This window comes from Capra hircus, chromosome 3 (assembly GCF_001704415.2).
Source record: "Capra hircus breed San Clemente chromosome 3, ASM170441v1, whole genome shotgun sequence".
Taxonomy (NCBI): Eukaryota; Metazoa; Chordata; class Mammalia; order Artiodactyla; family Bovidae; genus Capra; species Capra hircus.
In genome coordinates, this window is record NC_030810.1 from 68,227,904 (window position 1) to 68,358,916 (window position 131,013).

General features: G+C 36.0%; 1 protein-coding gene, 1 non-coding gene and 1 pseudogene across 15 annotated transcripts; 2 read left to right on the forward strand and 1 right to left on the reverse strand.

Annotated features, from left to right (window-relative positions):
* MIR2284C (microRNA 2284c) lies at nt 4,059–4,137 on the forward strand. Its single transcript, NR_129663.1, has one exon. It is a non-coding gene; the product is annotated as a microRNA 2284c (primary transcript).
* On the reverse strand, nt 20,128–115,379 carry ZNF644 (zinc finger protein 644). 14 transcript variants are annotated; one of them, XM_018045737.1, is made up of 9 exons: nt 115,042–115,379; nt 114,751–114,854; nt 113,663–114,263; nt 79,977–80,037; nt 39,319–42,356; nt 38,531–39,136; nt 36,520–36,642; nt 22,624–22,726; nt 20,128–21,834 (listed from the first exon to the last, which is right to left on the reverse strand). In XM_018045737.1, exons 4-9 carry the CDS (start codon nt 80,018–80,020, stop codon nt 21,642–21,644), a joined length of 4,107 nt encoding a protein of 1,368 aa, XP_017901226.1. In that variant the 5' UTR covers nt 80,021–80,037; nt 113,663–114,263; nt 114,751–114,854; nt 115,042–115,379; the 3' UTR covers nt 20,128–21,641. The 14 variants fall into 14 exon arrangements, with proteins under 14 accessions (XP_017901226.1, XP_017901227.1, XP_017901230.1 ...); XM_018045738.1 differs by lacking the exon at nt 114,751–114,854; XM_018045741.1 differs by lacking the exons at nt 113,663–114,263; nt 114,751–114,854 and having other exon boundaries at nt 115,215–115,379.
* Nucleotides 70,402–73,499, forward strand: LOC108635575 (annotated as a pseudogene).

Genomic DNA, 131,013 nt, shown 5'->3' on the forward strand with positions numbered 1-131,013 from the left:
TTCACTTCCTAACAACATCCTCTGAAGATCTGGAGAGTACAGATATCCCAGAGGAACACCTAGGTTGTCAGTACATCCCTTGTCCCCAGGGAGAGTCACTGCTTCATCATGTTTCAAAGTTCATTGGTAACACTGTCACTTGAGTCAGGGAGCCCATCACCAGCCCCAGTTAGAAGATTAAGGAGCACTATGGTTTCCTCAATAACTTTTCATTCATATGTGGAGCTTACAACCTGAGATGTCAAAGGTACCTTAGCTATTTTCTAGTACCACAGAGTGGACTGAGCAGGAGGTCTGACTGTAAGATTTACAGAAAGCTTTACTGTGAAGCTTCAAAATAATGTAATTCATGACTCACTTCTACCGTTTATTTTAATATCAGAGGAGAAAAAATACCTAATGTGACAGCAAATGATTAGGAGGTGCTCTGTAATTTTTTCATTTGGTCCATTTTCCTTGGGCACAGACTGAAATATTGCATTAGAATGTCTTAATGTGTTGATTGAAGTTTGCTTTTCTTTTGCTTCTTCCCTCTCCTTTTCCTAATCCTTTTCTACAATGTCACACTGTCAGTGACATGTGATGTCAGCTATACCAGAATCAATGAATCCAACTCATTATTAACCCACAGCAATGGAGGGGAGCTGTGCTAACTCATAGCAATTAGGATGACTACGTCACACTGTCATTAACTGTTACTGTTGGGGAAAAATTCAGTGAAGAAATAAACCCTGAGTATGACCTTAGACGTGGTATATCAAATTTGTTGACTTAGGGATGTGTTTATCAACTGGGATTCAGTTATTATATACACTAAAAAACAACCAGCCAAAAACGAAAAACCACCAACCAACCAAATCCAAGAAGAAAAGTCTTATTAGGACCATGGTAATGACTTATTTAAACTTAAATTCTCTCCCAGTGATAAATGAAAGGAGCTAAGAATTTCATAGTCTAAATATGTGTGAGCATTTCCAAATCTTGGCCACTGTGAGTCAAATAACAATAATAATAATAATCTTAATTCATCTTGACAGACTCCATAATGCCTCACCACAGAAAGCACCTATCACCTACTTACTGAATACATACATGTTAATCACTGGTAGGGGCCCTGAGACTGGAAAATGACATTTTATGTTACTAATGTTATTCAGCATTATGTACTGGGAGGTACATACATGCAAAAGTTCATTCATTGTAAGTGGCAATGTGTTATTATGAACATTACCACTAATTTATTAACAGTATCACGATTGGAACTACTGTGTCCTAAGAATCCATCTGCTTTCTCCCCTAATATTCAGGGGAAGTTTTTGGCAATTTGCCCAATAGTTTCTGCTTTTTAAATACACAATGCAGAATTTATAAGTAAGTGTGAATATATTTTATGGGTAGGAACCCAAGCCATTTGGGCATTTTGGCACTGGGGAAGCTAATGCCCTTTTGTTTTACAAGAAATCTTTTACAGAGAGATTGAAGATAAGAGATGCATATATCCTGGGGTTACAAAGATATGGACAGTCTGGGAATAAAGATAGGAGGTGGGCCATGAACTGATATTTTAATATAACTGATGTTAAATATCAATATTAATATTTTAATATAGTTCTACTTTTTCAAAAATAAGCAAATGGAGACTGTTGTCAAATGTTTGTTTCCAGTCAGTTTTTCTATCAAATGGTAAGCAGTGTTTCTCGGTGTGTTATCAGCCTTTTTAACACTCAAAATATTAAAATCCAAAATAAAACATGCCTCAAAACTATTTTTCTGATCTGGAGGAGCACTTACTGCTCCTAAGCATTAGTTCTGTTGACTTGTAAACATTTCATTTTCTGATGATAAAAGCCAGAACATATAAGGAACTGGGTAATATTACTACAAAGAGCATTATGGGGAAATCTTCTGTTAAATATAAAGTCTTTAGGACTCAAGTCACAGCTCTCATATGGAGGAGAAGCCATATGCTAGGTCTGCTTTTAGGCATTTGTCACAAGGTGGAAGGGGAAAGTTCTACTTGATAATGACAATGATGGCTGTCATTAAATGACACAAACTGATGCTTCTCAACTTCTGTGCTCTACATACATTTGACATAGGATCACAGGTCTGATGGAGCAATGAGCAATGATTCTGCACATCTCTTCCCAATTCTGTTGACACTGATGTCAATCTGGTAGCTGGCAATTGGCTATAGTGGGACATTTACATTATAGAAACTGGCAAATGCTACAAATCAGACACCTGTGTACTCCTGCCTTCCCTAGCAACACACACACTCCTTGTGAGGAAAACCGGATATTTTATCTAGCACACCACTGCACAGGGCTAAAACTTTTTGAACACGTTATTCTTATGTTGAATCTGTGATTCTATACCCCCTGAACACAGGGGGTATATGATTTTTAATGAGTTGTCTGAAGTTACAAAATTCTAATCTAAAAAACCACAGATATCTTTCTGTATCTATTCCAGCAGAAACAGTTCAATCTCAGTCAGGGCAACCTAGTTCTCAGGATTTTATATGCCCAGGACCCAAGCCCTCAGTGTAATTCACTTGGCATCGGTCTATTGCCCTAGGATTCTGAGTCTTTAAGACAGACAATCTTCTGGAAGTTGAAGACTGTACTATGAATAACACTGACAGTTTGATTAAAAATATTCTGTTGATGCCAAATGTTTGTTTGAAAACTTTCTCTAGAAGGCTGTTCCACAAACTGTATACAGATCATAGTTGCTAATGAGACTCTGACTCAGTTCAAAATTGTGTTAAATGACAAACCTAAAAATGCAAACTCCTATGCTTTCCAAAAGCAGAATGTTTCCAGAGAGCTTAATTAGCTAAATGCTGTTATTATGTATATCTGTGAAAATGTTAGTCGCTCAGTCGTGTCCGACTCTGCGACCTCATGGACTGTAGCCCGCCAGGTTTCTTTCCATGAAATTCTCCAGGCAAGAATACTGGAGTGGGTTGCCATTCTCTTTTCCAGGGGATCTTCCCAACCTGGAGATCAAAAACACATCTCTTGTATCCCCTGCGTTCCCAAGTGGGTTCTTTACCACTAGGGCTACCTGGGAAGTCTATATCTCATTTGTGTGGTTTTTTATTTTTATGCTTTCATCTTATGTTATTTGGTATTTGCGTTGAGAAAGTCTCCAGTTCGGAGACTTCCTACTTCTTGCATTAATTCACCACATCTCTTTCCACCAGGCTACTTACATCACAAACAGTAAGTATTTGGGGATAGACAGCAGATGGTAATAACTTTTTTTTTAAGCCAAGTAGTAACTTTTGAAGAGACTTACACAGAAAAAGATTCCTTCAGTACCCCACCTTCAATGATCAATATTCTTTCTTATTCTCTGCCCAAATCCTTCACGCTGAAGCTTATGCTCATCTCTTATTATTTTCTCAGGGGAGAAAAAGAGCAGCCAGCTGATCACCATCTTCCCTAGAGTGATCTTTAATATTCAGATGTGGTTTACATTCAAGACAGAAGCTTACAGTCCAGTATCAGACTGTCTGAACAGGTTTCTTTCTTTAAAAATGTTAACACTGCTATTACCCAGCCTGGTGCTCTTTTAAATGAGTTTATGAATTAAGGATTTTTTTCCCTAGCCTAAGTTCAGTGTTTACCAGACTAGGAAGTCTAAGAGACTATAGACATTTGAAATGTAACATTATGAGGCTTTTCTGCCACCTTCAACACCTCACTGCCTTCAGGTCAATTCTTGAAACATGAAACATTATCAGTGCTGTAGCCCTGAAGAGGTCTAGCTTAAGGAGGCTTTCCCAGGATTTTACATTATTTCTTACCTTATTAGTCACATGCTCTATTTCCACTGTAGTTTCTAATTAAGTTTACATGAACTTTGTATTAATATTTCTTCTTTCTTACATCATTTAAAATTTTTCCCCTCATTTATAAAGATAGGCTTTTCCTCCTTCTTTGAATTTCTTGTGTCTAAATAATGCTATTTTATTTCCTGTTATATCTATTAATTACATCTCAGTTCCTAAGTAAAGTTTTCTCATATTATTCCAACAAAGGGTTGTACTGGGGTAGCCAAAAAGTTCATTTGGTTTTTCCTGTAAGATGTTACAGAAAAATCTAAGTGAACTTTTTGGCCAACTCTGTATAGTTTTATATAATTTTGTGAGGAAAAAATGGTTACTTTTAGTTATTTTTAGTTCCAATTTCCCCATAATGCTCTTGCTTTAGCATTTATCTTTGTCAGAGAGGATGCCACATACCATCAAAAAGTCTTCAGTATTAACTAGGGATCCGTAGAATTGGGGTGCTTTTTAAATAACAAAAGAGGCTATAATATAGTCTCCTTCCCTCCCAAGAGTCAGTTAAAAAAAAATTTAGCAGTCTGAGGAATGCCAAAGATGTACTTAAAGGAAAAATACTTTCTGTAGGCAAATCATATTGTTTCTCCTGAAATGTGAAATATTTCCAAAGTAATACAGAATAAAAGAAGCCCAGTAAACTCTCAGAGACTGAAAAAACTGGATCTGATTATCTTTATTCTGGAACATGTCTGAAACTGAAGTTGAAAATATAAACTAAAAAGTCAAAAATTTTGAGCAATTTTTCTTGAGTGGTGCTCATTTGGCACACTTCCCAGAAGCTTGTGACAAAGAACAGAAACTCTAAGTTTTGGAACTTTCTGCTCAAACTCTTGTATTGGAGGATCAGATTACCTAGTCACAAACTGATTCTTTTTCACATGATAGTTTACCATATAGAGAATGAATTTTAAAGACACATCTAATTGGCTTCTCTATTTAAACTGGTTTGTACTTCGTGAAATTGTGGCTTTGACAAAGTAATCAAAATAAGTATATGTTTATAGGCCTACCCAGAAGACTTGTTTTAATAATTTCCACAACATTGTTTACAGAATGCAAAATTAGGGTCATGTCCAGCCTTTGTTATGAGAAGAGGATGTGCTCATGTTTAAGTAAATTTGGTGCATCCCACCGGGCTATGTGTCATTCAGTGAAATGTGCTCACTGAGTCAGGGGCCAGATGGCGGATGCAGAAGTCTTTTGCTAGACTACATCTCTATAGAAGATAATGTCACATTTGGACTTGGTGACCAGGCTGACACTGAATGCAACTCAGTCACGGTATTTAAATCACATTAAGATTCTCTTTTATTTATGGCTCTCCTTGTGATTTTTGTCTGGCTTTATGTCTAATTGCTAGCCTCCATGTGGCGATATGATACGTTATCAGTTCTGCCTTTTATCTTTGCCAAAATGAACTCTGCAAACCTTTCTGAGGTACAGAGGTTCCGGGGGAGGGGGAAATCATTACATAAACCTATTACAGTTCAGCATAAAGTTAATTAAAAGGACACTATACTCTATAAGCTATTTTTCATATTCTTGATACTGTTTAGGGTATTTAATTAGTGTTAGCATGTATACTTTCTGTTATACCTACAAAATTTTAGAGGTAGAAGGACAAGAGATCATATAGTCCAATCTAGCGACTAAAAACAATATGAATTCAAGGTTTTGTGTTTGCTAAAGCAGTGAACAACTCAGGTCTAAAAATCAAGTTACAATACTTGATTTGTACTTTTTCCACTACTCCCAACTTCCTTCTTCCAACCACTGACTTCAAATATGCCTTCGACATTGTCATCATTGTCATTTCACCATCATCTACTGGCCACAGTGGGAAATATCATCCATTTTCTTTTAGTTAGGCTATAGAGAAAGGCCCTCTGTCTTCACAGTACTGTTCTTTCTTCTGGTCAAGGGAAAACTGTATTTATTCAGTAAAAGTAAACATCAACTGAAGTTATATTTGTCATCTGAGTGTTTCTAATAGTGTTACAGAATCAGAGAATTATGTGAAAATTAGTGGAAATGTGGAGAAAGAACTACTCTTGAAACTTAAGTTCTCTTTCTTCTTGCATCAGTTTTAACAGTCTCCCTCCCACCCCCAGAATACCTCTCTTTCCCTCAGTCTGTAAGGAAGCAAAGTTTTTGTTTTTTTTTTTCTTGTTGGCTCTTTAAGCATATCCACTGGATTGAGTTTGAAACTGCTCTAAACAAAGTCTCCTTCCTTACACTCCCTAATGCTAGTTTTATTCTCTGATCTTCACTTTCAGAAATTAGACTCTGACCTGTACAGCCTCGTTAAACCTCTTATTATTTTTTCTATGGATTTTACTCAATCCATAATTCATTTGGAGTATTTCTTAGTATAAATATGATTTTATCCTCATCCACAGTATTGGCACCAACATGAAGGACCTGTTATAAGGATTAGTATTTACATTTAACACACATAAAAGACCTTTCTTATATTAAGAAGTGGCAGCAGCCAACAGAGATACAACTGGAGTCATCACAGTTGTATCTATGATCAAGCTATATCAAGTCAAAGCTTGGGCCAAAACACTTTGTTTACTAAAAGTGATTAGGACAAAGCTCTAAGACAGATGTCTAGTATAAAAGATCAACTCACCCCAAAGCAAACAGTATTTAACACTTCTAAGTCAAATCTCTATCAAGTTATACATTTTCTTTAGAAACAAAGAGGTAAATATTTCAGATATTATCCCTAAAGGATCAATGGGGTTTGTTCATCAAGTTTAGGCCAGTGTGGCCAAATTATTCAGCTTTATGTTTTCTAAGAAATAAAACTTCCACAGTGAATAGACATCACTTGGAAAATGATTGCATTTTCTCCCTAGGGACTGTGGCTGACTCTGCAACCTGTATCACCCAGGAAAAAAGGGAAAAGTCAATCATAAGGATGGCTTCCCCTTGCCAGTAACTGTTTAGCAAAGGGCATGTGACTTTGGCCATTTCTGTCAAGGAGAATGAGGTTAGTCAACCAGAGTGTTTCTGATGTTCCTTTGCTCTTAACTTAAAAACTTAACTGGTTTTGAGGCTTTAGTATTTAAAAATTTCTGAATCAGTAGTTATTTACAAAATATCCATACTAAATGTTTACCTAAATTCTTCCCTCTCAAAGATGACATAAGACGTAACAAATAAATAATGGATTACAAGGGATTATCTGAGCATGAAGTTCTGCAGAGAGGACAACTCAAACAAAGAAATCAGGATCAGAAAGTCTTTTCTACAGCTCCCTCTCTCTGAACCAACTCTGGTTCCTATCTGGCATACTATGAACTTCTACCAGAGAGAGGCAGCCTTGAACCCTTTATCAACAAACTCGGGTGCAGTGTAAAAGAGAAATGCAAAGCAAAAAGAAATTTTAAAAAGGGTTAAAGCCTCAAAATCACAAGAGAGTGAGAGTCCTCAGCCTAAAAACAATCAACTTTAAACTTAAGGTTACATGAAAAACTCTACCTTAAAACACCACAGCCCAGCACCACTCAAGAAGAATGAAGACTCAGGTGGGTTGTAGTCATTCTTGGAAACTGGAGTATGATGCTAACATGTCTGACAACTGGGATTTAGAATATACTTTGGTTTGGCCTTAATAGTTAAAGAGCACAGGCTCTGATGCCAGACTGCCTGGAACTCAATTCTAGCTTCACTACTTGCCAGCTGTTGGGAAAGGAAGCTCTTCATGCTTTCTTTTCATTGTAAAAGATGATATTCTCTACTTCATTTTCTACTTTACTATGACAATAAAATAAGATTAAAATATGTAAAATATTTGGAACACTGCCTGGCACATAGCAAGTGCATGATAAATGTTATCTATTATTATAAATGTTATCATGATTATTATATCTGGCTCTGACAAGGAGTTTTGCTTTGAAGGGAAAAGTAGAAATGGCTAGTAGCCAAAAGAGGGTTTTTTTAAAGATAGGGAGAAAAAAACATGAAGTGTGGAAAGTTGGTTTAATTAGGGTTGGGATTTTGCCAAGAGAATATACAAAATAAGAGAGGGACAAGGGATGAGTGATTATAAGAGTGATCCTGATAAATGATTGAGGAATAAAATTTGGGTAAGCAGTAAGGGGTAACAAGAGGGGTAGTAGATGGAGAGACTGAGAATCAAATAAAAAGGTGGTAAAATCAGATTTTAGGCCCTGGTGGGGCTGAGGTATTACAGAGTCAGAGTTCATGAGAGAATAAAATTGGAAGGCAAGAAATGGTAATTCAGAGAGTAGAAATACTGATACCAATTGCAGGCAGTTGGTAAAGAATCCGCCTGCAATGCAGGAGACCCCAGTTCGATTCCTGCGTTGGGAAGATACACTGGAGAAGGGATAGGCTATCCACTCCAGTATTCTTGGGCTTCCCCTGTGGCTCAGGTGGTAAAGAATCAGTCTGCAATGTGGGAGACCTGGGTTCAATCCCTGGGTTGAGAAGATCCCCTGGAGAAGGGAAAGGCTACCCACTCTAGTATTCCGGCCTAGAGAATTCCATGGACTGTATAGTCCATGGGGTCGCAAAGAGTCAGACACAACTGAAAGACTTTCACTTCACTTTCAGGAATACTGAAATAGGAAAAAAACAGGGCTGCTGTTATGGACATAGAAAAGTTTACGGCATGATCATGCAAGTGTGAGACTGAAATAGCAAAGGATAACCCGTTACATAGATCTTATGATCTTACATGCCTAATCGTGGCACAGAAGGGTCCTACATGACCCCAAATCTCCATTCTTTCTCTAACGTTATCTCCTACTTCCCACTTGCTTTTGTCCAAGTATAACTGGCCTTCCTGTGTTCCTGCAGCACACTGAACGTGCTCTCATTCAGTCTTTGCACCTGTTTCTCCCTCAGTCCATACACTTTCCCTACCTCCCTCATCTTCTTCAGCAATTTGCTCTAATGTCACCTTCTCATGGACAGTGAGAGTGTTGCAGAGACTGACCTCCAGCTAAAAGCCTTCAAGACTATGGCATACTGGGGGATTGGTAACTGCGACAGGGAGGAGGAGTGAGTAGTACAGTCTGATAGCGTGAGCTTCACAGCTAGGGATTTTTGAGAGAGAAAGAAAAGTCTAGAAGTAGCAATGAAGAACAAAGAGGATCAGACCTTTCCTTCCTCTGAAGAGTTAGATAAAATATGAAATTTATTGGACGATCTTTTATAAGGTGAGCCCTGACTGAATCTATTCATTTCTTTCGTATATACTGCATTTTGTTTATGCTTTTTAATTCAGTAAACCATCCAGAAAATGGGTCATGAGGATAAAATAAAACTTACTGTTGTGCCAATATTACCATTTAGAGCCCTTTGATTTTACCAGGAATGACGTGAGGCACTCATTTGTGTACTCTCTGTCATGTAGCAGACTGTGCACTCTACTAGAGCTCCTAACTACCAATTCACACAGCCATGCTGGCTTTAGGCCCATGGAGAAAGCATCGCCTGTTGTGTGAGAAGAGGAAATACAACAGTACCTGATGTCTAATAGAGAAAATATATGTTCAGAATTACATATGCAAGAACATAAGTTTTTCCCATCTTCTCAGTAAATAGCCTTAATTCCTTTTTGTATTGGCCTTCTGGGTGTGAAGTGGTCTCATGATCTATGACCTTCTAAAGGTCTTGGAAATACTATATAAAATAATAGCACAGGTCTTGAAAAACCATGTTCACAGAATATCTTTCACCTTTGGTAAATAATGCTCCAGTTCTGAAATGGCCCCAACAGGTATTTCAAATACCCCAACAGCTTGGTCACTTTGAGCAAAGAGAAATGAATAACAATAAATGTCACCCCCTTATAACAATCAAATAAAAAATTAAAAAGCAGAATATAAAATGTTAACCACACATTAAAAATTTACTCATTTTAATCATCTATGTCTTAAATTAACTTCTAAAAAATGTTTTCATTCCTTATCTATTTCCATTTATCTTCATGAAGTATATATATATATCTAGCGACTGCAGTGAATAGAAAGCACTGTTCCCCTTTTCTGGGAGAATTGACTTATTCATTATACACAGAAGAGAAAGATTTGAGGGAGCTAAAAAGAACAGTTTTCTGAAGGAGAAGTACCAGGTCTTTAACATGATTTCATTAGGGAAGTAACATTCCAGTCCAATTTGCATGAACTCTTCTATCAATCAAAAAAAGATTTTCATGTAGAACTCTCTCTTCCAAACTGTATTATACTGAAAAGTTTACCAGTGATAAAAAATTACTGGGGAAGAGATCTAGGGGAATCAAGAAAGTTATATATGCAATAATTTATGGATTAACTTCTGAAGTTTGGATCAAATATATATTACAGTATCCTCTATTTCCTAAAAACTGACATAATGAAAAAATTTAAAGTACTGGAAAAGAAGAAAGTATATTTTGATTAATCGTAAATTATGTGTAATTCCTGGAAAAAATACCAGAAGGTAAATGGAATCTGACTGAAGGAGGAAATCTTAAACCAGACTATGCATGGGAAGACAGTTACAAAAGGTGGCAAGGACTCCAGATGTTGGGATCCTTTTAAGGGAGAGGCAAGATATTGCTCTACAATACCAAAAAAGATACAAAGTTTACACTTCTAGAAGACTTGATACTGGTCATAGTCTTTATCTACAGATCACTAGAAACAGGCTGAATTTATAGACATTTGCTGAAAGACTAACAAGAAACGTGAAATGTAAGTGAGCAAACAAGCAAAGAATTACTAAATATCTGAGGGAAACCAACACCACAAAAGGGCATCAAATTCAACAGACAGAACTAAATCCCTAAGAAAACAATCAATAGGGCGAAAAGTCTTAAAAACGTGTACAATTAATATCCTTAGAAGGCAAAGGGGAAATCACAACCATGAGACAAATAGGCCTTTAAGAACAAATAGAGATCTTAGAAAAAATAAGTATAAAAACAAACACACCAAGACACCAAACCTTAAAACAACTCAACAGATAGGCCAAGTAGCAGAATGAACGTAGCTTTATAGCCAGTGTATTGGAAGAAGGAGCTAAGGAATTCTCCCAGGGCACAGTGTAAAAAAACAAGGGGATGAAAAATGTAAAAGAAAAAGTAAGAGACACGCAAGACAGATTTTGAAGTTGTAATATCTGCCCTAAAGAAGTTAAATCATGATAAAAATATATATGTAAAAAATTCTGTACCCCAAAGGCCAGGTATTATATACATTATTTTCAGACACAAGAGAAACTGGTTAAAAAGAAAATCAAAGTTTAAATGTACAGTAATAAACAACAGGGATAACTTTATATACAGAGAAATACAGAGATAGGTAGATGGATAAAAAACCTTCGGCAAGCCTAATTAAAGAAAAACGATAAAGTAGAAGTAAACACTGGAAATTCCCTGGAGGTCCAGTGTTAGGACTTGGTGCTTTCACTGCTGTGGCCTTGTTTCATTTACTAGTCAGGGAACTAAGATCTCACAAGCTATACTACATAGCAAAAAAGAAGAGCAAATGTTAGGAATATGAGTAAATGATGACACATATGGGGACTAAATAAAATAACTTGTAAGAAATGTTGTTGTTGTTGTTTAGTTGCTAAGTTGTGTCCGACTCTTCATGACCCCATGAACTATAGCCCACCAGGCTCCTCCGTCTATGAGATCTTCTAGGCAACAATACTGGAGTGGATTGCTATTTCCTTCTGTAATGTATTTTCCTGATGCAAGGATCGAACTTGCTTTTCCTGCATTGGCAGACAAATTCTTTACTGCTGAGCCACCAGGGAAGCTCTGCAAGAAATATACTATGTACAAACTATTCCAAATTTTTAGAAAATCTGTAAGAAATGTATACTCCTCTAAGAAAAACATAACTAAAATTGGCTCAAAGGGAGAGAAAAAACCTAACAACCTTTGATTATACACAAAACAGTAAAAGGAGTCAAAATATCTCTCTCTCAAAAGTTAACAGCTCATGAGTTTATGAATAAGTACTATCAAATTCTTAAGAAATCAATATTGTCTGTTATGAAAACTCTTTCAGAGCATAGGCAAATTTAAACTTTTTTAAACTTCCCAACTCATTTTATGAGGTTAACGTAACTTGGATATCAAATCCAGAAAAACACAGCAGAAGAAAAGTAAAGGCTAATATCACTAATACACACACACACAAAATTCTTCAATGACATAAAAGCAAAAAAGTTCCTAGTATTAAGCAACATGTCATGACTAAGGAGAAATTTAAGGATGTTCCAATGTTTAAAAGCCTATTGATAAATTTTATTGACATCAATACATTAAAGACAAAAAATCACATGATTTTCTACATCTCAACAAAGGCAGAAGAAACAATTTGTCAAGAACAAAACTCCATTTTTTATAAAATAAAAAAACACAGACACACAGGAATTCCCTGGTGGTCCAGTGAATATGACTCAGTTGCTTTCATTGCCTTGGCCTGGGTTGAATCCCTGATCAGGGAACTAAGATCCCACAAGTCATGTGGCACAGCCAAAAACACAAACAAACAACACCATATAAAAACTCTTATCCAATAGTAAACATTGTTTTTAACTCAATAAACTGTGTCTACAAGAAACTTCCAAAAAATTATATTTAACGATAAAAGAAAAGTACTCCAGTTACAATCAAGAATATGAGAGAAATGCCAGCTATCACCATTCATGCATTGTACTGGAAATCCTTGACAAAGGATAAATATTTGAAAGCAAGAGACAAATGTCACAATTTGCAGATATTACAACTAGTAACTTAGAAATTGCAAGAGAACTAATTAAAAAAAATTAGAGATATGTAACAGAGTTGAGTAATATGGAAAGATATAAATAAGACTGCCATACACAGAATCAATAATTTCCCTTTACATCAGCAATTTCAATAAGAAAAATGTGAGAAAAATCCATTCACAGTAGCAACAAAAACAAATATATAGAAATAAAATCTTTAACATACAATTCTTTACAAAGAAATGGTAAGACTACTGTAAGACATAAAAAAAATGAAGATAACTGGGAAAATATACCATGTTCTTAAAAAGGAAGTCTCATATTTTCCCATTTCCACAAATTCTTTCTACAAGGGGGAAAGGAGGGGAGAAGGATAAACTGAGAGACTGCAATTAACATATATATCCTACTATATATAAAATAGATAACTAATAAAAACCTACTGTACAGCACAGGGAATTCTACTCAGTACTCTGTAATGACCTATATGTGAATAGAATCTAAAAATGAGTAGATATATGTATATGTATAACTGATTCATTTTGTTGTACAGCAGAAACACAACATTGTAAATCAACTATACTCTAATAAAAATTAATTAAAACTCAGTGCAGTTCTAGGTAAAATCTCAGGGTTCAAATAGAATTTGATGGACTAATTCTAAAATACATCTGGAAAAGAAAAACTCTTAATAGCCAAATTTTAAGAGGAAAAAAGGGGAAATGTACCCCTTAAGAAATTTCAATTTTCTTTAAAATAAATAGCTTACTCACTTAATGAATATTGACTGGATGCATAACATGTATCAGGATTCTTCTAAAAAAGCAGAAGTGAACAAAACCTATAAAATACCTGCACTCAAAACGTATTTATATTCTGATTCCTATAATGGTAGACTAAATAATCGGGATAAATTCTCTCTCACTGGTGTCATCTAAAAAAGTTAAATTTAAAAAAAATCATATAAGCATTAAAGAAGTGTTGAGATAAAAAAAAATTACCAAGCCAAACTCAAAGAGGAGACAAGAAAAGTCAAAGAGTATTACCCAATAATGAAACTTTTTATTCCTGCCCTGAAGACACATCCTATATGGAAGAGAGAGTTATGAAAATAAGTCACACATTCAATGGCCTTGGGCTAGGAAAATAAAACTATATTCACAGGGTAAAAGGTAAAACCAGCAGTATGCAAACCTTTCTATAACCTTCCCATGACACAGCTCTTACAATCTGACTTTGGGTCATCTGGATAGACCAGAGAAATGCAAACCTTGAACCTGGACTAAGGTGTTCTAAGCTGGCAGTATCTTGAGGCACCTGACAGAAGTAAATGAAAACTCTATGAGGGACAATACCAGACTTCAACATAGTTCTATAATTGTTTCCAAATATAATGTTCACCATGTCGTTAAACATAAAGGCACACAAGAAAACAAGACACCATGAACAAGAAATAGAAAAGGCAACTATCAATAAACTTGGATCCATAATTATTTAATATTCTGGAATTATCAGAGGCAGGATATAAAAGCAATCATGTAGACCATATTCAAAGATAAAATATCCAAGTAGGATACTAGAAACAATAGAAAAGCACATCTGAAAAAAACCAACAGAAATTCTGAAAAAAAATCATAACCAAAATTAAGATCTCAGTGGATGAGATTTAACAGTAACTGAGAGAATCAGTAAGCTGGAAGATAAGTTAAAAGAAATGATCTAGAATATAACACCAAAATATAAAGATAGAAAATAGGGAAGAGAAGATAAAAAATCCAGAGGATGCAGTGAGAAGGATTTAACACACATTAACTGGAGTTCCAGAAGAACAAGGGAGCTAGAAAGTGAGGCAGGAAAAATAAGTTTATAGACAAGGTCTAGGAAATTTCCAGAAGCCCAGCAGAGTTCCCAAACTTGACAATAACAAAAGGCATTCCCAACAGGACATTTCATAGTAAAAACTTTAGAAAACTAAAGATAAAGATCTTGAAAGCAGCTAAAAAATATAGGACAGGTTATTTTAAAATGAGTAACAGATGAACTTGCAAGAATGAGGCAGAAAATAGTGGATGATAACTTCAATATGCAGGGGGAAAATAACTGCCACTTCAGATAGAATTCTATAGCCAATAAAAATATCCTTCAAGAATTAAGAGAACACAGGCATCTTTAGATAAACAGGAACATTCAAAAGGATGTATCTAATTATAAGAACTGTTCACCAACAGTCACTATAATTGCAAATGGAAAAACAGACTGACAAAGTAGAAGATACCTACAACACCTAATAACCTAAGAATTAATGGAATTCCTAAGTATCAATATGAAACAATACAGATACTCCAACAGAAAAAAATGGGCAATTTGTCAATTTATTTCTCAAAAGAGGAAAAATAAACAAACATAAAAAAGGTTATTATTCAATCTGATAGAAACTAGGGGAACGTAAATTAAATTCACAATGAAACATCATTAACACTCAACAACTGGCAAAAATTTAAGTCTGACAATTGTATCATTGAAGACAGGGAGGAATGAGAACTCTTACGAATTCCACATGACAGTATATATGTGTACAGTCATCTTGGAAAACAGTCCGGCTTTGTCTAAGAGGCATATACTCTATGATCAAAAAACTCTACTCTTTGGCATATACCACCCTAGAGAAACTTGCAGATGTTTAAAAGACAGACAAGAATGTTCATAGCTTCACAGCTTTCAAAAGTCAAAAAACATGCAAAGACAACCTTAATGTTTATCAATATAAAATGAATAATTAAATGGTGTCATATATAGATATGTAATAATATACAACAACAAAATGAATAAACTACAGCTATGGGAAAAATAAAGATGAATTCCAAAGACAACATTAACCAAAGGGAACGAGTCACAAAAGAATACATATGGTATTAATTCCACTTCTGTAAAAGAAAAAAAACATGCAAAACTAAACTATATGCATTCCTAGAAGATCAACTTGTATATTAGAAAGGTCAGAAAAACGGGAATGGGAGGGGGTGAATTTAATTGGAGCTGAGAATTGGGAGTGCTGGCAATGTTCTACATTCTGTTCTTGTAGTGATTAAGATGGCTTTCCAGGTGGCTCTGTGGTAAAGAATCTGTATTTCTTTAAATGGTCATATGCTTAGAACTTTACATCAAAAAGTAACCTGGCAAGACATGTCAATGTATGGCAATACCACTACAATATTGTAAAGTAATTAGCCTCCAATTAAAATAAATAAATTTATATTAAAAAAAAGAAAACCTGGCCTATTAGATTTATAGTTCAACTTTCCAAATTTTACTTTGTATAGTTGAGTAGTCAACTTTGACTTGCAAGTCATACGAGGCATTGAAATATTCAAGAGAATTTAAGGTTCTGCATATTTATTAAGTTTATTGTATTTATAAAATATATTTATGTACTTAAGAAGGTTTTAAATCAGGTACCAAGATTCTCAAAACAGAACCAATATATTGACTTTATAAATGAAATTTAAAAAAATTTTAAAGTTTTAAGTTATAAATGGGACTAAACATTATCTAAAAGCTCCTTACTGAAAGTATTTGCTGAAATCTGCCAATCAATAGAAAAATAAAATTTCAGAGGATGACCTTAATAGTTTAAGAAAGAACTAATTCTCTAGATGTATATCTTTAAGAAATCAAATACTAGTTTTAAAAAACAAATAATTATCTGTTTTACCAATTTGTTCAGAAGAGGCAAAACTTCACACTATCTCTTCTTTCTACCATATTAAAAAAATCTACGTCAGAAGATTTTTGGGAATTTGCCTCAATTGTAATAAAAATATAAACCACCTGACAGTTGATATGGCAACACATGATACTTTCAAAGTAGCTATTCCTTACTTCTGGAGGTGGGGTGAGGGGGTGGTGGTGGTGGCTGTGGTGGTCATGGCCCAATTTGAGTCTCTGAGAAGTTTTGTGGAACTCACAGAAGAACGCATATTGATATACAAACAAGCTTTTGGAATAAATAATAATCAAAGATCTCTTCAAGGACTATGGAGTATAAGGGTGCTTATACTCCCTATTATACCACTGGTCTATTATAAAATCAGAGTTGAAGTAATTTTAAACACATCATCTAGTAGATCATATTCACATGTATTCTTATTTTAAATCAGAAAGTCAATGCCTTTGTGATAAAAAATTCACTTCCTTTGTTTTCATTTGTCACTTAAAGATGAACAAGATACTACTTTTTACCAAAATAAGCAAAGTTTTAAAGACTACAATGGCAAGGACAAGAGGAATTGTAAGCCATACTCATAAGCTGCACGTAGGAGCATAAAGTTATATGGCCCTTCTGTACAACAATTTGGAACATTCATATATAAAATCTCAAATGTGTGAGCCATATCCAACTCTTTAATCTACCAATTCTACTACTAGAAATTCATCATAAAAATAATTTTGGATCTGTATAGTGTACAATGCACTATAGGAATGTTGATCAGAAGCACTCTTTATAATACCCAAATCCTAGAGACAACACAAATGATCAACAATGGAGGTGCAATAATATGTGGTACGATGGTACACTATGCAAAAATTTAAAGCATACTTAGGAATAATACTTAGTGGTATGAAAACGCTTATGGATCTACAGCTAAGAGAATAAATAAATGGTTAATTTCTACACAGCATGACAATGAGTTCGTGTTTTTTTAAAAAGGAATAGTCTATAAAACAGAAAAACTAGAATAGAAAGGACAAACTTTTAATGTGGAGAATGTATAAAACTTTGTCTAAAACTTTAATAACATTTAAAAACTCTGTAACATTAGAGTATAACCACTCGGTTCATCTTGACTTTCGATTTAATTTAAGAATGAGGTATCAATTAACTTTTACTTATTACTGTTGTCTACCTAAGCAATTAAAAATATTCAATTATTTGTCATCAAAGTAATCAAGAAAGAACAATGTTGTACCTATGTCTATAATATAGGCTGAAGAAGCAAGAAATCGGTTACGAGCTATTGACTAAATATCAGTAACTGGCCCTCAAAAAAAGAAACCACCAAATTCCCACTGTTGAAATAAATTGGATAGCTACCTTCCATACCAGGAGTGAATGTTAATTATAGTTCATGGTTTGAAATATTATTGATGTTGACTAGTTTTTGTCTCCTAGAAGTGTTACATCTAGTGTGATATAAAAATAAATATTTGGTCTTTGTCCCTGGTTCCTGGCACATATCTCCTAAAACTCTCAAGATCTCCAGGGTGATCAAAGTGTCTTTTAAATGGTAATGACATGAGAGGTGGCTGGGGGCCCCCAGATATCTTCAGAATGGGTGTGGGTCACCAGAAAGACCAAGGCATGATGATTAGAGGGTTGGAGTTTTCTGTCCCACCACCTCCCGAAACCGTCAGGGAGAGGAAAGGAGCTAGAGAGTAAGTTAATCACCAATGGCCAATTATTTAATCAATAAAGCCTAACAATGAAACCTCCATAATAACCCCCTAAGGGATGAGCTACTGGGTTGGTGAACACATCAAGGTGCTGGAAGGGTGGTACACCCAGAAAGTGCAGATATAGATGCTCCATGCCACCTTCCTTCCTAGCATACCTTGCCCTATGCATCTCTTCCATTTCACTGTTCCTGAGTTATGTTCTTTATAATAAACTGGTAATGTCAAGTCTTTTTCTGAGTTCTGTGAGCCATTCTAGCAAATTATCAAACCTGAAGAGTCAGTCATGGCAATCTTTGATTTATAGCCAGTCATCTCAAGTATAGGTGACCCGATATTTGTGACTGGCATCTGAAGTGTGAGCAGTCTTTTGGGACTGACCCCTTTAACCCATGGAGTCTGACATTAACTCCAGGTAATTAATGTCAGAATTGATTTAAACTGTTGGACACCCAACTATTGTCTGGAGAATCAAAGAACTGGTTGTTGGTGGTGGAAAATGCTCAAGATCAAGTATCAAAGATTAGTCTATACAATGCAGCACTTATATTTCAAATAAACTTGGGAAAATGGGATACTGAGGGGAATACATTATAATAATTACATTTATAACTACACTGAAACAGTAAGACAAGAGAAAGAAACATTAACAAGCTGTTAAAAGTATCAGATCGGCCAAAAAGTTTGTTCTGGCTTTCTGTAAGATCTTATGGAAAAATCCAAATGATCTTTTTGGTCAACCCAACACATGTGTTTGAGTAGTAGTACCACAAGTGATTTTACCCATTTTTAATTTTTTCATTTTCTAAATATTTCTAAAATGAGCAGATATTACACTTTCTTAGTGAAGAAAAAAAAATCAAAGCTATATTTTGGATCAGTATGTTTTAACTGTACAGTCCCTGAGAGGTTATAGGTATGTCCTTAAAAAAATCTAATTAAATTGAAATCTAAAATAGAGATAATAGCTATGCCATGGTTCTAATCTATTCTAAAGAAGCATAGCGGAAAATACTAATTTGAAGAGGTTAACTTTTTTTGTTTTAATGCTATTAAATAAATCAATACTATTTAAAAAAGAAAAAGAAGCTCAAATATCTTAGGCAATGATAAAATAACTGTAAAAGACAATTGGCAATACTGAATACTGAAATAGGACATGTTTTAACATGAAAGTCAATCATATAATTTAAAACAACATTTTATAATTTTTTAGTGGAAGCCAAACGAAAATATATCATTAACTTTCTAGTTGCCAAGTGAAAGATGAACTGTGCTCCCCAAGAAACTAAAAAATTTTTGTAACCCAAGTATCTTTATTATGAGAAATGTTCTTTGTTTAATTTACTTTTCAGGAATCCCTCTGGCTTACTGTTTCCAATTTGAACTACTATATTTGATAATTTATTTCTTTCTTACATCCTGAAGAAACATTGTTTTAAAAATAGTTTAATGTAAAAAATTTAAGTTTGCTTATGAAATCTGTGGTCAAACCACCTATTCTACTTGTATTCCTACAACTTGACAGCTGTTTAATAATAAAATCAAACAGAAGAACTATAAAAATTAGAGTTGAAAGGAGCTCTGGTGATTGCTAGTCTTCCTGCCAGGATTCTTTTTTTACCACTTAATTTCTGAACACTACTTATTATGCAGTAGTATGACTTCCAATTTTAAAAATATATTCTATTTGAATATAGAAGATGTTTATATCAATGAAACCTAATATAGGAATACTGGTAAACACAGACTTGGTATATTTTCAGTCAAAAGTTAAGAAATTTGATGTTTTAGTTAGACTCATCATTATAGAGACACACACAGTTTCTATTACATCTTTGGCAAAATGAAAATAATTTTATACAATTACTTTTTCCTATCTACTATATACTCCAGGGATCAGGAGACCATTGGTTGGGAATGATTCATTTAGTTCAATTTCTTAATTTTACATATCAAGTACGTGAATAAAGTAACCAGCTATGTATAAACAACATAAATCAAATGAAACACAAACTCAAGTGGACAATTTCTACCAGTGATAAAAGTAAGAATGTTTCACACTATAGACATTATAATTTTCTTAAGTCTTTTTTTATTTAGAGATTTTTCTGGTAAGGAGATATATCATAGGAAAGCAATTTCACTGGCAGTGAGGTATGTATATATACTCTACCAAAATACTCCTTATTTTAACTGCTTTTAACTTTATTTACATACGAAGAAAAGTATCAATGCATATCCTTGTTTCAACTATAGTATTAGCCATACTACATGAAATAAAATGAAATGGTGCTTGCATACAAAAACTGTTATTTGTAAAGGAATCTGATTTCAGATTAAAAGAACTAATCTGTTTTTGGAAGGAATTTAAAAGGAGAATCACAATTTATCATGACCAAGACATCTGCACCATATTTTCCATTCCTCACAGCACATTTATTTCAGTAATTCCATTATGTCGGTTCTTAGCATGAGCATAGTGTTACACGATTTTCGTACATATAATCACATCCAAAACAAGTTCTAAAATTTAAATTGTAAACATTCTCATCATATGTAGAAATATTTCAATTGGTATATTAAGTTTTGTTAACTGATCAAATTTGGAAGAGACTATAAATGAGAAAGCCTATTCTAAACCGTGTAGTGAGCATTGTTTATTAATTACATTTCTACAATGTTAAATAAAGAGGCAAACCTGTCCTGTAAGCATGTCAAATTTTAGGTAAAACATTAAAAAGAAACAAATCTGTTAACAAAAGGATGTCTTGCAATAAAGAATATTAGATTTTTTTAAAATCTATTATGATACAAAAATGTAAAGGGTAAATAGCATCTTTGTTGACAAAGTAGGAGGTAGCATGGATGCACCACTTTATTGTCTGAGAAATGCAACTGGAGTAAAGAATATTTCCTTACCACAAATAATTTCCAGGACTATGTACATATTTCTTTTAGAAATACTTGTTTAAACAAATCTCCCTCCACTTTTTAGTATAAAAAAAAAAACCGTTCCATGTGATTTAAAAAAAACACTTACACGTCTAGATAGAATAGTACTCTGCCCTATTTGAGTGAACAGTCTCAAACTATGAAGTACATGATATTTAATGCCCTAAGTTGAGTAAATTTAGTTAGCAGTTCCTGGTATTATACAAAACAGAAAATATATACAAACAAAATATAATATCTTATTTTTCAATGCAAGTCTTGTGGGGAATAAACAGAACCTTGATTCTGGTAACACTGCAGAAAACATAATTTTCCAATTAGTCTGTCTTTAAGTATCCATGTGCAACAGTTTATTAATAACTGCTTACATGTACTGGTCTTTCATTGAGTGAACACAGTTAACTGACTTAAATGTAGTAAACCTTAGAAACACTTCTTCCATCCTATATAAAATATAGAGACTACTTACTGTTTGAAGTACTCAATTTGCTCTGATGTCACTCTCATTCACTTTTCCCCATTTTCCTGCTTTAGTATTTATAAATGGATAATTTAATGTGGCTTTGAAAAAACAAGACAAAGAATTTCAAATTTACATCCAATTCAAATTTGCTATTTAAAAGGTTTTCTTGTTCTATGAAGCTGCTTCTGCCATTAGTAGAGAAAATGAAGTTTCTGTAATGGAGGCAGGCTTTTTGAGTAGTGATGTGACTTCCACCATGCCAGCTCCAGTCCGTGGAAGATTAGCGTTTACAATGTGTCGTTGTAAGTGCTTAATCCAGTCTTCCTGAACAGACAATGGTCCACGAAAGACCAGGCCACAAAACCTATAGAAGAAGTTGATAACAGTTCTCTTAACATGACCAATTCCCTTTATTTAACAGTTCTCTTAACATAATCGATTCCCTTTATTTAAAACCAATTCCCCCCTTCCAAAAAACCCAATTCCCATAAAATTCATGAACACAAAGGGCAAACTTTATACTGAAGATAGTACTAGACAACAGCTTCTAAATACCTGTGAGGTCAAAATGATTAAACGTAATATCAAAACTGCCAATTCATACTAACTCTAGTAATACCTGCAGAGATGGGAACATTGCTATAAAAATTAATTAAAAGGTCTTAACACCTACACATCTTAATTTCAAAATGCACTATTTCTTTTTTTTCAAAAATGCACTCTTCAATTTAGAATTCCTTAAATTGCATGAGGATGAGTATGGAAGGAAGTGTGAATGAGTCTGTATATCTACACTCAGAAGTACGAGTGGAGAGAAAATATACTTCCAATAAGCAGGAAGTCAAGACAATGTGAAAAACATCAAATTAAAGGAAACAAAGAACAGGAATAAAACACAACAACAAAAAAAGCCACTTTTACAAATCACAATATCATAGAGGCCCTTCGCTAATATAAAAAACTTGATTAGTTGCTGAAGTACAGCATATTATGAGCCATATAAGGTTTTAAGTCTGTCTCTGAAAGTTCATTTGTAACTTGATTTTTGAGACTGTACCTTCAGTCAAAAATTAAAAATCTCAAACAAAATAACTAGTACGTCTCAAAGCAAAATCTGAAGAAACTGAGCAGATTAGGTAATACAGACATATACCTGCATCGGAGAATGTAAACCTCGTCAGCACCATGAGGTAATGATAAAAGTTTCTTCTTGCTTCCGGATCTTGACCTTGATTTCTTTTGCTTACAATCTAAGGCTAAAAAGGGGAAGAAAAAGACTTAACATTTCTTATATATTCTAAGTACACATACATACAGATACTTCTTGGGAGGTCAGACCATCTAAATCAAGTTAGAAAATGTCTGCATTCATTCGTATTCCCTGAAGCATGCACTAACTTGCAGCTGGTTCTCTAACAGCAGTAATACTATCAGCATATACTCTTCTTGTACTCATTTTTCAAACAATGCTTAACCATACCAAATCAGAACTGAGAAGATAAAACTAAAACAACTTGAAATTACGAAAGTGGTCAATTACCACAGCAATGGCAATCTTTTCTCTTACAATCGTATATACATTATTTTAATATCTGGTTAAATCTTAGTTCCAGGAAAACTATAATGTCTTATATAAGATCATCAAGTTTGCATTTGATTACTTCTCCATTAATCAGATTTCACATACTTTGAAAACTTAGTAAAAAGTTCAATGCAATTCATCTTGAATTTTACAATAATAAATAGCTCTTAAAATTATAAGCTAGCCCTACATTTGAAAGGACAAAGAATGCTCAACTTTCATTTTTAAACTGAATCTGTATTGTATATACAAGCATATGTTCTATTTTACTAGAAAAATAGATCCAGATTATCTCACATAAGTTAACAAATGGACCACAAATTAAATGATGACTATTTGTTACATTATTTTCTATTTTAAAAATGTGATTAAAAAGGGAAAAAAAAGATTTTTACGTTAAAGTGCATCAAAATTCTAGTGCTAACTGTTCTTGAAATTTGTTACTTGACTTCTCCTTTAATCATTTATTTAAAAAAATCTAATTTAATAAAGAAAAGAGATTTTTTTCATAGGTAGGAACAGATGGGACGTAACATTTTATTCTTTACATACAACTACACCATTCCTTTGGACAAAGTGATGATAGTATTCCAGGGTGCTGCTGGTCAATTAGCAGGAAGAGATGGTAAGAATTTATCTCTAGGGGCCCAAGGGGGAAGGGAAACAAATGTAACAGAAGAGTTGTCCAAATGAATTTTCTTCTGTTAACCTGTCATGTGAAATGCCCTGGAAAAATTCTAGGGAAGAGAGAATAGGAATTGGCTATTCAATGATTGTGTGAAATGAGTTTTCAAAGTCCAGGTTCCAAAAGAACAGATGCTAATATTAAAAACCAGTAAACAGACTACTGTTTCTTACAGTAGTCAAGTGGCAATGCTAACAGAAATGTCATATAGAAAATTAAAAACCATGAGAAGCCTAAATCTCATTGAAGCCACTGTCTTTTGCTTCCTATCACTTGCCTCTTTAAAAGTCTTTCTCTGTTTATCCTCAGAAGAAGAATCTAATAAGTAAAGAACTACAGGAATTCAAGTTATGTATTTAAGAACGGCTGCTTCAAAGCTAAACAACCAAAATCTGGAACAGAAAAATCTTACAAGGTTCTCATTAGTTAGCTCATACAAGAGCCTGGCACATGGTAGGAACTCAATGAATACTTCTGCAACGAAAAATAAAGAAAAACCCAGTAATTTAACCTTTGACATTTAAACAGCATATGAACAGAAATTTGTTCTGCCACTGTGTAATATATACTGTAGTTCCTGCAGAACACTTCTGCATCATTTGGTTAAGTGAACATGTTGCTAGCAGTCACACTTTTCTTCACTTGCCAGTCTAGCTTGTATGTAGAAACTAGGTTCTTCACAACCAGTAGAAAGAATGAGGTAACACATACTCTCTAATCAGCACATTCTTCTTTCTAGTTGCCTCGGTGAGCAATTTGAATTTAGGTGAATTTCAAAGAAATTCATACACTACAAGAGTTTAAGGAACTCAAAAAGGGTTAAGTGCTACTGGATGTCAGCTCCTCTTTTCTTATCTATAAGGTAAACCACACACAATCCCTGTCTCTGTTACATGGAATAGGGGAACCATTTGGTGTATCATGAGATTACAGACAGAATCTTTGATGAGATTACATACAGAATCTTTGATGAGCTTCCTGGGTTGTCAAAATTGCCACATTGTATTCAAATTTCTTCTAAAATGTAAATAAATTACTGTAGGATACAAATAAAATATATTGTAACCATCCTTTAAATATTTGTTCACAGAGTGCTATAACGTTAGGTGTGTAAAGCAAATTGAGGAAGAGGGACAGAGGGTGATGGGGAAGTCTGTAAAAGAATGATATACCAGTCAGTTATAAAACATTTAAATCACATTTAGATGCTGTGATACTTTAAAAAAATGGAACTGGAAATATTTACTCAGAGGTGTAGAAATGTTTTTTACTTTAACAGAGGGAAATAAGAGTTTTTCTGACTTTTGATATTATATGAATTCTAGAAACTCTGAAGTTTAAGCTGTCTTATGAATGATCAGATCTAAATTTTAAATGAGAATACCATAGTTTTTGTTGTAATTAATATTTGAAGGTATTATGAGTTTGGAAAGTAGGACAACTCTGTCAGCATATGATTGAGAATCTCTAGTACTTAAGAGTTCTAAGTAAGTTTAGGGAATAACAAGTATTGAGAATCCTTGGAAACTTGTCCATAAAGTTAAAATGTTAAAAACCAGGGGCCTCTGGTAATTACACCTAAATATCTCTATTATCTTAATATCTCCATCACCACTTTAAAATTTCTTATCCCCTGAAATGTCATTTATGTTAGAACATAAAATATGAATACATTTAACAGGAATATTTTTTTTCTAATAACAACATCCAACTGTCACCCCTACAATACTGCCCAAAATTTTAGAAAAATGTGTAAGAATATTTAACATATTATAAATATGCACACAAAAGGGACATCTATATGGTAATCTCTACATTAAAAAGATGATTAACACAAAGTGTTCCACTAAATGAAAAAGATGATGTACGAACAAGACAATTACACAAATGTTCTCAAAACAGATTTTATTACCTCAAGGGAAAAGCCATTTCATTCTGGACTGTACCAGAAATCATTAGAACATTAAAAACAACATCACTAACGGAAGTCAGTTTTAGTATAATGGGGCTCATCAATATTTCTGACAAACTAAAAGTTTATTTAAGTTATTTATATGAATAATCTGCCAAATAGATAATGTTATATTAATAAAAGGCTTTCTTTACAATTTTATTTGCCCTTATTTGTTACTGTCAAAAACCAAACCAGACATATACCGTTTTTCTGTTTCAAAGTATTTTAAATCTAGCATTGTTTGCATACTTGAAATTTACAAAATTAGTTAAATTAAATTAAATTAGTTTTGGAAATTCTTAATTTTTTTCTCCTTGAATATAACTGCTTCTTCAGAAATGAATAAACCCAATCACTCAAATCTTCCTATTTAGGGTGGCAGATAATATTTGAAGTGATCAATTTTAACCATTAGACTGTAAAAAAAAAATACTTTGCAGTTATCTGATTTATAAAGGATCCACATTGCTACTGGTAGTAATATTTTACTTGTAAGAAGAATAAATTGAGTTGAGCTGTAAGGTCATATAAATATTTTTTAGAATACACCTTTCAGTAAAACAGCTAGCTGTTTTGATAGATAGGAATGAGACAGAAATACAACAGACTATGAGCCCTCAAATAGAACATCCAACTGCTATACTACAAAATACAACAGTTGTGTCTAAAGAACTGAACCGGATCAGTGAAAAGCAAATCAATAAATAATATGATAAATTCAAGCCTGCTTTCTGAGACATTAGCTTTATACACAGAAGAAAAGTAATTTACTTTGGGTTCTAACATAAGTCCTTTTGCCACTTCCACCTTTCTGCCCATTATATACATAATTGCTTCAGTGAATTTCATTTTCTTTTTAATTCACTACACAAATGACCTCAAAGAATGAAGTTTTCTTCTTAGAAACATCTGAAGCCTCTATGGTCAAGAACTAACATTGTAACTAAATTAAATTATTCATCACCAAAATATTGTTATCTGCTATCATCCTTCCCTACCCGTTTAGTCAAAAGCCCTATTTCATCTGTTTTGTTCCTACCTGATTGTTGCCATATTGAGGGTAAAGTCAAACCTAATACAAGGGCCACGTTACACACATCCAGAATAAGAGGCATTCTAGAGTGTGTGTGTACACACACACACACATATATGTATATATACATCCCTTCTAGAGAAAATTTCTTCTCCATCTAGTTGACCTATATAAGGTGGGCAGGCCAATGGTAGCTATGAGCTCATTCAGGATAACAGCAGGGATTAAAATGACATGAACAGATAAGTCAACATTCTTAGCACCATTAACAAGCTGATGATGGAGGTAATGCCAGTGGTGATGTGGGAAGAAGATACTTATGTTCCAAGAGGTGCAGAGGTGTGAGATAGATAAACAAACTCAATTCTAGTTGCTGCCATTATCCTTCAAGACCCATAAGCCCCAAGCACACAAAAGACTGTGCAAACAGCATTTTCTTCCCCTCAGCCCCAACTAAGGGGGTGAAGAGAAACGTGTTAGCTTGTATAAAATAGGGATGTGGGTTTGGGGAAATCATTTGTTGAGAACCTAAATTCTTTTTTCTTCAGTGTATACTTTTCTCTTTGCAAAAAGTACTTACAAGACAGACTTAGTGGGTGTACAACTTGTGCAGTCACACAGCATCCCACATGGTTTAATGCTCTGTTGTTACAGTCTGGATATTCCTAATAATTTCTGAACATGAGGTACTATAATTTCATTTTTCACTGTATCTTGCAAATTATGTAGCCAGTTCTAGATTCTGAGTAGCAACTACCCCAAATGAGAAAGGCTGACCTCAGTTCCACCTCTTGATCTCTTGGCCCATTAAAAAAAAAAAAAAAAACCTATTAAGAGAAAAACTGTTAAATCCTACTCTCTGTAGCCCATTAAAAACGGAAAGGACTTCCCTACTGCCAATACCAACTCTTTGGTCCTACCTACCAAAAACAAACCATAACTAAACCAGTGCCATAAACAAACCAGTCATTACTCCCAAAATGTACATATAAAGAAGTTTAAGTAGTTCATTGTTATGAAAGCAATGCTCCCCTTCCAATTGGAATTAAACATATATAATTCACAACTAGCAACCTCAGAAGTATATTTTCACCATCATTTTCCCTTGATATTTTCACTCTAAAACTGGATTTATTTTTAGTGCCCTAAGTTACTTTCATTAATTTTTAAAGTTTCTATTCTCAATAATGAAAAACAGTAACTAACCTAGGATCACAGAGCAATTATGGCAAAGTTAATTTGGTACTACATGATTTAACATTTTACTTGGAAGAGGATGAAGAGAAAAATATTTGAAAAACAGATTTACTTTCCTTCAAGTTTATGGCTTAGTATCAGTCTAGAGGATTCAGGTGGCTTGAGTTTGCCCTACCAAGTAGGAGGCTGTATTAATATTAATGGTAGCAACAGCCTTATGTGCTTGGTTCAGAGAAGTTATCTACTTGGGACTAGAAAAAGTATATATATTCAGTATCTAAAAACCTATTTCAAAGTAGAGGGAATGACTAGTAAAATAATATTTGAGTATTATTAGTGCAAAGGGGAAAGCTAAACATAAATATGAAACTTTATCACACATTTTTATAGACAGAAATTGCAGGCAGACTAGTCTTTCTAGGTTGCAAAAAGCTAAAAGCTAATAATACCCCAGGTACAAATTGTTTATTGTTTAGTTAAGAGTAAATAGGAAAGCAAATCTATTTTACCTCTCTGTGGTAAAAGATAAGAAAATAGCCTTAAAATTACTCCTTAAGGTAGGTTGGATTTGCATGCTGTTTTACTAAACACAATAGGCACTAAATATCCATCTCTTATCTAAGACTAAGACATACCTAAAATTGGAATAAACATTAAAATACATAATTACAAATCTGTTCTAAATCACATTTAGAATCACTTGAATACAATCCCATTCCCTGGTCTCTAAAAGTGTCAGTATTTCCAAATTATCATTTCATATTTATTGGAAGTAATTAAGTGATTGTTCCTATAAAAATTAGTTAAGTAAGGAAATGACCTTATTGAAAACTTTGTTAAATTATTTTTACTATAATCATGTCCACCATAGAGTTCAGAATCATTATAATAGTAAATCAAAATGTCACAAATCCACAATCTCAATAGATCTTTTAGCTTTTTATCATTTTGAAGTATTTTTTACACTCCAGCCAAAATCTAAACTATTATCAAACACAGTGTTGACTAGGTAATTTCTGGTTTAGCTAACTTTTAGCCAAGGCCACAATTAAACACACTTTAAGTGCTGGACAGCAAGAATTAACCTTATTCCTCAAACTCTAGACACAGCAAAAAAACAGTAAATCTCACTTTTCCACTTTTTACTTTAGTGAGGGACCACCAGTCTCAACAAGCCATCCTCTTGCTCTAACCTCCAAAAGAGAAAATCTGTGTATTATTTTACTATTTCCACAAAGCCACTTAAAGTAGATTTATCTACAGTTTAGGTCTGGCCAGGAACATACAGTGTTATTATAAAATCTACTACATTTTAATTCATATTCATATTATAAACAGCATTCAAGAGATTTATGTTAGAATAGAAATCATAGCAAACACAACATGAGCACTGAGGTTATAAAGATATCAGACAAGTTAAAAAATTCAAACACAAAAACTGTCAGATCCAGATTAAGTCAACTGTTAAGAAAAATCAAAACTCAGAAAATGAGTAAGCCACAGAACTGATAGGAATGTTAGGAGACCAGTTAGGACTTTTATGAAAAACAAGATATTAGTCAAAAAAGATTATCAGTCAAATAGAATTCCTAAACACAACCTATGACCAGTAAAAAAGCAGGCATCATAAAATAGAAATATTTTATGCTGCTGCTGCTGCTAAGTTGCCTCAGTCGTGTCTGACTCTGCGCAACCCCATAGACGGCAGCCCACCAGGCTCCCATTTTATGCTATAATAATACAAAACTCTTAGGCTCCATTCTCCTAAAAACAAATGTACTGATTCAGTTAAGTGTGATTGTTTGCTTTGTTAACAGTAGACAGCTAGATAATGAGGTGTTGCTAGATAAATGATGGCCAGAGGAGTAAAGAAGGTTATCCTTCTCTTACCACACACCACAGTAGCAGATTCATTACCTGTATGCTGGTATAACCATCTTCTCAATAACAAAGCTTAAAACTCTGAGCCATCTCCATCTTTCCCCTTATTCTTCTACCTCTAAATAATCTGCCAAATTCTACTTAATTAAATTCCACAATCTTATCCATGCATTTTTATTCCTCCTTTATATTCCAACTGCCATTATCCTGAATCAGGACTCTTAAATGAACTCATCTACAATTTCTCCACTTCCCCACCAAATCCTTTAATTTTTATTTAAAAAGGAGTTTCAAAAGTTTCACACAAATTCATTTTAAAAAGTCTTTACTGGCTGCTCAACAAAACTAATTTCAACACTATGGGTTAGCATGCTATTAATAGCATTCTATGTCCTTTACCTGTCCAACTCTATTCCCTTTTCTCCTGCTTCTCAGTATTTTCAATAAACGTCTCACACAGTTCCAAGTTGCTTCTTTGCAGGTATGCTCCTTCCCTTCCCCGACTCCCATTACCATTTCAATTAACAGTCTTTCAAGGTCCAAATCAGATGCTATTTCCAAAAGCCTTGCTTGGCCCTAGTCTGGTTGAAAGAACTTCTTCATCTGAACTTCCTCAAGTATTTCATGTACACTTACAACTTGGCACTTAACATGTGTTTTGCTTATATCATACTGTAACATCCAATTTATCTCTTGAGTACTTAGCATAGTACACAAACCACCTTGAAGAAAATGTGAATTGAATTAGTGAATAAATCAGCCAATCACCTTTTCGTATTGTGGGCAAATAGCCCAATTTTTGCTGGTATATGGAACAATTAGCATTCGTTCAGGTGACTCTAAATACTTAAATAATTAAATTATACCCAGGCCGAAATAAGAATAACAGTTTAAAAACACTACCATCGCAAAGTGGTTAGGATGAAATCAACTTTGACACTAGTCTTCCATTACCTAGAAAATTTACTCAACTTGAACAATTTACTATGTAGCTAATCCTAAATAAATCATACATTACTGTGCAGACAAATATACAGATATATACCCTTAATGAAGAGTAGTACCACAGAGATAAATTATAGCCAGGAAATTACAGAAACCCTTTCAGTGTCATGAGGAACACCTTTTTAAAACATAAATTGGTACATGTCATTTCCTTATTTAAAATATCCTTCAGTGACTTCTTAACATTTTTAGCAAGCACTCAAAGTATCAAACTCCACCTTTCTGGCATTATCATCGTCCCAAACACCTATAACTAATTCTCCCAAAAGGAAAACTCCTGAATTCCAAATTCCATCCCTTTATCCCATACTATGTTGTTCGCTCTACCTGGAATGTCCTACACTTCATCTCTTCTTCCTCAAGCTACTCAGCCTTCACACTCAGGGTCTAGCTGAAACCTTACAAGGCCTTCTGTAACAGTGTTATTTGTCCTTGTCCTACCAGATCACTATCATTAAGTTTCTGCAGTTGGAGTGCAAGTTCTTTATAGCTTCAGAGTTAGCACAGTCCTGGTACAACAGTCAATGACTAAAAGTTTTTCTGAATGAATATGACTGCTGATTTTATTTTTCTTACCCATATTAAACATTATAAGAAATATACCAGCATGAGCTATCTTTTCTTTTTCTTTCTTTTTGAGGCTCTATCTAACAATGAAACAATTAGTAAAGCCAGCAAGGAAAAACAAACCCAACTTAATTCCCAGCTCCCCTTGAAAGAAGGCCTAGACTAGAGAACTTGAACTCCTACAGAACATAAAGTAACATATGATCCACTGGTTTGCTTAAACGTGGATGGCATGAAAAATAAAAGTGACTTTACTAAAAAAGAATGTAGATACATTACATTAGTGGTATTGACTGAAAGGACTGAGTACAAATTCAAGTTATTTTTTTCTCATTGGAAAAGTGATTCTTTAATTATAATGATGAGTCTGTTGTTGTAGAAAAGCAACGATCATGCTTTATTTTCAAAATGTTATCATGGGAAGTATTCTGAAGATAATGAAATGAAGCTTTCCTCCCAAATATCTGCATATGTAAAACTATTTTTCTTGCATTAATTTTAAGTATCTAGAAATTCCCAATTTATTAATACTTTAAATGCTGAAGTGAGGAGATTAAAAAACATGACCTACAGATAAACATTTGAATATGAGTAAAGAAAATTCACTTGCTGCCACAAGTGAGTGTTATGATTTCCAAACTATTATTATTGTTGATTCTAATCAGTATTAGTTTCCAAACAAGACACTTAAGGGAAGTGTTTTCAGTCTGTGTGTAGTGGCTTCTCACCGGGTAGAAATCAATTCACTGGGTCATGACCAGTATTAATTTTTAATGTGAAAGAATACAACAGAAAATATCAGAGTACATCATACTCAATTCAGATGAGTGAATCAGTGAACAAGTGTATATATGTATGAATATACAGGGTCAAGATGTAAAATGGAATTCCAATAAAAATACTGAATACCACGGTTATGTTTCCTTCTTTTTAGGAGATGACAGATTGCTATTACCACAGAAAAGCATCATACGAACATGCATTCATCTTAGGTATATCTCCTTTCACAACATTCTCTCTACATCAACTCCAATTATTTTCCTTTATTTATCTGTCAAAAATTCACTTTTACTTTGACCTCAAAATTTTTTATTTCCAAATTAAGTTGACACAATTCACTTTATCTTGAATAATTTCAAATATTAAAAAGTTTTAATAACCAGAGTGACCCTATAATTTATTGTGCAATCCAGTACACTTATGAGAGTGAAAGAGGCACTATTACTCAGTCACTCTGTTAGTAGCTTAGTAAATATACTGTTTCAAATACTGCCAGTATAAAAAATACCATTTAACTAATTATAAGAATATTAAACACAAAAGCCAATAAAGTAAAAGTCCAAAACCATTTAAAATAAACTGCATGAAATTTCTAATCTTTAATGAAAACGAATAATGTTCTTATTAGACTATACAAAGAATCAACCAGGAAAAAAATCTGTGCAGACATGTAAAACAATCTATAGAGAACAAACCTGAAAAAGAAGTCTACCAATAATAGTATAGTCTATATTAACTGTAAAAAAATTCTTGAATAAGAAGTACATCTTGAATTTACAGTAATGTAGGATATAAAGTAACCCTTTAGAAATAGCCTCTTTAGACAAAAATCCACTAAAAAACAGTAAAACAGCTTCATGGATGATTATCCACAACTGAAGGCACATGGAAATCATTAACAATTTATTTGAACCTGCCCAGTGGATGATAAACTAGGTCAGTTCTGGGCAAAATTTAAATCTGTGAAGTTTACTCTTTTTTGACAACTGAACTCCTCTGTTCCAAGTATGCCTACCTCTTTCATGTCCTTAATTTCCAAACTTTCCTACCTTCTTCATTATTTCCTTTTACTTAAATTAGGATTTATATCTGTGATCATTGAAATGAGTTTGATGTTGCATAATTCTGGCATCTTGTAACTGTTACACACACACACACACACACACACACACATACATACACACAAAGATTTCTTAGGGCTCCAGATTTCCCCAGTTCTGTATTCTTTCCACTTCATTTTTAGTTGGCATCTCCTCTTTCTTAGCTTTTACCAGAGGAAGTGCCCATGGATGAAAACCTTCAATGGTTATCATCTATATATAAAGCCTACATATAGAAAATATTTTATCTATGGATGATAAAGTACATGTTTCTGGGATGGGGGTCATAGTGAGGTCTCAAAAATGTCAATAACCACCTCCCCAAAAGAATAGAGAACTATAACATTAGAAGTATTTGAGTCATCAGTAAATAAATATTTGAGAAACAGAGGAGCATCCTTTTCATTCTCTTCAGGATAGTTGGAATATTTCTCTTTCTCAAAAAGCCACCAGTTCCCAGAGACAAGGCCAGGAGCTGGCGGCTTCTAAGAAGGCTTGGGAGTTTATTCTACTATAGGAATCAAAGCATGCCTTGATCATTTCATCAAGGATCTACGGTTTTTCTTCCAAAGTAGGCCACATAATTAAAAATACACATCAATCAAATCTGCTTGGACTAGGAGAATAGAGATTTAAGTTCTACTTATTTTCCCTTTACATTGTTTCAGTTTTGTGATATACATGAATTAAGGTAAATTAAAAAAAAAAGATTCTGTAATTTATTCCTCAAAACGGCATCTACGTATTCTTAAAAAATAATGCCTTTTACTCATACGACTTGAGGAATGCCTTACAATAACTCAGTGGAACCCTCCAGGATAATAGGCTGGGACCATTATTTTATACCAGTGAAAATAATATGGAAGAAGAGAATAGGTATGTGGAGTTTATAAATGTAATACAGAATTCTCCACTTAGCAAACAAAAAACATTAATAAAGCTGATAAAAACTTCTTACTGGCATGAATAAGCAGCAAAAACATCTTCCATGTAGCTCTACTGGTCACGATTTTTAAAAGCAGGGGAAATGTTTCAGAACTTCCAAGGTACCATGCGATTTTTATATTTCTTAAAAGTGGATGGGGGCTGTGGAAAATACCATCTTTTCTTCATCTTTTCATTTCCCTTCTCTTTGGCCTAGGACTGCCTAATACACACTTTTATATTTTTAACACTTCTGATAGATATTTTGGTTAGCATTTAATAACATTTCAACATAGCATCCCCTTTCTTGATGCCCATAAAAATGTATCCCCATTCATCTTGTATTACTTTTTTCCCAACTAATGAAATTTTTCAGATGATAAAGTGTTCATGAGAATGCACCCTTGGTCAATGGAAGGTTATGATCAGTTATTTATTAGCAATTAATACTATATTCTGAAGGATTTTCAGATGAGATAAAGGCATTTTTTAATGGACTACAAAATCTAGACAGGAGAGATCCACCCCCCCTCCCCAAGTGGATATTTAGTAATGTGCCCAAATAGAGTGGAACAGTTTCTAAAGTCTTCTGAAATCTAATGCAGGCCTAACTCATTTCTTGGGCTAGGCCTGAATTAGACTGCATGTTCTCTCTTTCTTTCTTTTTTTCCTTTTCTTCATGATCACACCATGCAGCTTATAGGATCTCAGTTCTTCAACCAAGAACTGAACCTGAGTCATGGCTGTGAAGCCCAGACTCCTAACCACTAGGCCATCAGGGAACTACTTTCCTTGCTCTTTCTAATTAGAATCTTCACCAGAACGCTCCTCACCTTGAACCCAACTTCGCTTTTAGGATTTTCCATTGCTGTCACTCTGTATGTGATAAGTAACAGTGATTAAAAACAAAGGCCTCGGGATAACACAGCCTTGACTGAAATTTCAAGTCTGCTATTAGCTGCGTTAAGTTTTGGACAACTTGCTTAAGTTCTCTAAAGCTCTAGTTTCCTATTAAATACAGATTATAACACGTACAACTAAAATGGTGGTTGTGGAGATTAAATGTTATGCATGTAAGTTGCATGCAGCATAGTGTCTAATGCATAGAAGTGTTCAATATAAATTAGTGGCTATGATAACAACAATGATTTCCTGCTTCTACAGTCTCTTATTTTCACTGTCCCCTACCTCTAATGTCTGCAATCACCTTGCAAGACTGATGAAGCTAGAAGTAACTAAGATGTCACAGTAGGAGGACTAATCCAGTGAAGTAAAGCTCACTCTACTTCCCTCCTTTTAATATAAATGGTCAGTAGTTACCCCAAGTCAGTTAAGTCAGGATAAAGCAAAGAAGCAGAAGAAAGACACTAATGTGACTACAAGTGCTTCTTTGGTGGCAAGAACATACTGAATGTAAGCCATAGGAAGACATGAGGAAGAATAAAAAAGCTGGATAAACAACTAGAAGAAAGCAGAAGGCAATGATCTAAAAGAGCAAGAGAAACAGACTGGAAAGAGATTTTTAGGCAAAAGGATTTATGCAGATCTATTTAGAAAAGAGAGTATTTTAAGATGTCAGAGAGATGGAGTTTGCTAAAGCAAGGTTGCTTGAAAGGCTACAAACAAAATGAGCAAGGCATTCCATAGGATTTAAGAAGCAGTATTACATATGAGTAAGCTAATAAAATTTTCACAAGCTAGCCATATGAAAAGGTATCTGCAAGGTTGGGCTAACCAACCAAAAATAACACAGAAATGTGCATAGTAACATTTATGTGCATAGCTGTATTTATTAATGCTAAATATAGCTTAGGGGCATTAAATGAAAAATCTATTCAGTCATAAACACAGGCCACTATTAAGGCTAGCCCCTTCAAAAAGTTGATCTATAGACTAATGAAGACTTGTTCATTTGCTTATTTTTCTAATCTAGCTACATATCTGAAATTTCACTGTAATTTCCTTGCCAAATAAAGCATTTCCCTAAGCTAGAATCCTTTTTTACCAAAGAGAGGTGTCTTACTAGAATCTACTAACAAAAATAAACGTAAAAATAGTATAATTTAAAAATCAATAAAAATAATGTAGACTCAAAAGTTTCCACACCTCTATTGGGTTACTTTTTCCTCAAATCAAGGCATTAAGAGCTAAATGAAAAACAATAACTTAATTAAAATTATATCCAATAGTTTACAAGTTGCTGAAATTTAATGTGTGTTCAGACTCAACTGCTGCTTACAAAAGAAAGCTATAAATATCATCTGAACTAGCACCAGTCTGGTGAGGAAAAAAAAAGTGTATTGTATCAAACAGACTTGCTGTGTTATCTGTTCAAACATACCTGTACCAGTCAAAAGTCCAGCACTCTTCTTTCGTGCATAAGCGCGTAAGTGGTTGGACAGGCTAACAGCACTTGTAAACGTCGTATTGCAATGCACACATGTTCTAAGCTTCACAGGCATACCTATCATTCAAAAGAAAACTATAATCCAGTTCTCACTTCAAAAAGTGAAATTTTCTTAGGTAAAAGCGTGAAGAAAAGTACCACAATAAAGATGGTTTTAAAAAACGTTCATTGAATTAGCTTAAGATATGGAGGGGAAATTAAGTTAACTATTATTAGTTTGTAGTTAGTATTTAGAGGCAACCCATGCTCTTTTGGAAAGGGAGAAGAGGAGTTGTCTTGAACCCTTGAGTATCTTTGGATTTAATACCTATTATCACTTTCTTGCAGATTTCTGTGTTACGCAGATCATTTCCTAAACCTAAAATACAATCCTGTGATTTGAATTGCACAGTTCTGTTGAGAAGTTTCAATGTTTACAACATTATCAATAAAAAAAAATTAAGAAGTCTAGTTGACAAAGTGGTAATTAAAGTGTTTTACCCACAAAACCGTAAAAGGCTCAATACTAAATTAGGCTTTCTGATGAAGTCTGGGAGAAAAGGTGGTAAAACACACCACTGAACAGCTGTTAGACACAACATTTTATTCAGGGCATTTTATGTTCACTACTCTGAATGCGCAATCAATAATGAAAGTTAATGATCTGAAGTTTTTTCCTAAAATCTTTGTGCTAAATAAATGATCAACATGCTAACATCTCAGTCATCACAGTAGAGAAAACATGTTGAAACAATAAGAAACTCCTATCTTCTCAGACAGCCCTCACGCCCCCAACACATTTCAACTGTTTTTTTTTTCAACATTATTGTGATAGCCACAGATACACTTTCCCCTCTCTGAAGTGTACTACACCTTGGCCAACATAACTGCCACATCTTGCTTACATTTTATCCCTCTGAAAAATGTTGAAATATTAGCTTTGAAAGACTCTCTTTGTACAAAAGAAAGATCCCTATTAACCAGAAGCCCATACAAGATAAATTGTTTTTCAGACCACTTACAATACAAGACAATCTTTCCTCAAATCAAATCTGCATTACAAATATTTAGAATATCCCAATGTCTGCCCAAAGTAAACAAACCAACATTATAGTAATTTTATTCATTATTAATTCACTGACGAGTTACTTTTACCTTCAACCTAGGGCTAAAATTATGGTATCATCTAAACTAATCTTCAGCATTCTTAACATCCAAAAGAAACCTATACAGACACAACATTTCTCTAGTCTAAAACCAGACTTAGCAATACCAAATAAAGCTTGGCAACTTTATCTGCCACATCATTTGCCAACTCATACAAAATATTTCTTTGAAAAGGAAAAACTATGGGTGCACAACCATTAGGTTAAACCATCTGTTCTGTTCAAATAGAACATGTTGTAAAATCTGAAATCCCAAATGAATGTTTTATACTCACAACAGTCCTCCAAAACCAAACTATCTCACAATACAATGAGGAATTAGAGAGGGAGGAAGTTTCTTTGGGTTAATGGCAACACACGACAAACACCAATCCATTCTGTTTGTTTGACCTACACAGGAGGAAAACCTGGACAACTACAATCTTGAAAACAAATTCACTCTGGAGCACTGGCAAAAATATGACAGCCTTTTCAGTAACACTATGCTTCTGAACAATGTCAACCTCCCATCCAAAGAACCATCACCCATCCATGACAAATTTTATTTTTATAGATCAGTTTTTTGTGTGTTTTTGCTTTTGTTCTCACCTTGCACTGTGACCAAGAAATGAGGCACAGAGACTCCAATGCTGATGAACATCAACTGATGATGTATATAGAAATAACAGTGTAACCAATCTTTGTTCTGCAAAAAAGCAGCTTAAATAAAGGATTCTGAAAAAGTATTTTCTATACATGTTCCACTAAGGTAAACATAACTGTGTTTAAATTATGTAAGATAGTCATAAATGTCCTCTTACCTGAGTGCATAGTGAAGTCCATTTTTTGTGGTTGATACATCAATGGACTATCTTCATTTAGTGGAAGAACACATTTCTGAACAAACCTCTTTCTTGCAGTTTGATTATGGATCTTTTGAGGAGAAACAGAAGAATTCTTTTCTTCTCCCATCCTTTTATTTTTAAGCAGTTCTATCAGTGTAAGAGACTGATTCTTTTTTCCACTGGGCAGTTCTGGTTTAGTTTCATCATATTCATTTAAGAAACTCAGCCCTTCTTCCTCTGACGCAGACACTGATAAAGCTTCAGTCTTTAGGCCATTACGGTATGCTTCAAGAGGTATAACATTTTGAGATAGAAAGTCATCACTTGATGCAAGTTTCTGAGCTACAAATGGTCGAGGAATAATACGACGACTGTTCAATGCCTTTAAGATTTTTTCATATTTTTCTTCATTTTGCATCATCTCATTCAGAACACAGATTGGAGATTTGTGAGCATCCCACTTGGTCTTTCCAAGTCTTTTCAGGTGGCCTCTAACATGATTTGATAATCCAATTTTAGTATCAAACCAACCACCACAGAGCTGACAAGTGTGTTCAGAAGTGGTTTCAGACTTCTCTATAGCTAAAAAAAATTTTTTAAGAGTAATATCAGAATTTTTTTTATAAATTGAACTCCTCAAAACAAATTAACTCTGAAATATGAAATTATGCGATTCTAATGAAGGCCAAATTTGTGCACAACGTTCAAATCCTTTGAATTCGAATATGGACATACTAGCCCAAATTATCCACGTGAAAACTTACCTTTTCTAACTCGCTTAACAGGTGTTCCTGTGCCAGTTCTTTTGAAATGTTGCATTTTGTCACTTGTGGCTATTTGTTCTGGTGATACAACATGGCGGGCTTCATAGCTTAATCCTGCTCTGTGAAGATGTCCCCTGACATGATTTGATAACCCAACACCTGTTTCAAATGTTGCTGGGCAGTAAGGACACGATTTCTTCTCGAGAGACAAATCAGTCCAGTGAAAAACAGAACTATGCTTTGACAATGCAGTTTCTGCATTTTCTAAATGCTGAGAATCATGAATCTCATGCAAAAAGTTATTAGTTCCACCATCTTCATAATATTCAAAATAAAAGCCATCATTCTGATCATAACTAAGTGTAGCATTTTCTTCAGACTGTTGACCTTCCACCTTGCTTTTAAATAGAGGGAATAAGTTTACATGTTCTTGATTAATATCATGATAAGTTTCATCTTCTATAGTCTGTGTAGTGTAGTCACCTAGCTCAACATTGTCCCAGGAACTTTCATCTTCTGTTTCATAGCTATCTTTCTTTTCGGTAGAATTAAGTTTTTGCAAAACAACAACGGTCATCTTATGCAAGAAATCTGGATAGCTATCCAAGTCTTCTCCTCCAACGGAACTTTCCTTCTTAGATTCCTTAACTACTCTCTTTACAGCTACACGCCTGTGGTCTTTGAAGCTTTCTGGTCTTTTGGTGTCAGAGTTATGAGGGTCTGAAATAAAACTATTGTTGTGAGAATTACTTGATGAAAACAAATGTAAAGAATTTAATGAACTAGCTTCCTCTTTTTTGAAATGCAGAGGATATGATTCACCTGATTTTTTGATCATTCTGTAGTTTTCATATTTATGTCTATATAAATAGTTGCTATTTGCCTTGGTATTAGATTTTTCTTTTGCTGTTTGATGGAAATACTTAGGTTTTTGGTCAATGCTGCTTTTAATCATAACAGTCTTGTGAGGAGAACTGTTTTGATTGCACACATTTACACCTGACTGGGCGATGCTTTTCCGAGCCTTTTGTATTCTGTGTGGCCGTTTATGGAATTTTGAAAAATTACTTGATTGTGAGGATGATCCAAATGTTCGCTTTACATCTTGTTTTAAAGCAGAATTCTTTGGAAATGTTGTTGACTGTTGTTTAGTTAATGGTTTAGGACTATCAGTGTCTATAGGTTCTTCAATTATGTCACTTTTTCTTTTATCAAGCCCAAGAGGACTGCCAAATGAATCAATGCATGATGATGAATGCAAGTACTCCATGTGTTTTTTAAAAATACTCCTGACTGAAGTAGTAAAAGGACACATCTTACATATATAGGTAGCCGATTTTTTGGATGATCCTATAATGGGGTCTTTCATGAATGTTTTTTTGTGTGTTTTTCTCTGGACTACATCAGAACTGACAATAGGGCATTTTACCACTGCTCCATGGGCAATTCCTCGATGGCATTCCAGCTCATTTTCTGTCACTGCCATAAAGTTACACTCTTCACAGCAGTAGTACCTTTTATCTTTTTCATGGGTTTTAGCATGCTGCACAAATGTTTTAGGGCAATTGGTACCAAACACACACTGAGGGCATTGTAATCGTGCACTTCTTCCTTCATCCTGAAGTTCTTTCAATTCACGTATTTCCTCCATCAATTTCTGTCTTCTTTCTTGGTGAATAATCATATGCTTTAGCAGTGAGTTACGATCTCGAAATGTCCGTCCACATTCTCTACAAGCATATGGCCTTGGGACATTAAGATGACGAAAGTGGCTATTCCCATCTAAATGATACATCATATGCCTGTGGAGATGCTTTTTCTCCCGAAAATTCACATTGCACTTTGTACAGGGGTAGAATGATGGCTCTTCGGTGCTGAAAGGAACAGGTGACTCAGAATCACTTTCTTCACATTTCTTTTTTAAGGTATTTGAAAGAAAAGTGCTAGTATGAACAGGTGAACTGTCTTCTCCACACTTATCTGAATTAAAAATTAGATGTTGAAAAGTATCCACAGATTCCAAGTCTTCATCAGCTGATTCAGGTTTCACTTGTGATAATGCATATGTCCGTGAGTCTATTGCTTGCACGTCTTCATTCTGTTCCATAAAGTCTACTTCTAGCATTTTTGACTTATTGGGTACACAGTTAGAATCACTAAAGCAATCTTCGGTATAACGAGTTATCTTGCTTACATCCATTTTTCGCTTTCTCTTTTTTTCCAGACCTACTTTAGAGTGAACTGGAGCTTTATCTACTGTGTCATCATTAGTTATAAGAAACTGAATGAACTCTTTTTGGGGATCCCAGTTTGTATCATTGTCTGACCTAAATTCATCTGTACCTGAGGAAATTCCTGTTAATGTACTGACACAATCATTTTTTACCAATAAATCTTCACTATCCTCACCCACCTCTACTTGATTTATTAAAGTGCTATCTGACTTTATACCACTCCCTACTGAATTCTGAATGTCACAACCAATTGAAGCAGAGGTAGGTAGTTTTTTAATGGAATGGGTTGGATTCTTAGCATGTGCTACATCTGATAATAAAAATAAAACTTGATGTTGACTTGCTTTCTGTGGTGTAGACAGCTGAAGATCGGCTGCCACCTTCAAACCTGAACAAGATTCTGTTGTGGGCTGATCCACAGGCTGTCCAGTGGTTAATGAAACACTGCCTTTATTCATACTGGAAGTCTTAGTTAAGGAGGAGTGTGAAACTGGTCCATTAACAGCAGCTCCCTTAGGCAAGATAAAGTTTTCACTAGAAACAGTAGGAGCACCAGCATGTATAAACAGAGTAGACTGGCCTCCACTTAAGGCTTTTTCAGATTTGTCCTTTGACAGTTCTTCAGGCAAAGTGAATGTATTGTTTTTCTGAAATGATGCTTGACAATCTTTTGGTTTATGAACTCCACTCTCTTTGTCTGATATAAAACTGCTGTCATCTAGGAGTTCTTCTTTAGCACCAGTAACATCGGTGTTTATCTTCAAATCATCCATATTGTTGGTAAGCCCATTTAACACATTTAGTCTAGAAAATGGAAAAAAAAATTTTAGATTTGCATGAAAGAAAGAGTATCCTTAGAACGCATGGAGAGTTGAAAGTATACATTTTTATTAGCTTAATTCTACCCATTATATTAAGACTGTAATAATTTTTCAAGAATGAAGAAACACTTTAAGAAACTGAAAGATTTTTAGTGTTGCAGAGGTTAATTTTTCCTTTGTGTTAGGCAACAACACCCCCCAAACTGTATATATACAAAATGTGTAGAGCAAAGCAACATAAACACACACACAGACATACACAATATAAATGAATATGCTACAGACTGAAAAAAAATCTAAAATCTTATACATGAGATTGTTAATAAAAAGAAAATTATCTTAAGTAAATTTATTGCGGATGGACACTCTACACTAGAGAATAATGTAAAGTGTTACATATTACACAAAAGTAAAACTTCTGTCACTTAAAATTCCATTTCCAGAGGAAGGTAACAAAACACCAATCAGTAAAGAAGCTTACTTGAATGTACTTATGTGCTATCAACAACAATGACTAATGTATGAAACTGTATTTTTTAATTTAAAATAAGACTATTCTGCTCTCAGTATTTCACATTCTCCTAAAATTTTGGTAATTTAAAAAACACTTCATTCACTGGGTTTCATTCTATCCTTATGTAAATTATCCTTCATTCTAAATTTATAAAGTTAAAATCAAGACGTTTTATGTTTCTTTAAACTTTCATAACTTGAGTCCCCAAATTCAAGGCATTCCCTAACAGGAAGTTATCCCATTTTATGATCTGACAGTCTACTGCAATGATCTAAAAGTTTTTACTCTAATCTGAAAACATCATGAAGTGAAATGAAGTCGCTCAGTCATGCCCGATTCTTTGCGATCCCATGGATAGTAGCCTGCACCAAGCTCCTCCGTCTATGGGATTTTGAAGGCAAGAGTACTGGAGTGGGTTGCCATTTCCTTCTCCAGAAAACATCATAAATGTATGGTAAATTCTTCAGTTTATTTCATATAAAATTTAGATAATATTTTCTAGGCATTAAAAAAATTTTTTTCTAATTGAAGGATAATTGCTTTACAGAATTTTGTGGTTTTCTGTCATACATCAACAAGAATCAGCCATAGGTACTAAACATTTTTGATAATATATTTAACTGTTATGAGAGGACAGCAGAATATTTTGAAAGAAGACTTATGAAAGTTTGGAAGACAAACATTCCATGGCTATAAATACTGGCCCTACTATTAAGAATTTCCTTGTACTCTGTTCTTATTTTGCTCTTAGAAATGGCCACACTATACAGGCATTACCTTGGAAGAATGTAAGCTCTTTGAGGGTAGGGATAGTGAACTCTTGGAACCTAACAAGATACTTGGCATAGGTGCTCAGGAATATTTGTTGAATAAAGCACTAATATGGTAAATGAATAAAAACACAACTGCAAAATCAAAAGTTTCTGAAAACTAGTTTTCTTCCTATGAAATTTGGGTATCTCATTCAAATATTGGAAATTCCATCAAGTTTCTGATTTCTTAACTCAGCAGTTATAGCAAGGCTTTCAAAACATCTAATAATCAAGCGCAATTTACAAACCTGCTATTTGGCAACCTCACATATTTAATTATTTGAAGTACTGGCAAAATATTCCATATTTCTTTTCCTTTTGTACCTAGTATTAAGTATAATTTATTAATGCTACAAATATTTATTGAGCCCCTACTATGTGCCACACACTGCTCTAGTAATAGGGGTCCAGTTCCTGCTCTCAGATAAAGAATAAAGTCTATCATTTTTCTTTTATAGTATTCTTATTTGTATAATGAGTAATTTTATTTACAACAGCAGGAGCTTTAATTGCTATTTAGAAATGAAAACATTTTCAATGAAGTTTATTATTTCTAATTTATTTTATGGTACCAAGTATATATTTTGTAAAACATTAAATCTAGTTAAAGGATAAAAGAACTACTTCTAAGTATTTTCTTATTTCACAACTTAAAGCACCTCTTATAAATATGACCTTACACTTTCCACAAGATATGTTCTTTAATACAACAAATACTACAAATATCTTTCTTTGGCATTATCACTTATACCAACAATTATTTTTCTGACCTTCATAGGTCTTAGCATTCTGTTCTGAGATTGGCAGATTTCCACAGTAATAAAAACAGACTTCAAATAAGATCATATTCAATGATATCACTCCAAAATGGTGCTAATGCAGCACCCAGCAGGAGTTTCTACATCACATACACAGAAGTTAAAAATGGGCAGCACATAAACATGTGTTAGGAAGGAGTGTGCAAATGTCAATGAAAAGGAAAGCAAATCATGATGTTATACTACTACTCATTAATGATGTTTCTTATTAAGTTAAGTAGAAAAAGTAAAACACCCAAATAGGAACAACCACATAAATCAGAAATGGACAACAAATTAAAAAAAAAAATTAGCCTGTTAGACACTTGCTTTCTATTCCAACTTATTATAATCACAGAGGTAGACAAATATATGCTCAGTCAATCTGAAAGCCTATATTAGCTTTTCTCAACAGGAAGCAACGTTGCTAACAAAGTGGTAAATTCAGTGTTAATGAGTGGCTTCACTGTTACCACCTCAGAGGTAAAACCTTCCATGTTCCATGTTCCACCCATCTGTTCTGGTGTTAGAGGTTCAGAGATGGAACAGACGCTTCCCATTTAAAGCAACTTCATTGGTACCCCCTGAACAGCAGGGTGACAAACTATGAGAATATCATGTCGGCTTGGAGATTGCATTCTCATTACTAGAATGGCTTTATAAGAGCTTCCATAAATTGGAAGATATCAAAGTGTTTTGCTCAAAAACAGAGTATATATGTATAATAAATTTTTTAACATACAAAATACATGTAGTAAAAGAAAAGATAAAATTTAATATTGTGAAAATATAAAATGAGGTCTTTAACAATCAAAGTTTTCCTTTACATAGTGAAATGTACCTTACTTGTCTCCAATAGACTATCTCTGCTCAAAAACAGAAGAGTCATTCTTTTTCAGAAAAAATTTCTATTAGTACATTAATATTAAAAATCTAAAAATCAGTCTAAAAATATGCTATAAGAAACTGAATAAGTAAGCTAGTATTTTAGCAGCCATAAAAAATTTTCCTGGCTTAACTTTCAGAATATATTTCTAGAAATGAAAAGATACATTCAAGATACATTTTTTCTTAACAGCATTCAAGACTCAAAGCTATTGCATTGAGATACAAAAAAGAATAATGAATCATCAATATGTGTTGCACTGATGCAGAATTTTGACATCATAAATTATTTCCCTACATTCAGGACATTTATGGAGGAGAATCCAGGCAAGAAAACATTTTTTGACCTATAAACTAATTTCACACACTCTCAAACAGATTTTTCAACAATCTCTATATAGTTAAATACATATAACAGAGTTACAAATACCAGCTTATGTCAACATAACAAAAGAAGGGACATATCTGAAGGTAGGCATTATTCATTAAGTTTAAAAAAGAGAAACTACTAAATTAAAATAAACAAATTAATGTTATATTGTCTGGCCTCTCTAAATTTCAATGAAATTGCTGTATCAATTAGAATCTTTTTATTAAATGTTTAAATACTATCACTGTGTCCTCCTCCATGTAATCATATAACTAGAGAATTTTTCTTTTAACTGAATTGTAAACTGCTATTTAAAAAATTCACACACTTAATGAAAAGCTGCAAATGGAATTTAAAATCTACATAAAACACATTTCAGGTTCTAGGAAATCATAATGAGTTCTACAGCTATAACTGCCTGTAGTTATATACTACTAAGAGCATTAAAAAAAAAGTACAAAGGTCAGATCTGTCTTCAAGATGACAGATCATCACTTATATGCCTCAAGCTAGACTTATTGTCTCAGAAATCTCAAACATCAGTATTTTTGCAAACTATCAGCACTTGCTATAACACCCTCACTACACTACATCTTGAGGTTACTACAGAAGAAATGAGGTGATAATTGCATATTAACATAATTATTCTGTAATCCCTCTGAGCAAGCTTCCTAGGTCACTCAGTAATTCAGATTAGATACAACCTTCCTGTCATCAAATCTATGCTGTCCACTTTCTGTTCATGAATAATTCTTTTTTTGATAGAAAATTAGCTTAATTTCATTCTTTTATGTACATTATTAACTGTATTTATTGTAAGTAGGTTAATATTTTGTGGGTACTTATTACATAATGCCAACCTTTGTCATGAAGTATGATTTCTCACAAAATACAGTACAGTTTGCCCTCATTTCTACATTAGTTCATTAATAACTATATTGCATAACTATAAATAAATTGTAATGTTGCCCATTAGCTGAGTTACAGTTAGGATCTGTCAGGTTTTTACAAATCCCATGTTCACTGAAATCATCCTTGAGAACACATGACAACTTCAATTAGACACACATGAGGTTGGGTCAACTGTCATTCTAACTGCAAAACAAATCTCAGTTAACTGAAACATGAGACCTAAAATTACTTCAGTATTTAAGCCTAGATATACTATACACTATATATATATATATATATATATACCTGTCTCACCTAGTGTACAATCAAGTGAAGACAGAGTGTACTATATATAACCATATCATCCAGGTAGTATCCTAAGCGGGATGTCACACTGACAGGAAACTCTTAAAAAAATAGTAAACAATAAGGGTATCCAGCATATAACATAATGAATGAAGAGAAAACTTGGTATGTTTAACCAATTTGCCAATACAATTAACAATCTTCAAATGTTTTAAGGTTTGGCATATAGAAGGAATAATATATAATCAATATGCTTGAATCATAAAGATGTGGTTTTATCTCAAGATTAAGAAGTAGAAACAGGAACCATTCAGCATTTCAAAGGGCTGTTAAGAGTGAACTGAATGACTCAGCAGGCTGGACTATTTGTCAGAACACTGTAGAAGCAAATATGGCATTGGAGATTGGACAAGATATTTCCTACGGTCCTTTCTTATATGTACTATGTTTAATGTTTGGTTATTACACTATTAACACTTTACATTATTTGAATAATGAGCTAAAAACAAAAGTTAAATATATACTGCTGCTGCTAAGTCACTTCAGTTGTGTCCAACTCTGTGCGACCCCATAGACAGCAGCCCACCAGGCTCCCCTGTCCCTGGGATTCTCCAGGTAAGAACATTGGAGTGGGTTGCCATTTCCTTCTCCAATGCAGGGAAGTGAAAACTGAAAGTGAAGTCGCTCAGTTGTGTCTAACTCTTCGTGACCCCAGGGACTGCAGCCTACCAGGCTCTCTGTCCATGGCATTTTCCAGGCAAGAGTACTGGAGTGGGATGCCCTTGCCTTCTCCTACTGAACTTTAAAAATATTCTCTAAATTCAAAATTACCTGAAATAAGTTAACTTGCAATATGTTGATAAGCTGATTCTTCAACAATGAATTATGGCATTAAATGACCAGCACATTGAGGTCACAGAGCTATATGCATCATGAAAACTCCACTTACAGAGGTATTTTCTACTGATCCCACCAAAAATAAAAAATACTGGATACATAATGCTTTCTTGACAGCAGCATGTGGCACTGCCATGACAAACTAATGATCTAATTCTACTACCTAACACAAAATTACACTGAACTTATTGAAGAGTTATGTTCCTGATACCATGTATTTATCCTCATTATTTAATAGGAAGATGTTACAAATAGAAAGGTACTAAGCCATAAACACCTAATAATACAAAACAATTCTTAAAGCAAAGTACACTAAATATTACACATAGTTTGACACATCTCAAGAAGCTGCTATATGGCAAACTAAAGCAGGTTTATGCAAGGAGGATACAAGAAGAGGACCCACAAAGGTGTAACTTTAACAACCTGGTAAAATCATATAATAATGAGAAGCAACAGTAGTAGAAAAAAATGCACATTCACAAATAAAAGATTAATTCTGTAATGAGGAATTCTGCAACCGGAAGAGGCAAGGTAATAAACTGCAGCTACAACCAAAGGAGAGCATTAAGTCATATTCAGCACAAAATGACTGACCGTCATGTTGTTTGGGCTTTCATATATAGTTAGAACAAGGTAAGTGATCATCTCAGTTTTGACAGGGTAAAGGACACACATATTCATATAGCTCCAACAAGAACAAGTCATGTCTTTTTAAAAATTAAAATGAGTAAGTTCCTTCATATGACTTTCAAACCAATCAAACTTCTCACCACAGTTTTATATTAATAGTTAACAGGAGTCAAAAATGCATCAATGCCATACTACTAGATAATGTGTCAACTCTGTCCTCCACCAAAAGAGTGTTAAACTGCCATAAATCATTTTACTTTGGGTCCTTCAGTATTCTTCAGTCTATGATGAACTTCCTATTTCTGCTTAATTTTGAGATATTTTATAAACCCACCATATCCAGTAAGTGCAAGAGAAGTACAAGTGTTAGAAATCCTAGGAAGACAGACATACAATTATAAGAAGTGAAAATATAGATAACAAAAAAATACCCAAAGTGGTAAGATTAGTATTATAGATGCATATGGAATGCTTCAGAAAAGAATTCAAGGGCAAAGAGAAATTTACCATTAAAAAATTACTGTGCCTACACATTTGACAACAATCAGCAAGACACAAGGAATATGAGAAAGAAAAATTTTGAGGACAGAATCATAATCAATGTCAGATGTCTTTTTGTTTAGTGGTTATTAGAAAAGGCTAGGAATTTGTTCAAAAACTCAAAAATTAAGAATCTTCTGGACTTCCATGGTGATACAACGGATAGGAATCCACCTACTAGTGCAGGGGACATGGGTTCAATCCCTGGTCCAAGAAGATCCACATGATGCAGAACAAGTAGGCCCGTGCACCACAACTACTTAGGCCGTGCTCTAGAGCCCCAAACCCACAACCTACTGAGCCTGCATGCCAAAACTCTGAAGTCTGTGCACTCTAGCGCTCCAGAACTACTGAGCCTGCATGCTGCAACTACTAAACTCCTGAGCCTAGAGCCTGTGCTCTGCAACAAGAAGCCACTGCAATGAGAACCCTGCACACTGCAACTAAGAGGAGCCCCACTCACTGCCGCTAGAGGAAAGTCTGCATGCAGCAACGAAGACCCAGTGCAACCAAAAAAAATAAGAATAAAGACACAAATAAAAAAGAATGTTCTAAGGGCTGCTGTTGAAACTTCTACTCCAGCCACATACGATTTTACAGGATTAATGTCCACTGAAGTAAGCACAACAAAGTTAGTGACATGACTGCAAATGCAAACAACTGTGGCTTTGAAAGAATTCCTTACAACAGTTGAAGAAATAATCTGTACCTTAAAATACTGCCTGGAACACAAGAAATGTTATGTTAGTTTATTTCTTATGCTCAAACTGGAGAAGGAAATGGCAACCCACTCCAGTATTCCTGCCTGGAGAATCCTTTGGACAGAGGAGCCTGGTGGGCTACAGTCCATAGGATCGCAAAAAGTTGGATATGACTGAAGCAACTTAGTAATATTCAAACAATTTTGATAACTCTTTCAAATTCAAAGCTTCACATACATACTCAACTGTATGTATATTAAAAAAATTTGTAGATTTTAATGGTTAAAGTAAAACTCTCATTATAAAAGTTCCATTAATTCATTTGGCAATAATATATTAATTAATCATATTTAAGAAGCACAAAATTATTTAAGGTCTAATGGGAAGTAAACAGGAACATTTGCACATCTGGAGAATAAATTATTTCCCTGAGTTACAATTTAATTTTATTGAAAGGGAAGTTCAGATCATAAAACAATTCTGCAATAAGTACTTAACCTTTCACCTATAATACATTTAAACTCTATTAAATAAATTCAAATTTACATATATTTAGATGGGGAAGTGTCACACTTTCATTGAGAACTAGAAAAATGAAACAAAACTAGAAGTTTTATTTTCTGTAAAATTATATTTTTATTAGACATGAATTACTGAATTTACCATTTACTCAACATCGTTTTTCTTTCCTCTGAAATCAGCCTCAAGGGACTTCTCTGGTGGTCCAGTAGTTAAGAATGTGCCTTTCAATGCAGGGGACACAGGTTTGATCCCTGATCTAGGAAGATTCCACATGCCATAGGGCAACTAGGTCAGTGCGCCACAACTACTGAAGCCCATGCGCCCTAGAGCCTATGCTCCACAGCAAGAGAAGTGAAGTGAAGTGAAGTGGCTCAGTCGTGTCCAACTCTTTGCGACCCCATGGACTGTAGCTTATCAGGCTCCTCCGTCCGTGGGATTTTCCAGGCAAGAGTGCTGGAGTGGATTGCCATTTCCTTCTCCAGGGGATCTTCCCCACCCAGGAATTGAACCTGGGTCTCCCGCATGGTAGACAGACGCTTTACCGTCTGAGCCACCAGGGAAGCCTGCCGCAGCATGAGAAGCCACCACAATAAGAAGCTCATACAAAGAATCTAGAGAGTAGCCCTCCCTCACAATTACAGAAAGCCTACACACAGCAATGAAGACCCAGTACAGCCAAAGGCAAATAAATAAAATAAAATCAGCCTTCAAGATTCCAATTATCTTCTGAGAAAAAGATTCCAAGGTAACCACTACTCTATAGTTATCTTCATTCAGGATGGTAAAAAATCCAAATATAAAAAATTTGCTGTCCTTAAAACAAGGTATGCACCTCTATTTTCTTCAAATATTTTAAAAATTATTTTAATTGGAGGATAATTACTTCACAATATTGTGATGGTTTTTGCCATACATCAACAGGAATCAGCTACAGGTATACATGTGTCTCCCCCATCCTAAACCCCCTCCCACCCACCCCCATCCTATCCCTCTGGGCTGTCTTGTCCCAAAGCACTAGCTTTGAGTGCCCAGCTTCATGCTTTAAACTTGCCCTGGTCTCTCTTATATTACTATCTTTAAAAAAGAAAAGAAAAGAATGTATTTTTGTGAAGGCTGCTGCTGCTGCTGCTAAGTCACTGCAGTCGTGTCCAACTCTGTGCGAACCCATAGACGGCAGCCCACCAGGATCCCCCGTCCCTGGGATTCTCCAGGCAAGAACACTGGAGTGGATTGCCATTTCCTTCTCCAATGCATGAAAGTGAAAAGCGGAAATGAAGTCACTTAGTCATGTTTGACTCAGCAACCCCCATGGACTGTAGCCTACCAGGCTCCTCCATCCATGGGATTTTCCAGGCAAGAGTACTGGAGTGGGGGTCCATTTTGTGAAGGCAAATATATACAAACCAGCCAGAGTATGTTTTTACTGATTCTGTATCTGAGTTGCTAACAAGTTCTTGCTTATTATATATTCAATTCTGGAGTTTTCATTATAATACCAGAAGCATTTATTTATTGTGAATTTAAGTAACTATAAAATTTCACCAAAATGTTACAGAAAACACTACATTATATTTAGAAAATGTAAGGCTTATTAATGATCAAACATAGAAATATTTTCAAACAATTATGATTTAAAAGAAATTCCTGGGAATTTCCTGGTGGGCTAGTGGTTAGGACTTGGCACCTTCACTGCCGTGGCCAGATTCAGTTCCTGGTGAAGACTGAATCAGGTTTATTCATATGGAAAAAGACTTAAGTCATGGTCAGGGTAGTAATTTTGAACCATCAGAGACAGAATGCAGAATTTCCAATTTATCCAAACCATTAAACCAAAATATTATCAATAGTACACTACTGTTTTATGAAAGGTGACTGAAACAGATTTTGAGGTATTTCAGGGAAAATTCTAATTATTCCTTACACTAACTAATCAAAACTATCAGTATTGCTGATAGTTTGTTTTTTTTTAACTGCACTGTTACTTGAGGAAGATTATATGGAACACATACATATAAAAAACTGTCTATCAATAAACAGCAATACATTATTTCCCAAGTGCATAATTTGATTATACAGTCTACAGTTCAAAGGAAGTAGAAGGTTCTATAAAATAGCATGGATAAGAAAAGTCTCACAGAAAAGAGAGGGTTTTAGCTAAATTTTATACTGTGGTGCTGAGACAATCACTCTTTTGAGGCAGATCTGCCTCAGTTTGAAAACCAACTTCACAGTGTTTAGCCTTCAGACAAAATTACTCCACTTTCCTTCAACTTCATGTTGCTTTATCAATAAAATAAGAGTGAAACCTTCTGTAGGATTGTGAGGATTAAGTAAGACTATGTACATAAATTATGGTGGAAAATGAAGAACTAAAGAGCCTCTTGATGAAAGTGAAAGAGGAGAGTGAAAAAGTTGGCTTAAAGCTCAACATTCAGAAAACTGAGATCATAGCATCAGGTCCTATCACTTTATGGCAAACAGATGGGGAAACAGTGGAAACAGTGGCTGACTTTTATTTTGGGGGGCTCCAAAATCACTGCAGACAGTGATTGTAGCCATGAAATTAAAAGATGCTGCCTCCTTGGAAGGAAACTTATGACCAACCTAGACAGCATATTCAGAGAAGGCAATGGCACCCCACTCCAGTACTCTTGCCTGGAAAATCCCATGGACAGAGGAACCTGGTGGGCTGCAGTCCATGAGGTTGCTAAGAGTCGGACACAACTGAGCAACTTCACTTTCTCTTTTCACTTTCATGCATTGGAGAAGGAAATGGCAAGCCACTCCAGTGTTCTTTCCTTGAGAATCCCAGGGACAGGGGAGCCTGGTGGGCTGCTGTCTATGGGGTCGCACAGAGTCAGACACGGCTGAAGCTACTTAGCAGCAGCAGCAGCAGGCAGCATATTAAAAAGCAGAGACATTACTTTGCCAACAAAGGTCCGTCTAGTCAAGGCTATGGTTTTTCCAGTGGTCATGTATGGATATGAGAGTTGGACTGTGAAGAAAGCTGAGTGCCGAAGAATTGATGCTTTTGAACTGTGGTGTTGGAGAAGACTCTTAAGAGTCCCTTGGACTGCAAGGAGGTCCAACCAGTCCACCCTAAAGGAGATCAGTCCTGGGTGTGCATTGGAAGGACTGATGCTGAAGCTGAAACTCCAATACTTTGGCCATCTCATGCAAACAGCTGACTCACTGGAAAAGACCCTGATGCTGGGAGGGATTGGGGGCAGGAGGAGAAGGGGACGACAGAGGATGAGATGGCTGGATGGTACCACCCACTCAATGGACATGAGTTTGAGTAGACTCCAGGAGTTGGTTATGGACAGGGAGGCCTGGCATGCTGCGATTCATGGGTTCGCAGAGTCAGACACGACTGAGCGACTCAACTGAACTGAACTAATGAGATTTAATCAGTAATCAACGTCCCCAAAAGAAAAAGTCTAAGATTAAATACTTTCACTGGTAACTTCTATCATTTAGAGAATTAACATCAATATTTCACAAACTTTTACAAAAATAGAAGAGAGAATATCTCTACCTACTAACACATTCTATGAGGCTGGCTTTATCCGAAAACCAAAACCAGACAAAAATATCAAGCAAAAATGACAGACCCTTATGAAGACAGATGCAAGAAATCCACAACAAAATACTACCAAGCTGAATCCAACAGCACATTAAAAGGATTATAGAAGACATTTGCTCATTTCCTCTGCAAGAGTACAAAACAGCAACTAGCTGTTGAACAATTATCAAAAGGAGGATGATTGAAATCCACCAAAAAAAGACACCCTACATCCAAAGACAAGGAGAAGCTGCAACGAGATGGTAGAAGGGGCACAATCATGATAAAATGAAATCTATACCTGCTGGGTGGGAGACCCACAAACTGGAGAACAATAGTACCAAAGAAGTTCTCCCACTGTTGTGAAGCTTCTGAGCCCACGTCAGGCTTCCCTGTCTGGGGATCCAGCAAAGTGACTAGGCATCCCCAGGAAATCTGACTTTGACGAGCAGCGGGATTTGATTGCAGGACTTACACAGGACAGGGGGAAACAGACACTTCACTCTAGGAGGGCACAAACAAAATCTTCTGTGCACCAGGATCCAAGGTTAAAGAGCAGTGTCTCCACAGAAGACTGAAACAGATCTACCTGCTAGCGTTGCAGGATCTAATGCAGAGGCATGAATTGGCGGTGGTTTGCCATGGGGATGGGAGCACTGACAGTAACGGTCCTGGGAGGTGCCCCTTGGTGTGAGCCCATCTGGAAGTCACCATTAGCCCTACCGTGGATCCTGTAGACGCCAGGGCTGGGTCACATCAGGCCAAACAATTAATAAGGAGGTGGTGCAGTCTAGTTTTTCCAGTAGTCATGTATGGATGTGAGAGCTGGACTATAAAAAAAGCTGAATGCCAAAGAATTGATGCTTTGGAACTGTGGTGTTGGAGAAGACTCTTGAGAGTCCCTTGGACAGCAAGGAGATCAAACCAGTCCATCCCAAAGGAAATCAGTCCTGAATATTCACCGGAAGGACTGATGCTGAAGCTGAAACTCCAGTATTTTGGCCACCTGATACGAAGAACCAACTCACTGGAAAAAAACTCTGATGCTGGGAAAGATTGAAGGCAGGAGGAGAAGGGGACAACAGAGGATGAGATGGTTGGATGGCATCACCAACACGATGGACAGGAGTTTGTGTAGGCTCCAGGAACTGGTGATGGACAAGGAAGCCTGGTGTGCTGCAGTCTCAAAGAGTTGGACATGACTGAGAGACTGAACTGAACTGCAGTCCCTCTCCTCAGCAGACAACTGGATTAAAGTCTTACTAAGCATGGCCCTACCCACCAGAGCAAGACCCAGTTTTTCCCATGCTAGTCCCTCCCATCAGGAAGCTTGCACAAGCTTTATCCACCGGAGTGCAGACAGAAGAAACAAGAATTACAATCCTGCAGTCTCCAGAACAAATACCACAATCATAGAAAATTAATCAGAATGCAAAGGCAGAGGATTATATCTCTGAAGGAAGAAGATAAAATCCCAGAAAAACCACGAAGATGATTGTATATCATAATTGAGTGGAATTACTCCATGAATGCAAAGGTGGTTCAATATAAGTGAAGTGATCAATGTTATATATTAATAGAAGAAAGGAATAAAACTAAACAATCAGCTCAACAGATGCAGAAAGATCACTTGACAAAATCCAACACTGTTTCACTGTTTCACACTCAGCAAACTAGACTAGACCTGAATTTCCTTAAAATGGTAAAAGGTATCCATGAAAAACTCACAGCTAACCTACTCATCAATGGTGAAAGACAGAGTTTTCCTCCTAAGACAAGGCTGCCTGCTTTTACCTTAGCTATTCAACATTGTACTAGAAGTTCTAGGCATAGCAATTATGCAAGTAAAACAAGTAAAAGGCACCCTAATTGGAAGGAAGTAAAACCACCTATCTGCAGATGACATGATTCTACACACAGGAATGCCCTGGAGTTGCTTGGTGTTCAGTTCCAGACCACTGCTTAAAAGGGAATATTGTAACAGAGAGAGACAAATTTTTGGTTTCCCAGTAAATATAAAAGTTATCATTACACTATATAGCTGACCCCTGAACAACATGGGTTTGAACAGCACAGATTTCACCTGCATGCAAATTTTTTTCAATAGTTAATACTACTATTTATTAGTAAATGCCACAATACTACATAATTTAAGGTTGGTTGAATCTGTAGAAAAGGAACCTTGGCTATGGAGGTCCAACTATAAGTTAAACTTGGATTTTCAACTGTGCATATGATCAGCACACCAATCCCCTGGTTTTTCAAGAGTCAATTACAGTCGATTAAATGTAACACAGTATTATGTATCAAAGAAAGCAATGAAATATACCTTAATTAAAAAACATTATTACTAAAAAAAGAAAGGTAACCATCATCTCAGCCTTTAGCAAACTGTAACCTTTTTCCTGGTAGACGGTCTTTATCTCAGTATTGATTGGGGCTGACCGATCAGAGAGGTGGCTGCTAAAGGGTGAGGTAGCTTCAGCCTTTCATGAACCATTTCTCTGTAGCATGTAATGCTGTTGGATAGTTAGAAATATTCCAAAAATTACCAAAATGTAACAGAGGCATCAAATGAGCAAATGCTCTTGGTAAACTGGTGGCAACAGACTTGCTCAACACAAGGTTGCCACAAACCTTCAATTCGTAAAAAATACACAGTATCTGTAAACACAATAAAGCAAAATGTAATAAAACAAGTTATGCCTATATAGACAATCCAGATTACACATGCACACACACAAACTTACTAGAGTTAACATATTACAGAAATTCAGCAAACTTGTAGGTATAAGATAAACAAATATAAATCAACTGTGTTTCCCTATGCCAGCAATGTATGATCTAAAAAAGAAATTAAGAAAACAATACTATTTACAAAAGCATTCAAAGTAAAATATCTAGGAATAAATGTAACCAAGAAGGTGAAAGTCTCAATACATTGAAAAATTACAAAGTATTGCTGAAAGAAATTAAAGAAGGCCTAAATAAATGGAAGGCCATCCTATGTTCATGGATTAGGAAATAAAACATTGTTAATATGGCAATACTTTCCAAAGTGATCTACAGACTTAATGCAATCTCTATAAAAATTCTAATGGTTTTTCAAAATAGAAATAGATAAGCTGACCTTAAAATTCATATTAAACTGTGAAGGGCCCTAAAGAGCAAAAACAATATTGAAAAAGAAATAAAGTAAGAGGACTCACAATAATTTTAAAATTTATTAACATAGCTAAAGTAATCAACATGGTACCGGAATAAGGGTAGACATAACACACCAATGGAATACATTTGAGAATCCAGAAATAAGCCCAAACATCTGTGGCCAATCGATTCTTAACAAAGGTGGAAAGATCACACAGGGAGAAAGAATAGTCTTTCAACATTTGGTCCTGGGAAAACTGGATGATCAGTTTTCATCAAAAAAAAAGAAGCTGAACCACTGCCTCATTTTGTGAACAAAAACTAAATCAAAACAGAACAACTATATAAACATAAGAACTAAAACTATTATGTTCTTAGAATAAGGCATAAGGTATGGATCTTCATGATGTTGTATTTGGCAATGAATTCTTAGATGTGACACCAAAAGCATGATGAACACATGGAAAAAACAATACGTAATTTGGACTTCACCAAAACTTTTTTTGTGCAATGCATATTATCAAGATATATTTGATAAGGGTTTAATGTCCAGAGTATACAAACAGCTCAACAACAAAGAGAAAAAAAACAATTTTTAAAATGGGCACAGGACGTTATACAGACATTCGTCAAATGAAGACAAACAAATGGCTAACAAGACTAAGATGTTCACCATCTTGGTCATGAAGAAAACAAAAATGAAAACCACAGTAAGATACTACTTTACACCCATAGGGCTTTCCTTGTAGCTCAGATGGTAAAGAATCTGCCTGCAATGCAGGAGACCTGGGTCCAATCACTGGGTCAGGAAGATCCCCTGGAAAAGGAAATGGCAACTCACACCAGTATTCTTGCCTGGAGAATCCCCTGGACAGACCATGGGGTTGCAAAGAGTTGGACATGACTGAGAAACACACATATCAGAATAGACAGCTTAATTTAAAAAAAAAAAAAAAAACACTAGAAAACAACAAGTGTTGATGTGACTGTGGAGAAACAGAACTTATACACTGCTGGTGAGAAATGACACAGTGCACCTGTTGTGGAAAACCATCTGGGTTCTTAAAAAAAGGTTAACACAGAATCACCACATAACCCAGCTATTCAACTCCAAGATATATATCCAGGAGAAGTGAAATTTACATACACACAGAAAACTGTACATGCACGTTTATAGCATCACTATTCATAACAGTCAAAAAAAGAAACAGTGCATACTACAACTTGGATGAACCCTGAAAATATGCTAAGTGAAATAAGCCAGACATCAAGAATCATTCTACAATTCCTTTCATTTGAAATAGTGAGAATAGGCAAATCCATAGAGAGAGAAAGTAAAAAGTACGTAGTGATACTGGAAGGAGGGAATTGGAAATGATTACTTAACGAGTACAGGGTGTTGAAACACCTTTAAAATGAGAGAGCTGGTGATTGCGTAACACTGTGAATATACTAAATACCACTGAATTGTGCACTTAAAATGATTAATTGTATATTATGTAAATTTCACCTGAATTTTAAAAAAGATAGCAGTCATAATTGGATAAGGCAATGGCAACCCACTCCAGTACTCTTGCCTGGAAAATCTCATGGATGGAGGAGCCTGGTAGGCTGCAGTCCATGGGGTCGCGAAGAGTTGGACATGACTGAAGCAACTTAGCAGCAGCAGCAGTCATAATATGTGCCCATGTTCTGACAAGATCTAATTTAGAGCAAACTTCTATTTCCTTAGATCTTCTCTATAATTACCCAACCAAAGTCCAATCCTATAATAGTTTCTTATACCCTCTTAAAAAGACAGCCCAAAATTCCCTTTAGTATGAGGAATATCTCACTTCAACAAACAAAAACCATGTTCAACTACAGGTTTTCTTTGCTGGTCCTTTTGGTTGGAAGGTATTGATGAGACTAGCAACTAATTTCTCAATAGAAATAACAGAAGCCATAACACAAAGGGATAATAGCCTAGTTAAAAGAAAATAATTACCAACCTAGCATTCTGCTGCTGCTGCTAAGTCGTTTCAGTCGTGTCCAACTCTGTGAGACCCCATAGACAGTAGCCCACCAGGCTCTCCCATCCCTGGGATTCTCCAGGCAAGAACACTGGAGTGGGTTGCCATTTACTTCTCCAATGCATGAAAGTGAAAAGTGAAAGTGAAGTTGCTCAGTCGCATCCGACTCTTCACCACCCCATGGACTGCAGCCCACCAGGCTCCTCCGTCCATGGGATTTTCCAGGCAAGAGTACTGGAGTGGGGTGCCACTGCCTTCTCTGAACCTAGCATTCTAACTAGTAAAGAAAAAAAAATTATCATTCAAAAGTGAAAGTGAAATACAGAACATGACCAGAAAACAAAAATGAGAATTTCCCAGCACAAGTCTACATCAAAGTATATACTAAAGGGAGTGTTCAAAAAAGGGAAATGACTGCAGACAGGTAAATCTAAACTAGATTTAAACGCTAAAATCTAAAACAATACAGTCTCATGTGCTTAAAATATATATGCAGTTGAACACAGATGAATATCATAGCAAATAAGAGCAAGAGGTGACAGGGTGAGTAATGGAATTCCTCACATTATCTGGAAAGATATAAGGTAATTTAATTAGAGTCTTAGGTCAAGGATGCATGTTGCAATCTCTAGGGCAGCAGCTCCCAAAAGCATGCTCTGTGGACCCCTGAGTATTTCTATCAAGAGAGTCTCAAAATCATAACTATTTTCATAATACTAAAGACGTTATTTTACTTTTTCACTCTCATTCTCTCACTGGTGTACAACAGTTTTCCAGAGTCTATATATAATAGACTTCTAATAACCCAACAGATTAAAGCAGAAGCACGTATGAAAATCCACTGTCTTTCATTAAGCTAGACAAGAAAGCAATTTGAAATTAAAAAATGTACCTTTCTCACTAAATTTTATTTTAGAATGTGTATTTTTCACAAAATTGTATTATTTATGTTAGCATTTAAAGGGACATTCTTGCTCTTCAAAACAAACCATTACCTGGCCCTAAATGTTAACTGTGCCGAAGTTGAGAAACACTGATACAATCACATTAAAAAATTTTTTTAGAGTTTAAACGGATCTTAAGAACACAGGGTTTGAAACTCAATGACCTAATAAATGAAAGAATAAAATGACATTCATAGATTGGAAGATTTAGTAACATAAAGATGCCAACTCTTTCTCAATTCAATTTCTGTAAAACTGATTATTATTATTTCTGTAAAACTGACAGCAAAAATGTATATGGAACTTCCAAAGTGCCAAGAAGAACAAGGTAGGAAAACTTGTCTTACTGAACATAAAGACTTGTTATAATGCTATGCAAATTAAAACAGCATAGCTTTGGTGCAAGGGTAGATAAAGTAGACCAATGGAAAATGAAAAAAGAGCCCAGAAACAGACTCATACATATATGGTCATTTGATCCACGAGAAAGGTAGTATTTCAGAGCAGCTGGGAAACAGTCTTTTCAACAAATGATGCTGCATAAAATATATATCCATAAGAAAAAAAGAAAAGGTGACCTCTATACCTCATATAATACTCAGAATGAATTCCAGGTATCAGATAAAATAAGTGCATCATAAACAATATACAAAATAATATACAATAATCAGTTCTAGGTAGAAAGTAGAAAGCAAAATAATAAAGCCTCTAGGACAATGTTCCTCAACCTCGGGACTACTGACACTGGGGCTAAGTTAACTGTGTAGAATATACAGCATTCTGTGGATTGCAGAATGTTTAGTTGCCAACCCACTAGATGCCTGGAATACTCCACCCACTCAGCTGTGAAAACTAAAGTCTCTGAACACAGCCAAATATCCTACCCAGGGCATGGAAGGTGTGGGATGAGGATGGGGGGAATTGTTTCTATTGAGAACCAGTTCTAGAAGATAACATAAGATAGTATCTTCATATTCTTGGAGCACAGAAAGTCATCTTAATTAGACACAAGGAACAGTGACTATACATGAAGACAATGATAAAGTGGACTATATTAAAATTAAGACCTTCCTTTCATTAAAGGAAAGGGCTTCCCTGGTGGCTCAGAGGTTAAAGTGTCTGCCTGGAATGTGGGAGACCCAGGTTCGATCCCTGGGTCGGGAAGATCCCCTGGAGAAGGAAATGGCAACCCACTCCAATACTCTTGCCTGGAGAATCCCATGGAGGGAGGAGCCTGGCAGGCTACAGTCCACGGGGTCACAAAGAGTTGGACACCACTGAGTGACTTCACTTTCACTTTTCATTAAAAGGTAACATTAAGAGGGTGAAAATCAGGAAAATGGATATATCTTTCTAACAAAGGATTTGTATCTATCTAGCATATATAAAAAAGAAAACCTCCTAAAAACAGAAGGAAAAGAACAGAAACTCCAACAGGAAAAAGAGGCACTCATAGTCACAGAATATGTAACTCATATAAGTCAGTAATATAGAGAACTCAATAGTAACAATAAGAAAAAGGAAGATGTCCAAGCAGCCAATAAATTTAAGAAAAAGTACTCAATCTCATTTAGAATCACAGAAATGCATCCTACAAAAGAACTAAAATTAAAGAGGCTATTAATGCTAAGTGTTGGTGAGACTACAGAGAAATGGGAAAGTTCATAGTCTGTTGATGGGATAGGTAGGAACAATGACTCTGAAAACAATCCTTATATTATCTTCTGAATTTGAATATATACACACAAATGACCCAGCTATTCTACTGGTATATTCTACTGGTACATACCCCACATAAACGTTGCACATGTACCTCAAGAAACATTTGTAAGAATGTTTATGACAGCATTATCTAATCCAAATGTCCAAAAGCAAAAAAGATGGTGATTGGACAGTATGAGGGAGCTACAGCCATATATATCTGATAACATACATGAATCTCCCAAACATAACAGAAACAACATAATTACTATATAATTTTATTTTTATAAAACTCCAAAAACAGGTTTTAAAAAAGTTTTATTTTTTGAAGCCAGGTAGTGGTTACTCCAAGAAATAGGAAAGGGAGAGTGCTTGGGAAAGGAAGCGTAGGAGGCTGCAGGCAGTATTCAATTTCTTGAATCTATAGTGGTCATAGTGTTTACTTTGTGATGATTCATTCAGCTGTAAACTTTGTACAGTTTCCTTTATGTATTACATTTCAATTTTTAAAAAGACATGGAGGGTGGGGAGGAATTCCCAGGCAGTCCAGTGGTTAAGACCTGCCACTTTCACTGAGAGGAGCAGGGGTTTGATCCCTAGTCAGGGAACTAAAATCTAGCAAGACGCACATGTGGCCAAAATATAAAAGACGTGGGGCTTTATCTTTCATATGCTGTACATGCAACCCACAAAACAGTAATTACACAAATATTTTAGCTATTACAGCACTACATATCAATTATTTAAGAGTAAAAATCATGTCTGGAGACATCATAACCTTCCATTTCTTACACGTCAAGATCGTTTGCCTAATTAAATAAAACAAATAAAATACATTAAAAAGGACTGCATGAGTTTTTAGTATGTTGAAGGGAGACAAAATATATTTAAGTTTGTTTTCCTGTATGTGTCATTTATTTTGATCACCTAAAAAAAATCTAATTTCTTAGCTTTACATATGACAAAATAAAATACGTGTCTTGGAAAATATTAATATTAAAGGAAAGTTGAAGATGTTTGTTTTTTTAATATTAAAATATATATTTTTATAACATTTAAATACACATAGGTTTAAGGCAGAATATAAATAATGCCTGAGCTAAAGGAGGTTTCTATCAAAAATTAGCATGCTTCCCTCACCATCAAACTAAGACTTGGGTTGTTTTTATATCCATACAACATTTTAATAAAATGTAGTTTTACAACACCAATTATTATTTTATTTACAAAATAAGAATTAAACATTCATAATATTAAGTTGCTTAGTATCAAATAGAGCCCCTCTGAATTTAATCATTTAAGTGAAACTGCATCAGCACACAATCTGATTCAATTTTAAGCCAAGTAGTGCCACCAAGTGGTAGCCAATTCTTTTTTCCAAACACCACTGTGAAGCAATAGAAAATGTTATACTGGAATATAATACTGGTATGGAAAAATCAATCTTAATAAAGTAAATAAGACTGTGAAATACCTTAGTATAAAAGTTTAAAAACAAAACAGGTCAATCTTTTAAGAAAAAAGTTGTATGTATTACTGCATTGGTCTTACACTTTCAAACTTGTATTTTTCACAGAAAGTAAGGAACTGTGAATACAGGGCTGCAGACTTCCCTTGTTGTTGCTTCTTAAAAATTTTTATTGGAGTAGAGTTGATTTACAATGTTGTGTTAGTTTCAGGTGTATGTTGCCTGTTTTTTAATTCCATATTTTCTTAAGAGACTTATATTGCTCTAGAAACTAACAAAAACACACCCAGTAAAAGACCTGAAGGTTTCATAATCTGCTACCCTGTGACTCTGGACTTTAAGTACAAACTCCCTCGCCTCCAGGTAAGGGAGTCGGGGCTGAAAGATGGATCCAAAATAACAGTGAATGATTTAATCAATCATGCCTATGTGATGCAGATTCCGTAAATACCCAAAAGGATGAGGTAAAGAGAGCTTCCAGGCTGTTGCACACATGGAGGTGCTAAGAGCAGAGCAGCTAAAGCATGGAAGCTCTGTGCCCCTTTCCCACATACCTTCCTCTATGTATCTTTTCCATCTGACTTGTATTCTTTTATAATAATCTAGTAATCTAGACAGTAAATAGATTTCCTAAATTCTGTGAGCCACTCTATAACAAATTAACTGAAACCGAAAGAGGGACTCCTGAGAAGCTCTGATTTAGAGCCAGTTGGCCAGGAGAACAGGTAAAACCTGGACTTGCAACTAGCACTGAAGTCCAAGGACAGAATCGGGATAACCTCCAACCTGTAACCAAACAGTCTGCAGCGGAGATGACAACCTGGGCTTGCAGCTGGCCTCTGAAGTGTGTGTGTGTGTGTACTGGGCAGAGGGAGAGTAGTCCTGTAGGACTAAACTCTTACTGTAGAATCTGATGCTATCTCTGGGTAGATAGCGTCAGGACTGAATTGAATTGTAGAACAATAACTGGTGTCTGCAGAAATGCTCGGTGGTATGGGGAAATCCCTTCCCCACACACTGGAATTAAGTCCAGAATTTTAATAATACTATTTTAATTTCATGAACTATTACTAGCAAAAGAAATAACTAAATTTTAGTATAAAGTTAATGTTTAAAATATCAAAGTGATGTGTTTACGTAGTTTTTGTCCAACCCAATAATAATGCACTTAGTCCTAGACCACATCTCCCAAACACTTCATTTTCTCACTGTACCTCACCTACACTGGCCTTTTTATTATTCCCTGACCAGGCCCAACATACTTTGCACTTAGCACTTAATATTCTCTGCCTGAAGTTCTTCCTCCAAATCTATGTGTAAATCCATTTCTTCAGTTCCAGTCATCTCCTTCTCAGTTCTTCTTAGATCATTCTTAATAATACAGCACTCTTAGTCTCTCTTTATCCCCTTATCTAATTTCACTTTTCTTCACAATACTTAGGGCTTTCCTGATAGATCAGTTGGTAAAGAATCTGCCTGAAATGCAGGAGACCCCAGTTTGATTCCTGGGCTGCCCGTTTCAGTATTCTTGGGCTTCCCTGTGTCTCGTAAAGAATCCGGCTGCAATGTGGGAGACCTGGGTTTGATCCCTGGGTTGGGAAGATCCCCTGGAAAAGGGAAAGGCTACCCTCTCTAGCGTTCTGGCCTGGAGAATTCCAGGTATTGTCTATGGGGTCACACAGTCGGCCATGACTGAGTGACTTTCACTTTATACTTCTTCATACGTACATCACCATACTTACAAATACCTGAAAAATTATACAGTTATTTGCCTATCTGTTTCCTCTTCCCCACTGAGGGTAGAGGCTAATGTTCCCTGGCACCTAAAACAGTCCTTGAAGTGACTACTTTGTGGTCTACCATAAGCAGAATTTTACAAAATTAATGCATCTGTGCCTTCTAATTGGACTTGTTGGTTCATTTCCAACTAATTCTTTACACATAAAGGCAAAATGATCTTTTCAAGCTTATTACTCTTCTGTGGAACATGACATTTTCCCCTCTACCAGGACATAGTCCCAAATCAGCTAAAATGGCTACACTGGGTCCTGCCTGTTTCCAGTTCTGTCACACACTCTCCTCCTAACAGTTCTTCAGGATTCAACCACACTGGCCCTCTCAAATTTCCCAATATCTCCCATCTCATCACAGGACCTCTGCAGATGCAGTTTCTTTGGTCCTGAATTCTCTGCTCTCCCTCACCAACTACATAAATTTAATTAACCTTAGCTCATAATCTTCTTTCAGATCAAAGCTCTAAATATTACTTACTCTAGGAAGTTTTCCTCAAACACTCTATGTCAAGTTCCTTTATCATATGCTTTTGAAGAACTGATCCTTTCAGAGCACTAATGTCTTTCAAATATTCTATTGATTATGGTATAGCCCCCACTGAACTGAGGCAAGAGAACGTCTTCTGTTATATATGCTGTGTTTTTAAACGAGAAGGTGCGTGAATACTGATAAAGGGATACAGACAAAGCAAGCTAACTGTAAGTGAACGATAAAGTTTCAGCAATCAATTTTGGAAATTAAAGCAAATTTTCTTTTTATTAACTTCAATTGTCTTCTCTAGTCATATTGCATGTTTCTAGGTAGACTCTCCCTGGCCATCATTGTGTACACAAAAGATAAAACTCTTACTGAATATTTCTACTAACAATTCTACCATTTCAACTAAACATGAATAATATAAGTCTCCACAACATATACTGCCCTATCATTAGCTTTCAGGGCCTCAGTTCAGTTCAGTTGCTCAGTCGTGTCTGACTCTTTGTAACCCCATGAATCGCAGCACGCCAGGCCTCCCTGTCCATCACCAGCTCCCGGAGTTCACCCAGACTCACGTCCATCGAGTCTGTGATGCCATCCAGCCATCTCATCCTCTGTCGTCCCCTTCTTCTCCTGCCCCCAATCCCTCCCAGCATCAGAGTCTTTTCCAATGAGTCCACTCTTCGCATGAGGTGGCCAAAGTACTGGAGTTTCAGCTTTAGCATCATTCCTTCCAAAGAAATCCCAGGGCTGATCTCCTTTAGGATGGACTGGTTGGATCTCCTTGCAGTCCAAGGGACTCTCAAGAGTCTTCTCCATCACCACAGTTCAAAAGCATCAATTCTTTGGCGCTCAGCCTTCTTCACAGACCAACTCTCACATCCATACATGACCAAAGGAAAAACCATAGCCTTGACTAGACGGATCTTAGTCAGCAAAGTAATGCCTAAATAGTAACTATCTCTGGATTGAATTGTATAAATCTGGCATATAGTACAAATATTTACTGTTTCCTTATGACAATATCATAAATGGTAATAGGTCAAAATGCATTTTTAAAACAAATTTATGTCATAAATGATATAAAAGACTACCACTCTCTCGCAGATTAAAGTACTTTGTTCTAAGTCCTTTAATATACCTCTCAGATGACACAGATGCATACCTATCTACCAGAGATAACTGCAAGGTACATACCTGACTTGATGCCTTACATCTTGTTATTACACTCTAGAAGAATGGTTAAAAATTCGTTTAAAAAATCCAAGTAATTTCACTTAACTCTTTAATTCAGTTATAAAACAGAACATTTGGAACTTACTGTTATAGACTAAATTATATCTCCACCCCACCTTCCTCCATCATATACTGAAGCCTTAAGCCCCAATATCTCAGAATTTAGCCGTATTTGGAGACAAGACCTTTAAAGAGGTAAGTTTAAAAGAGGTAACAAGGGTGACTCCTAATTTACTCTGGTGGTGTCTTTATGAAGAAAGATTAGGACGCACAGAGAGACATCAAAAATGTACTGCGCACAGGAAAACAAAAAGGAATCCCTAAAAAACTGTACTTATGTAAACCATAAGGCAAGAAAAGAAAGAACAACCTGAGAAAACATATCAAAAATTACTTCACATGTAAATAATCGAAATATATCAGTCGAAAGAAAGAAGATGACAGATTAAAAGAACCACAACCCTACTATATGCAGCTTACAAGAAACTCATTTGAAATTCAATGACATAAGTAGGCTGAAAATAAAAGAATGGAAAAAGATATGCCATGCAAACATTAATAGCTGGTAAAATATTATCAGAACAAAGAAAATTACCAGTGATCAAGAAAACACTAAATAATAATAAAATGATCAACCCACCAGGAAGACAATGATCCTAAATGTGTATATACCAAACAACAGAACCTTGAAATACACTAAACAAAAACTGATAGACAGGAAAGAGACAATCCATAATGGTTGTAGAGACTTTAACACTCTTCGCCCACAACTGATACAACCACTAAAAAGAAAATCAGCAAGAATAAAAAAACTCTGAACACAATCAACCAGTAGGATCTAACTGACATACTTAAAACACTACCAAGCAACAGAGAAATACATATTTTATCCAATTGGCTATGAAACATTTATGAAAATAGACAATATCTTCAGCAATAAAATAAACCTGAACAAACTTTAAAGACTGGTAATCAAACTAGAAACTAGTTCCAGAAAAATAAAAGGGAAAATCCCAAATAACTGAAAACTAAACAAAATACTTCTAAATAATCCATGGCTCAAAAATTCTCAAAAAAAAAAAAAAACTTAAAAAGAGAACTTAAGGAAAATAGAACTTGCCAAAATATGAGATGCAGCTAAAGCAATGCTGACAGAGATATTTAAATTTATACCATGAACTGCTAAATTTTAAAAGAAAAAGGACAGAAATATAAATCCAAAGCAAGCAGAAAGAAGGAAATAATAAATATAACAGCAGAAATAAATAAAACTGAAAATAGAAAAATCACTGAAACAAAAAGCTAGTTATATGAAAAAAATCAATAAAATTAACAAACTTCCAGCAAGAATGATAAAGATTTTTAAAAGACAAAAATGATCAATTTAATAATGAAACAGGAGATAACACCATATACCCTACAGACACTATAGCAATTAATAAGGGCGTACCAGCATATTAAAAAGCAGAGACATTACTTTGTCAACAAAGGTCCGTCTAGTCAAGGCTATGGTTTTTCCAGTTGTCATGTATGGATGTGAGAATTGGACTATAAAGAGGGCTGAGCACAGAAGAATTGGTGCTTTTGAACTGTGGTGATGGAGAAGACTCTTGAGAGTCCCTTGGACTGCAAGGAGATCCATCCAGTCCATCCGAAAGGAGATCAGTCCTGGGTGTTCATTGAAAGGACTGATGTTGAAGCTAAAACTGCAATACTTTGGCCACATCATGCGAAGAGCTGACTCATTGGAAAAGACTCTGATGCTGGGAGGGATTGGGGGCAGGAGGAAAAGGCGACGACAGAGGATGAGATGGTTGGATGGCATCACCAACTCAATGGACATGGGTTTGGGTGGACTCCGGGAGTTGGTGACGGACAGGGAGGCCTGGAGTGCTGCAGTTCATGGGGTCACAAAGAGTCAACCACGACTGAATGACTGAACTGAAGAAGAACTTTACAAAACTAACTTTAACAATTTGATGAAATAAGTCCAATATCTTGAAAAACCAACATATCATAACTCATTCAATATGAAATTAATTTTAAATAGCCCAACAGCTATTAAGGGCATTGCATTTAAATTGTAAAATTCCCCAAAAAGAAACCTCTAGGCCAAGAAGATTTCACTGGAGACTTCCAAACTGGAAAATTAGTTTAAATAACACTGGAGACTTCCAAATTGGAAATTTATTTTAAATAACATGAGCATATCAACTGAAAACCTGACACTCATTCATGGTAAGAATTTTCAGCATGTGGAATAAAGGGAAACTACTTCAATTTGAAAAAGAGCATCAAAGAACACCTACAGCTAACATATACTTAATGGTACAAAGCCTAAAGGCTTTCCTTCTAAAATCTTCTAAACCAAGAATGTCCAATCTCACCACTCTAATTCTACATATCTACTGGAGTTCTAACCACTGCAAAAAGGCAAGAAAAGGAAAAAAAGCATATACATTGGCACATAACACCTCAATGCCTACACAAAAAATTCCAAGAAGTAGACAAAAAACACTTGTGTATCTAAGAAGTGAGAATAGTGAGGTCACAGAATACAAGATAAAACACACACAAATCAATTGCAGGATGTTAGTTAAAATGGAGTGATGGCTAATTCTATGTCAACTTGGCTTGGCCATAGTGTCCAAATATGTGCTCAAACATCATTCAGGAAATTTCAGTGAACGTTTTATATATGAAATTCATATTTAAATTGCTATACTCTGAACAGATTATCTTTCATAATATGAGTGGGTCTGATGGGGGAGCCTGGTGGGCTGCCATCTATGGGGTCGCACAGAGTCGGACACGACTGAAGCGACTTGGCAGCAGCAGCAGCATCTAATCAGGTCAAGGCCTGGATAGAATGAAAAACTGACTTCCCTTGAGCACTAGGGAATTCTACAGCACATGGCCTTTAGACTTGAGCTCCAACATCTGCTCTTTCCTGAGTCTTTAGCCTGAAAGTCTTCAGATTTGAATCGTAATATTAGCGCTTCCCTAGGTGTCCAGTCTGCTAGCCTACCTTTTAGACTTTGGACTTCCAGCCTCATTTTCAAATGAGCTAATTTCTTGAAATAAATCTCTTTCCATATACACACACACATTCTCTCTCTCTCTCTCTCTCTACTGGTTCTGTTTCTCTGGAGAATTCTGATGAATACAGTAAGGAAATTCAACTTCTGTAAGAAGTTCAAGGGCCTGTCCTTTCAAAGAAAGATCAGAAGGAAAAATAAAATAAAATAAAAAACCTAAACTGTCAGAAAAAATTTTTTCCAAACTCTGGAAAACAGTAAATGGATTGAAGCAATAAAGTGAGTGCTGAATCAAGAAAAACCAATTTTAAAATGGTAGGAGATGGAGAACGAAATGGCAAACCACTCCAGTATTCTTGCCTGGAAAATCCCATGGACAGAGGAGCCTGGTGGGTTACAGTCCATGGGGTCGCAGAGTCGGACACAACTGAGCTCACAAGCACAGATGGAGCATATCTGATACTGTAAGTTAGCTCTATGAACTTGCAGTACATCCTCTTCTAGCTCAGAGACATATCCAGAATTCTATTACATAAAAAAAAAAAAAAATGCTCCCAAATATCTATCTTTAGGATGACAAAGATAAAATAATGGCTCCTCAAACTCATGATATTTATTTCTTGTGAGTCAGTTCAACTGATCAATTGATTTTTAAATTAGGATTTTAATTTAAAATTAAAATAAATTATAAATTTAAAATTTAGAATAAAAATGACTTTAAAAAAATGGTAGGAGAGCTTTGTGACATTTAAACTTAGCTTAGCTCCAACCTCTTGCACAGCAAAAGTCGAAAAGACATTACTCAGCATTATTGTTCTGAGGACCTGGTTCTCCAGAGAATAGAGCAGACATTGTTCCAAAAGAGGATGTATAATTTGCTTTGGCCAGTCTAAGGGCTGGATAAAAGACTGAAGAAATGTCTATCTTTGTTTCATCTAACTCAAAAATGCCTCAAAACAGAAAAGCAGCAAATCAGAGGATGTTAGAAAGATTGGGAGGAAAAGCTGAAAAGAAATACATTGGTGAAGAGAGCTGTGAAAAGTCTGTGGATAAAACTGGAATCCAGAAACTCATGCCAATGCCTACAGCAGAATGCTAGTTCAGAAAAGACCTGAAAAACCCTAAGCTTCCACCTCTAGCTAGTTTTCAAGCTCAATGGGAACAGGAAGTGAAGGCTAATCAGAGTTATAAGTAACCTGGCTAAGAACTGGAGAAGTATCTAAATATAAAGTCAATCTGCAATGACTGGAAAAAGTTTTATCTTCTTACATTTTGTTTCTCTATTTTATTTTTTTCCCTTTTCTTGGTTCCAGGCATTTTAAGGAAATTTTTGTTGGACCAGCAGGTGACCGCAAACTAAAGGAACAGTGACTTTAGAGACACATGACAAAAATACAGTTGAAAATTTTAGAGAAATGATATAAACCAAATTAAATCACAGCAAGAAGCCATGAGAGAAAGGAACCTGATTTCTAGAGCTACAACATTATGTTATTTTAAAAGTCCAACTTTCAAGAAAAAAATTACAAGGCATGTTAAAGAAACAAGAAAGCATGTCCCATTCAGAGCGAAAAAAATCCATAGAAATTGTTTATGAAGGAACTTATTGGACAAAGTTTTTAAATTGGCAGTTGTAAACATGCTCAAAAAGATCAAAGAAATCATGGTGAAAGAACTAAAGGAAACCAGGAGAACAGTGTGTCAATATAGAGAATGTCAATAAAGGGAAATAAATTAAATAAATACTTATAAAAAGGAACTAAACAGGAAGTGCACTCGGCAGTCCTGTGGATCTGTCTCATTTCAACAGTACTTGGACAGAGAGACCCAGGGATGCTCCTGTGCTCCAGCCTCTGACCACCCTCTAACTGTTTTTCCATGTGTAACCTTCAGAAGCTGTCTGTGATCACCATGACCAGCCACCACTTTTTGAGCTTAACTCATTACCCATCAACCATGAGTTCCCAGATTCATCAGAATTATTTCACTGAGGTGGAGTCTGCCTTCAACTGCCTGGTCAACATGCATCTGTGAGCCTCCTACAATTACTTCTCTCTGGGCTTCTATTTCGACTGAGAAGATATGGCTCTGAAGGGTGTGGGCCACATTTTTCACAAATTGGCCAAGGAGAAGCGGGAGTGCATGGAGCATCTCTTGAAAAGGTAAAACCAGCATGGCAGTTGCACCCTCTTTCTCGACTTGCAGAAGCCATCTCAAAATAAGTGGGGTAAAACTCAGGACGCTATGGAAGCTGCCCTTCTCATAGAAAAGAACCTGAACTAGGCCCTTTTGTATCTGTGTGGCCTGGGTTCTGCCCGTGCAAACCCCCACATCTGTGACTTCCTGGAGAACCACTTCCTAGAAGAGGAGGTGAAACTCATCAAGAAGATGGGTGACCCCTTGACCAACCTCTGCAGGCTGGCTGGTCCCCAGGCTGGGTTGGGTGACTATCTCTTCGAAAGGCTCACCCTCAAGCATGACTAGAAGCCTCTACAGCCCAGTGGCCTCTGAGGAGCTTCCCTCATATCAGGGCTGCTTGAAGGCCCTCTCTGCAGCCAGTAGGCAACATTTTAACACCCTGGAGCCCTCTCAAGCCTTGGACCAAATGGAAACAGTAAAGCTCTTTGCAGCAAAAAAAATAAAATAACTATAAACCAAAATTCTAGGGCTGAACAATAATTAAATTGAAAAATTCACTAGTGGGCTTTCACAAGTAGATTTGAGCAAGCAGAAGAACAATACAGTGAATGTGAAAGTAGGTCAACTGAAATTATGCAGTCTGAGAAGTAGAAAAAAGAATAAAGAGAAATGAACTGTGGTTAAGAGACCCATGGACATTACCAAGTGTATCAACACATTTATAATGAGAGACAGAAGTAGATGAGACAAGAAGCAAAAAGAATATTTCAAAAATTAATGGCCATAAACATACAAAACCTGAGAAGCAATGAATTTAATCAAACAAGAAACTCAACAAAATCCAAACAGGATAAATACAGAGATCAAGAGAAAGTCATAGTAATATAATACTGTCAAAATCCAAAGACAAGGAATGAATAATAAAAGCAGCATGGAGGGGCAGCGGTCATATACAAGAGGTCTGTATTAAAATTAGAAGGTAATTCCTCATCAGAAACTATGGAGGCCAGAAAGCAATGACATGATATTTACGAAGTGCTGAAAGAAAATACTTGTCAATCAAGAATGCTATCCCTAGAAAAATTATACTTCAAAATTGAAAGAGGACGTAAGACAGTTCAAGATTAAAAGCTGAGAAAGTTCATCACTGTTAGATCTACCCTATGAGATATGTTAAAGGGAGTCTTCCTTAACGTCTGGACTAAGAATTTTACATAGAAACACTAGTTGATTATTCAGCAAACATTTATTGAGTTCCTCTGTGCTAAGAGCTGCTCCAGATGGTGAGTATACAATGGTGAATGAAGTAGGCAAAGTTCTACTGTGACATATACCTTTTTTCTTAACAATTTGCTGAATCACAATTAACCTAAAGACTTCATGACCATTTTAACCTAAACTGTTACACAGGCAGGAAAATACTTACATTATCAAATATCAGAATTCACATTTATGTATTAGACACTATTAATGGAAACTCAAGATTCAACATGTTTAATATATCCTTAGGCTGTTCAAGTATCTTTGGTAAGACTACTGCAATCAACAGTATGATTAATTGTTCATTAATGATATTAAATCTTGTTTAATTAAGAATAAGCACAGACCAGAATCTCTAATAAAAATACCAGCTCATAAATTTATACAGAGCAAGTCATTTTCAAAAAATTTTAGGTCAACTGAATTATTTCACATACAAAGATGCTTTGCAGAGCTATCTTACAAAGAGATATCAAAATAAAAAGTTAATTTGTGAGATATGAAAATTTAATGCTGATGACTCTCAGATCTCTTTAAGTTACAGGCCACTTGTAACTAACTGCTACATGACATTTCCACTCACATGTCTTGAGCTACTTAGTGCTCTTCAAGCTCAATATAGCTAAAATTTCACTCTTATTCTCTATAAACCTGCTTTGTCTCCACAGTTCCTATCTGTGAATATTGTACTACTACCAGGCAAGAAACATAAGATAATATCCTCAACTCTTTCCTTACTCTCCTAGCACCAAAATTTCATTACAACTGAACACCAAAGTTGACTTATTTTCTCATCTAAATCTCTCTCAAAATGAATTACATCTATTCCATTACCACCACGCTAACAGGAGAGCAGCCTCCCCCTACAAACTAGTCATTGTGATTCCAATCTAGTTTCTCACTAATTTGTTCTCTATTTTAATTCTTCACATTTCAAAAACCCAGATCTGACCACAGCCCTTCCTCATACCTCATACTTAAAACTCCTTGAATAGGAGTCTGATAATCCAAATTCCTTAAAGTGATTAGTAAGACCCTCAATAAAATAGCTTATGTAACACATATATGAAAAAATGTCCAAGAGGTATCGGTAAATAGTCAGAAAACAATGCAGAATACATACCAGCCATTTATGGGGAGTATGGTGCTGAGTGAGAGGAGAGTTTAACTCCTTCTTTTAAGCATTTCTGTACTATCTGCTCACACATATAAGCAAATGTGGTTTTTAGATACAAAATAAAGCTCTGAAAATACTAAATGTTACTTAGCAATTTATCTGGAAAAGGTCTGATGTATATTGTGCAATCTTATTTAGAATGAGAAACAATTTTATTAACTAAAAAGTTTTCTTTTTCACAGTACAACACTGGCAAGTACATCTACAGTGCTACTAAAGAAAGGAAGCACAGAAAGGTTAGTTACAGAAATAAAGCTAATATAAGACATTCATAAAGAACTTTAAATCTCTGGATTCAAGAATTATGCAAAATGAAAAAGCTTAGCACTATCTGACTGTGTTAAATACTGAAGTACAAAATGAAAAGGAAGAGTCTGAACCTGAGGGATATCTATCAGCCTCTGAGAAGAAAAGCTGGTCTAAAACCTCTAGAGACCCATACATCAAGCAATCTCAAGAGTAAACTTTTATCAATAACAAAACTAAACATACTTCACATTCAGGGTGAAATAAAAGAAACAGTCAAGGTTCTACATTCAATAAGAATCTATGTCTAAGAAAAATCCTTACAGGTAAGAAGACTGAGGAACAGCATGAGATGGGGTATTGACCCAACCCTGTGTTCAAGCTTAATGGCAGAAGCTGCAGAAAGAGAAAGCAACAAATTGATCCCAGTGGGGGAGAACCTCTCCTTCCTTTGGACTTGCTAGAAGGCAATAAAACTTCAGGCATAATAACCCCCCAGGTGACTATGATAGCCAACCCAACTAGCCCAATTTCAAACCTCAATTAAGAAAACTAATGCAAAATGCTTTAGATTTTTTAAAGTTTTATTTAACAAAGTAAAATGTTTATATAAATTACCAAATATAATGATAAGACAAAATCTTTAAAAATACTTCTCAGCAAATAACAAGCTTCCTAAGCCACAGGAATCAATACTGTTATTACAATTCCAGACTATGATTCAATTTTTTTCCTCCTCTCCAGTAGCTTTTTACCCTCAGGAACATGAGGAAAACTTTTCTTCACTTCTTAAGAATGTGATCAGGATTTCTAATCTTCTATTTGTATTAGTCTATCTAGTAGAAACTTACAAAGAAAATATTGAGAATATTTTCAATACAAGAATAAGAAATTTTCTTATTTTCAAAATAAGAAAATATTAGTAGCAAACACTCCAATTTCCATAACATGTATTAATGCCTTTATTTGGAAAGAAATGAACAATGACACTCAATATTCCTTAACATCTTAACTAAGAACATTATTTGCCATTTTATTCCAACTGGACTGAAAGAAGACTAGGAGGATATTTCACTTCTCTTTCCAAAATGCCTATCTTCAGATTGACTTCATTGACTCCTTACAGTCTAACAGCAACTGAAGTGCAATGCCTTCATCCCATTCCAGCCAGTACTCTGAACCCTTATTTGTTAGAGAGAGAAATCTACTGGCTGTTCTGTGTGTAACAAATCACTAAGTTCACACAGCATTCTGACACTGTGCTACTAAGATAAATAAAATATAGATGGTTCAATTCAGTTCAGTTCAGTCGATCAGTCGTGTCCGACTCTATGCGACCCCATGAATCACAGCACGCCAGGCCTCCCTGTCCATCACCAACTCCCGCCGTTTACTCAAACTCATGTCCATAGAGTCGGTGATGTCATCCAGCCATCTCGTCCTCTGTCGTCCCCTTCTCCTCCTGCCCCAAATCCCTCCCGGCATCAGAGTCTTTTCCAATGAGTCAACTCTTCGCATGAGGTGGCCAAAGTACTGGAGTTTCAGCTTTAGCATCATTCCTTCCAAAGAACACCCAGGGCTGGTCTCCTTTAGAATGGACTGGTTGGATCTCCTTGCAGTCCAAGGGACTCTCGAGTCTTCTCCAGCAGCACAGTTCAAAAGCATCAATTCTTCAGTGCTCAGCTTTCTTCACAGTCCAACTCTCGCATCCATACATGACCACTGGAAAAACTATAGCCTTGACTAGATGGACCTTTGTTGGCAAAATAATGTCTCTGCTTTTCAATATGCTGTCTAGGTTGGTCATAACTTTCCTTCCAAAGAGTAAGCATCTTTTAATTTCATGGCTGCAATCACCATCTGCAGTGATTTTGGAGCCCGAAAAGATAGTCTGACACTGTTTCCACTGTTTCCCCATCTATTTCCCATGAAGGGATGGGACCAGATGCCATGATCTTAGTTTTCTGAATGTTGAGCTTTAAGCCAACTTTTCACTCTCTTCTTTCACTTTCATCAAAAGGCTCTTTAGTTCCTCTTCACTTTCTGCCGTAAGGGTGGTATCATCTGCATATCTGAGGTTATTGATATTTCTCCCGGCAATCTTGATTCCACCTTGTGCTTCCTCCAGCCCAGCGTTTCTCATGATGTACTCTGCATATAAGTTAAATAAGCAGGGTGACAGTATACAGCCTTGACGTACTCCTTTTCCTATTTGGAACTAGTCTGTTGTTCCATGTCCAGTTCTAACTGTTGCTTCCTGACCTGCATATAGGTTTCTCTAGAGGCAGGTTAGGTGGTCTGGTATTCCCATCTCTTTTAGAATTTTCCACAGTTTATTGTGATTCACACAATCAAAGGCTTTGGCATAGCCAATAAAGCAGAAATAGATGTTTTTCTTTACCTCTCTTGCTTTTTCGATTATCCAGCGGATGTTGGCAATTTGATCTCTGGCTCCTCTGCCTTTTCTAAATCCACCTTGAACATTTGGAAGTTCATGGTTCACGTATTGCTGAAGCCTGGCTTGGAAAATTTTGAACATTAATTTACTAGCTTGTGAGATGAGTGCAATTGTGTGGTAGTTTGAGCATTCTTTGGCATTGCCTTTCTTTGGGACTGGAATGAAAACTGACCTCTTCCAGTCTTGTGGCCACTGCTGAGTTTTCCAAATTTGCTGGCATATTGAGTGTAGCACTTTCACAGAATCATCTTTCAGGATTTGAAACAACTCAACTGGAATTCCATCACCTCCACTAGCTTTGTTCGTAGTGATGCTTTCTAAGGCCCATTTGACTTCACATTCCAGGATGTCTGGCTCTAGGTGAGTGATCACACCATCGTGATTATCTGGGTCATGAAGCTCTTTTTTGTATAGTTCTTCTGTGTATTCTTGCCACCTCTTTTTAGTATCTTCTGTTTGTTAGGTCCATACCATTTCTGTCCTTTATTAAGCCCATATTTGCATGAAATGTTCCCTTGGTATCTCTAATTTTCTTGAAGAGATCTCTAGTCTTTCCCATTCTGTTGTTTGCCTCTATTTCTTTGCATTGATTGCTGACGAAGGCTTTCTTATCTCTCCTTGCTATTCTTTGGAACTCTGCATTCAGATGCTTTTATCTTTTCTTTTCTCCTTTGCTTTTCACTTCTCTTTTCACAGCTATTTGTAAGGCCTCCTCAGACAGCCATTTTCCTTTTTTGCATTTCTTTTCCATGGGGATGGTCTTGACCCTCAAAGAAGTCACAGTCTAGTAAAGAAAACAGAGTACTGTGGAATGGACAGGTCTGGCTCAAACGACAAGATGATGCGATGCTTGAGATGAACTATTTCAAGAGATAAGCTGACAACCAGGAGAAAATATATTGACAGTTGGGGAGACAAGAGGGTGGGGGAACAATGACAACATATACATGGAACTAAAACTAAGAATATAAACATCATGCTTAGAATTCAGATAATTCTAGAATAGCTGCAATGAGATAATTATATAACATGTTATGAGTTTACATTTTACTGTGCAGGTGATAGGGGACAAAGGAGGAGACAACTAGCGGAAAGAAAGCAACGTAGAAGTTGGCAAGTGAGGTCAGAAACATGGAGAATACAAGAAACAAAATTATAGAGAAAACCTAAATTTATGTTAACACAATAGAATATTACTTAGCAATAAAAAATAATAAACTACTAACACAACAACATGGATGAAACATTTGTGTTGAATGAAAACAGCCAGATATAGGAGTATATATTATATAATTCTATGTACATAAAGTTCAAAAACAGGCAAAATTAGGCTATACTGACAGAATTTAGAAATATGCTCACCTTGGGGGAAAGGCTACTGGATTGGAAAGGAAAAAGCAAGAGGAACTTTATGAGACAATAACAGTGTTCTACATCTGAAATTACACAGTGGTTATACATGTAAAAAATGTATTTAGCTCTACACTTTAAACTTTCCACATTTTACCATACATAATCTAAAATGTAATTTAGATTATAATTAAATTTTAAAATGTAAATTTTCAAATAATTTTAAAATGTAAATTATACCTTAACAAAAAAGAAAATGCATATGTAATTGTGCTGGAATAAAATGGTGGTGCAGTAGTAAAGAATCTGCCTGCCAATATAGGAGACACAGGAGACCTGGATTCAGTGCCTGGGTGAGGAAGATCCTCTGGAGGAGGAAATGGCAACCTGCTCCAATAATCTTGCTGGAAAATTCCATGGACAGAGGAGCCTGATGGGCTACAGTCCATGGAACCACAAAGAGTCAACATGACTGAGCAACTGAGCACACACAAAACCAGAGTTAGTTAAAACCAGTGTCATCCCATAAGCAATATCTAACTTGTAAGAAATCAGAATAAACACCCTAATAGACACTGTATTCAACTAGCTTCAGAAAGATATATAGGCAAGTGTTCCTTATAATAAATGCTGTGAAAATAGTTTCTTAAAAAAAAAGGAAATAGTTCACTATTAACCCAAAAAAAAAACCTTTCTAGACATCAGTATCTACCTTTAAGATGTACTGTAAAGACTAATAAGGCATGAGAAGCACTTAATATAGTAAGTATTTTCCAAATTACCACTATTATTACATCATAATACTAATAAAATGGAAATGTCCCTTCAAATTATGACTAAACCACTAATTGAGAATACACTATTTAACTGCACATTACTCAACTACAGCACTTCTCATCCTAGGCTTTTTTTTAAACCACTGAGATCAGCAAGGTTTTGACAGCTGGAACATCTAGTTAGATTCAGAAAGACGTGAGTTAATTTTAATGTAATCAAAGTATTCTTTTTCATCTGTTTATATCCTGAAGCCATGTTCACTTACCAACAGATTAGTAAATGTATCCTTTTAACATCTTAATTTATATTATTAAAAAAGCAATCTTTCACATATCAGACCAAAAGTACCTGATCACAATTCAATTTTCTAAAGTCGACAGTCTTAAAAAATTAAAATAAATATGAATGCTAAATAATAAGTCATTCAGTAGAAATACAAAAAAATTAAATCATTTATAACTCTGAACATTACATTAATGTAAAAAGTCATAATCTGAAAAATTTAAATAACTGTGGAAGTGTTCTGTTAATGGAAATAAGAAAGTAAATTTTACAAAAGCAAAGATGACTCAAGAAGTTTAAGAAGGGAACACTGAAGAAATCTAAGCAAATCTCTTATTGAGCTGGATTCCAAGTAGCTAAACCAAATATCAACTTGATTTTTGAACATGTTTAAGGGTCACTGGAAACCACATACTTCAGTTAATCACAACATAAAAAGAGGAAAATTAAGAATGTAGTTCTACTATTTGACAGCTGTTTTTGACAGTGTTTTTACTTCCATCAAATCAAATGGACCAAGTGCATCAAAAAGCTGTTTCTTTGTATTTCAAAATTTTATTTAAAGACTCATTGCCTTGGATTTGGAGGTATGCTTTTTAAACATAAATTTTTGTATTATTCCTATTTTGATTTGTAATATTTAACAAAGTCATCTTCTACTTACCTAGATTTTGTCTTATTAACATCTCGCTGCAAGAACACTCTCATTCGAAATTAAATCAAACCTGAAAGAATACATGTAAAGGCAATCATTTAGTTTTTCTGCTTCAGGTATGAATAATTTTATCTATGATATACTATTTTTTAAATTAAAAACCATAAATAATTACAGTAACTTTCAAGAAACTATTGCCAGCTACCTCTACTTGAGGAATAATTATCTATTCAAATGAGAAACAATCCTCTTAGTGCTCTTGTTTCCATTATTAATAGTATGGGCAAATAATAATTAAAATATTTCTGAATAAAACACACACTTCTATCTATGTCAATGCTTATCTAATATTACATACATGCCAAAAATACACCAAAAAGTTTAAAAAACAGGTCATAGAAGTATATATTAATAGTAGCCATAATAATGGCTAATATTGATTAAACATTTACTAAATGCCAGGGAAGATTATTGTAGAAAATAGTGAATATTGATACTCTCTTGCTTCCTCAATTTAACCTTCAATCCAGTATAATGTGACCCTTAGTCTAACACTCCACTGAAAATTTACTTGTCAAAAATCTACCTACCCCTAATTTTATCACACTCCACAAATTCTAAAACTCCTACTCTGAATTCTACACTTCAGCTTTTGCCCTTCCTGAAAATCAGCTTGTTACTCTTCTGAATTTTTATTGTCATCACGACAGAATACTAGATTACTCACCTAGATTACTGTAACTGTTGTATTTCTAGACTCACTATGCACTCAATTTACCCTTCCCAAATGCTATGAGTAATCATTTTCCAATGGCTACCCTGAAGAACCACATCTATGGCTCAAGTCCTTATCAGTTACCTCAGTCTCATCTCTCTCTCTAATCTTTACTCTCTTCCTCACTTCATGTTTCTACAAAGCCCCTTCACCTCCCAGAAGAGCCCCTAAGCTCTCTCAGCCTTTCACATGGTGAACTATACTTACTTTATATTTTTCCTTAACCTTGCTAACACCCTTATACTAGTTTCTCAATATTTAGTTTAGTCACCCTGGCAGATCCTTCTTTAATTTCTTCAACTATGTAAAGCTGTGTTTCTCAATTACAACTAGTGATTTCTCAAATAGCAACTAGTGATGCCTCTATATAAACTGTTTACTTGTGGGTTTTCTGAGCTACACTGTGGACACATTGACCAAAATAATTAATTTATCTCACTTCAGTACTTTCACTGGATAGCACATAATAAAAGCCTAACAATGTAGTGTAGACAAAATGGAAGATTAGAAATTTTACATTGTATCCCCACATGTACATAGGATACAGAAGGGAGGAAAATAAAATTCAGTCTAATGAATTTAATTCACATGTTTAAAGACTAGAGAAAAAATTCCTATCATTTCTGGATGTCAGTAACATTACTTTATAAAATGACTACATCTAAGTAAACATACAACCGACAAGAATGAGCCTGGTGCAACCTTTTATTGAGTAAATGAATTAATTTCACTGAGGAACAGTACTAAGATTTGGTACTACATGTTTCTATCTCTACAGAAAACAGTTTGTGGATGATAATGCTAAACTAATTTAAGTGTTACCATTAAGCAGAAAAAACACTGGAGAGGAAGGTGAATATGGTTTTAACATTAATAATGTCTACAGTCTAGAAAAGTGGTTCTCAAACTTCAATGTACATGGGAATCACCCAGAAGGCTTATTATGCAAACATGGCTAGGCTCTACTCTCAGAGTTCCTGATTTAGCAAGTCTAAGATTGTGAAAGTGAAAATCACTCAGTCCTGTCTGACCAACTCTTTGTGACCCCACAGACTCTATACAGTCCAAGGAACTCTCCAGGCCAGAATACTGGAGTGGGTAGCCTTTCCCTTCTCAAGGGGAATCTTCCCAACACAGGAATTGAACCCTGCATTGCAGGCAGATTCTTTACCAGCTGAGCCACAAGGGAAGTCCAGCTGACCATTTTGGATTTCTGAAGTTCCTAAGGTCATGCTGATGCTGATACTTCTTGGACCACCCACTGAGAACACAGACCTCCAGTTTCTCACATAATGTTTAGAAGAGATGAAAATATTCTGCCACCACTGCCACCAGCCTTCACCCACCCAAAACTGTATAGAGACCTATTACAAACTAAACCATAAATCAAACTGAACATCAGAAGTCTACTATGAGATGCTCAGTATGATAGGCTAAAAAATGGTCCTACAAAAGATATCCACGTACTACTCCCTCAAGTCTGTGAAGTTTATTTTATACGGCAAGAGGCAAAAAAAAGTCTTTGTAGGTGTGATTTACATTACAGATTTTGAGATGGAGAGACTATCCTGGATTATCTACATGGGCCCTAAATGCAATCACTTATAAAGTGCGAGACATGGGAAAATTTTACAACACACAGAGAAGGTGAAGTCAGAGCAGAGAGATCAGAAAACACTGGCCTTGATGAGTGCAGCCACAGCCAGGAATTGGGACAAGGAAAGGAACAGATTCTCCTATACAGAGAACATCACTGATGACACCTTGACTTCTGCCCATTTCAGACTTCTGGCTTTCAGAACTGTGACAGAATTAAATTTCTGTTATTTCAAGCAATACAGTTTGTGGTGATTTTTGAGAGCAGCCTAGAAAATAAACTTACTGAAGATGGCAAGTTCTCTGGGAGATAAAATCAGAAGCACTATATAAAACTTGTTACAGACTGGACTGTGTCCCTATAAAATTTGTAGGTTGAAGCTCTAACTCCTAATATAATTTATTTTTGGAGACAGGGCCTGTAAGGAGATAATAAAGGTTAAATAGGGTCATAAGGATGGGGCCCTAACCCAGTATGACTGGTGTTCTTACATTAATTAACAAGAGAGAGACACCAGGGATATCGGCCCAGAGGAAAGGCCCTGTGAAGACATAGTGAGAAGACTGACATCTGCAAGGAGAGAGGCCTCAGGGGAAACCAAACCTAACGATCAAATCTTGGACTTTCAGCCTCTAGAGTTGTGAGACAATAAATTTCTGTAGTTTAAGCCACCTAGTCTGTGGTCTTTTATTACAGTAGCCCTAGCCAACTAATACAAAAAGATATGCATGTTTTCACAAAAGGATATATAAATATTACACACAATAACTAATTTTTTGAATTTGTGTGCTAGTCACTCAGTCGTATCTGACACTTTCCAACCCCATGGACTGTAGCCCACCAGGGTCCTCTGTCCATGGGATTATCCAGGCAAGAATACTGGAATGGATAGTCATTCCCTTCTCCAAGGGGATCTTTCCAACCCAGGGATTGAACCCAGGTCTCTTACACTGGCAGGCTGATTCTTTAACAGTTTAACAGTTTAATTTCTTTATCTTGCTCTGTTCACAGTCATATTTCAAAGTCTGGGAAAAACTCACTTTTAATTGTATTTGTTCCTCAAAGAGACAAACCCAGCCATTATAAACACTATCTTGTTTAAAGGGAGTATCTTATAAGGAAGTTTGATAGGAAGTAGGCTTCCCTGGTGGTTCAAATGGTAAAGAATCTGCATGCAATGCAGGAAACCTGCATATGATCCCTGGGTTGGGAAGATCCCCTAGACAGGGTCATGGCAACCCACTCCAGTATTCTTGCCTGGAGAATTCCATGGACAGGGGAGCTGGTGGGCTATAGTCCATGAGGTCGCAAAGAGTCAGACAGGGATGAGTGACTAATACTAGACAGAAAGTTCCCTTTAAATCCATACCTAAAGTATAATATAATTAGGATATTCTTTAGGTGAATACTGGAAGGAGATACAGAAAAAACACTTCAGTAACTGATAGAGCTGGTTTTATCTCATAAAGTACATTTTAAGAGAAAGCTGCAAACTAAAATGTCAAATATATCTTCCCTAAAACCCACAATCCCACTCTAATCATGAGAAAAACATCAGACAAATTCTGATAGCAGAAAATCCTATAATATACCTAACCAATATTCCTCAAAACTGTCAAAGTCATCAAAAATACAGTCTTAAAAAGTCTAATGAGAAATGACAACTAAATGTAATGCAGTATCCTGAATGGGATCCTGGAAGAGAAAAATAACATTAGGTAAGAACTAAGAAAATCTAAATAAACTATGATCTTTAGTTAATAATGATGTAACAATATTGGTTCACTAATTGTAACAATTGTACCATATTAAGGTAAGTTGTTAACAATACAGAAAACAAAGTGTCCACAGGGGAGGAAAGGTAGAGTGAGAGAGAACTCTATACTTTCTATTCAAATTTTCTATAAATCTAAAATTTCTAATAAGTAATGTCTTCATTTCTCAAGTATTCTCAGTGTACAGAAACATGAACATATTTCAGAAAATTAAACACTGACAAATTAGAAACAGCTTCAGAATGAAACCCCAAATGCAAATAACAGCAAAAATATATGTAAAGTAGGCCACAAAACAAGTCTTACCAAATTTTAGACTAAATTCATGCCAACTATTTTCTCTTACCACAATGGAATGAAACTAAAAATCAACAGCAAAAGGAAAATAAGAAGATCCATAAATACAGCAAATGAAACAACTAACTCTTAAACAACCAATGGGTTGAAGAATAAATAACAAGGGAATTTAGAAAATACTCTGAAAACACAACATATCAAAACTAATGGGATACAGTGACAGCAGTACTAAGAGGAAAGTTTATATGCTCACATTAAAAAAAGAAGATCTTAAATCACTGGCTTAACTTTATACCTAAATAAGAGAACGAAAAGTCAGTAAAAAATGAGTTTTTTTTTTAATCAACAAAACTGACAATTCTTATTTAGACTAAGAAAATAAGAGAGATTATTCAAACAAAATCATAAATAAAAGAGGGGACATTACAACTAATGCCGAAGGATTATCAGATTACTATGAACAATTATATACCAATAAACATACAATCTATGATGACCAAATCATGAAGCACTAAAAAACCTGAACAGATCTATAACTAGGTAAGGAGACTGAAGCAATAATCAAAACCCTCTCAATGAAGAACCAGATGATTTCACTGAGTAATTCTACCAACTATTTAAGCAAGAATTCTCCTCAAACTCTTCTAAAAAACTGAACACAAAAGAACATATGCAAACTCATTCTCATTAACAGTAATGAGATCAGCAGTATGCTGATACCAAAGACAAAGACACAACAAGAAAACTACAGACATATACGAGTATTTGCAAAACTCAACAAAACACCAGCAAACTGAATGATATTCACCATGACCAAATTGGATTTACGCCTGGAAGGCAAGGATGGTTCAAGAGACAAAAATCAATGATAAAATGCATCACATTAATAGAAGGAAGGACAGAAACCATGTGACCATCTCAATTGATAGAAAAAACCATTTAACAAAACTCAAAATCATTTCATGTAGGAACACATAATAAACTATTAACAGAAGGAAACCACTTCAACATAGTAAAAGTCACATGAGAAAAGTCCACTGTTAACATACTCTAACGAAAGATTGAAAGCTTTTTCTTTCAGAGCAAAAAGGTGGTAAGGATGCCTACACTTGCTGCTGCTGCTGCTGCTGTCACTTCAGTCATGTCTGACTCTGTGTGACCCCATAGATGGCAGCCTACCAGGCTCCACTGTCCCTGGGATTCTCCAGGCAAGAAGACTGGAGTGGGTTGCCATTTCCTTCTCCAATGCATGAAAGTGAAAAGTGAAAGGGAAGTCGCTCAGTCGTGTCCTACTCTTCATGACCCCATGGACTGCAGCCTACCAGGCTCCTCTCTCCATGGGATTTTCCAGGCAAGAGTACTGGAGTGGGGACTTCTATTCAACACAGTACTGGAGGTACAAACCAGAGCAATTAGACAGGAAAAAATTAAAATAAAAGGCACACAAGTTAGAAATAAGGAAGTAAATTCACCCATTTGCTGATGACATGATCTTATTCATAGAAAATCCTGAAGATTATTTAAAAATGTTAAAGCTAGTAAATGGTCTCAGCAACTTTGCAGGATATAAAAACAACACACAAATATCAGTTGTGTTTCTACATATTAAGTCTAACACTTCCTCATTTCAAAACATATTACAAAGCAACAGTAAGCAAGACAGTGTGGGACTGACATAAAGTCAGACATACAAACCAAAGAAAGAGAAGAGTGAGTCCAGAAATAAACCCATGCATCTGTGGAAAAATGATTTTTTATAATGATGTTAACAGTACACAACAGCGAAAGGACATCTCTTCAACAAATAATGCTGGGAAACTGGATCAAAACATGCAAAAGAATGAAGTTGGATCTTTACCTAACACAACATTAAAAAAATAAACTTAGATCAAAGACCTTAACATGACAGCTAAAATCCTGAGAAGAAAAAGGCCAAAAGTTTCATGACACTGAGTTTGATTCCTTGAATATGACACCAAAAGCAGAGACAACAAAAGCAAAAATAGACAAGGCAGACTACCTCAAAATTAAAAATTCCTCTACATCAAAGGAATCAACCAACACAGTAAACAGGCAATCTACAGAATGAGAAAAAATTTTTACAAATCGTATTTTTGGTAAGGGGTTAAATATCCAAAATACATAAGTAACATTTACAACTCAACAGAAATACAAAAACAATCCTATTTAAAAACAGGTAAAAGATCTGATGATGCTGTGAAAGTGCTGCACTCAATATGCCAGCACATTTGGAAAACTCAGCAATGACCACAGGATTGGAAAAGGTCAGTTTTCATTCCAATCCCAAAGAAAGGAAATGCCAAATAACGCTCAAACTACCTCACAATTGCACTCATCTCACATGCTAACAAAGTAATGCTCAAAATTTTCCAAGCCAGGCTTCAGCAATACGTGAACCTTGAACTTCCAGATGTTCAAGCTGGTTTTAGTAAAGGCAGAGGAACCAGAGATCAAATTGCCAACATCCACCGGATCATTGAAAAGGCAAGAGAGGTAAAGAAAAACATCCATTTCTGCTTTATTGACTATGCCAAAGCCTTTGACTGTGTGGATCACAAGAAACTGCGGAAAATTTTTCAAGAGATCGAAATAACAGACCACCTGACCTGCCTCTTGAGAAACCTGTATGCAGGTCAGGAAGCAACAGTTAGAACTGGACATGGGACAACAGACTGGTTCCAAATAAGAAATGGAGTACGTCAAGGCTGTATACTGTCACCCTGCTTATTTAACTTATATGCAGAGTACATCATGAGAAATGTTGGACCGGAAGAAGCACAAGCCGGAATCAAGATGCTGGGAGAAATATCAATAACCTCAGATATGCAGATGACACCACCCTTATGGCAGAAAGTGAAGAGGAACTGAAAAGCCTCTTGATGAAAGCGAAAGAAGAGAGTGAAAAGTTGGCTTAAAGCTCAACATTCAGAAAACTAAGATCATGGCATCTGGTCCCATCCCTTCATGGGAAATAGATGGGGAAACAGTGGAAACAGTGTCAGACTATCTTTTCGGGCTCCAAAATCACTGCAGATGGTGATTGCAGCCATGAAATTAAAAGACGCTTACTCCTTGGAAGAAAAGTTATGACCAATCTAGACAGCATATTCAAAAGCAGAGACATTACTTTGCGAACTAAGGTCTGTCTAGTCAAGGCTATGGTTTTTCCAGTGGTCATGTATGGATGTGAGAATTGGACTGTGAAGAAAGCTGAGTGCCAAAGAATTGACGCTTTTGAACTGTGGTGCTGGAGAAGACTCTTGAGAGTCCCTTGGACTGCAAAGAGATCCAACCAGCCCATTCTAAAGACCAGCCCTATGCGTTCTTTGGAAGGAATGATGTTAAAGCTGAAACTCCAGTACTTTGGCCACCTCATGCGAAGAGTTGACTCATTGGAAAAGACCCTGATGCTGGGAGGGGATGGGGGCAGGAGGAGAAGGGGACGACAGAGGACGAGATGGCTGGATGGCATCACGGACTTGATGGACATGAGTCTGAGTGAACTCCAGGAGTTGGTGATGGTTGGGGAGGCCTGGCGTGCTGCAATTCATGGGGTCGCAAACAGTCGGACATGACTGAGCAACTGAACTGAACTGAACCAATCTGAGTAGACAAATATACAAATGTCCAAAGAACATATGAAAAGATGTTCAACGCTGCTAAGCATAAGAAAAATGTAAATTAAAACCACGATGAGATATTTCATATCTCAATAAAATGGCCACTACCAAAAGAACAGAAAATAGTAATAGCTGGAAAGGATACAGAGAATTGCAACTCTTGTGTAATGTAGAGGGGAATGTAAAATGGTACAGTTATAGAAAATAGTAAAGCAGTATCTCAAAAAATTAAAAACAGAATTAGCATATGACCCAGTAATCTTAGTTTTGGGTATATACCAAAATAATTCAAAGTACAACAGGATCTCAAGGAGATATTTATATACTCATGTGTCCTGTAGCATTATTCAAGAGATAAAAGCAAACTCAATGCTCAGCAGCAGATGAATGAATAAAGGAAATGTGGTATACACATACAATGCAATATTAAGTAGTCTTTAAAATGAAGAAAATCTTGTTACATGCCACATAATTGGATGAATTGAGGACATTATGCTAAGTGAAATAAGCCAATTACAAAATAAATATTGTATGATTTCACTCGTATTAGTTATTTAACATAGTCAAGGTAACAGAACAAAAGAGCAGAAAGGTGGCGGCCAAGGGTTAAGGATTGGGGAGGGGATAAAAAATTGTGTTTTAATGGTAGAGTTTCAGTTTCACAATACAAAATTCTACAGATCTAGATCATACCCAAAAGGGGGATGCAGCTGAAAAGATAAAGAATTACAAAGTGGCAAGAGGAAACTTTTGGGATAAATATATTCATTATCTTGGTTGTAGTGATGACTTCCTGAGTGTATGTTATGTGTGTGTGTATGTGTGTGTATATAAACTTATTATACTATACACTTTAAATGTGTCAATTATATCCACCAATAAACAAATCTGTTTTTAAAACCTCAATTATAACAAAAAAACAACTAAATTATAAAACAGGCAGAAGATTTGAAGCAGCACTTCATCAAAGACACACGAATGAAAAATAAGTACATGAAAACATGCTTAGTGTCATCTGTCAATATGGAAATGCAAGTTAAAACCACGAGTTATCACTACACAACTGAAATGCTAGTACATACATGCAGGAAGATAAAATGGTACAATCACTTTGTAAAAACAGTATCACCATATCTTAAAATATCAAACACTTAGTAGGTGTTTACCCAAAGAAACAAAGCATATGCTCACACAAAGGCTTACATACAAATGATCATCTTTATTTATAATAGCCAAAAGCTGAGGGGAAAATATCCAACAACATATAAAGCCTTAAGTTATATGCAATGAACAAAGTAGAATTTAACTAATGACATATGCAACACAGATGTATGTGAAAATAATCATGCTGAGTCGAAAAAAGCAACAAAAAGATCTCACAATGCACAGCTTCATCCACATGAAATTCTAGAAAATTCAGACCAATGTATCAAGTGACAGAAAGCAGATCAGTCATTGTGCATTAGGGAAGAAGCAATAAATAGCAAAAGATTACAAAGGAGCACAGGGAACTTCAAAAGATAAAGGATATGTTTATTATCCTGTGATGACTTCATGGGTATATACAGATATTAAATCTATTCAAAGTGCACACTTTAAACCTGTGTGATTTAGTATATATCAACTGTACTTCAATAAATCTGTTTAAAATATCACAATATGCAAAGAATAATATGCAGGGCAAAATAAAGTCAAATTAAGAAGGTTAGAATAATAATAATAAACACACAAGAAACTGTCATTTATAATTAAAAGAGTAACAGTATAATCATTTATTAATACTTACAACTGGTACTACAACAAGCATTTCAATTACCTACAACTGATAACTCAATCCATGAACATGCTTACAAAAGCCCATCAGACACATTCCATGAAACAAGTATAGGTCATCTTGACTACTGGACAGATCAATGTACTTAACTTACACTTTTCACAACTTCTACTCTTAAACACAATTCCTACTGAAATATAACGGGGAGCAATCTAGAACAAAGTAACATCAAAAATTCTACAGCATGAATCAAAAGTCTGTCTGTAAAAATAGCCCCAATTCTGTACCATCCCATTCATTATTCATGAAGTACATGAATAATGCACTTGGCAATGAGACTTTGCCGTTTCCCCTACCAAGAGATGGGTTTCCTTGGTCACTCAGACTGCCTGTAAAGAATCTGTCTGCAGTGCAGAAGACTTGGGTTCAATCCCTGGGTCAGGAAAATCCCCTGGAGAAGGGAACGGCTACCCACTCCAATATTCTTGCCTAGAGAATTCTATGGAGGGAGGAGCCTGGTGGACTACAGTCTATGGGGTCACAAAGAGAGTCAGACATGACTGAGCAACTAACACTACCAAGAGATCTTTTCATAGCCCTGTTTACTCCAGGCTTGACCTTTTAAGGAAGATCAACAGAATGTAGCAAATGTCACAGTTTGCCAGTTCTGAGCTAGGCTTCAAGAGGCCATGTATGTCACTGCTCTCTTGCAATCCTGCCACTACCATGAGAACAAATCCACTCTAACCTGTTAGAGGACAAGAGGAAAGCCCAGATGTCCCACAACAGTCCATCCTAGAGAACCCCCATCCAACAGAGGCAGAATCGTTCTCCTGACCTGGTTCTGAATGCAGACTTAAACGAGCCCTACCAAGATGAGAAATACTGCCTGATTCATAGACTTACTCTAACAATAAACATTTGTTTTATGTCAAGCTCTAGAGTAATTTATTACACAGCAATAGCCAACTGATACAGCAACCCTATTTTAAAGATACCATATTATTCTTATCCCTAGAAGGAGTCACTGCAGATTAACAACTGATGTAGGTCTCTCAACTTTTGAAAACAATGGGAAAAGAAGGCATAAAAGTCTTTTAATCTTTTATTAACAGTGACTCTAGAAAATATCTGTCAGTTTGTCAGTCTCAGAGATACGGAACTGAGCAAAATAATTTTAACAAGTTATCAGTCAACTACAATCTCTCATGAAATTGTGTTGCAAGGTAGTTTTACTGGATCCAAAAATACAACCAAATCTTTCAGGAAATGCTATAAATCTATAAAGACTGTTACAGAACAATCTGCTTCTTTGTCCAACATTCTTTTTCCTATTTATGCTAATGGTATCTTCCTCTTAAGCTCCTGGATCAAGGGAGGAACAAATGATACCTAGACTGATCAGAGTGCCTTTTGCTCCTAGCCACCATTATTATATCATGGATGGCAACGTAGCCAGAATGGGAAATTTGGAATCCTTCTTATGATACCTGCAAGGACAACTGGGAAAGGTATACTCTTCAGCGGAAATAATGGCTATGACAATGATGTAGATTACAGCAGGTAGTGCCCATCTTTGCCACCTCGTGGAGGTAACACACTTAGGAATGAATTCACCACAGGAAAAAATCAAAGCCAAGGGATGGAGACATTATCCTATCATTTACATTCACTGATTGAAACATGTCAATTCAAATAGCTGCAATAACAGCAGAATAGGTACTATTTATCAATTGACTCACTGAGACCTACTAGAAAAAAACAGCAAAATATTAAAAACTGACAGTTTGGTGGCATCAAAAAGCTAATACAACAGTAAAGAATGATCAGGCCAAGATCTAAGACAAGATGGAGACCTAGAGATACACACCTGGCACCTAAGGATGCTTTTAACTTGGGCTTATTTGCTAGTCAGGTGATGCAGTTGAGAAACTGATCACTATTTCTGACACTGCTCTAGAGCTAGTGGGATCAAACGGAGATCACAAGGTTCGGAACTGGTTAAAACCAAACTAAATGTTGCCCACTCTGTGAGTTGAGTTCCTAAAGGATTATACTCTAGCGAACCAGAAGTAAAAAGAATGTTCTTGCATACACTGCAACCCCACCTGAAGACATCTAAGTAGCCAGATTAAGGAAAAAAAAAAAAAAAAAAAAAACCTCAATCCTTAACACGTAATTAAGGTAATCCCAGAATGTTAGAGACTCCAGAAGTAGCATGAGCAAATAAAAATTATCTCTGGAGAAAGATAACATCATCTCAGGGCTCAGAATTGAGGCATGGAAAAGCAACTGGAAATTTAAATGGAGAAAGCATGGCAGTGAGAGAACCAAAAGAGAAATGTAACAAAAATTCTCAGGATAAACTTTGCCTAAATCACTGAATGACTGATAAAACTATGTATGCACAGAGGAAAACTGAAGAAGTTGAGGGGGAAAAGTTGACAGAGGCTGGAGAGAAAGCGTACACTTGAACAGAGCTTTACTGTGAGTATAATGGTTTTTCAACAGGGTACATTCCACTGTGCACAGTTTTGGCAGCAGAAGCTGAAGCCCTACAAGGTTGAAATGTCAGAGGACAGAATCCAAGTCCAGCAGAACAGTTGGGAATCTCTAGAAATATGTAAACCATAGCAAGCTTCAAAATCTGTCTATAAACTTCATCCAAGAATTCTAAGAACATTAAGACTCCAGTCACTAAAACATAATTATAAAGTTCAGTTTTCAGGCAAAAACTACATGATTTGCAAAGAAACAGGAAACAGTGATCCATATTCAGGAAAAAAGGGGGTTAAGAGATACAATTCTGAGTACTCTGAATATAGAATCTAAGTCTTAGCATATAAAGAACTCCAAAGCAGCTATTTTAAGTATGAGAATTAAAAGAACACACATTCAAAGAGCTGACAGAGACTATAAGAAAGAAAAAGCTGACAAAAAAGATAACTAAAATAAAAATTCACCATAAGGAGGTGATTAGAGATGGAAGAAGAAAGAATTGGTGAGCTTGAAGATAGACCAATGAAACTATTCAATCCAAAAATCCCAGAGTTAAAACTACTGAAGAAAAATTAAGAGTCTCAGAGACCAGTAGGATACTATCAGGCAGTTCAAAACAGATGAAACTCAATTCAACATGTATGTACAATAAGATGTAACAGAAAGAGAGCAAGAAGAGTAAAAAAGGTACACAGTAATTTTTCCTAAAGAAATAATGAACAAAAAAATCTCAAATTTGGCATAAAATATTACCTTGGAGATCCAAGAATTTCAACAAACCCAAGTATGATGAATATAAAGAATCACTTCTACATATATATCATACATAGTCAATCTACTAAAGGCCAAAAAATACCTTGAGTGCAGCCAGAAAAAAGTGACTGGTTATATATGAGAAATGACAATGCAACTAATGGCTGACTTATCACCAGAAAAAAAGTGGATACTGGAACATCTTCATGTTCAGTGATGCTATTCTTCAAAAATGAAAAACAGGTATTTTCCAATAAACAAAAATTAGATTTGTGGCTAACAGACAAAATAGTTTTTTAAAAAAATGGGGAAAGGAACAAGTAATAAAAATAGTAAACAAAAAAAAGACAGCATTCTTGAGGAAAATTATACAACAGTCACAATAAATAGAAAGCACATAAGATAATTTAAATCCTGATAACCATTAATTTATGAAATATGAATGAATTCTTATGTTATAATTAAAAGACTAAGTGTTAGATGGGACTGAAAGTAAAACAACAATGATATGGTGTATACATAAAACAGCTGTAAAACATAAAGGGGCAGAAAAATTTTAAATAAATGGTTGCAGGGAGAAAACAAACCACACAAACATTAACTATAAGAAAGTTTGTGTAGCTATGTTATTAGCAATAAAAGTAGGCTTCAAAGCAAAAAGTATCACCAAAGATAGTAAGAATCAACAATGGTAAAAGTTTTAACTCATCAGAAACATGAAACAATTCTAGATTTATGTTCCCCAACCATACAGATTCCAATATATAAACCAAAAATGGACAGCAAAGCAAATCCATAACCACAGTAGAAGATTTTAACATCTCTCTCTAATAGACCCATTATGCAGAAATTAACCTGGTAGGGATGTAGAAGTTTTGAACAACATGATTAACAAAATGACTTAACAAACACATAAATACTGCACTCAAAAAACTGAAGATTACACATTCTTTTGAAATACACACAAAGTAATTATGAAATCTTATCAGAAACATATTAAAAAGGTATTCAATCACATTTGCAATCAGGGAAATAGAAAGTAAAACCACTAAGAGACAGTGCACCATACCCTCTAGTATGACTAATATTAAATATTAACAATATAATGTGCTGCAGAAGATACAGCACAAAAGGAACTCTGCTGATGATTAGAAACTGCTACAAACACTTTAGAAAAAAAATGGTGAATAGCTTCTGAAACAGAACGTAAATATACTCTGTGTGCTTAGTCACTTCAGTCATGTCTGACTCTTCGTGACTCTATAGACTACAGCCCACCAGGCTCCTTTGTCCATAGGGTTCTCCACCCTAAAACCAAGCTATTAAATTCCTAGATATTTACTAAACATACAGGTGTGCATGTGTGTACTAGGAGACATGTACAAGTAAATGCACAGCATTATTTACAACTGTCTAAAAATGGAAACAAGTCAAATTTCCACCAAAAACAGAATGAACTATTGAGTATTAATATACTGTACAGCAATGAAAATTAATCAGCTACAGTCATATGCAACAATAGGACTAAAACTCATAAAGCTGGAAAAGCCAGAATCTGTTTGTACAAATTTCATTAACAGAAAAAAATGTCAAAAATGTGTTTTTTGATGTCAAAAACGTGAGGCAAAAAAGTTAGTATCAGAAAACATAGGAAGGTAATTCCCCAGCAGAGAAGGAAAGTAGAGGATCTGGCAATGTTTTAATTTTTGACAGGGGTGATTAAGCACACATGTACTTTTGAATACTTAAGTTGGACCTTTTTTCCATGTACTATTCTGAGCATTCTTTTCACAGTAAAAAATGTTTCAAAACTGAAAATATAGACATTTAAGGCTTTGGACGTTCCCCTAAGTAAGGTGTTAGCATTATCCTCCAGTATTTTGCTTTTATTTTAATCAAATATATACAAATACATATTTTAAAAATCAAATAAAGCATGTTATGAAAAACAGAACCAGTGAAATCCCACCCCAATTTCTAAATACATTCATATCTTGATTTTTCATTTTGGATCTTATTATTTTCCTATATAAGAAAATTATTTTTATCTTCTTACATCCATCCCTCTGTAACCTCCTCCAAATTATACCTCAGTCCTACCTGAAGATGGCTAACTGATTTCTTGACAAAATTGCAAAAGTGATTCAATAAGAAAAAAAGTCTTTACAACAAATGGTGCTAGAACAACTGGATATATGTGGAGAGGAAAAAAAAACACTGACTCAAATCTGACACTCTATATCAGTGTTTATTTCAAAGCAGATTATAGGTTTACACATAAAATATAATAGTGTTAATCTTGTAGAAGACAAAAAAAAATCATCGGGCTCTAAAGATAGAAAAGTGTTCTTAGAAATAACAAATGCATGATCCTTAGAATTAAAATCTGATAAATTAGACTTCATCAAAACAAAATCTTTTAGTTGGTGAGAGATTCTATGCAGAGGATTAAAAAGCTAGTGACAGATTTGGAGAAAATGTGTACAAATCACCTACCTGACAAAACACTCATATCTAAAATATAAAAGTACCTTGAAAATTCTGCAGTAAGACATCAGCAAAAATATCAAAATAAGGACATTCGAAAATCATCTCCATAACACGAAAAAGAAAACTGACAAAAACAGTCAACATTTTCTAACACTAGAAATTAACCAAAGGCTTGCAGCAATCTGGGGAGAGCTTATTCAAGAAAGATGGCTAATCTTGATGAGACCAGCAAACTCAGCAGCACTGATTCTGCCCTATTCCCATCCTCCCAACACAGTAGACTTGAAACCCAACAGTCCACAAGTCTGGTGAAAGCCAGCAGCCTGGTAGTCACCCAAGAGGGGCAGAAAAGGGCGACAGTTCCTTGACTACTGCATCCTCAGAGGACTGTTCATTATTTGACATGTCTGGTGGTTTCCTGGAAGACCCCACTCCCAAAGCTATCCAAAGAGTGTACTCAGTGCAAAAAAAAAGCCTTTTCCCCAAAGCCATTTGTCAAAAACAACTGCAAGCAATCGTACCATGTTATAGCTGACTGAGGCACAGGATAACAGATGAGACCAACAATAGACTAACCAAGAAGTTTAAAAAGAAAAAATGGGGCTTAGAAAAGCTCTAAAATATTCCTGACAATCTACATGGTCAAATGTATGCCCAGAGCCACATACAAGCTGCAGATTGCGCACATAATCAGGAAGGGCCTGAGAAAGCCCTAAGTGCACACCTCTGGCTAACCTAGAAGCTCTGCACAATCAGGAAACAAAGGGTAAAGCTAAGTAATAAATTTCCTGGTTAACTGCTAAAGCTGTGCCCCAACAAACATACACACAGAGCCTCTAAACAAAACTGGAAAACGTACTCGTCTCAGGCACTGTCCAATTATCAGCTGACCACTAAGCTAACTGAGTAGAGACATTTCAGTAGCCACACAAGGCAAAGAATATATATTTTACAGAATTAGTTCTGAAAAATCACTAAACTAGCTAACAGCAACAACCAGTAACAAAAACAAATGCTGGGAAAGAAAGAGTATCTAATCATCAGAGCTGCCATATTATTTAAAATGTAGCCTTCAACAGCAACAAAAAATGACATTTTAAAAATGTATGGCTCATACACATGAAAAAAAGGCAAGTGAAACTGTCTCTGAGGAAACGCAGACATTGGACTTAGTGAACAAAGCTATAAATCAGCCATTTTAAACATGTTCTAAGAACTACTAAAGGAAATCTATGTCAAAAGAACTAAAGAAAAATATAAGATGGATGTCTCACAAGCAGAAAATATGAATAGGGAGATAGAAATCATGAAAAAGAACAAAATAAAAGCCGAAAAATACAATCATGAAAATGAAAAATTCACTACAAGGTTTCAGCAGCAGATGTGTTGTACAAGAAATACTAAAGAGTATACTTCAGGCTAGAATCAAAGGACAATGGTGAGTAACTTGAATACACATGAAGAATTTATGAGCATGGTACCCAATGTTCACTGCAGCATTATTCACAATAGCTAGGGCATGGAAGCAACCTAGATGTCCATCAACAGATGAATGGATAAAGAAGCTGGTTTATATACATATATATATATGTATACACACACACACAAAACGGACTATGCTGCTGCTGCTGCTAAGTTGCTTCAGTTGTGTCTGACTCTGCGACCCCATAGACGGAACCCCACCAGGCTCCCCCATCCCTGAGATTCTCCAGGCAAGAACACTGGAGTGGGTTGCCATTTCCTTCCCCAATGCATGAAAGTGAAAAGTGAAAGTGAAGTCGCTCAGTCATGTCCATGAAAGTGAAATTGCTCAGTTGTGTCCGACTCTTAGCAACTCCATAGACTGCAGCTTACCAGGCTCCTCCGTCCATGGGATTTTCCAGGCAAGAGTACTGGAGTGGGGTGCCAATGGACTATAACTCACCCATAAAAAGGAATGCATTTGAGTCAGTGCTAATGAGGTGGATAAACTTAGAGCCTATTATACAGAGTTAAGTCAGTCAGAAAGAGAAAAACAAATATCATATACTAATACATATATATGGAACCTAGAAAGATGGTACTGATGAACCTATTTACAGGGCAGCAATGGAGATTCAGACATAGAGAACAGACTTATGGACATGGGGGGCAGGGAAGGAGAGAATGGGACAAATGGAGAGAGTAGCATGGAAATATATATACTACCATATGTAAAATAGATAACTAGTGGGAATTTGCTATATGACTCAGGGAACTCAAAACAAGGCTCTGTGACGACTTAGAGGGGTGGGATGGGGTGGCAGGTAGGAGAGAAGTTCACAAGGGAGGGGACATATGTATACCTATGGCTGATTCATGTTGATGTATGACAGAAACCAACACAATATTGTAAAGCAATTATCCTTCAAACAAAAATAAATTTAAAAAACAGCATGGTAAAGATAACTTGATAATATAAAAGTCTAATTTTAAAAATGGTGACTTTTTTCTCCTCTTGGAGTTAAAAGCCATGGAAAAACAATTTGCATGGCACAATGAAAAGCAACAATAGAAGAAAGCCAGGAGAAAATTTTAAGACATATAGAAAACAAATAGCAAAATGGAAGATATAAATTCTACATTATTGGAATTAAATGCAAATTAATTGGGTATTCCAATCAAAAAGCAGACATTTGGTAGAATGGGTAAAAGAACACAATCCAACTATATGCTGCTTACAAGGGACATATTTTAGGAACTTCCCTGGTGGTACAGTGGATAAGAATCCACCTGCCAATGCAGACCGCACAGTTCAATCCCTGGGCCAGGAAGATTCCATATGTTGTGGAGCAACTAAGCCCAGTGCCACAACTAATAGAGCCCGGCAGCTGCAACTACCAAGCCTGCACACCACAACTACTGAAGCCCCTGTGCCCTGAGCCTGCATACCACAACTATTGAGCCCATATGCAGCAACTACTGAAGCCCGTGAGCCGAGAGCTTGTGTTCCACAAGAGAAGCCACCACAATGAGAAGCCCTTGCAACACAACAAAGAGCAGTCCCCACTCACCACAAATAAAGAAAGCCCACACAAAGGAAGGAAGACCCAGTAAAGCCAAAAGTAAATTAATTTTTAAAAGGAGACAAGATTCAAAGAATTTAAAAGTGAAAGGACAGAAGAAGATATCCAGTGCAAACAGTAACCAAAAGACAGCTACTCTAGTAGTTATATTCTTTTCAGACACAAGACACGAAGGGGAAAAAATCATTACTAAAGACAAAGAACATTTTATGAGAAAAAAGGTTCAATTCATCAAAAATTATGGATAAACTGTAAATATATATACTCCTAACAAAGCCACAAAATATATGAAGAAGAAACTTACAGAATTGAAAGGAGAACTAGACAACAGACTAAAACAAAAACAGATGGAGACTTCTGTGCCTCACTTTCAGCAACAGAAAGAACCAGATAGGAGACCAATAAGAAAACGGGACTTAAACACTATAGACTAACCAGATCTAACAGGTAACTACAGAATACTTAAAGAAAGCAGAAAACACCTTTTTCTCAAGCGTACAAGGAACATTCTCCAGTATACAGACCGTATGTTAAGCCATAAAACAACACATTTAAAAGGAATCAGATCATACATAGTATGTTCTCCAACCACAACAGAATGAAACTAGACATCAGTAACAGAAGAAAATTTGGAAAATTAACAAATACATGGAAATTAAGCAACAGATTCCTAAATATTCCTTAGATCAAAGAAATCACATGAGAAACTATAAAATATGTTGAGATGAAAACAAAAACACAATACACTAAAACTGATGAGATGAAGTAGCAGCAGTGATTAAAGGGAAATTTATAGCTATATACATCTACTTTAAAAGGAGATATCAATAATCTAACCATCCATCTTAAGAAACCAGAAAAAGAGCAAATTAAACCCAAAGCAAACAGAAGAAAGGAAATAATAAAGATTACAGCAGAAATGAAAGAGAATTTTTAAAAATAAAAACAATGAAATCAAAAGTTGGATTTTTAAAAATACCAATGAAATTGACAAAGCTTCAGGTAGGGCTTGATCAAAAAAAAAAAGACAAATTAAACAAGCTAAACCACCATCACCACACCCTATTTTACTGCGCTTCACAGCTACTGCCTTTTTTTTTTTTAACAAGCTGAAGGTTTATAGTGACCCTGCATGAAACAAGTCTATCAGCACCATTTTTCCAACAGTGTTTGCTTACTTTGTGTCTCTGTGTCACACTTTGTAATTCTTGCAATATTTCAAACTTTTTCCACTATTATTTTTTGCTATCTTTGATCAGTCATCTTTAATGTTACTATCATAATTATCTGGGGGCACCAGAAACCATGCTCATGTAAGACGGTGAACTTAATACTGTGTATTCTGGTGGCTCCACTGACTGTTCTCGTATCTCTCTCCCCTCAGGTCTCCCCATTCCCTGAGACACAACAATATTGAAATTAGGCCAGTTAATAATCCTAAAATGGCCTCTAAGTGTTCAAGTGAAAGGAAGAGTCAATCAATGCGGCAAGCTTCACTGTTATTTTAAGAACTTCCACAACCACTCCAGCCTTCAGCAACCAACCTCCCTGATCAAACTGAGGCAAGACCATCAACACTGAGGCAAGACACTCAACTGGCAGAAAGGCTGCAACTTGATGAATGATAATGGTTAATAGTAAAGTTTTTTAAAGTATGTATACTGTTTCTATGGAGAAAGCAATGGCACCCCACTCCATTTTCCTTGCCTGGGAAATCCCATGGACGGAGGAGCCTGGTAGGCTGCGGTCCATTGGGTCACTAAGAGTCGGACATGACTGAGTAACTTCACTTTCACTTTTCACTTTCATGCATTGGAGAAGGAAATGGCAACCCACTCCAGTGTTCTTGTCTGGAGAATCCCAGGGACGGGGGAGCCTGGTGGGCTGCCATCTATGGGGTCACACAGAGTTGGACATGACTGAAGCAACTTAGCAGCCGGCAGCAGCATACTGTTTCTAAGATATAATGCTGTCACACACTTAATTCACTTCAGTATAAACATAACTTGTATATGCACTGTGAAACCAAAAAATTCATGTTACTTGCTTTATTGTGGTGATCTGGAACCAAACCTAACCATCTCAAAGTATGCCTGTATTACAATAAAGAATGAAAGGCCAGTTTTAATACTGGCTTTATAACAAGAAATACAAAGGATTGTAAGGGAAGGGTACAAAGAACTGAATGGGAAGGCATAAAGTAACCCACATGAAATGGATGAATTTCTGGGGGTAAAAAAAGCTAACTGCCAGAACTGATTCAAGAAGACACTGGACATCCCAAATAACAAGAGATTAAGTGATGAAAAAACTTCCCACTAAGAAAGCAAGGACCAGATGGCTTCTCTGGTGACAGCTACCTTTAAACCAAACATTCAAAGAATTGACACCGATTCTTCTCAAACACAGGAAAACAAAATTACAAATAAATATCCCTTACAAATAAACTCACAAAAATCTTTTTTCTTGTGTGTGTGTTTCTTGAAGATATATCATCTAGATCGTTTTGTCCTCCTGATGAACTAATTCTTCTTCAGACCTGCTGCACAGCCACCTTCCTTGCATCTCCCTGCACTATCATCATTTTCCTGTGCTAAATCTTATTTCCTGGATCCCTCCTCTTTTTGATTCACCGAATCATTCTGATAGAGCCCGGGTCCTCTAGTAAATTACTGAGAGAGAGGATGCATTTGAAGTAAATATTCTAACAACCTCATATGTTCTATGTATTTACTCCCACATTTGACAGCTTTGGGAAGGTACAGTATTAGTAGTTTGGAAATAACTTTTCCTTTACAGCTCTGAGGCATTATTTCATTATTATTTTTCCAAAGATACTGAGTCCTAATCTCTTTTATACTGTCCATAAACAAAAGCTTTTAGGAATTTCCCTTTGTTTCTGATGCCTGAAATTCTATCATGTTGTTGTTTTTTTTTTTCAAGTCACTATGCTGTGCATGCTATGAATCCTTTTAATGTGGAAACTCAAGACTTTGTGGAATTATTCTTAAATAACTTCCTCCATCCATTTCTTCCCATTCTATAATTCTGATTTTTCATACGTTGAACTTGCCAAGAGTGATCCTCTAGCTTTATTTTCTCTTACAACTCACAACTCTTTTGTCCTGCTTTGTGAAAGCTCTTCTCAATTTTACCTTCCAACCTTCTACTAGAAATTTAACATCCTAAATTTCTAACTCTTCTGTTAAGTATTTCATATTCTAAATGTCTAAGAGCTTGTTTTCTAAGGATTGACTCTTCATAATATCCTTTCTCATTTCAAAGATATAATTATCCCCTTATTTCCAAAATTATCAGTAACTTTTTAAAGAAGTTTTCTTTTAAAACTTAAGTTTTAAAACTATTATAACAAAGTTTCTACCTACTTCCTCTTTTTAGTCATCCTTAATCTCATATTTTAAAATGAAAAAAGGTTTAAAATAAAAAACCTAAACGTTGTCTAGTCAATGAACCCAGAGATTATCATACTATTATAAATGAAGTCTGACACAGAAAGATTGATACCATCACCTATATGTGGAATCTAAAATACGATACAAATGAACTCGCTTATAAAATAGAAACAGTCCCAGGAACATTAAAAGAAAAAAAAATTTACAGGTTGCAGCAGGGAAGGGAGGAATAGGTTGAGTTTGGGGTTGGCAGAGGCAGGCTACTATGTATGGAGTACATCAACAGGGTCCTATATACTATGTAGCACACAGAACTACAGCCAATATCCTGTGGTAAACTAGAATGGAAAAGATTTTTTTTTTTAAGTTGCCTTGAAATTCTCTGTTAATAGGTAGTGTCAATGTGAGATGATCAGTCTGATGATTTCCCTGGCGGATCCCCATCTGTTATTATCTGTTGGTCTCTTTTCCTCATCAGTTTGCTATAGTAGAATGACTCTTCCAATCTTACCTTTGGGGGCAGAAGCTTGATGTCTAGTATTTTCAGAACCAGGAGGAAAGAGGCTCGATGATTCCTAGTTTAACATGTAAAATTCTTCTCAATTCTGTTTCTGAGTATGACACTCTTAACCTGAGCTTGCCTACTGTTCAAGAACGGAGTATCAGAGAGGAAACTTTGATAAAGGTAAGAAATATCTTCTTGGCACCATGAGGGTTGTTAATTTGTTATTAACTCTTAAGACAATTCTTTTAAGGTACCTGCAGCTACTAATTCCTGAAGCACCACAGGGTTCAACAGCACTATTCTAGACCATTCTAGGCCTAGAAAAGCAGAAAGTTGAGTTTTGTTAGTGGTACAAAGTTGCTGCTTTCCAGCTTCCAGAGTTTTACTTCTATGATCAACTTTCCAGTTTTTTCCTTGATACACTATGCTTTAAAAAAAATTATTATAATTCTACAAGGGGGTTGATTTCAAAATAAATGTTTAATCCACCATGTTTTAAAAGATTCATCTCACCAGTTTTGATGTGGCATGTCTTCTTCACTGTTGCTCCTTTTTAAATAGTATGAAATTTAGGCTCAAGTTTGAATAGGATACAGTTTTAATCACCCAAATAGTTGAAATCATTTTAGCTTTAACAACTAGCTTTTCTATAATGTAGTCAAAATATATTGACTTATACAATTTCTCTTATTTAAAATTTCAAATTCTCTTTGAAGCCCAAGACATTAAAAAAAAAAATTTAATTCACATAAATTGGAAAAAATGTGTATTTACTGGGAACAAAGTTTGACATATACCTGTTAGATAAAGCATATTGCTATCCAAATCTTCATAGCCTTAATTTTTGTTTACTTGATCTATTAAATTCTGAGAGGTAAATTAAAATCTCCTGAAAAAGACTGATGTTACCAATTTCTCTAAAAACACTTCATGTTTCAATGCTATTTGAGTTTATCACACAAATGCTCAAGCCTACTATTGTTTAGTGGTCTAATTTTTTATTAATTAAAAAAAATTCTCTTTTTCTCATTCAAAGGTTATGGACTAGAAAAGTTTTAGCCTTTGCTTGATACGAATGTCTAGTATTATTTTTGCCATTCATTTCAAACATTTGCTATTTTTACTTAGATAAAACTCTTATAAAACCACATAAATATTTTTAATTCAATTTATAAAGGGGAGGAGAGTGGGAAAGAAATCTATTCCAATTAAATTAAGAAAAAGCTGTTAGAAGGGTACTGAGTAACCAAACTTAACAGAAAGCTGGAAAATAAGGTGTGGAAAAAGAGATAAGCCAGGAGATAGTCAGGCAAGCAATATCACACCAAAGGACATCTACTTAGGATACCATTTGTATCACTCTAATGGCAATGCCACCATTAAGACATTCACTGCCGTAGTGTAAGTCTGTGATTCCACCACAGCCAGAGAGATACCTCTATCTCCATTTCTACCTCCCTCCTGTATAAGCTGTTTCAGTAGGATCAATATATATGGAATAGTCAATTTGGTTTCCTAGTTTCCATCCTGTTTAAACTGCTGGCTCTCCTTGCTTATGTTGTAATTTTTCACTGCTTATGAGCATGCAGAGGCCTATGGCAGAGAACACAGGTAAGGATGGGTCTATTTCCAGTAAGTCTGCAGCCACAAAGAGTATAAATAGGGAACTATTCAAGAATGAGGTTCAGGGCAAGGTTTTCAGGCAAGTTTCCTATTCCCAAACCACTAGATCATCCAATATTCATGAACAGTAGACAGTTCTGCTGTCATCCTTTCCACTCTGTCTACATAGAAACTCCAATCTCAGCGATACAGATAAAAATGCTTTCTCGCACTGACAGTAGGGGACAAACTATTGTCCTTTGCTTTAGCTGATTTGTCTCAACAGGTAACTTGGATGAAGTAAAATGTACCTCCCTACTTTACCATGGTGCCAGAAACCACAGTAACTTCTTTACTAACCAAAGTTAAGCTTATATTAACTATGAGAATGGTTAAAATATAAACTTGTTATAAGACTAACATACTATCTTAAAACTCCAAGACTCTATTAACTCTATAAACTCTGTTCTATTTACTAACTCTAAAAGAGGCAGAAATATACTTTTTAAACTATATTATTTTTATATTTTTCATATTTTCTAATTCTATTTTTCATATTTTCAATTCATATTTTCTAATAATCATACTCATTTTAAGACAATGCAAGCATGTTCAATTGTGTCCAACTCTTTCCAACCCCCTGGACAGTAGCCCGCCAGACTTCTCTGACAATGGAATTTTCTAGGCAATAATACTGGAGTGGGTTGCCATGCCCTCCTCCAGAAGATCTTTCCCACCTAGGGATCAAACCCACGTCTCTTGCATCTCCTACACTGGCAGGCGGATACTTTACCACTGAGCCACTGGGGATGCCCCTTCTAAAACAACAGTATATGTTCAATTTAAGAACTCTTAGAAACTCCAGCAAAGACAAACATCTCACATCTTAAATACCAGAAACTCCTATTGCCCAGTGGGAACTACATTTTAAGGATTCCCCCAATAGGAGCAGTGCATTCACAACTGCTTCTAAATTTTAAAACAATATCTATTTCTAAAAAATGTAAACATTGGTAGTCCAGATTATTAATTTTTATTATCTTCTGTTTTCACACCAACTCCTATTCCAATTAGAATATCTCTTAAGGCATGCCTTAAAGGTACTATTATAACTCAAAACTCAACAATACAATTACAATCTCTTACTATTCATCTCAAATATTTCTACAGTTGACAGTACTAACAATTTAAAAAAATACCACTATAGCATAACTTTCTTGGTCTTAGTTGTCAAAGTTTTTTTTTTAAAGCTCATAAGTAAAAAAAAAAACTCCTAAGTTTTTTAATATAAGGCGAATTTTATCTTATAGCTTATAAGCTTATACCTTATAAGCTTTACTTTTTATCACATTCATTTAAAAGTCTCTACTTCAAACAAGGAAAATACTTGCATTCCACAATTCCCATCTCTGTGCTTTTTAACAAATCTTCACCCTAGCTCATACTCCCTTCCTTCTCCACCAATCTATAAATATCACCTATTCAAAATCTAGGTTAAAAAGTACTTTTCCTAGGAAGCTTTCACAGTCTTACTACACAGTGTTAATATCAGCATGTGTAAATCCAGTAATTCAAATATTTCAGTATTAAGCACTCTTCAAGTTGTATCTTAGATAATGACCTCTCTGGAGCAGGAACCACATCATTTGCTTTATATATCTGCATTCTTATCCTAGCATGATACTAAATGAATTTTATACAATAATTAACCCAGTTAAAACAAGAGAAGGCTGGGAGAAATACAACCACAGTTAAAACGTTTTTCTGAACACAAAAAAATTACATCTCCCCAAACCAAATTCAAATATAATATTCATTTTTTCAAAACACAAACACAGAACTTTCCCTTAAATATTGTTTTTCTACACACAGAAAGTCAGGTTTTAAAGCTATAATAGCATGCTAATTATTTTGTTTGTAATATTCTAAATCTAGCCCCCAAAAGCTATTATATAAATTCTTAGTATTTTAAAGATAATATATTTTTCAATGTCTAATCAATTTTGACCTCTATACTTCACAAATACAAAACCTACATAATAAAAGTTCACAGATGAGTTTTATTTCTTCAAGATAACAAAATTCTTCGAGCAAGAAATTATTAAGCAAACTTGGTACAAATTCCAAACAACAAAACTTCATAGAAATATTTTCATTCATAACCTCAAAAACAATCATAATCCAAACATTAATGAGAAAGTATTTTCATGTCCACATCTGCACAATTTACAAAATACATCTATTCCTCAAAACTCAGCATACTAGAATGTGAAGATACATATTTTCATTGTTATGTACTTTTTATAACTTTATTATAATACATGTTTCAGAAAAAAATCTTTCTCCCAAAAGCACCAATTGTTACACTACAATAAGGTTTACAGTGCTCAACAGTCATGAAAATCAATGCTGTAACCATTAATCCCATTCAAAAAAATTATTGAAGCACGAGTGAAAACCATGATCAATAATTCCATTGCAGATCAATTTACAAAGTGTCCTTCATAGATTTTAACATTCAAACTTTTGTGCAACTCTCTTAAGGTAGCATTCTCATTCTTTACACTTAAACGGCAAAATCTTTCTGGTTGAGATTGAATACTTGCCTGTAAATGAAAGTACAAAAATTTATTTCTACCCCTATAATCACAATCAGAAATACCTTATTAAGCAACCTGAAATGCCTGAAAGCTAACTTACATAATGCCTAGAAGCTACTAATAAAGAGGTTCCAAAAAACAGCTATATAAGGAGGCAATCCAAGACCTCTTCTACCTACTTCTTGGCTGTATGCCTAGAGGCTACTGTAATGAACGCAAGCCAGACATCTATGTTACCTATGGAGGTAATTCAAATCTCTGCATTCTAAACAAATTTTGTTATAAAACCTCTCAAGGGTTACTATTAGTGAAAACTAAAAAACATCTCTGATGTTGATATATATCACACTGGGGAAAAAAAGGCCTACAGTACAAACTACCTATCATCTAATTTATCTCCAAATTCATCCAACAATGCCAATAATAGTAAAGAAACAGATTCAGGCATCAACTCTCACTACACTGGGAAAGGACGAATATGCCATTAGCAAGTTTGAAAACAAGCCAAACCTATTTCTGATGATGGCGGTCAGAAAAGTGGTTACTTCTTCAAGGGAGAATTAATAGGAAGGGCACAAGGCACCTTTTTCAGTGCAGAAAATGTTCTGTACCTTGATCTAGGTTGAAGTTACTGGGTGTATTTATTTGTGGAATTTCATTTACTTGTATTCATAAGATTTGTGCACTTAAATATATGTAAATTGTATATAAGTAAAACATTTAAAAACAAGTCACCAGTAATGGTAAAATCTAAAAACCTTTTCTCAATTCTCATCTTTTCTCCATATTTCTAATTGCAGAACACAAATAGTCCCTAAACGCAACTCTTTCCCACTATAAGGCCCACAAGGCTTTGTTAGTATTCTGCCAGCACTTTTCTTAAACTCTGCTTCATATTAATTCACTTAAATAATAATTCAATATTCATTAACTGCTCCTGTGCAAAACATGGGATTAGGCAACCTCCAACATTTATCTAACACACAGAGAAACCAAATTCCCTAAGCTGGATTCAAGCCACCCTATTATTTGGTTTCTAATAATGTCTCCTCTTTTAATTCCCATCACTTCTTTATGGGAATGTTCTTTCCCCAACATACTCTTTTCTCAACTATCCTTAATACACAGTTCAGTTTGTACTTTATCCTTTCTCGGTACTTGTATAGAACTTACTATCTATATCTGCACTGTCCGAAACACGACTAATGAGCACTTGATTCTGGTTGGTCTGAACCGGGACGTCCTTTTAGTAGGTAACACACTGGATTTTGAAGACTTGGTGTGGAAAAAAAGAATGTAAAGTATCTCAATAATGTGTACATGTTGAAATGACAGTATTTGGATATATGGGGTTAAATAAAATGAGTCAAAAATGTTAATTTTACTTATTTTTTAATCTTTTAATGTGGCTATAAAAAATTTAAATCACACTGTGGCTCAACATATTTCTAACTGCCAGTACTGACCTATACAACCTATTTATAGATTATAGATTTATTTGGCATCCACCCAATGAGTGCAAGAATTCAATATTAAGCCCATTCTCTTTTTATATACTAAAGATTATATATACTAAATATTATATACATATTATATACTAAAATCAACTAGCATTCTGTCGATTTAAATGCCTATTTAATTTTAATATCAATTTTAAAGATTTTTAACAAGGAAGCTTAAGACACTTCAGAGTATAAAAATAATTTAAAAGTTCTGTTTTCATTTGGCTATAAACTGTTAAAATGTTACCTACATTTTATACATATCCATTTTGTGTTAAATGTCTCACCAGACAGACAGTACTATTAAACTCATAGAATTTCTAATCCCAGAGTATTAGTTCTAATTAAGCTAGATTATTTTTCATCTTAGTTACTCACTAAAGAAAAAAGCAGATTCCATTTTGACCGATATCATTGTATCAACGTCCAGTACCCAAGACAAAGAATCTTTATTTGGGGGTATGAATAAACAATGTGAGCAATAAGACACCAACTGAAATGAGGGTAGGCAGAAAAATGCTTTCATAATGTTAAGTTTCATAAGTAGGAAACAAAACTTACAAATTATATAATAAGGTAAAATGGCAGATATACAGAATGAAAGGATAGGAAGGCAGAACAGAAAGGTCTCATTTGTAGCCAAAATATACCTACATTCAAACTTGGCTGCTCTACTGTTTACTGTCTATATGACCTAAATCTGAGTTTGTTTCCCTGTATATGAAATGGGAATATATAATATAAATATATATTATAAAGTAGCATCATTACAAGGAATAATAGATGCTTAATTAATGTCAGTCTCATCTTCCTTTCCTTTAATACAAATGATTATGTAGTGGTGACAAGATTATGGGTGACTTCCCCTGTCTTCCTTTTCCAAACTGTTGAAAGTATTTTTTAAATACTAAATTTCTAATATTTCATACTCACACCTCTCCTCATGTGAACTTAAAAAGTACTTTTACTAGCTGCCTTTTACAATTTTCTTTAAAGTTTAAAATTTGTATTGGTAGCGGAGGAAGCAGGTGGTATAAGAAAAACTTAAAGATTGGGAAATAAGTTTAAGACTAAACCAGCATAGACACATATAAAACAAAAAGTGTGGAGAGGAAAACAGCAAAAGGAAATGCTATTTGAGGAAATTCCCCTGACTAAGTCAGACTAAGCAGTGAGAAGGTAACATTCTTCTCCTCAATGCTGCTTCTGCTTAAGCCACTCCTCACTCTCATCTGGGGTTTATACATACCTTACATACAAATATACATAGCCACTCTCGCCCTTCTCTCTACTAATACTCAACACCATCCTCATGGTCAAAATTAAAACGGGAGTGAAGAAACTGAGGATGTTGTAACACAGTAAACCAACACACTGGCTGGGAAGAACTAAAATGCACTCATTCCCAAATGCATTATTATTTTTTTCATCACTTGATAGTCATAAAAGAAAACAATTTCCTGAAATATTAACGCTGGTTATAGCTTTAGCTGCTAGAACTGAAGATGCCACACTTTGGTGACTATATTCCTTTGAGGACATAAGCCTCAAAATGGAACACTAAGAAAAGTATACAGCTTCAGGTCACTGACAGGTGAAAATGTGAAGATACTATTGTTTAGTCGCTAAGTTGTGTCCAACTCTTTTACCACCCTATGGACTGCAGCCCGCCAGGTTCCTCTGTCCAAGGGATTTGCTGGGCAAGAATACTGGAGTGGGTTGCCATTTCCTTCTCCAGTCAAGTTACTGTAGCGAAAACAATTAAACAATGGTGATAATAACTATTATTATTTCAATAGTTAATATTTATTTAGCATTCATTGCATACCAGAAAGCTAAGGGCTTTACTACACGAATATGTAACATAAACCCAAACCTCTATGAAGATATTATTATTCAATCTACTCGCCTAGTGCTCACAGAGCTAGATCTTAACCCCACCAGTTTTACATCAATACTTTCTCTTTTTAAACCTTATCCTGCCATCCTGCACAAACTATTCAACAATAATTAGGATTCATCTCCCTCCCCAATAATTGTGGTGTTTTGAAAGTACTAGTTATGTTTAACATCTTCCTCAAGAAACTGATGAAAAAAAATTATGCTTTCAAGTAAAAGGGTAAATACTCTGGAAAAAAAGGGAAAATTTTTTCATCTTTTATAAATATTAGAAAAATAATTGATATAAAACAGGTAAACACACTTTTAAAACGGTGCTTTATCACAACACTTTATTAGGCACTTTAAAATTTTAAATTATCCTTTTGACTCGTAACATATTTAGTTTCCTGACTTTGTACACAGTCTTTTAAAAGCTGTACTTTCTCATAGATACAGAGAATATAATGATTGCCAGAGTGGGGAAGGGCAAGGGCAAAATAGGTGAAGGAAATTAAAAGGCATAAGCTTCTAGTTATAAAATAAGTCATAGGGAAGTAGTATACAGCATAAGAAATGTGGTCAGTAATATTATAATAACTTTGTATGCAGTCTGATAGTTACTAGACTTATTGTGGTGATCATTCCATAAATGTTGACCACTATGTTGTACACCTGAAACTAAAATAATATGGTACATCAACTACATTTCAATTTAAAAAAATAAAACTATTTTCAACCTCAATGAATGACATACATACTAAAAAGGCTAGTATCTAAAACCTTATATTCATTACTCTAACCAACTTCACTTATACCACAATAGGAATCAAATTTCAAGGAAAAAATCACTCATCTATACTTTTCACAAAGTTACTCACAAAATCAGAGTTCCAAGAATTCCAAATGAAATGGGAAGGTTACAGCTTACAGACAGGTAGGGCTAAAGACTGGTTGAGGAAGAACGCAAGGGCAATTGCTTTGAAACAGTAATCTCAATAGTCTCACCTTCCCTCATCTAAGAGAAGTATGCACTGCTGCTGCTGCCTAGAATTCTTCTTCTCTTCCTCTTGAAATCCTCTTGGAAATTCCTCCTGGACTTTTCTCCTGGAAAGTTATCTCACAGGACTGCTAACATTTCTCAGTAGTCTACCTTTTATTTTTAACTGAACGGAACAAAAACACACTAACTCCTTCTAATCACATAAGAGTTCCTAGTAAATTCCAAGAAAATAGTAACTTAGCAGTTTAGCTTCAGCAGATCTAAGAAAAAAATTAAACAGTACAGCAAGTGAGGCCCTAGAGAGAAGAATACACTTTCTTCATGTAGACTCCATGTATCTGAAGACCACGAATTGAATTTAGTGCTCTGGCTTTGAGATTTCAAGGGATCTTTATCTTGGTATTTCATTTTGTTTTACGAGGGGGAAGAAGAGAAATACTTTAGTCAACCAGCAGGGTGAGCTAGTGCTAGAATCAGTTTGATTATTCTCAATTTGATTACTCTCAGTTCTCTCAAAATTCAATGGTGCAAATGGCACTACCAAAAGCAGCTATTCCCACCAGTAAACCTAAAAGACTTTACTTCTAGGACTGCTTCAGTCAGTGCTACATAATTTTAATATTTACAAAGCAGACTATATCAGAGAGATTAATAACAAAAGTTAAGAAAGAGCTTATTTGAATATCTAAAATATTATAGTATCCATCCTTTATTATGTTTTATAAACTACAAATTAAAAACTTTAAAAAAAAACTGCTAAAACTAGTGTTCTATAAAATTAGGGCTAGGTAATTCAACATTCCAATTTCTGGATTCAGCTTGCTACAGCTAGCTGCCTTAAAATACGCCTGAAAAGCAGTCATGAGAAAAGCACCTCCACAAGAATGAGATCCCCTGCTTTCCCTTAGAATCCCATTCTGAGAAGAGCCTAAATAAGTCACCCTATATACTAGCAATGCATTTGGGGTAAAAGAAAGATGAACCTGATCTCTTCTAACGACAAATTTCTTTAAACTGTTTAAATGACAAGTAACTCCACCACTTCAAGTAATTGTCCTTGAGTCTGTATTTTCCCCTCCTGTTACCCAGTATAAAAGTCTCCCTTTCTTATAACTCAAATGACAAATTAAACCTGCAAAAAGTTTGATGTTTGCGGGCAACAGACTCACTTCATAATTACAAATAATCCAGAAGTATCCCTCATTATCACAAGACCAAAGTATATTTAAATCCACTTACATAGTGTTGCAAATTAATATATCGTTTCCTAGAAGAATCAATAATTTAAATGACCTTAAATGATCCATAAAAGCTTTAAAACCTAAAGACAATGTACCTGTTGTTGTTAAACATGATATCCAAAGATGTTAAAGATAACTGTGGGACCCCATCATAAATGATTTTACTACTTGTTGAATTTCCTAACAGATCTTACAGATTCACTATTCAACAGTACACTAGTTAGTCTTAAGCTGCTTTTAACGTGGTCAAAGTGGCATGTTCATTTATCCAACTAAAATGCTATTAGAAAATGAAAGGCATTATTAGCATCTACCTCATTTCTTATGTAATAACTGGTAGTAACTGCAATTACTTCAAACTTTCCAGAAGTTTATCAAGTTACCTGTTTTGTTAAGTTTCTAAGTCAAGATTATTTTGAAAACCTCAAAAATTCAAAAGCAACATTGCTTTGAAATTATCTGATATGCCTGTAATTTTGTATCTGAATTTGTTTCAGTTTGGAAGTCACTTTAAAACGTCACCATATCAACTTAAATACACATTTTCAATTACCATCACAAGTAACAAGTGCTGTCAAACATACTCCCTTGTTTTGTTTTATAACCATGATTAGTTGCAGATGGTCACTCCTTATCCCAGCAATGTGACCAATGAAAAGACCAATAAGTTGGAAGTCGAGAGAGAATTTTCCATTATGCCCTTAATGCAATCATCTTCGGCCCTTAAAATATTGTAAGAGAGGGTAATACTAGTTGTTCTCTAAGATTCCTTCTAAGCTAAAACTATATAATTCAATAATAATTTTGCTGATAATAATGTATCTCTCATTAATACAAGATTGTTCTCTATTAGGAGAAAAAAGAGGGGGCAACATAAAACAAGCAAAATCAAAGTTTTAAGAAATGCTGAAAAGTTCAAATTTCAATTCAAACAGATCTAAAGTTAGTTATATAAGTATGTTTAACTATCCCTTCAATAAAGTAATTTAACTTGTTAATGTGACCTGGCCAAAACATTAGTTGTTTCCAAATTTTGTATTTAGAATATTACAAATATACAAAGTATGCTGTAGATGTAGGTGCTGTATAATTTTAAATTGTTAGAAATTAAAACTCACCACCACCACCATGATTGTGAAAGCAATGTAAATATATACTAGCAATGTACATTAATACTAGTCAAGGCTTCATGCTTTACCTATTAAAATATCTAAACTAAATTGTAACTTCTTTATAAACACTAATTTTTCCTTACAAATATCTATGGATGTAAATATTGGTGCCATCAAGTTTCCTGGATACTTACATATATGAATGAAGGCAAACAGCACGTTTCCTTTCTTTGAGAAATTTGAGTTGTCTATTTTTTGAAATTCTCTTTTTCTTGTGGGACCAAAACTATGTAACTAAACTACTGCAGAGAGGCAATATACTATTAAGGCAAATCTAATCTATCATCCGGATGCAACAAGCCTGGCATTAGTTAGGACTGGCCAGAATAGATGATGGTGTTTTGGTTATTTCTGCCGACGATATTATTAACTTGTATAAGAAACAGGACCATCAAGGACCTCAACTGTGTTTCTCTCGTTGAGCACTTCTCAAGGACCACACAAAATCTTAACTCTAGACATGAAAGTTCTGTAACAACTAAATTTGTATCAATGTTACTTAAACAGTTCAAGAAAAGTTTTCCACTAATGTTGCTAAACCATGGATGGATCCCAACACGAGAGTCGTCTGTGGAAGTCTCGTAACAAGAAACCGTTAGTTCCACCACCTAAGTTTCCAATCACTGAGAAGGGTCTGGGACAACTCATCTTCAGGTTCACGGGAGAAGTGGAGCACACCTGCTTTCCTCTGGCAGAGATTAAGCTCCCAGGGACACAAAGGCCAGGGAATCAGACCTGGAGAAGCAAAAAGCTTTAGCTGGACACCCACCAAGCCCCTGGCAACCCACTTTGAGCGATTTACCTCTTGCTGTTACTTCCCAGGCACCTAGCGGCATAAGATCTTGCAGAACACGGGGAGGGGAGGGCAATGCGGTCCTGGTCCCACGTTAGGGGAGGGGTGTGTACAGTTAACGCCAGAGCCTACGCTTCTGGCCGAGACGGGGCAGCCCCGAGGAGAGGGGGTTGGTGACTGCTCTCGGACCGCCCCGTTACTCAGTGCATTGCAATGGCGACCGCCAGGCTCCCCAAGCCGCCTGATCTCGGCCCCCTTCCCCCTACTGCTCACTGGCTGCTCGGCTTCATGTGACTAAACAAAACCCCCAAGTCTAGTGCCCAGCTCAACCCCTTTGTGTCCGCTACCGGATCCTCCGACGCCGCCGTGGTAAAGTGCCCCCTCCCCACCTCCACCGAGTCCCGCCCCGCGGCGGCGACCGCCGCTCACCTCAGGTTCCGCCGCCCCCCGCGGCCGCCGCCTCCCCGAACCCGGGGCCCGGGCTCCTTGTGTAGCACCAACTCCGCCTCCTCGGCCGCCGCCGCCATCTTAGCCTGTGCGGCAAAATGCGTCCTTTTGGATGGTTGGGACCCAGCCTAGGGCGTAGCTCCCCGGGCCCGAGCGCCGAAGGCCGGGTCCCCCAAGTTCTTCCGCCACCCCCAGTCCCGCGCCGCCACAGCCCAGAGGCCCCAAACCCACACGGGTCCCGGCGATTCCGACCAAATAACCCCTGAAACTCACAGTTTGGTGCCGTGTGCGTCAAACCGGGGCGACGTTGGGAGCGCGCGGCGTCCCCGCGTCACACGCCGCTCTGTACGCTACTCGGCTCCAACGGCCCCCCTCCGCTCCCCGCTTTTCGCCTGGGGCCCCGGTTCCCACGGCGCAGGCGCGCTGCTTTCCCGCCTCTTACCGACCTACGGGCCGCGGGGGCGGCCAGCGAGGAGCTCCTGGGCGGCCTCGCGCTGGTGGAGCGTCTGGGCCAATTACACCAACGCGGGCAGCAGAAACAGTGCACTACTGTTCTCGGGTGCCAGAAACCCAACAAGGTCACCTCCCCCAGCGCTGACCTAATCACTCTCAAGGAGGTTCCCGCCCCAAAGTAGGCACGCTCCAAATATGGTGGTGCCCAAACTCTGCAAGACCCAAACACTTAGGCAAGCCTAGGCCCTTTAAGGTGGAACAGACCCATGTTTGAGTTCCACGGTCACGAGAGTGGCACAATTCCTTTTCTCTTCCTCCTGTTGAGGAAAGCAGCTAAAGATCCCAAGATTGCCGGTCACAACCGTAGAGTCATGGCAGAAGTTTTCTAGATCTTAAGGGGACCAATTGTTGGGAGATGCTTGATGAACAAGCAGACCATCAAACGTAGTATCACAGTTAGGGTAGGAAGGCCTGCCCTAAAAGGTGCCCTGGCTTTGGTCCAATTTGATTCTGTGAGGATCCTTTCTCCCTGCATTACTGAACGTGCTGTGAGTCTCCAAATTAAAGTTACATAAGAAACACCTGATACACTGGTTACCCTTCAAACAATTAGTAGCCTAGGGAGTTCTAAAAAGCTTTAAACAAGTAGCCACCTCAAGAGTTTGAGGACAGCCTCATAAACCACACTTTGAGAAACACTGATGAGGAGTTCGTCTCTTTGCTTTTAAACTGAGCCAACAAAAAGTTGCTAACATGTTTGACACAAATCAAAAGTCCCTGAGGAATCTACTAGTCCTGCCTTACTAAGTTTTTTGGTTGTTCTGAATCTCTGGGTTCTCACTTGAAAAAAGAAAAAAAGGGAAAAAAGCTTTCATTAGATGTTACTGGCATTCAGAGGAATACACTGTAATTGCAAATATTTGACGAGAATGAGAAACATTCTCTTTCCTATAGGATGGTGACTTCATCATCATTATCAGCAAACAGATTCCAAATAACAGGTATTTATACTTGCTGAATTAGTTAATAATAATAGCTAATACTTTCGAGTGCTTACTATTGACCAGGCATTGTTCTAACTCATTTAATTTCATTAAAACCTAATGAAGCAAAGAGATGTTAGGTAATTTTCTCAGCGTCACACAGTCTTGGACTGGACTCTTTCAAAACACAAATTTTTCTTCTTCATTTACACTAGGTAAGCAATAAAATGTGTATTTTTGACCAATTTGGGGGAGTTGCCTTGTGAGTTATTTTATTTGCAGAATCCATTAAAATTGGCCATTCTCAGTTTACTATTGGACTTACAATAAATAAAATTATAATGTACTATGGAAATTCTTATAACATTTATCACTACCAAAGCAGTTACCAACAACAACAATAAAACTCTGTTGTGAATGTACACCCCTGACTGACTGATGGGCATCAGATCACACTACCAGCAAATAGAGTCACTTAGAACTCAACCATGATCAGAAACTTGTCTCACTAATGAAACTTTCTGTTTATACTAGAATTAAGCAACTAAACTGTAATACTATAGAAATAATATTAGTAGTATAAGTAATAATAATAATTGTAATAGTAAAAGTAGTAATGGTTGATGAAATTATAAACAAAATAGATGTCAAAAAACTTTCTATTAGTGGGAGAAACTTTGAAAAGGGCAAACATTTTGAATAAGGTATTGCAAAAAAGAAAAGAAAATTGCAAGTCGAAAAATCCAAGGATCAGTTATGTGGCTCTAAGCCAAAATATTTAAAGACATTAAAAAAAATTGCAGTCGAGAATGAAATCAAGATGTGGAAAACATCTCGGGAGAAAATTCACAAAGCACAGATGAATACACCTGGTGAAGAATCCTTGAAAACAAGGAAGAAAGGAAAAGCAAAATTGGCTATTGGTAATTAGTGTTAAAACCTGACAGTATCAGCACAATATATGAATGTATTATTCCAGTGAATGGAATTACCCAATAAAAGATACAAAGTAAAGATACATATGGTCTCAAATGACCTAAGCAAAAAGAAAATGCAGTTTCATGGTAGATAAAAAACAGTTAATTCTCCACATTCCAATACTTCTGAAATGTAGGCAGAAAGAAAAAAGAATGAAACATCAATTAGTCTACTATTTATAGCAGAAATTAACACAACAGTGTAAACCAACTTACTTTAATATTAAAAAAAAGTATCCTAGTAATAAAATCAAGTCAAAGTTTGGATTTATCTTAGGGCCTCACTCTAAGAGAACCTACCTCTTAGTACCAAAATTGTGAGGCAGTCTCATTTCTGGAACTGCAAATGTTAGGAAACATTTGCTAATTGGGGTGGAAGTAGGAGGATGTTTGACATAGAGAGAGATGAAGAGAGTAAACAGAGATCAAGCCATCTATTTATTTTTGTCTCACACTAGCCCCAGCAAAGAGATTTTACATAGCAAGTATGCAGTAAATGTGTGTGCGTACTTAGCTGCTCAGTTGTGTCCGACTCTTTGTGACCCTCATGGACTATAGCTCGCCAGTAATTCATGCGGATTCTCCAAGCAAGAGTACTGGAGTGGGTTGCCATGTCCTTCTCCAGGGTATTTTTGCAAACCCAGGGATCGAACCCAGGTCTTCCTCATTGCCAGCGGATTCTTTACCATCTGAGCCATGAAGGAAGCCCATGCAACAGATAATTTTATTCAATTCAGTCAACATTCACCAATTGCCTGCACCATGCAAGGCACTGTACTAGGTGCTGTCAGCAAGAGAGGAATAAGACAGTTCCTTGCATATACTCAATAAATAAGAGTTAAGTAGATTAAGAGCTTTTATAGTCCAATAAAAGAACTAGAAAAATGATATGATAAACTTTCAATTTATCACATAATGGGGGAGATGAGGAAATAGATAATAAAGATTTCAAAATCATTAAAACAAAACTTCATAAAATGATACAAAATAGATTTAGTATACATATATTTAGTAAAAATTATATCTAATTTTTGGGAACATGTTTACTACTCTAACTCACTAGCATATCAGAAGTGAACCAGGAGAATATGTGGACTTGTTCACAGAACATATGTAGAGGAAGAAAACTGGGCTAGGGAAATGCAGATTAAAAAAATATTTAAAGAATGAGTAGAGCAGTCCAAGAAAATAAGAAATGAAGGGATAAAGGGATATGAGATTTAGGCAAGGGTATAGCATCACAGAAGCCAAGGAAGTATTGGTAACAGCTACTACTATGATAATCTCAAATCTTAATGGCTTAACACAGTAAAGTTTCATTTCTTATTCTCATCACACTCCACTGAAGTTTTTAGGAAGGGGAGGGCAAGCCTCAAAGCAGCTATTTAAATACCTAGGTTCATTCTGTCATCTGGCTTTGCCCTCCTCTAAGGTCTTAGCATCTTCTATCAGCTCCCCTGGAAAGAGAGAGAACACACATGGAGAACCATGAGTGTAGAAAGTTGAAGGGCCAAGCCCAGAATTGGCACACATCACTTCTCACTTTCCACTAGTCAGCATCTAGTCACGTGGCCCCACTTAACTGCAGGCAGCGGCTGAGAAGTGTAGTTGAGCTGTATGCCCTGGAGGAAATGGGACTGGTAAGCACAAAGCAGGGTCTGCACGTCCTGAGTAAATGCAGCAGAGACGTTACATAAGTAAGCGGATTTATTGGGTGTCCAAGATCGTTGGTGACCTTGGTAAAAGCAAGGTCAGTGGAGTGGCTCAGTCCACTGTAGTGGGCTCAGGAACAAATGAAAAGGAAAAAGGGGAAATAGCAAGTCTGATCAGCTCTGGAAACCTGACAAGATGAAGTGATTAGACTAATCTCAAGCTATAGATACCACCACTTAAGGATTCTTGACAACTAACTTGCCAGAGTTCTCCTGGTAAGAAGGCTCTCTCTACATCGAACTTTCACACACATTAAGCATTGAGAAATGCTTTTATTGTTTATTTTTTCTAGAGTGAGAGATTCCAGATGTTTCAGAATATTTGGTTGAGATCCATCCAAGCAGAAAGGGCATCCATAATTTCAGACATCTCATGTGTTTTACTAAAGAAAATGAACATAAAATAAAAAACACAAAGTATTGTGTTTTATGTGTTGATTTCCTTTGTAATCAATAACTGGGAGATGTAATTATACAAATGTGTTTCTTTAGCTACACGGTAATAAATAGAAATTGGGCTTTGATATTGCTAGTCAACTGTGAAAGTGAAAGTGAAATCGCTCAGTCGTGTCCGACTCTTTGTGACCCCATGGACTGTAGCCTAGCAGGCTCCTCTGTCCCTGGGATTTTCCAGGCAATAGTACAGGAGTGGATTGCCATTTCCTTCTCCAGGGGATCTTCCCAACCCAGGGATCAAACCTGGGTCTCCCACATTGTAGACAGACGCTTAACCATCTGAGCCACCGAAATGAACATTATAATCTCTATCATGTATCATTTACTTAAATTTTCTAAACATGTAAGAAGTAAAAGAATGATCATTGCAACCTTTAAAAAATAGATTTATGAAACAAAAGCCTTTGACTGTGTGGATCACAATAAACTGGAAAATTCTGAGAGATATGGGAATACCAGACCACCTGACCTGCCTCTTGAGAAATCTGTATGCAGGTCAGGAAGCAACAGTTAGAACTGGACATGGAACAACAGACTGGTTCCAAATAGGAAAAGGAGTCCAACAAGGCTGTATATTGTCACCCTGCTTATTTAACTTATATGCAGAGTACATCATGAGAAATGCTGGACTGGAAGAAACACAAGCTGGAATCAAGATTGCGGGAGGAATATCAATAACCTCAGATATGAAGATGACACCACCCTTATGGCAGAAAGTGAATAGGAACTAAAAAGCCTCTTGATGAAAGTGAAAGAGGAGAGTGAAAAAGTTGGCCTAAAGCTCAACATTCAGAAAACGAAGATCATGGCATCCAGTCCCATCACTTCACGGGAAATAGATGGGGAAACGGTGCAAACAGTGTCAGACTTTATTTGGGGGCTCCAAAATCAGTGCAGATGGTGATTGCAGCCATGAAATTAAAAGACACTTAGTCCTTGGAAGAAAAGTTATGACCAACCTAGATAGTACATTCAAAAACAGAGACATTACTTTGCTGACTAAGGTCCGTCTAGTCAAGGCTATGGTTTTTCCTGTGGTCATGTATGGATGTGAGAGTTGGACTGTGAAGAAAGCAGAGCGCTGAAGAATTGATGCTTTTGAACTGTGGTGTTGGAGAAGACTCTTGAGAGTCCCTTGGACTGCAAGGAGATCCAACCAGTCCATTCTGAAGGAGATCAGCCCTGGGATTTCTTTGGAAGGAATGATGCTAAAGCTGAAGCTCCAGTACTTTGGCCACCACATGTGAAGAGTTGACTCACTGGAAAAGACCCTGATGCTGGGAGGGATTGGGGGCAGGAGGAGAAGGGGACGACAGAGGATGAGATGGCTGGATGGTATCACTGACTCGATGGACGTGAGTGAGTGAACTCCGGGAGTTGGTGATGGACAGGGAGGCCTGGCGTGCTGCGATTCACGGGGTCGCGAAGAGTCGGACACAACTGAGCGACTAAACTGAACTGAAAGTTCAAATTAGAAATGCAGGTCTGAAAATAGAACATGATAGTGCTGTGCTCAGTCGCTCAGTCATGTCCAACTTTTTGCAACTTCATGAACTGGATTCTGCCAGGCTCCTCTGTTCATGAGATTTCCCAAGAATACTGGAGTGGGTTGCCATTTCCTTCTCCAGGGGATCTTACCGACCCAGAGATCAAACTTGTATCTCTTGCAGTACAAGCGGATTCTTTACCACTGAGCCTCCTGCAAAGTCCCCGTAACATGATAATGTCATCTTCATTTTTTTCTTCACTTTTTTATTCCAAGACATTAAAACCTCTTGTAATTTCATATTCAGGTTCATTTCTGAATGCCATACATCACCGTCAATGTAGAATGACTGTGGCCGGCCTCCAGGCATACCTGAGAGATGCCCTGGAATGTAGAGCCATCTCTCTTCTAATATCCATGTGGTACCTTCAGTTTCTGGGCATTATACTGGGCCCTGTGGAAGATGTGAAGGTAAATAGAACACACTCAGCTCTCAAATATCTTCTGGTCAAATAAATCAGAAGTCATATGCTCAAAGAGCTATTTGTGTTTTAAAGTTGACAAAGAAAGAGCTTCAACTAGTGCCTCACATGGTGATAATGCTGTGGAGTCATTTTCTCTAGAGTTCAGCTCTTAGCTTTGCAGGTTGAGAATCAGCTAGAATAGAATTGACTGAGCTCAGATGCATGAAACTTATGAAAACTAATGTATAAATCACATGGTGATATATTAATTTACAGTAAAAGTTGTGACTGCCAAGTGTAATGGAATACTCTGGCAGATTGGTCAACATAGTCTTTCCCCAGTAAAGAAGGGTTCCAGGAATGCCAAATTACTTGTTCAATGAGCATAGAATTATATGAAAATGATCTTAACAGATGGTATCATGAAACTTTGATAGCAAACTGTACTCTGCTATGAAGATGTGCCTGTCAAGGGAACTTGAACCATTACTTTGCTCTCGCAGGGAAATAATTTATGTTTTCCTTAAAGATATATAGCAGTGTATTAGAAGCACAAAAATGTGCTTTTATAATCTATATTTCATCAGTTTGTAACATTTTTTTAAAAATTATTATAACATTTCTGAAATCAAGATATGTTTTAAAAATCATAGTTTGTATTGGCATTTTTTTCCTTGCTTAAAAATAATGGCACCCTTTTCAGTGAGTGATATCTTAGAACAATTACCTGACTTTTTTCTAGAAATTCCCCTGTCTTTTTTGGTAAATCAACTTTCACAAATTTAGTTGTTGTTGCAGTATATTCTAGCTTACTGTCTAAGTTCAAATCTGTATCAAAGTTTAGTCTCCTCGATTCACTCTCTGAACAGACTGTTATAATTGAGCTAAGTTCCCGAGAGATACAGAACATTGGAGGACAGATTATACACAATTGCATTCTATCCTTCTAAAGTAACCCGGAAGAAACCTTCACTGGCCTTGTCACACTTTTTACTGCAGAACCCTAAAACCCCTGCAAATTTCCTTGAAAATTTCTCATGTAAACTAGGAACAGGTCCTACCATCTACTTCATTACTCCTTGATATGACAAACCATCTTCAGCGGCTACTGGTGAGCCTTCTGCTGGACATGACTGCCTCCCGTGTAACACAGCCATTTTTTGCCATAGGCATTAGCTGATAATACACATCTGGAATATACAATGGTACTAAGGCAGTACTAGGGGCCCTAATCTAAGCGTTTATTCTTATGGGCTGCTTTTTAATATTTACCTGTTGTGTGTCACGCCCTTTACCAGTCATTGCTGAGAATGTAGCGAAAAATCCATGGTCACTGTGCGCAGTTGTGGAGTTTCGCCCTGCACAAAAATTCTTAGCCAAGGTGCATAGAAGCTAAATTCCAGCCTGTTCTCCACTCACCAGTTCTTGTCCCTTAGAACAGGGCTAAATTGCTCTTCAGGAAAGGATGCCATTTTCTTCCCACGAAGGGCCTTTCCTTGTGAAGCAATTCTTACACATGTGGGCCTGCATCAGCCTATGCCTAATTCTTCTGCACAGAGTATTAACTTTTTCGATCTCTTTGCTCAGATAGGATCTTTGTTGAACTGCTCTTTCCTATTTCATACAAAGGGAATTTATAAGCAACTAGGTCCTAGTGCCTTGAGAACCCCATGAACAGTATGAAAAGACTAAAAGGTAGACACTGAAAGATGAACTCCCCAGGTCAGTAGGTGCCCAATATGCTACTGGAGATCAGTGGAGAAATAACTCCAGAAAGAATGAAAGGATGGAGCCAAAGCAAAAACAACACCCAGCTGTGGATATGACTGGTGATAGAAGCAAGGTCCGATGCTATAAAGAACAATATTGCATAAGAACCTGGAATGTTAGGTCCATGAATCAAGGCAAGTTGGAAGTGGTCAAACAGGAGATGGCAAGAGTGCACGTCGACATTCTAGGAATCAGCAAATTAAAACGGACTTGAATGAGTGAATTTAACTCAGATGACCATTATATCTACTACTGTGGGCAAGAATCCCTTAGAAGAAATGGAGTAGCCATCATAGTCAACAAGAGAGTCAGAAATGCAGCACTTGGATGCTATCTCAAAAACAACAGAATGATCTCCATTTGTTTCCAAGGCAAACCATTCAATATCACAAAAATCCAAGTCTATGCCCGGACCAGTAATGCTGAAGAAGCTGAGGTTGAATGGTTCTATGAAGACCTACAAGACCTTTTAGAACTAACACCAAAGAAGATGTCCTTTTCATTATAGGGGACTGGAATGCAAAAGTAGGAAGTCAAGAAACACCTGGAGTAACAGGCAAATTTGGCCTTTGAGTACAGAATTAAGCAGGGCAGTTTTGCCAAGAGAATGCACTGGTCATAGTAAACACCCTCTTCCAACAACACAAGAGAAGACTTTACACATGGACATCACCAGATGGCCAACACCAAAATCAGATTGATTATATTCTTTGCAGCCACAGATGGAGAAGCTCTATACAGTCAACAAAAACAAGACCAGGAGCACACTGCGGCTCAGATCATGAACTCCTTACTGCCAAATTCGGACTTAAATTAAAGAAAGTGGGGAAAAACACTAGACCATTCAGGTATGACCTAAATCAAATCCCTTACGATTATACAGTAGAAGTGAGAAATGGATTTAAGGGACTAGATCTGATAGACAGAGTGCCTGATGAACCATGGACAGAGGTTTGTGACATGTACAGGAGACAGGGATCAAGACCATCCCCCAAAAGAAGAAATGCAAAAAAGCAAAATGGCTGTCTGAGGAGGCCTTACAAATAGCTATGAAAAGAAGAGAAGTGAAAAGCACGGGAGAAAAGGAAAGATATACCCATTTGAATGCAGAGTACCAAGTAATAGCATGGAGAGATAAGAAAGCCTTCCTTAGTGATCAATGCAAAAAAAAATAGAGGAAAACAACAGAATGGAAAAGGCTAGAGATCTCTTCAAGAAAATTAGAGATACCAAGAGAACATTTCATGCAAAGACGGGCTCAATAAAGGACGAAATGGTATAGACCTAACAGAAGCAGAAAATATTAAGAAGAGGTGGCAAGAATACACAGAAGAACTGTACAAAAAAGATCTTCACGACCCAGATAATCACGATGATGTGATCACTCACGTAGAGCCAGACATCCTGGAATGTGAAGTCAAGCGGGCCTTAGGAAGCATCACTAAGAACAAAGCTAGTAGAGGTGATAGAATTCCAGTTGAGCTATTTCAAATCATAAAAGATGGTGCTGTGCAAGTGCTGACACTCAATATCCCAGCAAATTTGTAAAACTCAGCAGTGGCCACAAGACTGGAAAAGAAAGGTCAGTCTTCACTCCAATCCCAAAGAAAGGCAATGCCAAAGAATGCTCAAACTACCGCACAATTGCACTCATCTCACACGCTAGTAAAGGCTTAAAATTCTCCAAGCCAGGCTTCAGCAATACGAGGACCGTGAACTTCCAGATGTTCAAGCTGGATTTAGAAAAGGCAGAGGAACCAGAGATCAAGTTGCCAATATCCATTGGATCATGGAAAAAGCAAGAGAGTTCCAGAAAAACATCTATTTCTGCTTTATTGACTATGCCAAAGCCTTTGACTGTGTGGATCACAAGAAACTGTGGAAAATTCTGAAAGAGATGGGCATACCAGACCACCTGACCTGTCTCTTGAGAAACCTGTATGCAGGTCAGGAAGCAACAGTTAGAACTGGACATGGAACAACAGACTGGATCCAAATAGGAAAAGGAGTCCAACAAGGCTGTATATTGTCACCCTGCTTATTTAACTTATATGCAGAGTACATCATGAGAAATGCTGGGCTGGAGGAAGCACAAGCTGAAATCAATATTGCTGGGAGAAATATCAATAACCTCAGATAGGCAGATGACACCACCCTTACGGCAGAAAGTGAAGAAGAATTAAAGAGCTTCTTGATGAAAGTGAAAGAGGAGAGTGAAAATGTTGGCTTAAACCTCAACATTCAGAAAACTAAGATCATGGCATCCGGTCCCATCGCTTCATGGCCAATAGATGGGGAAACAGTGCAAACACTGGCTGACTTTATTTTGGGGGGCTCCAAAATCACTGCAGATGGTGACTGCAGCCATGAAATTAAAAGATGCTTGCTCCTTGGACGAAAAGCTATGACAAACCTAGACAGCATATTAAAAAGCAGAGACATTACTTTGCCAACAAATGTCCATCTAATCAAAACTATGGTTTTTCCAGTAGTCATGTATAGATGTGAGAGTTGGACTATAAACAAAGCTGAGCCCCAAAGAATTGATGCTTTTGAACTGTGGTGTTGGAGAATACTCTCGAGAGTCCCTTGGACTGCAAGGAGATCCAACCAGTCCATCCTTAAGGAAATCAGCCCTGAATATTTGTTGGATGAACTGATGCTGAAGCTGAAACTCCAATACTTTGGCCACCTGATGCAAAGAACTGACTCATTGGAAAAGACGCTGATGGTGGGAAAAGTTGAGGGCAGGAGAAAGGGACGACAGAGGATGAGATGGTTGGATGTCATGACCGACTTGATAGACATGAGTTTTTAAGTAAGCTCCAGGAGTTGGTAATGGATAGGGAAGCCTGGCGTGCTGCAGTCCTTGGGGTTGCAAAGAGTCAGACACGACTGAGCAACTGAACTGAACTGAAAGAAAAAGACATTGTTATATGTTTGATAAGTGTTAGGTAGTAGAAGCACCAAGAGGGCCTTAGAAACACGGAGGAGGAGCATCTAAGTTAGTGTAGAGGACTTAGGAAGGCTTCCTGGACAAGTCTTTCTCTGCTGAGGGCCATCTTCCTACTCCACCTGGGTTAACTCCTACTCATTCTTCAAGTTTCAGTTAAATATCCCTCTGAGAGGCTTTCCCTCACTCCCTCACCTCACACCACATCTAGCACACATGCTCTCCTTTTGTTATGCTAGTCTTATGTGTATAGTAAAACCCACTAAAACTAAACAAATAGGGCCCCAAAATTCAATTTCACAGATTACAAGGTCATATTATTATGAGGTTAATGAAATGACAGAAGTAAGCCTATCTAGTTGCTGGCTAGAATTCCAGGTGTCTGGCTGTGTGGTCAATATCTATCCTGGTCTCAGAGTTTGGAGCAAACTACTGATGCTTAACTGTTCCAGTTTAAATATACTGGGAATGATTCCAGGTTCAGCGACAAGCTGGGAATTCTAGGATCACACCACTGATTCCAGTTACTTGGCAGCCACTTGAGCTGACTAATTCAGGAAGATTGGGTTGGGAGAATAATGAAGAATTATTCTGGGAATGCAGCATTGTACTTCTTCCCTTTTACCTTGCCTCTTTCCATCCCAAGGCAAGAACTTTAGCCCACCACATTGGAAAATGGACATGGGGCAGAGGACAGGATGAATGGCCAGAATTATGATAGTGGTTTTGCATTATCAGGAATATGATTTTACTACATGCTATTGTCTTCATCACTGTAGATTTAGATTCAACTATAATTATTGCTTAATGTCACCTCCTTCTTTAGACTATGTACAATATGAGGGTGTATTAGATGTTCGTATTATATTCCTTACTCATAACAGAGTTCTTAACTCATATAAGTTACTTAATAAATATTTATTGAACTAAATTGATGCTATATCTAAACTGAGATCTAAAAGACTTATAAAAGCTAGCTGGGGAGAAAGACTTGAGAGAAAGTATACTATGCGGAGGAACCAACATGAAAAAAGTCCAAGAGTAAGAGAGTATGGCATATCTGAAGAACTGTAAGTAATTCACATGGCAAGCGTGTAGCACACAAGTGTAAAGTGGAAAGTAGTAAGTATTGAAACTGGGAAGGGAAGCAGAGTTGGATTGCAAGGGACAAGCACTTGGACTTTATCCTAAAGACAATGGGAAACCATCGATGGACTTTTCAAATCAAATCGTATGATCAGATTTATATTTTAGAAAGATCTACAGTATTAGAAATTTATTAAAAGGAGTAAAACTGGATGTAGAGAGAGAATGGAATGTTTGCAGGATAGACTCTGGTGCCTGTATAGGCATGACATATGTTAAAGAAAACTTTCCTGCTCTCAGCCATGTGGAGAGGTGGTCCTTAGCAGCCCTGCTTTGTACTTTGCAAGCCAACTCCCTCTAACATTCAACTGTAGCTGACTGGATCATGGATGGGAACCTGATACAAAGAAAACAAATTTGTAAGCTGGCAAGTAGTCTATGACATAACTGTCATGGAAAATAATACTCAAGACACTGTGGCATTATGATAGACAAATAGATTAATGGAAAAGAATAGAGGACCCAAGATATACATCCATGAATGCATGGTCAGTTGAATTTTTGGCAAAGGTGAAAGACAATTCAGCAGAGAAAGAATATTATTTTCAACAACTGATACTGAAGAACTGATTATCCATAAGCAAAAATCAAACTTTGACCAGTATATAAAAATTAACTCAAAATGAATCACAAAAATATTATAAAATATAAACTGAAAAACTTTTAGGAGAAAAACATATGAGCTACAGTTAGGCAAAGTTTTCTGGAATATGACACCAAAAGCATGATTCATAAAAGAAAAAATCTGATAAAATAGACTTTATCAAAATTAGAATTCTTTTTCATTCTTCAAAAGACCGTTAAGAGAATGAAAAGACAACCCACAGACTGGGATAAACTACTTGAAAATAATTTAATTGATAAAGAACTTATATCTGTAATATATAAAGAATGATCAAAATTCAACCATTAAACAAATGACCTAGTGAAAATTGGGCAAAATAATTAACAGGTAATTCACTGAAGATAAAGTGAAAGTATTAGTCACTCAGTTGTGTTCAACTCTTTGTGATTTCATGGACTCTAGCCTATCAGGCTGCTCTGTCCGTGGGGATTCTCCAGGCAAGATTACTGGAGTGGGTTGCCATTCCCTTCTCCAGAGGATCTTCCTAATCCCTGAATCAAACCCAGGTCTCATGCATAGTAGGCAGATTCTTTACCATCTGAGCCACCAGGGAGGCCTAAAGAAGATACACCGATGTCAAATAAGCACCAGAAAATATCATTAGCCACCAGGAAAATGCAAATTAAAACCACAGTGAGCTATCAATACACACCTGTAAGAATGGCTAAAATTAACAAGACTGACCATGCCAAGTACTGGCCAGGTTGTATAGAAATTGAAACTCTAATACACTGCTTATGGAAGTGTAAAATGATACAACAACCTTGAAAAAAAACTTGGCCATTTCTTTAAAATGTTAAAGAATATGATTTATCCCTTTCACTTCCGGGTATTTACCCAAGATAAAAAATATACACCCACACAAAGACTTGTACAAAAATGTTTATAGTAGCTTTATTTATAAAAGCCTAAAACTGGAAACAATCCAAATATCCATCAGTTCAGTTCAGTTCAGTCACTCAGTCATGTCCAACTCTTTGCCATCCCGTGGACTGCAGCACGTCAGCTCCCTATCCATCACCAACTCCTGGAGTTTACTCAAACTCATGTCCATTGAGTCAGTGATGCCATCCAATCATCTCATCCTCTGTTGTCCCCTTCTCCTCCCACCTTCAACCTTTCCCAGCATCAAGGTCTTTTCCAACGAGTCAGTTCTTTGGATTAGATGGTCAAAATGTTGGAGTTTCAGCTTCAGCATTAGTCCTTCCAATGAATATTCCACACTGATTTCCTTTAGGATGGACTGGTTGGATCTCCTTGCAGTCCAAGGGACTCTCAAGAGTCTTCTCCAACACCACAGTTCAAAAGCATCAATTCTTCGGGGCTCAGCTTTCCTTATAGTCCAACTCTCACATCCATACATGACTACTGGAAAAACTATCCATCAGTAAGTGAATATATAAGGCCAACCCCCAAGAAGAATATTTACTGTATGACTCTTTTTATATGAAACTCTAGAAAATACAAATTAATCTATAGTGGCAAATAACCAAACAGATTAGTTTGGTGGTTGCCTGTTGTGGAGGAAAAAGAAAACAGGCGTGGAGGTGGGGATTAGAGAGGGGCACACAGATATGTTTGGGGTGATGGATATATTCATTATCTTGAAATGATGTCTTCAAAGTCATAGATATAGGTAAAAATTCATCAAACTGTACACTTTAAATATTGAGTTGTCCAAAAGGTTCATTCAGCTTTTCCATAAGATGGCTCCATAAGATGACTTCATTTGAAACAATTCTGTTAGATTGTATTGTGACAGCTGTCATATCAGTGTGCATTTTAAAAGTGCTTATCAAAACTGGTGAATTTTTGTGTAGCCATTTTAACATTGAAGATGGAAGAATAAAGTAACATTTTGGCATATTATGCTTTATTATTTCAAGAAAGATAAAAGTGAAACTGAAATGCAAAAAAAAAAAAAAGGTTTTATGCATTGAGAAGGAGCTGTGACTGATTGAATGTGTCAGAAGTAGTTTGTGAAGTTTCATGCTGGAGACTTCTTGCTGGATGATGCTCCACAGTCGGGTAGGCAAGCTGAGACTGATAGTGATCAAATCGAGATATTAACTGAAAAAATGTTATACCATGCAGGAGATAGCCAACACGCTCAAAATATCTAAATCCAGCACTGTATTTGCACCAGCTTGGTTATGCTAATCATTTGGATGTTTTCATTCCACGTAAATTGAGCAAAAAACCTTTTTGGCTATATTTCCTCATGTGATTCTCTACTTAAATGTAAAGAAAATGTGCTGTGTTTAAAACAAATCATGCCAGGTGATGAAAAGTGGATACTGTATAATAGTATGGAATAGAAGAGATCTTGGGGCAAGCTAAATGAACCACCAGCAATCGCACCAAAGGCCAGTCTTCATCCAAAGAAGGATATGTGGTGGGATTGGAAGCTCCTTCTGGAAAATCGAATGATTAACTCCAGCAAGTACTGCTCCCAGTTAGATCAGCTAAAGGCATCACTAGATGAAAAGCATCTGGAATTAGTCAACAGAAAGTGCATTATCTTCCATCAGTAGAATGTAAGATCACATGGTTCTCTGATAACCAGGCAAAAACAGCTTGGCTGGGAAGTTCTGGTGGACCTGCCATTCACCAGACATTGTACCTTCAAGTGTCCATTTATTTTAGTCTTTATAAAATTCTCTTAATAGAGAAAATTTCAATTCCCTGGAAAACTGTGAAGGTACTTTGGAACTGTTCTTTGCTCAAAAAGATAAAAAGTTTTGGGAAGATGAACTTATGAATTTGACTGGAAAATGGCAGAAAGTAGTGGACCAAAACAACGAATTGTTTTGTTCAATAATGTTGAACAATGAAATTGTTCAATAACATTTTTTCTAAAAAACAAAAAACGTGTCTTTTATTTTTACTTTAAAAATGGAAGAATTTTTTTTTTGCTTGTTTTTAGTTAATTAATTATCTGGCTGCATCAGGACTTAATTGTGGCATGCAGACTTTCTAGCTGCAGTGCAAGGGCCCAGCTGCTCTGCGGCCTGCAGGATGTTAGTTCCCTGAGTAAGGATTGAACCTGCGTCCTCTGCATTGACAGGCAGACTCCCAACCACTGGACCATCAGGGAAGTCTTCCAAAGAAACTTTTTGGCCAACCCAATACACACAGTTTATGTTTCAAAAGAAAGGGTTTCAATAAGACTCATTTTAAAATTTTTAAAAGAGAACAATAATGGAAATAGTGAGCCCCT

What these genes read in the sequence shown, in the direction of transcription:
- ZNF644 (XM_018045741.1), bottom strand. Translation starts at nt 80,020, where the DNA reads ATGAGAGTGTTCTTGCAGCGAGATGTTAATAAGACAAAATCTAG. An exon ending in TGGACTTTTGACTGGTACAG is followed by an intron (nt 22,727 to 36,519) that starts GTATGTTTGAAC and finishes TCCCCTTTTTAG; the next exon opens with CCTTAGATTGTAAGCAAAAG. An exon ending in GTTTACATTCTCCGATGCAG is followed by an intron (nt 21,835 to 22,623) that starts GTATATGTCTGT and finishes CTTCTTCTATAG; the next exon opens with GTTTTGTGGCCTGGTCTTTC.